This window comes from Dasypus novemcinctus, chromosome 21 (assembly GCF_030445035.2).
Source record: "Dasypus novemcinctus isolate mDasNov1 chromosome 21, mDasNov1.1.hap2, whole genome shotgun sequence".
In the NCBI taxonomy this organism is placed as follows: domain Eukaryota; kingdom Metazoa; phylum Chordata; class Mammalia; order Cingulata; family Dasypodidae; genus Dasypus; species Dasypus novemcinctus.
The window spans coordinates 26,300,076-26,421,971 of NC_080693.1; the positions used below are offsets into that span (position 1 = coordinate 26,300,076).

At 43.9% G+C, this 121,896-nt stretch overlaps 5 protein-coding genes, 3 long non-coding RNA genes and 3 pseudogenes across 37 annotated transcripts in view; 4 read left to right on the forward strand and 7 right to left on the reverse strand.

Annotated features, from left to right (window-relative positions):
• ZFP3 (ZFP3 zinc finger protein) overlaps positions 1-6,422 on the forward strand; it is a 13,218-nt gene extending 6,796 nt beyond the window's left edge. For both annotated transcript variants that reach the window (XM_023584669.3, XM_004478531.5), the window contains one exon: positions 1,606-6,422. In XM_023584669.3, the coding sequence (XP_023440437.1) occupies positions 1,614-3,086 (1,473 nt within the window). In that variant the 5' untranslated portion in view covers positions 1,606-1,613 and the 3' untranslated portion in view covers positions 3,087-6,422. The remainder of the gene's footprint in view (positions 1-1,605) is intronic.
• A 5,408-nt stretch (positions 6,423-11,830) lies between these two features.
• Positions 11,831-21,708, reverse strand: ZNF232 (zinc finger protein 232). Of its 6 annotated transcripts, XR_011646802.1 has the most exons (7): positions 21,546-21,648; positions 21,342-21,445; positions 19,802-20,279; positions 19,371-19,524; positions 17,430-18,116; positions 15,233-15,307; positions 11,831-14,631 (listed from the first exon to the last, which is right to left on the reverse strand). XR_011646802.1 is itself a non-coding variant. In XM_004478523.5 (5 exons), exons 1-5 carry the CDS (start codon positions 21,449-21,451, stop codon positions 14,603-14,605), a joined length of 1,458 nt encoding a protein of 485 aa, XP_004478580.4. In that variant the 5' UTR covers positions 21,452-21,648; the 3' UTR covers positions 11,831-14,602. The 6 variants fall into 6 exon arrangements, 4 of the variants coding, with proteins under 4 accessions (XP_004478580.4, XP_058139696.2, XP_058139697.1 ...); XR_001117696.4 differs by having other exon boundaries at positions 21,342-21,648; XM_004478523.5 differs by lacking the exon at positions 15,233-15,307 and having other exon boundaries at positions 21,342-21,648.
• Positions 21,709-21,924: 216 nt separating this feature from the next.
• Positions 21,925-27,321, forward strand: LOC131275001 (uncharacterized). Its single transcript, XR_009182354.2, has 2 exons — positions 21,925-22,062; positions 26,968-27,321. It is a non-coding gene; the product is annotated as an uncharacterized lncRNA (long non-coding RNA).
• On the reverse strand, positions 22,402-50,131 carry LOC101421399 (zinc finger protein 232-like). Of its 15 annotated transcripts, none has more exons than XM_071210368.1 (5): positions 47,573-50,131; positions 45,580-46,057; positions 45,153-45,306; positions 28,341-28,411; positions 22,402-23,578 (listed from the first exon to the last, which is right to left on the reverse strand). In XM_071210368.1, the coding sequence occupies exons 1-4, from the start codon at positions 47,590-47,592 to the stop codon at positions 28,386-28,388; spliced, it is 678 nt and encodes a 225-aa protein (XP_071066469.1). In that variant the 5' UTR covers positions 47,593-50,131; the 3' UTR covers positions 22,402-23,578; positions 28,341-28,385. The 15 variants fall into 15 exon arrangements, with proteins under 15 accessions (XP_071066469.1, XP_058139688.1, XP_058139685.1 ...); XM_058283702.2 differs by lacking the exons at positions 22,402-23,578; positions 28,341-28,411; positions 47,573-50,131 and adding exons at positions 34,085-36,483; positions 46,179-46,466; positions 47,349-47,511; XM_058283705.2 differs by lacking the exon at positions 28,341-28,411.
• On the forward strand, positions 47,597-57,998 carry LOC131275002 (uncharacterized). Its single transcript, XR_009182355.2, has 3 exons — positions 47,597-47,703; positions 56,876-56,956; positions 57,504-57,998. It is a non-coding gene; the product is annotated as an uncharacterized lncRNA (long non-coding RNA).
• Positions 57,999-63,957: 5,959 nt separating this feature from the next.
• Positions 63,958-78,212, reverse strand: LOC101420230 (zinc finger protein 232-like). 4 transcript variants are annotated; one of them, XM_058283710.2, is made up of 4 exons: positions 78,062-78,212; positions 76,337-76,814; positions 75,906-76,059; positions 63,958-65,835 (listed from the first exon to the last, which is right to left on the reverse strand). In XM_058283710.2, exons 1-4 carry the CDS (start codon positions 78,079-78,081, stop codon positions 64,949-64,951), a joined length of 1,539 nt encoding a protein of 512 aa, XP_058139693.1. In that variant the 5' UTR covers positions 78,082-78,212; the 3' UTR covers positions 63,958-64,948. The 4 variants fall into 4 exon arrangements, with proteins under 4 accessions (XP_058139693.1, XP_012375128.1, XP_012375129.1 ...); XM_012519674.4 differs by lacking the exon at positions 78,062-78,212 and adding an exon at positions 77,872-78,031; XM_012519675.4 differs by lacking the exon at positions 78,062-78,212 and adding an exon at positions 77,694-77,865.
• A 4,001-nt stretch (positions 78,213-82,213) lies between these two features.
• LOC101432920 (zinc finger protein 232-like) lies at positions 82,214-117,317 on the reverse strand. Of its 7 annotated transcripts, none has more exons than XM_058283709.2 (4): positions 113,594-117,317; positions 111,568-112,045; positions 111,138-111,291; positions 82,214-82,297 (listed from the first exon to the last, which is right to left on the reverse strand). In XM_058283709.2, the coding sequence occupies exons 1-4, from the start codon at positions 113,611-113,613 to the stop codon at positions 82,275-82,277; spliced, it is 675 nt and encodes a 224-aa protein (XP_058139692.1). In that variant the 5' UTR covers positions 113,614-117,317; the 3' UTR covers positions 82,214-82,274. The 7 variants fall into 7 exon arrangements, with proteins under 7 accessions (XP_058139692.1, XP_023441869.1, XP_071066472.1 ...); XM_023586101.2 differs by lacking the exon at positions 82,214-82,297 and adding an exon at positions 95,618-98,294; XM_071210371.1 differs by lacking the exons at positions 82,214-82,297; positions 113,594-117,317 and adding exons at positions 95,618-98,294; positions 113,448-113,563.
• Positions 95,618-96,571, reverse strand: LOC101432472 (small ribosomal subunit protein uS2B-like; annotated as a pseudogene).
• LOC139437198 (activity-dependent neuroprotector homeobox protein 2-like) lies at positions 106,008-107,659 on the reverse strand (annotated as a pseudogene).
• On the reverse strand, positions 107,658-110,349 carry LOC131275000 (activity-dependent neuroprotector homeobox protein 2 pseudogene; annotated as a pseudogene).
• Positions 112,979-115,307, forward strand: LOC131275003 (uncharacterized). Its single transcript, XR_009182356.2, has 2 exons — positions 112,979-113,163; positions 113,251-115,307. It is a non-coding gene; the product is annotated as an uncharacterized lncRNA (long non-coding RNA).
• Positions 117,318-121,896: the final 4,579 nt, after the last annotated feature.

Below are 121,896 nucleotides of genomic sequence, written 5' to 3' on the forward strand. Positions count from 1 at the left end.
TGGCTTCAGCAAGGTAATAGCTTATCTCTTTTAGATGTAAGAAGTCTGGAGACAGGCACTTCAGGGCTAGTATTGCCACTCTGGAGTCATCAGGAATCCAGGTTACTTCTAGCTCGGATCTGATCCCCAGCCCTAGGGTATGCAGATAGAACCCTAACTACCACCTCTTACCTGTTCAGGAGATTTCCCAGAAGTCCCACATACTTCCACTTGCATCTCACTGTCTTATTGGCCAGAATTTGTCACATGGCAAAATCTAGCTATGAAGAAAGCTGGAGAAAGTATTGCTATAGCCAGATTCATTGCCACACTAAACAAATTCATCATTTTGTTGCCAAGGAGGTGGGGAAGAACAGATTTTAAAGTAGGCAACTAGAAATGTTTGCCACAGCCTTTTAAAAGTTAAAAAATGTATAGGTTTTAAGAGCTATAAAAATAAGAAAATTCTAATTCTAAAAATAAAATTCTATCTCTATAAAGGAACTGATTGCAAAATTAGTACCACTAATATACTCCATGTGAAAAGAACAGCATCCCTATATATAAAATAATAACCAGTTAGAAAATATAATAAAAATTCACACTAAATGAAAAGAGTTGCAGAGGTCATGATAGGTATAAAAACATCAGGCTAATTTTGGAAATTTTACAAAATTACAGTAAAATTCATCTGGAAAAATATGAGAATAGATAGGAAATAAGGAGAAAACAAAAGGAAAAAAATTAAAGAAAAATTATAGGAAATATCTGAAAAGACTAATGGGAGATAACTTTCTAGCAAGTGTTAAAAATTTTAATAAACTTATTGCAGGTTGAGCAATTTGGTACTGGAGAAGGAATAGACAGATTAGTAGAATTGAGTGGAGTCTAGAAATTGACCCAATGTATATGGACATTTAGCCCACAGTTTAGGTGGCATTTCAAATCAGTATGGAAAAAGATTATTCAGTAAATGGTGTTGATACAATTCACTAACCGTCTGGGGAAAATAAAGCTAGAATCTTACTGGGAGCCAAGGGTAGGTAGTTCTGTGCTAATTATAGCTAAGTGATGGTAACCTTTTGAATTGGTAGCCCTTACATGTTCTATCCCATGATCTGTAGAGCTGGTGAAGACTAGTGAGACTAGTTGGTGAGGACTAGTAAAGATAGTTCCTCTTGCTATTCATTTTAAGGTTACTTCCTCTATAAACCCAAAAGTTATTCCCACTAACTTGCCAATTTTTGCTCCTTCTACCAACCTTTTCCATATCCCCATCTATTACAACAGTCACCATTTTCCCAAAATGTTTTCTTTACCAACCTCATGTTCCACACCCAACTTGCTGTTTTTATGGAACTTATCAGTGCTTGTTCCATATATTTCCTGTTTTTCTCCTTAAATCTCTTCCTCGGATTATTTCTACTAAACTTCTGCTCTTTGTTCAGCATGTCCCCCATAATCCTAAACTTATATCTTCCCCTCCACAACATCCTATTATCTCACCAGATACCTAAGCTATTTTCGAGTGCTGTCAGAACCATGTAAAAGCTCCTTCTTCCTCAGGTGTTGACTTCATTTAAATATGATATAGCCACATCACATACTTCCCCTTTCTCTTTGCAGATTGTGAAATGGGGACTGAGAACAAGGAGGTGATTCCCAAGGAAGAAATTTATGAAGAATCTGAACCAAATGGAACAGTATTAGAAAAACTACCAGAGATGGTTTACCATAGTCATGAGTTCGGAGCAGCACGTGAAGAAGACATGTTAGAGGAATATTCAAGAGAGTCTATGGAAGAGATTATGGAGCACATGTCTCCTCAGGAGAGAGACTTTGCGTCAGAGATGATTATCTTTAAGAAATCACCCTCAAGTGAGATAGACCAGGAGAATAATGAGAGTGAGAGAGAGATTACAGCTGAGGGAGTTAGTCCATTTGTATCCTCTGGCCAAAGCTTCATAGAAAATCCAGAACTTAACAAAACACAGAGAACTTCTGTGGGGGAAAAACCTCATACATGTAAAGAATGTGGGAAAGCCTTTAATCAGAACTCACATCTTATCCAACATATGAGAGTTCATAGTGGAGAGAAACCCTTTGAATGCAAAGAATGTGGAAAGACATTTGGAACTAACTCAAGCCTTCGTAGGCACCTGAGAATTCATGCTGGTGAAAAACCCTTTGCTTGTAATGAATGTGGAAAGGCCTTCATTCAGAGTTCACATCTTATCCATCATCATAGAATTCATACTGGAGAGAGACCCTATAAATGTGAAGAATGTGGTAAAGCCTTCAGTCAGAATTCAGCCCTTATTCTACATCAGAGAATACACACTGGAGAGAAACCATATGAATGTAATGAATGTGGAAAAACCTTTAGGGTTAGCTCACAACTTATTCAGCATCAGAGAATTCATACTGAAGAAAGATATCATGAATGCAATGAGTGCGGCAAAGCCTTCAAGCATAGCTCGGGCCTTATTAGACACCAGAAAATTCATACTGGAGAGAAACCATATCTGTGTAATGACTGTGGGAAAGGCTTTGGTCAGAGTTCTGAGCTTATCCGGCATCAAAGAATTCATACAGGGGACAAACCCTATGAATGTAATGAGTGCGGGAAAACTTTTGGTCAGAACTCAGAGATTATTAGGCATATCAGAATTCACACCGGTGAGAAGCCCTATGTGTGTAAGGAATGTGGGAAGGCCTTCAGGGGGAACTCAGAACTTCTTAGACATGAGAGAATTCATACTGGAGAGAAACCCTATGAATGCTTTGAGTGTGGGAAGGCTTTCCGGCGAACTTCTCACCTTATAGTCCATCAGAGAATTCATACTGGGGAGAAACCCCATCAGTGTAATGAATGTGCCCGAACCTTTTGGGATAACTCTGAGCTGCTACTTCATCAGAAAATTCATATTGGAGAAAAGCCTTATGAGTGTAATGAGTGTGAGAAAACATTTGGCCAGCATTCCCAACTTATCATACACCAGAGAATTCACACCGGAGAGAAGCCTTACGAATGCCAAGAATGTCAGAAGACCTTTAGTCGGAGCTCTCACCTCCTCAGACATCAAAGTGTTCACTGTATGGAATGATCTACAGGAAAGCTTTCTGTGGAAAAGCTTTAGTCAGACTTCTGAATTTGTTCAAAATCTTTGCCCCAAGTTCTGAGAACAAATGAATTGACAAAATCTCCTTTGTCCTTCCACTGATTTTGATTTAAACAGTTGGTCAAAAAGGATGAGGCACTTTTATGAAATAGTCTTTGAGAAGTGTCAATGTGCTGATTTAAATCATAAAAGCTGTTTGAGGCCGTAATTCTCTTATCTTTCCCTCTTTTTCTCCCTCTTCTCCTCCTCCCCCAGTGGATCACATAACAGTAGGGGCCTGTACCAACCATGCTAGCCTAAGTTGTTATTTCCCAGGTAAAATGGAGGCACATGATTCCACCACCTTCTTGGGGTGGCAGAGTTGGCTAATTGAGTATTATCCCCTGAAAGCCATGCATGGCCTAGAAGACACATCCCATTCTTCTGTCTACTTTTTAGCATTGGAATATTTTAGTAAGCTTTATTAGCCTCAAAAATCTTCAGCCATGCTATCAAGTTTCCTTAGAAGATGGCAGCATTAATACAGAAGCAGGAGGTATGGCCACTGCACACCTCCTGCTAGGTGCCCTCGTTCATCTGAAGAAGGTACCCTGACGACAGGCACTTTACAGGAGTGTAGGTGAAGGTCCTTAAAATACAGAGGGCCTGATTAGGCAAGGCCAGGGGATAAAACAGGTGAGGCCAGAGTACTTGGTATGGGCAGAAGCAGTTCTTTAGCAGCTGTTCTTCACTCGAGGGCTACTCAGACTACTCCCAAGAACTGCATTAACTTTTGGCCCCAGCTCCTGCTGCTGCTGACAGATCCCATGTCAGGAAATAGCAAAGAGGACTGCAGCTTCACCTTCGCTAGGCACCTGGCCACAGGGATGAGCCTTGTCCACCTGACTGACCAGAGCCTTGCTGTGCCAAAGCGCTTGAGCTCTCCTGACCTGGACTGCACTGCTGGGGGCCCTGGCTAATAGGCCAGGATGGGACAGCCTCTTCGTTGCTTTGAGCCTTGGCCTTGGAATTCTTGTTCTTCAACATGAAACTCATGAAAACATGAGTTTTCTTTGTTTTCCTATATGTTACTCCTTGAGGAAACACATCCTTGATTTTCTGTCTTAATGGGGATTCAGCAGGCCTGGGGGCTCGTCTGAGAGGTAGACCTTGAATAAGGCACTTCCCCTGTCTCATCTCTAATTTTCTCATCTGTTCACTGAGGGGAGTTGAGCTAAATGGTCTTGGAAGTGTCAACCAGCCCAGTAATTCCTTCTTTAAAAAAAAAAAAAAAAATCTAACTTTATAATCTTTACTATTCTGTTCTTTAACCTCTTTATTATGCTAGTACTGATTGCTAATATTTATTGTTTACTGTGTGCCACGCACAGTGCCAGTTTATCCATGTTCTATGTGTCTTTTATTTTCCCAGCATCTCTGATGTGGGTAATTTTTAAAACAGCTTTATTGAGGTATGATTTACATATTGTACAATTCAACCATCTTAAGTGTTCAGTGAGTTTTAGTAAATTTACAGAGTTCTGCAACCATCAGGGATGTGGATACTTTTGCTCTCATTTAAGAAATGATCTGCAGAAGGGGAGTCGTGAATAGCTTACCCATGTGACCACATAGCCAGTAAGTGCCCCAGCCAAGCCTCCAGCTCTGGTCCATGCTTTTAACCACTGTGCTGTGTTACAGATCAGCAGACTCAGTGGCTTATTTGAAATCATTTGTACATTTTAAAAATTAGTTATGACCAATTATTACATGAATTTGAATATACTGGATTTTAATCATGTCCTTAGACTTATTTTGCCAGGGCTGCTAATAACAAGACTGGTTAGTTTAAACCATGGGAATTAGTTGTCCCACAGCTTTGGAAGCTAGGAGTCCAAAATTAAGGTTTTCTCCAGTCTGTAGTGTTCTGGTGATGGCTAACTAAAACTCCATGGCCATCCATCTTCCGTTTCCTCTGGCTTCTACTGACTGGGTATGAATTTTTTCTGCTTATAAGGGTATTGGATTAAGACCCACCCTGGTTTGATTTGGCCTCATCTTAGTAGGGTCTTCAAAGATCCTATTTACAAATGAGTTTATACCTGCGGGACGGGGGATTAAGTCTTGGACATGTCTTGTGGAGGACATGATTCAATCCCCAACACCTGAAAACATAACTGAGCACCAAGTCCATAAAGTGAGCTTATGCTCTACCCTTATATAGGTGTTCCCCAAGGTTCATCCTCTTGGCTGGAGAAAAGGCTGTAAAATGAACAGTGATTGCAGGGTCCACGTCCTTCTAGGTACCCCTTCCTCTGGCAGACTCTTAGCAGGGGCAGTTCTTTGACTTACCTCTTCCTTTAGGGTGAATCCAAGCCCAGGATGCTCTTCCATTCCATTTTCTCATTGCTTAAGCTCAAATTGAATTATGCTCAGACCATACCTTTCTCATGTGAAACCTTGTCGTCACCTATCCTTTAACTTCTGGTTCTTATGTTGGCATATTTTATTTACATATTCATCCTTTGCCAGCCCTGATAGAGAACTCGGCACTTTCTCAAGCTCCCGCCCCCCCCTCCCCCCAGAGAATCCACTCATATAAACATGTCACTGAGAAATTTGGACTTTCCTAAAGATGCTGTGTAAGAGGTGGAGAAGGGGGTTACATTATCCATCCTATTAGACATCTTGTTTTCAGTCCCTTCTTGACTAAGTTGCCACTGAAGGTTTTTCTCTTTGTCCACCGCCTCTTAGGTTCAGCCACCCCAGCTCCTTTGCTCTTGCCAGATATCCACCCTCCCCCCCCCAGCTCAACTATACACCTAAACCTAACACCCTACAGTTAATCCTCTTATATGAACAATAGAAGGCAATTTAGTGGTCAACTTCTGTTGTACCTGAGTATGTTCTTGAGGTGGGGCTTTCACAAGAATTCTGGTGAATGAGATTATTGCCATCCTGTTATATATGCTGCACACACATCCTGCCACCTCATTCCCTGCCCCTTCCACTTCTCAGCCAGTTATCTCAAAGATTTTTTTTTCTCCTCCTGTGTGCCTCCCTTTCCATTTTATTTGGGGGTCAGAAATCTGAACATGGTTGTGCTGATAGGCATAATTTTGTGCAAGTAGAATTCCATCAAGGAAAATATATGAGTTTTAATTTTAGACCTTTTTTTTTTTTTTAAGTCCCACGATCTCAAAGTCCTACCATATATACCAGAAATACCCTTCATAATGTTTGGCATTATGCCCATATACATTTTCTTCCTTCCCTAATTAAACTTAATTTTAATGGTATACTAATACTTTGGGTAAATAAAGTATTTCTTTACAGTTTTACTGACTTGGTGCCAGTCTAATTTTCATTATTCCAAACTACAATATATTTCATTGTGGTCTTAATGATTTTGCATGCCTGTTTTCATCCCCACCCTGTCAGATTTACCCTTCCCCAGTACCCCAGCACACTTTGCTCTGTTAGCTGTGTTACTGATTTTGCATAAATTTTTCCCTCTGATGACATTGCTCTGCTTTACTTGGTGAGATCCTATATCCTTCATAGCAGGACAAGTGTTATCTACTTTGTTACACTTTCCCTGAATTCCTTAAACCAGGGTTTTTCTCAAATCAGGGTCTAGGGTTTTTCTGGGAAGTGTCTGTGACATATATATTATAGTACAAGCGATTTAATCTTTGTTTCTGTTCTGATTCTATTTATTCCAAGTGTTATGGTAAGTGACCTCTGGTCTAAGGCAGATTCATAATGCTGGTAGGTCAAGGATCTCCTTTGAGAATCAGGAAAGCTCTGCCCAGAAAATATGCGCATGCAATTTCAGGGAATTCATAGGCCATCTGAAGCCCATCTATGGACCTTGTATCACTTTGCATGTTTCTAAAAGCAAATTTTTATTACCAACTCCCCCCACCCCCCATTCTCTCAGCTTTAGAGATGAGGCTATGTTAAAACAACCTTCCTGGATCAACCCCTAGAAATCGATGGAGCTGGAGCTTCAGGAAAGGCCCCTTGGGAAGGGGCGGGGACGGTTCAGGTGGGAACCAGGGGAAGGGAGCTTCAGTAGTGCAGGCTGGGACACACTCGTCAGCCACCTGCAGAGCGTCTGTGACGGAGGACCTCTGCTAGGCTAGGCGCGGGGGGTAAGCGCCAAGAAATACTCTGTGAGACCACCGAGTAGCGGTCAGCGCTGCAGGGCAGGGCACGAGAAGGCCTCGATGCTCCAATCAGCAGAGGAGCCACGCAGCGCCCACCCTTTCCCGGGGCTCTGCGCGCTGGGGGGGCCGCGCAGGAGGCAGGAGGGCAGCGCGGGGCAGCGGCCGACACGGCAGGAGAGGCCGCCTGCAGCAGCACGAGCAGCACGGGCCGCGCGGCCGCAGGAGCGCCGCTGCTTTGACTCCCCGGTTGTCACGCGTGCGTGTCTCCCAGCCCCCGGCTTTGCCCAGGATACTGGCCGCGATTCCAGTCTCTCCGGCAGCACCCACTGACTGGACTACTCTTTTTTTTTTTTTACTTGTTTATGACAGCGTTGCAGACAGTGTTTTCACCTAGCGGACCCAATTTTCTCGGCACCCACCTGGTCGCCAAAGAGTAACCACCTGCGTCCGGCCGCCACCCTGCCGCCGGGAACAGGAGGTGGGAGCTCCTTGGAGAGACACCCCGGCCCCGACGCGCAAGAGCGAGCGTCGTCGGGGCCGGGCAGGAAGCGGGGAGGAGCCCTCGCTCGCACCTGAGCGCCGCGGGCCGGGGGCCGGGGCCCGAGCGCGGTGCGTGGCGCCTGCGGGCGGCCCCGCGTGCCTTTCCCTCCGGGACCCACAGGCTGGGGGCGCAGAGCCCACAGGGTGCGCCCCGGCGCGCGCGGGCATTCCCTGGAGCGCCAGGTGAGCCTCTCGCGGCCTGCCCCCGCCGACGGCCCAGGACTGGTGCCATCGCCTCTCAGCCCCAGGCAAGGAGCAGTCAGTGACGACCCCGTAGCGCAGGATGCGATTTGTTTAGCCATCCCAAAGATATTTATAGAAGAGACCATACTCTTTGTTAGGAGTACAAGTTCATTGTTTTTCTTGTACAGATAAGGTTTATAAAGTAAATTTATTTTTAGCACCATAAATTAAATCCAATCCTGCAAACATTAAATTTTTCAAATACAAAAGATATTTTTCGTTAACCATGACAGTACTGCTTACTGTCAATAAACGCAAAGGCTGTTCAGGAGCTGTATAGAAAGTCTATCATTTAGTAATCAATTACACAAAATTATCTTTTTCCGAGAGTAGACTATATATATATTTCAATCAAAAATAACTCTGGAGGGAAGCAGATGTGCCTCAAGGGATTCAGCTCCTGCCTGCCATATGCGAGGTCCCAGGTTCCCTTCCGGGTGCCTCCTAAAGAAACAGGAAGAACAGACACAGCAAGTGTGAAGGAGGGAATAGGGAGAAGTAAATAAATCTTAAAAAAAAAAAAAAAAAAGCTCCGGGGAGTGTATGAGGTCTAAGTTTGATCCCCAGTATCTCCTAAAAACAAAACAAATATCCAACTGGGAGGAGCCCATGTAGCTCAGTAGTTGAGCACCGGCTTCCCATATAAGAGGTCCCGGGTTCAATTTCTGATCCCCATCCCTCAAAAAAAAAAAAAAAAATCTCAGATTAAATAACTAGCCCCAATCAGAGAAGTCCTAAGATTTAAAAACAGAGGACCGTCTTCTTCCCTCTTTCACCCTGGCTCCTTAAAAGTTTTAAAAATGGGGCATAGTAAGTGCTAAATTGGCATTAAGAGATTGTAGCAGTTTGATATGTTTATGAATTCCAAAAATAGATATTGGATTATGTTTGTAATCTGGACTGTACCTGGGTGTGATTAAATTACGATTAGGACTTTGATTGGGCCACGTCATTAGGGCATTGAATCTCCACCCCTTGGTGGGTGGGGACTCACAGATAAAAGACATGACAAAGGACAGAGTTGAGGGTTTTGGTTTTTTTAAAAAGATTTTTAATTTATTTATCTCCCCTTCTCCCACCCGTTGTCTGCTCTCTATTTGCTGTGTGTTCTTTGTCCACTTGCATTCTTGTCAGCAGCACCAGGAATCTGTGTCTCTTTTTGTTGCGTCATCTTGCTGCGTCAGCTCTCCGTGTGTGCAGCACCACTCCTGGGCAGGCTGCGCTTTTTTCGGGCAGGACGGCTCTCCTTGAGGGGTGCACTTCTTGAGCATGGGGCTCCCCTATGCGGGGGACACCCCTGTGTGGCAAGGCACTCCTTGCGTGCATCAGCACTGCACATGGGCCAGCTCACTGTACAGGTCAGGAGGCCCTGGGTTTGAACCCTGGTCCTCCTATGTAGTAGGCAGATGCTCTATCAGTTGAGCCAAATCTGCTTCCCAAGTTAAAGGTTCTTAATGCTGGAGTCTGATACTGAAGCCTTAAGCTGGAGCCCTGGGAAGTAAACTCAAAGAGGAAAGTGAAGCAAGCCCCAGGAGGAGAGGAACCCTGAGCCCAGGAAGAAGCAAGCCCTGGGAAGAGAGGAACCCTGAACCCAGAGAGAAGCAAGACCCTGGAAGGGAGGAACCCAGGAAGCCTGAACCCTCACAGACGTCAGCAGCCATCTTGCTCCAACAAGTGAAAATAGACTTTAGTGAGGGAAGTTACTTATGCTTTATGGCCTGGTATCTGTACGCTCCTAACCCCAAATAAATACCCTTTATAAAAGCCAACAGGTATCTGGTATTTTGCACCTACAGAGAGAGATGCAAATACTTCAAATAAACACAAGGTTGAATTATCACTTTTTTTAAAAAAAGATTTATTTTTTATTTCTTTCTCTCCCCCCCCCAGTTGTCTGGTCTCTGTGTCCATTTGCTGTGTGTTCTTCTGTGATCACTTTTATCCTTATCAGTGGCACTGGGAATCTGTGTCTCTTTTTGTTGCGTCATCATCTTGTTGTGTCAGCTCTTCGTGTGTGCAGTGCCATTCTTGGGCAGGCTGCACTTTCTTTCGCACTGGGTGGTTTTACTTCTGGGGTGCACTCCTTATGCGTGGGGCTCCCCTATGCAGGGACAGCCCCGTATGGCAGGGCCAGACAGCCCTGTATGGCAGTGCGCGCATCAGCACTGCGCATGGGCCAGCTCCACATGGTCAAGGAGGTCCGGGGTTTGGACCGTGGATCTCCCATATGGTAGGCGGATGCCCTATCCATTGGGCCAAGTCCGCTTCAGTGAATTATCATTTTTCATTCAAGTTGCATCTTTTACATTTGTAACTGCTATTAAAAAAAAAAAAAGCCAGACGAGGACATTTTTCTCTTTTACATTAACATAAACTATGTGCTGGAGATTCAATCATGTCCCCCACAAAAGGCATGTTCAAGTCCCAACCTCTGGTCCTTGTGAGTGTGGATCCATTTATAAATAAGCTCTCCTTGTAAATAAGTTGGGTCCTTTATAAGCAAAGTGGAAATCTGGCTGAGAAAGAAGCCACGGGTACAGCCAGGAGCCAGAAGTCAGTGGAACCCAGAAATGAAAGAAGCACTGCCATGTGCATTACCATATGATGGGAAAACCAAGGGATTCCAAGAGTCACTGGCCAGCCAGAAGGTACCCACCCAGGGAGGAGGCATGCCTTCTAGCCTCTGAAATTGAGAGCAAATAAATTTCTGTTGTTAAGCCAACCCATCATATGGTATTTGGACTACCAGCTAGAAAACAAAAATATGCAAAGGAGTATTTCCACCGTATCTCAGATTATTAAAAGAAACTAACATTAAGCCCTCATGTGCCAAATACTATGTTCAAATTAATTTTCAAAACCTATAAATGTAGTCAATTTGCAAATTAGAAAACTGAGCCTCAGAAATCAAGCTGCCCCAAACTGCGAGTAACTGGTTTAACTGAACTTGAAGATTTTCCTCTACTATTCAAATACTGCTTCCTCAAGTACAGAACAGTAAATTGGTTCACAATTATGAAAACCTTTAAATCAAAAGTTTATAATGGAGAGCACTTTTAGCATTAAATATATTTTTCCCTACCCTAATAAATTTTGTCTACAAAGAGCTTACTAAAATGCTGACTTCATTTAATCCTTCATTTATAAGATGACAAATACTTTATTTCAAATAACTGTAAGTGAAGTGTAAGTCATTCAATTTGTTTTTATTTTTTTCTTTCTCTACCCTCCTTCCCCCATCCCCAGTTATCTGCTGTGTCCATTCACTGTGTGTTCTTCTGGGTCTGCTTCTATTCTTGTCAGTGGCCCAGGAATCTGTGTCTCTTTTTGTTGTGTCATCTTGCTGTGTTAGCTCTCCGTGTGTGTAGAGCTACTCCTGGGCAGACTGAACTTTCTTTCCTGCTGGGTAGCTCTCCTTACAGGGCACACTCCTTGCATGTGGGACTCCCCTATGCGGGGGACACCCCTGTGTGGCACAGCACTCCTTGCATGCATCAGCACTGCACATGGGCCAGCTCCACACGGGTCAAGGAGGTCCTGGGTTTGAACCGCGGACCTCCCATGTGGTAAGCAGATGCTCTGTCCGTTGAGCCAAGTCCACTTTCCTCATTCAGTTTTTACAAAATAAATGTTAACTTATGAAGCTGAAGCAAAACCTTTTTTTCTAAGAAGGTACCAGAGATTGAACCCAGGACCTTGTACACATGAAGCAGGCACTCAACCACTGAGCTACACCAGCTCCTCTTTTTTTTTGGGGGGGGGGGGGATTTTTTTTTTAAAGTAGAACATTCTTAATAATGGTAAATGCATTTATTTAAATGTTTAAGCTCTTGCACTACATTTTTACAAGGGGGTAAACACTGACAAATTATTTCTTCCACAGAACTATAACCACATATTCCCAGACTGTAAATATATGGTTGAACTAAGAATAGCAATCACCATTTTATCAGTTACATAAAACAAATTACCATGTATCCAAATGTTACACAGCTCAAAAGAAATATATTTAATGTCTGATGAATTCATCAGCAGAAACACCTCCCTCCCCCCCCTTTTTTTTTTTGCAAGAGGTTGGGAAGAGAAAAGAAAACCACACTTTTAACAAAAAATAATAGTAAAGCAAATTCACATTGAAACTAGAATACAGGTTATCAGGGTAGGGGTAGAGAATACTCAATTGGTACAGAATTTGCTTGGGGTAATGGAAAAGTTTTGGTAATGGATGGGAGTGATGGCAGCACAACACTGTCAATGTAATTACCACCACCAAATTTTATAACTGAATGTGGTTAAAAGGGGAAATTTTAGGTTGTATCTATGTTATTAGAAAATTAAAAACAAACCATGACACTAACAATGAACCCTAACGTAAAACATGAACTATATTTAAAAGTATAATTATAATAATATTTTTTCATCAATTAAAACAAAAGTACCACATTAAAGCAAAGTGTTAATACTGGGGGCAGGGGAATAATATGGGATCCCTGTATTTCTGCATGATTTTTTCTGTAAACCTACAACTTCCCTAATTTAAAAAAAACTATTAAAAATTTTTAAAAAATAGTTGAAGTACCAATAGCCGTAGAAAAAAATTACAAGAATTTTGGAAATTTTATGATTAAGAATTATTTTTAGCTATTACAACAAAGCATCTCTACCTCTTTAAAAAATATTTACTAAAGAGCATACTCTACATGTTCTGTACCAGACAATGGCAAGCTTACTAAAAATATTTTTTCTGTAATATTTACTTATTTTCCCGCCTTCCCCTCCTCCTGCCCTGCTGTTTTTGCTGTGTTGTCTCCTCATTTTTCCTCCTCTAGGATTCAATCCTGGAGACCTCCGATGGGGAGAGAGGTTCTCTGTCAATTACACCACCTGAGTTCCTGGTTTCTGCTATGCTTCACCTTGACTCTCCTCTTGTCTCTCTTTTTGATGTGTCATCATCTTGCTGCATGACTCACTTGCGCGGGGCACTGGCTCACCATGTGGGCACTTGTGTGAACATTGGCTTGCCGCGTGGGTATGCTTTCTCTTTTTTTTTATCAGAAGCCCCAGGGATTGAACCCAGGTCCTCCCATCTGGTAGGCGGAAGCTCTATCACTTGAGTCACATTTGCTTCCCACTAAAAATATTTAATAGCTCCCTCCCTTTCATCTGTCAGGCCCTCCTGGTTAAACTGCATGCACCCCAAAGTGCAAACATTAATTGTAAGGCTTTTTTTTTTTTTCCTGTCTGGAGACATTAAATAGACACATACTTCTGTACAGTGCAGAATTGAAAATGTAGATTTTCTGTACAGCACAAAGTGAGATTTTTTTAAAGACACCACATAAACAGTGAAAGACTTGGTAACAATCCAACAAAATTCAATGGTTGTGCAAATCTGATGTATACTGACAAATGTGGGAGATGTAAACATAAAGTGAATAGGCTAATAACCATGTAGGCCGTACTTTCAATGTTTGAGATGACTGAAGGTATAAACTACATAAGGTCTAGAGTGGCCATAGTTCCTGGGATATTGGTTATGTATACTAAAAGTATACAAATATTGTGTTGGCTATTTTGGTAAGCTCTTTAAATTGCTTATACACTGATATATTGGTAAGGTTCTGGCATGAAATAGATTTAAAGAAGACATAACTCAATACTGCATGATTTCAAGAAAGGTCAGTTACAAATTATAAAAACGCATTTTAAATGCTGACTAGCAAGAACCTTTTGGTATGTATCCGTCTTCTCATAACCCCAATACAAATTGCAATTCTATCAAGCTAATGGCCTGGTAAAACTTTTTTTCAGTATATGGCAGCTTCATTAGACATATCCACCAAACCAACATTTGGCTAATAAATTAGTTCTGCTCTCAAGTTCTACTTCCAAGGCACCCTGGTTTTACTGAATCCAACAGTTGCTTCTATGACCACTGGAGTGTTCAAAGCAAAGCTGCATTTTAGGATGATTACTTCACCAAATAGAAAAGTTGCTTGCTGTTAAATGCTCTGTGCTGCTTTTGTCTTAGGAACTGTACTGCAATTTCATATTTCATTTCACCTTCAATTAATGCTGGGGAAACACACTGGAGCTCTCCCAAGACCTGCAACACAATGAATGGCAATACAGCAACCAGGTTCTTCACGAAAGTTAATTTTTACAAAATTTAACCAGTCATCAACAGTCTGGTTGGATGGTGGTGCACCATCATCAAATACCCAACCGAGAATATGGATGTCTGCTTTTGCCACTAGAGCTGTGTCCTAAATTCCTTGTAAAATGCACTGTGGATTTCAATTCAACACTTCTGTATCCAGGTTAACTGTTCTTAAGGGGGTTTCTTGGTGGCGTAGTAATGACTTTCTGCATTTCACTTTTCTGCAGAGGTTGTGCTGTGCCTGGTACTAATCTCCACTGCCCTTCAGTAACTCCATAAGGGTGTGACTAAGACCACCACAGAACTGAGAAATATGTTTACTCATTGAAGACAGCTGGTCCTGAGGGGGCAGCTGCAGGGCAGGGGGCAGCAGTGGCGGTACCAGGTTCAGGTACAAGTTCTTTTGTTTATTCAGCTTCACAGCTGGGGGAATCGCCTGCAATCAAATTGAATTCCAAAACGCACATGTGAGCAAAGCACTCATATACATAAACATATGAAAAAAAAAAAGAGAAAAAAACCCACATATGGCACACTTAATTCCCAGGTCCCCCTCAAGGGCAAGAAACTAATTCCTGTAACATAATCAAACTGAACACACTGAACATCTGTAGTTAGTTACTTTTGCACTAACAAAATGGTAAGACATGGTTTCAAGTTAACATCTTGCCTACAATATATTTTTTCCGATTTCAGCTCTCAGAGCGCCCGACACAAGGCATTGCAGACAGAATGATGGCTACTTCTGGAGTGACCACCATGAAGGTCAGAGCCCAAATTGAGCCTCTTAACCTTTTGTCCCCTTCTTCTCTTTCCCAGCATCCTGCTGTTATCCTCCTGGGATAAGAACTTTCCTTCCCTGACCAATTAGCAGCATTGGGTTGCAGAAGTGGGGAGATGTTTCATGGGATGCAGGACTACTCACTGTCTCCCCAAATTTGTCTCCCTTTCTCCACAGCAATCAAATTTTAAATGGACAAAAGGCCAACTAGCTGGAAATGTTGAAGACAAATGTGGTCATATAACTGTGTTCTCACCAAAGCACTGGGGCACTTTCCATGACACTTGCTGAAAGGAAATTGCTTGTCCTTGTCTCTATTGCTTCTGTCTTCCTATGAGGAATATGGATGAGGTAATGATGAGGTAATGATACATCAACTATGTAGACAAACATAACATCCTGTCTAGGAAATGGAAAAGCAACAAGATGGAAAGTGTGTGGGTTCCAGAATTTGGTGAAAGTGCTGTCTCCTAGAACAGATCTCGGCAAATTTTTTATGTTAAAGGTCAGCTAGTAAATATTTTAGATTTCACAGGCCACATAGGTTTGGTTTTTTTTTTTTTTTTTTTTTACAACTCTTTATAAATGTAAAATCCATTCTTAGCTTGTGGAGCATACAAAAACAGGCCATGAGCTGGATTTGGATTTGGCCTGCAGATTGTACTTTGCCAATCACCTGCTTTACCTCTGGACAGTACCTTAATAATGTGAGTTTGCTGACTACCTGCTTATTTCATTTAGGTGAGAAAGACATAAACTTCTATCTTTGAATCAGGGAAGTCATCTCTGAGGGGGGTGACATTTAAGTAGAGATCTGGATGGAGGAGGAGGGTGAATGATGTAATTCCCCCGAGGCAATACATGGGGCAAGGGAGGTGGAGAACAAGGACCAAGTCCTGAGATGGATAAGAGCTTTAAGTATGGGCCATTATCAATTCATTGCCTCTTAGCTCCAAACCTACCCTTCTTTATCCTACTTTATGATACTGCAGCTGGACCTATAAAACATTTCCCTTTTGCTGGCTAACATGTTAAGTTTTGCCCAGTGGACAGTACTGAAGGGACAAAGCAAAGGGAAAGGGGCTTTTTTCAGTTCTGGTGGTTTTTCCCTTTTCCTCCTACAGTGTAGCTGTCAGCTTATAGGAACTATAGTGGTATCTATCATCCAATAAGCTTCACTGGCACCTCAACCAGTGGTTTCCTGCTTGTTGGCTGCTGCAGCAACTCAGCAAACTTCACCATCCAATGGCAAACATTTAATAACTAGTTAAAAAAAAAAAGGCCTGGTTTGTAATGTTCCCGTAACATAAATATGCCCATGATGTGAATACTCCCACCATTTCCAATTTCAATATAGACTTGCAAAAAGATCTGTAAAATGGGCTCTTATAAACCAATGAAACAGCCTTGGAGGGGGGCCCCTCTTCTAAGATTGCTTTTTCCCTTGATACCTTCCCTCAATTCTAGAAATAGTGAATGCTCTTCACATTCTGCTATTCCTATATTCTTTTTTTTTTAATATTTATTTTATTTATTTCTCTCCCCCAGCCCCCAGTTGTCTGCTCTCTGTGTCTATTTGCTGCGTGTTCTTTGTCTGCTTCTGTTGTCAGCAGTACGGGAATCTGTGTTTCTTTTTTGTTGTTGTTGCGTCATTTTGCTGTGTCATCTCTTCGTGTGTGTGGCGCCATTCTTGGGCAGGCTGCACTTTCTTTTATGATGGACGGCTCTCCTTACGGGGTGCACTCCTTGTGCGTGGGGCTCCCCTACACAGGGACACCCCTGCAAGGCATGGCACTCCTTGCGTGCATCAGCACTGTGCATGGGCCAGCTCCACAAGGGTCAAGGAGGCCCAGGGTTTGAACAGAGGACCTCCAATGTGGTAGATGGATGCCCTAACCATTGGGCCAAGTCCGCTTCCCTATTCCTATATTCTTAAGAGCTCTTTATCTCCTTTGGCAGATAATCCCCTTTTACTAGTTAAGATTTCTTTATATTAAACCTTCCCTATTCAAATTACAAGCATGATTTCTGTTTGCTGCCTAGACATTTGCAGATGTGACCTTGTCTGAGAAGGCAAAAAAAGAATGAGTCTGAGAAAAAGGACAGGACCAAATTTCCATACACAATCAATAAAAATACACTAGCTACTGCTGCCTAGCTCAGAACTCTAATGAAGTAGGCATTACCATCTCGATCTTATTTGCAGGGAAACTGAGCAGATCAGAATCTTGCTCAAGGTCATGACACAAAGGAGAAGCAGCCTAAGGCATCTTGACATATAGAGTTCATCTCAAGCAAAGGACAAGTGATGATCTGTAGGTGATACTAAGTAAGCAGCCTTTTCTAGAGCAAACAGGAGCAACACAGGAAAAATCTTCAAGTGCTTATAACTGTTAGGGGATCTAGTCCTAAAATAGATTAGACAAGGCACAGGTGTCTAGAGAGTTTCTCACCGTCATTACACTGGGAAGGTACTTCTCTGGTGTGAACTCTTTGATGTCTAAAAAGCTCTGAACTCCACCTGTAGGTGTTTCCACATTCTTGACATATAAAAGGTTTCTCTCCACTGTGAATTCTCAGATGCTGACTTAGGTATGAGCTTTGACTGAAGGCCTTGCCACACTTATTACACTCATAGGGCTTCTCTCCTGAATGAATTCTCTGATGTTGAACAAGATGAGCACTCCACCTGAAGGACTTCCCACATTCATTACACTCATAGGGTTTCTCTCCAGTATGAATTCTCTGATGCTGAATGAGGTTTGAACTCTGATGGAACGTTTTCCCACAGTCACTACATTTATAGGGTTTCTCTCCAGAATGAATTCTCTGATGTATTTTAAGGTGGGAGTTAAAATGAAAGACTTTCCCACATTCACTACATTCATGGTCTTTTTTCCCTATGGGAGCTTTCTTATGAGTGACAACCATCTGTCCAAAACTTTTCCCCTGGCCAGGCGACCTCCATAGTCTCTCGCCTTTGGGATTTCCCTGCTGCTGCTCTAAGGTACCCTCAACTTCAGAGGCAGCTTCAAATGTAGAGGTGGCAGCAGCATGTTTTTCTGACAACACCAGTGATTCCACTTTAGGAATGGGCGGTTCTGGCAATGATCCTTTGTCCATGAGCTCTGGGTCATCATCTGCAACAATTGATGGGAAATGTAAATACACCTGATCTGGATGTATGGAGAAATGACACTTGGATTAAGATTTACATTTCTGGCATGAAAATAAAAGCTTTAAACATAATTAATATTCATATGACAAAGTCCAAAAGGATATTTACTCAGATATGGACAATGACTATATCTCAGTGAATGACTATACAAGGAAAAGAGTTATTTTTCCATTTTCCTCTGCTTAAGGTTTTATTTTTTTCCTATTTTCCCAAATAAAATGCTACAAAAGTTATTTGAAAAAATAGTTTCAAAGATGGATATTATTCTTTTTTAGTGTTTGCTTTTAAAAATGAGGGAAAATGTTATATTTTCAAGGACTTGCCAAGCAGTCAACCATTTTGTGAAGGAAGGAGACCCAAGAGGTAAAAGCACACTTTTGGAATTAACTCCAAGATTAATCCCCATTTCTAATTTTTCCCATTTTGCTGATTATAAGAATTATATATTTCAAATGCTTTTGTGTGGTGGGGTGTAAAAACAAGTATCAAAGAGAATCTTCTTCATTAGCAACATAGTGATATAAGTATGTCTCACAATGTTACAGAGTTCAGCAAGAACAGTCATGGTCCCGAGGCTCTAAGTCTATTGTCTTTAAGTTTAGTGTTTGGCACTAGGAGAGACAGGATGTTTGTAGGGATTTATGCAGGCAAGGAAGTAAGGTTTTGCAGTAAATCTGAGTACAGAAGTACAGACATGAGAGAGTTGCAAAGAGGGCTTTTTAGATGTGGGATAGGTGATAGATAAAGGTGATAACTGGCAGTGTTGTGGATAGGACTGTTAATATTATGGCTTATATAGTGTGGTTTTAGAATGGGAAATTAAAAGGGAAAGGCTCTAAAGGTGTCCTCACTCTGCAGCTGAGGACAGAGATAATATGGACTAGAAGGAGTGAAGAGCAGTGGAGAGGAAAAGGCAGGGAGAGAATGAAGTATTTTCTGGTCCTGTTTTAGGGCTCTCTAAGGGTAGAAGATGCTAGTCAGGCTTTATGGTCAGATATGATAAATTTCACTTAACGTCAGGGATACCTTATGAGGTAAGTTGTTACTATTCCTAATTGTACAGGTGATGAAACAAGCTAAGTCAGTTACCTAAGATATAAGAATAGAAAAGCTAAGATGATGATATCCAACATTTCAGCACTTACTACGGGACAGGTACTATGACCTTTATATCCCTTCTACCTCCTCTCCCTCCCAGCACACTCCTGCTCCTCACCACTCTCTGGGAGAGGCTGCGTCTCCTCAGATTCGCGTTTGAGCTGGACCTCCGTGGACTGGAACCAGATGCTTGCTGCTTCCTGAGATGCTCCGGGCAGTGCCTTCTCTTCCCATGGCTCTTCCTGTGTAGATCCACGTGCAGGGCCTGGCACCTGGAGGTGATCAGGCACCACTCATTTTGTGTAGGACCAAAACTTCCAAGGAGACTTCAGGAAGCCTCCTCAGAATCAGCACAGGGGAAAAAAGAGGAGCAAGAGTTTCATTGAGGCCCTGAGGGCAGAGAAGACAGAAACAGAAACACACACGCTAACTGCTCTACCTGGACTGAGAAAGGTTTGAATCTGGCATCTCCCCCTACTGCTTCCCCTCTGTCCAGCCTGAAGGTCACTGCTCTGGCTCCCACAACAGATCACATGTTCCCCTTCCCACCTGCAGTCCTGGTTCATCAAGTCCTTTCTCTAAATTCTCCAGCACAGTCACGGCCTCCTCTCCACTCTTAGGGTGATGTCTCCGCACCCAGGACTGGAACTTCTCAGGCAGGATAGTCAGGAATTGTTCCAGCACCAGCAATTCCAATATCTGCTCCTTCGTGTGCCTCTCTGGCCTCAGCCACTCACGACAGAGCACTCGGAGTCGGCTAAGGGCCTCCCGGGGACCAGGAGTCTCCTGATAGCAGAGTTGCCTGAAGCGCTGCCGGAAGATATCTTGACTGGGAGAATGGTTCCCCTGTAATCTGGTCTCCTGCTCCCAAGCGTGTTCCTCTTCCTTTGGCTCCACCATCATAATCTTCTCTTCTTCCTGTGGGTCCTGAAGGGCCAGAGTTTTAGCTCCTGTTAGTGATACAGCCACCCTCGTCCGGACTAGCTCTGTAAAAGGGGCACACCAACTGGAGTCTTTCAACGGCAACCTGTAACATAAGTAAAAAAAATCCTTTTTTTTTTCATTTCATTCATTAAACACTGTATCCACCATCTACACAGAGGTAGACCCTGTACTAATCCTCTTACACTCCCTCTTCTTCTTCTTCACCCAAGAATTCTTCTCTACTAAGAGACACTACCTTTGAGAAATTTAGTCTGCAGATGGCACAATGTAAAATGCTTTTCTACCATACAAATGGATAAATGCTACAGCCCGGGGGTGGAGGGGGGGTGGGGGAAGCAAGAGAGTGCTGTGGGTGTCCAGGGGAAGAAACGACTATTGAGAAGAAACAAGCCTGAAGCAAAAACCAGGTTTCCAGATTTGAAGCCCTGAGGAAAGCTGCTTTCGGTACAAGTGCCCTCCTGGCTTCAACTGACTCTCACACATGATGGAGATGCAGCCTCCTCCCGGGGGCTCCCAACAAGTAATGGCTACAGGGCAGGAGAAATGGAAATGCCCTCTAAGGGGTTAGAACTGAAACGTCCAGGACTTGTAGCAGGGCTGTTACGAGGCTTGTTATGAGCAAGGTATCCTTCAGCGCTCAGGAAAAGCTACCAGGGAAGAGGGCGGGATGCGTCCAGAGGCCAACGAAGGAGAAAACAAACAGAGGTCTTTGGCCGAGGACAAAGGAGGCGCCGGAGACAAACGCAGGACCCGTGTCTTTCAGAATGATGCCCGGCACAGCCGGTTCCCGGAGGAACTGCGCACAGGCAGCTGCCCACCCGAGAGCCCCGGGGAGGGGCAGTCGTGCAGGCCGCTTGCAGCCCCTCAGCCCCACCCTTCACTTTTTCCTCAGGGATCTCGAGAAGTGAGAAGAGGGACAGCGGACTCCCCGGACCTCCACACACGTGACGTAACTCACGCAGCCACAGGACGCGGTACCGGAGGTACACAGACCCCTCTCCACAAAGACCCCTCTGGCCTCGGCCTCTCACAGCGCCCCTGAGTCGTCTGGTCACCGCAGAAACCGCCGCTGCCTTTCGTGACCAAAAAAAAAGCAGCGCAGTCCCCGGAATTGGACACGCTGGAGGCCACTGCTAGCACCCACCTCACAGGTCCTGGCGGTTCCATGTGGGCCCTTCCGGGCCCCGCGTACGCTGCCAACCCCGCCCCCACACGAAGGTCTACGCCTGCGCACCCCGCGGCCTCGGCCTTCATCTCCCAGAAGCCTCTGAACCGTTAGCTTTCAGCGCCCGGACTCCTGCCCCAGCGGGTCGGGGGCTCCTGCGCCTGCGCACCTCGCGGCCTCCGCCTTCATCTCCCAGAAGCCTCTGAACCGTTAGCTTTCAGCGCCCGGACTCCGGCCCCAGCGGGTCGGGGGCTCCTGCGCCTGCGCACCTCGCAGCCTCGGCCTTCATCTCCCGGCAGCTTCCGGGCGTCAGCCTTCAGCTCCACGACTTCTGCCCCGGCGCTTTGTCGAAGCTTGGAGGATGAGGGGTCCGAGCAGACGCTTCACACTGACGATGGACTAAGACGGCGAGTGCTATGCCTGAACATGTTGAATTCCGGCGGCCAAGTTGCCAAGGACGCCTCTGGGAATTGCAGTTCTTGGACTGGTGGAGGCGGCCGAATCGAGCAACTGTTTGGCGGGCTTCGCTTTTCTATCGAATTGCACCTTAAGGCGTCGCCGGACTGACCAGAAACCAAAGGGGAATTTTAACCTTGTGACATAGTCTGTTGCCACACTTCCTCCTTTGTGCTTTGTTTTCGAGTTCCCTCTTCCCAGATCTGATCGGCAGGCCACAGCCGAGGAAATCACACTCAGGAGGGTAAGGGAGAAAATATTCCCCAACCACCGGCCTTCCCTTGTCTTTAGTAAATAAAAAACAATTCCAGGGGTCTCATGGGGACTAGGGAGAGGGAAGGAGAAAAAAAGAGGTATATGATATCATTCAACCAGAAACCAGCCACAAAGTTTAATTTAAAATAATGGATACTTTTCTCAAACAAGATATGTAGTTTAACCTGAGTTTTTTTTCTGCAATGTATAGTTTATATATGAATACGTAGGCTTTTGTATGTTTAAGTATGTTTATAGCTTATGTATGTATATTTATGTAGTTTATGTATGGAAAGGAAAGAAAAGCAAGAAAAAATGACACATACTGTCCCCTTGGATGAATATATATTTTCATTAAAAAAACAAGATAATTATAAACCTGGACATTTATTCAAGCATATATTGAGCAAAAAATATACATGGAATTCTGAGACTGAGTTGGGGATGAGGAGATACAAAATCATAGTTCTCTGATTTCAAGAAGCTAAAAGTTGAGGTAGTTGGCAGTTTGATGAAAACAAGAGAGTATATATAAAGATTTACAATATACTGGTTTCTTCAAACTGTGGGATTTGGAAACAAAGGACTTTGACTTGTTCAGTCAAGTCATGTTTCAATGTTTGGATTTTCTTACAGTGAACAATGTAATAAAAAATACTGTGAAGTCATTTCCCTTTAAAGAACTGTGTGCCTGGCAGAACCTGTCAAACATGTTACCAATCTAAAAGAAAAAGTAACAGTTTAAATGGACACATGAAAGATCTTGTATTGAGAAAGAAGTAAAGATGGGGTTGGGTGTGTGGGTGTGCGGGATGAGGATGGAAGCAGAAAGTTGAAATGTCTCTACGTGAAGGTTTATAATTTCTCCATGAAGTAAAAGTTTAGGTGCTAGTATGAAGTGGTGGGTAGAAGGTTAGAAGTTTAAGGAGAGAGGGAACATTTAAAGTGGTTATTATAGAGAATGGGAGAGAATGCTCACTAAAGATGGCAGGGTAGTGCTGAATGCCCCAAAGCATAAGGCTATTTCAGGGTGTGATTTTCTTCATCCAGGTACAGGCTCAGAAAAGAACAATTGGATTTCCAAGGTGGGTTTTGTTTGGGCTCATACATGTGATTGAAGGACAATGAGGCAAAGAGGATAGTGATGTGGAGAGAGTTGCTACAACAGTGAGTCCTGGGAACAGTTTCAGGGCACAGCAAAAGCTTTCAGCAAATGATCTCCTAACTGCTTTCACAGCATAAAGAGTCCAGAAGGGCAAATAACCTCTTTATTACTTACACAACACAGAGTCCAAAAGAGCAGGGCAAGAAATCCCAGGGTGTCCAAAACTGCTCGGGTTGGGGTCGGTAAATAGCAGATCCACATATCCAGTTAGCATTGAAGAAGAGAAACTATCCTGTCAACTTGGGGGGAGAATTCCTGCTTTGATTAGCATCTGGGGCTGCTTGTTCCTGGTTTCCAAGTTTAAGGTCTGGTCAGGCTTTTCAATCGACATTTCCCAGGGCTGCAGAATGGCACAATAGAAAAGGAGGTGGGGGTAGCAGAAGGCTTAATGGTGGCTTAGTTTGTGTTTATAACTTCCCCAGAGAAGGAGGGGTGGGGGATTGGTGAGGTCTGAGTCATGGCCACTTAACAGATTTCTGTGACTTTCCTAATAATTGATAAAAGAGTGGTTGAAGTGTTAGGAGTAGCATCTAGCAGGGAAGGGTAAAAAGCAGAGAGGGACAAAAAAAGAGAGATCATCGGACAGTGGACTTGGCCCAGTGGTTAGGGCGTCCGTCTATCACATGGGAGGTCCACGGTTCAAACCCCGGGCCTCCTCGACCCGTGTGGAGCTGGCCCATGTGCAGTGCTGATGTGCGCAGGGAGTGCTGGGCCACGCAGGGGTGTCCCCCGTGTAGGGGAGCCCCACGCACAAGGAGTGCACCCCGTAAGGAGAGCCGCCCAGCAAGAAAGAAAGTGCAGCCTGCCCAAGAATGGCGCCGCACACACGGAGAGCTGACACAACAAGATGACACAGAAAAAGAAACAGATTCCCATGCCGCTGACAACAACAGAAGCGGACAAAGAAGACACAGCAAAATAGACACAGAGAACAGACAACCGGGGTGGGGGGTGGGGGGAGAGAAATAAATAAATAAATCTTAAAAAAAAAAAAAAGAGAGAGGTCATTGGATCTTGATGAGTTGTAAGAATGCAAAGCTTAAACCATACAACAGTACCTTGACTCCTGCAAAATAATTCAAATGTTTCAGGAACTTTCCCCAAATCACTAAAATTTGCCTTCTATTAGGAAAAAAAAATCATTCATTTGCCTTGATTATTCTTCTCAAAACCAGTTACAAGGAAGCGGATGTGGCTCAAGCATTTGGGTACCCACCTATTACATGGGAGGTCCTAGGTTAGGTTCACAGTGTGTCCTAGAGAAGACAAGCGAAACAGGAAGCTGACCCAATGGTTTGGCCTGGACAGTTGATGCAACAAGATGATGCAACAAGGAGACACAAAGAGGAAACACAATGACATAAACAAAGCAGGGAGCAAAGGTGGCTCAAGTGATTGAGTGCCTCGTTCCCACATCAGAGGTCCTGGGGTTGGTGCCCAGTGCATCCTAAAGAGAAGACAAGCAGACACAGAAAGCATACAACGAATGGACACACAGAGCAGACAGCTGAGACGATGAGGGGAGGAGAAATAAATCTTAAAAAAACAGTTATGCCACCTACAGCATTAATATTCTCTAACAAATTTGCAGGAAACTTACTGTTCCAATCTCTCAATACTTTTGAAAGACACCTTAATCCTTTTCCTCCAAGAAAAATCGTAATTCAGTTCTATAGCATTATAATAACAATTCTCTAACTACTAAATTTGTTTCACTCAAAAGATATTAGTATCTTCAGGAGCAGATGTGGCACAAGCAGTTGAGTGCCCTCCTCCCATATCAGAGGTCCTGGGTTTAGTTCCCAGTGACTCCTAAAGAAGACAAACAGATAATATGAGGGGAGCAGATGTGGCTCAAGTGCTTGGGTGTGGGTCTCCCACATGGGAGGTCCCAGGTTTAGTTCTAGGTGCCTCCTAAACAAAGACTGGAGGACACAACTAGCACACAATGACAGCAAACAGTGAGTGGAAAGAATGAGCAAAAGGATGAGGGAGCCATGGGGGGTGGGGAGATAACATCTTTGGCAATTAGTATAAATTATTTCTCCCACGATTCTTGCTATTTCCCAACTCCCTTCTGTCTTCAAAGATCAACAAATGCAGAGTGGTCCTATTAATTTTCCAGAAGGCTTTGGAGGTTAGGTGAAGTATGTTGTCTCCTTTCCTTCAAAGTGCTGTCCTGGATAATTACTGCCCTTGTCTCCTGTGAAATAATTCAAATAATTCAAACAACGAGGGGGAAAGGGAGAGAAAATATTAAATTTTTTAAAAGTACACATATTAAAAATGATAAAGCCTGTATTTCAATCTCTTACTCATATTTGAAACATAAATATCTTACTCCAAAGTGTGCTTTTCTTCATTTGCCAGGCTCCCTTTATTTTTTTATTTTTTAAAAGATTTTTTATTTTTTATTTATTTTTCTCCCATTCCTGCCGCACCCCCCTTCTCCCCCCCGCCGGTGTCTGCTGTGTCCATTCACTGTGTGTTCTTGTGTCCGTTTGTGTTCTTGTCAGCAGCACCCAGAATCTGTCTCATTTTGTTCTGTCGTCTTGCTGCGTCAGTGTGTGTGGCACCATTCCTGGGCAGCCTGCTCTTTCATGCACTGGGCGGCTCTCCTTACAGGATGCACTCCTTGCATGTGGGGCTCCCCTAGGTGGGGGACACCCTTGCATGGCAGGGCACTCCTTGTGTGCATCAGCACTGCACATAGGCCAGCTCACCACATGGGCCAAGAGACCCTGGTCTTGAACCTTGGACCTCTCATGTGGTAGGCGAACACCCTATCAGTTGGGTCAAATCTGCTTCTCTGCCAAGTTCCCTTTAAATGCCATAGTAAGTGACAATTTCCACCCTTACATGATAGAAGACAACAGCTTTAATGACTTACTATTTCCTTTTCCTAATTAAATTAGCACATCTGTACCTAATTTTGCAAGGAATGGAGGAACCAGATAATACTCCTTAATCTATCTATTGGCATTTATTCTAATGAGAAAAACCTCAGATCAATTTCCAGATTTTTGGAGAAGACTTTGTCCCAGGAACGACCATTCATCAGAGTTCAGCATATTGCACTATTCCCCTGGAACAGTTCATACTATGGATGAAAAGATGGGGAAACTATTAGGGTCCTGATGCTGCTGGATAGGACATGCAAGGACATGTGTCACACTGTGTTTCTAACTTATTCACACCATTTTGTGATGATGTAGGTGCTTATCTCCCAGTTCTGTTTTCAAGATTACCCTCTGGTGTGAAATCTCTGATGATAAAGTAAGGGGTGAAATGTAATTAAGGGCTAGGAAGTTTAAAATTTTACATGTAGTTATGCATAGGGGTGAGTATCCCAATATTATAATAATAATATACTTATTTATTTATTTTATTGAGGGCTCAGGGCTAGGGATTGAACCTGGGACCTCGAAGCTGGTGCTCAACCACTGAGCCATATCAGCCCCCCCCAATATTATAAATACACATGTGTGCACACTGACAGATTTTTTAATTATTACTGTATTCAGAGAGTTATGCTCCTTTGTGGTTTCTCTGATGCTGAGTAACATCAGAATTCTGACTGAAAGTTTTTCCACCATGATTACATTCATAAACTTTCTCTCCAATATGAATTTTCTGGTGCCTGAAAAGGTCAGGGCTTCATCTGAAGAACCTTCCCACCTTCATTAACCCTAACCCTAACCCTTAATTATGTGTAATTTTATAATGCAGATTACTAACTACAGATGTGGCTCAAGAAACTGAGTTCCAACCTACCACATGGGAGGTCCCTGGTTCAGTTCCCAGTACCTCCTATAGAAGACAGCGAGCTGGTATGACAGGCAAGCTGACTGAACAAGATGACACAACAAAAGACACAAGAAGAAAAAACAATGAAAGGCACAACAAAGCAGGGAGTGGATGTGGCTCCAGCAATTAGGCACTTCCCTCCCATATCGGAGGTCCCGGGTTAGGCGCCCAGTACCTCCTAAAAAGAAACAAGGAAGACGAACAGACACAGCAAGTACAAACAATGAGGGGGTGGGGAAAATAAAAAAAATATTTAAAAAAATTTTTTTTTCTTTATCTTTCATGCTTTGATCTCAGTTTTCTTTTCATTATCTGAAACATAAATTAAAGGTGTAAATGCTTACATCCTCATGTTGGGAGAAAAACAATTCTTAGGAAGGAAGATGATTTGAGTTAAGCTTCTAAATCCTCAAAAATGATCTTATAATTTAGGAAAGAGAAACACTTCTAAATTTTTTTAAAAAGATTTTTAAATTAATTTATTTCTCTCCCCCTCCCCCCCGATGTCTGCTTTCTATGTCCATTTGCTGTGTGTTCTTCTGTGTCCGCTTGCATTCTTGTTAGCGGCACTGGGAATCTGTGTCTCCTTTTGTTGCATCATCTTGCTGCGTCAGCTGTGTGTATGCGGAGGCACTCCTGGGCAGGCTGCACTTTTTTTGCACAAGGCAGCTCTCCTTATGGGGTGCACTCCTTGCACGTGGGGCTCCCCTATGCGGGGGACACCCCTGCGTGGCCCAGCACTCCTTGTGCGCGTCAGCACTGCACGTGGGCCAGCTCACCACACAGGTCAGGAGGCCCAGGGTTTGAACCCTGGACCTCCATTATGGTAGGCAGATGCTCTATCAGTTGAGCCAAAACCACCTCCCTACTTCTAAATTAAACTTTGATCTCTGTGGTCTGTAAGAGCAGTTCCCAAATATGGCTGATCATCAGAAACACATGGAGAGCTACTAAATCAGAATTGGAGTAGACTTGTGCTCTCTGTAGACACTTTCTCCATTATTAGCTCAGGTCCTGGACCTTGAAATGTCCTTTATTTAAAACACCAGTCCTGGCTGAACTAGAATTTTAAAATTTGACCTCCAAAATCTTTTAAAAAAAGAATCTTTTGTCCCAGTTTAGGTCAACTGTCAACCTCTAATCAATGTTGACAGGGGAGAAAGTGGGGCTGTTGGGGTGGGGGTGGGTCACACAGGATAAACATGGTTGCTGGAGTCCCACTCTGTGAGGAGACACTTACTTACAGTTTTATATTTGATCATTTAATGGATATAGTTTATAGGGGTTGATTTTACCTCAAGTATCAACCCAGATGTACTGAAAGTAGTTTCCTTGAAGCATCATGTTGAAGATTCTGAGGCTGCATCTGGGCTCAAAAAGAAGAGAGTACAGTGATGAATTACTTAAGTCTGCTATGGGTATGTGGTAAAGGATAGCAGGTAGTGGACGTAAAGTAGAGATGGCATGGGCTTGCTATGTAATTGCTATCCCTCCATAGCAAGTAGCAAAATAAAGATGCAATATCCTTCAATAATAAGCTAGTAAGTACAATACATTAGCGGTAAAATTATCCATATGTGGAAGTAAGTCAAAGGGATAAGAAGATCCTGAAACATGCAAGGCCAATCAAGGTTACCAGGATCTGACTTCAGAGGGGCATGACTGAAGTATGATTAAAACTAAGAAAAGAGAACACAACCAATTTTACTAAACCCTATCTGAAGAAGGACTAGGTTACAGTCTAGAAAAGATGAGTCAGAGAATATGCCTTTTGTCTCCCCACAAATTCAGTAGGAAGATGCTCACCCCAGCTGATGGGAGTATTCCATCCTCTAGAAAGATAGTCCACACTGCCCTTTGCAAGAGTAGGTGGAGCCACCAAGTGATCGGAGCTGAATGACACTGGCATTACTATCTCTCAGGTAACTCCTCTGCTTTGCCTGTGTGCCCATCAAGCAACCTGCAGGTGAGAATTTAGCTTTCTCCATTGATGTTCCTACAATGAATGTGTTGACCAGCCCACTCAATTTCTGCTACATTTGCAGTTGTATTTTACCCTGATATTACATACTTCTCTTGTGATTTCAATAGCATCAAGTCCATTCTCCTCAGCCTAGACGATTCTCAATAGGTACACTGACAAACTCAAATTTTTGGGCCTGGAAAGTAGAGAACCAGACCCTGAAGCCTGGCAATCAAGAGTTCAAAATCTACATCTCATCATTAAGTGAAATTGCATTTCCTTTTGAAAACCAGATTTCTAAACTAGTGATTCTGAAACTGACATGGTTTTCTAATATGTTTTTCTCTGACAATGCCCTGCCCCCAATCTTCTAGTCTTATGTCATTCTTGCATCATTACTCTCCTGTGAAATCCAATTAGTTATTCAGAAAGAAATGTCGCCTTTCCCTTCTTCTCATTCACTGACCTTATCCTGTGGCTTTTCTGGATTTCACCAGATTATCAAGAGTCAGTGGAGTGGTTAATAATGTGGATACAGACTCCTGATTCTGCCTCTGCCATTTACTTGCTGTGTGACCTTGGGCAAATTACTTTACCTTTCAGTGCCTGTTTCTTCATCTGTGAAATGTGGACAGTAATTGAACTCATTTAAGAGAGATATTGTGAAGATAAAATGAATACATGTAAAGTACTTAGAATAACATCTGGCACAGAGTTAGCACCAACAAATGATGAGTATTTTAAATGTTACTTGGTCAATAATCTTGAAACCATGACTGCTGCTCCAATTCAAACTGGACAATGCTTTTAATTATGTATCAGTTTCATCATGGTTTGAAAACCCTTAATTCTCCCAAAGTTAAAATGGGAAATAAGCAGAGTTATGAAGTAAAGGAAAATATTGTAGATTGTATTTTAAAGCATTGGGAGCAATTGGTAATAAGCCAATAACTAAAGAACAAAATTCTTGTGCAAAACTGCATGGTCACATGGCAGATTAATTAGAAATAGCCTTCAAAGAGATCTTTTTTTTTTTTTAAAGATTTATTTATTTCTCTCCCCTTCTCCCCACCCCCCACCCCCCCGGCCCTGGTTGTCTGTTCTCTGTGTCTTTTTGCTGCGTCATATTCTTTGTATGCTTCTGTTGTTGTCAGTGGCACGGGAATCTGTCTCTTTTTGTTGCATCATCTTGTTGTGTCAGCTCTCCATGTGTGCGGCGCCATTCCTGGGCAGGCTGCACTTTCTTTCATGCTGGGTGGCTCTCCTTATGGGGTGCACTCCTTGTGTGTGGGGCTCCCCTACACGGGGGACACCCCTGCATAGCAGGGCACTCCTTGTGCGCATCAGCACTGCGTATGGGCCAGCTCCACATGGGTCAAGGAGGCCCAGGATTTGAACCACAGACCTCCCATGTGGTAGACGAACGCCCTAACCACTGGGCCAAGTCCGCTTCCCTCTCCTTTATTTTCAATCATTCATTCTCTAAAATATCTTTTCTCTATTTTGTTCAACTCCCATATTATAAATGAGGAGTATGTCCTGTCTTTGGAATATTTTATGTCTCAAAACTGGTCTGTTTCCTTCCTGTCTTCCTCTATTTACCTGTCTCACTACCATGAAAGTGCTTTTTCTAAAGTAATACATATTGTGTCAGTTTCTGATTTAAAGTGAAAATATTCTGGATTTGGGAGCAGTCTATAACCTAGGCCTCCTAAACTATAGTTTACCACACAGCAGATAAGAGTCAGTACCATTAGTTAAGTGTAGGCATATATCCCTGTGTTGACTGTAGGACTTCTGATCAAAGCGGGTAGAGAAGATAATAAGGGGAAGATGAAGATTGCAAAGCATAAAAAAGAGAAAAGACAGAAGTAAAAGGAGAGAACAGAGCTGGTCCTAGAGGACTGACTGATAAAGTTAACTACATCCAGGCTCTTGCTACAGCTAATTGCCAGCCCTTAACTCTTATCCATCACTGACTGCTAAAATCCTGAGTGCACCAGGCCTGGAGAACCCAGATTCCACCTGAAGCATACTGTATGATCCAAGCCTGATTTCATATAGCACCTCAGTCTTACATGCAAGGGGAGGAGGGGGGGCGGAATCTGGGGGGCAGGATTCTAGATGGGCCTTAACCAAGAGATAAAGATAAAAGTTCTGGGAAAAACCAGCAAGGCATCAGCTAATCACTGGAATGCCCACTGGGATGGCTTTCCATCCCAGTGCTCTCAGCCCACAACCAACTGCCTGGCAATCCGGGGTAGTCCTACACTAACATGCCAAATCGCCTGTTGAATCCTCTTTTCCTAGACAAGCCCAGAGAGGTGGCCACACTCTGTCCAGGTGAACCGTCTATTCTGGAAAGGTTGAGCTTCTTCTATAGGTAATTACCAATCCTACAAAGGTGACAAAAACCCAGTCCCTGTTCAGGAAGAGCTCACAGTTAAGTGGGGGAGATAGGAAAAGTAAAATATAAGTATTTTACTTCGATGGTTGCGGCCTGTATGAACACAAGAGAAAGCATTCAACCGTATCAGGGAAGGTGCCCCAGACTGACTGATGCCTGAATATGAAGGAACTGGGAAACAACATACTGTATTTAAAGATTTATTTATTTTTATTTCTCTCCGCCTCTCCCCACCCCCAGCTGTCTGCTCTCTATTCCCTGTGTGTTCTTCTGGGTCTGCTTCTATTCTTGGCAGTGGCCCGGGAATCTGTGTCTTTTTGTTGTGTCATCTTGCTGTGTCAGCTCTGTGTGTGTGGCGCCACTCCTGGGCAGGCTGGACTTTCTTTCGCACTGGGGGGCTCTCCTACGCGGGGGACACCCTGCGTGGCACGGCATTCCTTGCGCACATCAGCACTGCGTGGGCCAGCTCCACACGGGTCAAGGAGGCCCGGGGTTTGAACCGCAGACCTCCCATGTGTTAGGCAGATGCTCTATCCATTGAGCCAAGTCCACTTCCCAACATACTATATTTAAGTAACTGGACTTTGGAGTTAGGCAGGCCGGGTTTTGAATTTCAGTTTACTAGTTGTGAGTCCATGGGCAAATGATTTGCCTTCCTAGACCTTGGTTTCCACTTTATAAATGGGGATAACAGCAGAACCTACCAATTAGGACTGAAGGAAAGAACCCAAGGAAAAATAGATGTCAAGTGCTTAGCACAGCACCCAACACCTAAGTGCTAAAAATAAAGGGACCTAGGTAAGGAGGAAGGGGGCATTGTTGGCAAAAGAAACAGTTTGTGGAAAGGCCATAGGTTAAAAGTGCCATGCCTAGGCCTTTTGGGAACTGCAAATAGTTCAGGAGTAAATGTTGGATTTAGAAAGGAAAGCACTTTTCAGAATGCCCTCCCCAACTAAGCCAAAGTCCCCACTGTAGTATCACACACCTCTCCTTTGTGGCATTTGTCATGGTTGTAATTTTACATTTATTTGTGATTCTGATTAGTCTCTCCTCTACTATTCTGAAATATCAGAACAGAGTTTTGTCCATTTTTTTGCTCACCCTTCTTGATAGCTGCCAGTGCCTGACATACATCAAAAAATATTTACTGAATGAGTGGTTGAATGGGGTCAGATTGACTTCACATGTCACGTTTAAGAACTTTGGACTTCACGCTAAGGTTAGTGGGAAGTCATTACAGAAATTTAGAGGGGGTATGGCACTATCAGATTTGTTCTAAAGAAAGAGAATTCAGCCTGCAGAGTAGAGAAAGGGTTGGAAGCAGGGAGGCGGGTGAGGAGGTAAGAACATGAGCATAAGATAATGGTTGTGTCCTCACTCTAAATAAAGGGATCAAGAAAACTGGACTAAATTGGCAGGTCAGTAGGTAATATACCACTCCTCAACATTATAATTAAGTCTCTCTGCCAAGGTTGGTAGGAATAGTCTTGTTTCTTATGAAATATTTATATGAATATGAATATTGGGCTTCTCCAAACCCACATTCCAGTCACCTTTTTTCCTCTGAGAAACTATCAGGCTCTGATTCTGTTTTACCTTTGGTTCTCCTGTAGTTTATTTCTTTGGCTCTGAAGGTCTCATGAAGGGGGAACAGATGTGGCTCAAGAGATTGGGCTCCTGTCTACCATAGGGAGGTCCAGGGTCTGATTCTTGGGCCTCCTCGCACAGGAATGCTGGCCTGCAGGAAAAGCTGGTGCAGCAGGATAAGGCAACAAAAATACAGAGGTAAGAAATGCAGCAGACAAGGGAGCTGAGGTGACACAAGCAATTGAGCACCTCTCTCCCTCTCTAGAAGGTCCCAAGATTGTTTCCTGGTGCTGCCTAAGAAGACAAGCAGACACAGAACACTTAGCAAATGGACACAGAGAGCAGCCAGCATGCATAAACGAGGGGGTGGGGAGAAATTAAAAAAAAAAAAAAAAGGTCACATGCAGGCAAACTTTTATGCTTTAGGCTCTTTTTTCAAGTTCCAATATCGGCATTTCCCTAACAGATAGACCTTACTCTGTGGAATCCAGGCTTACAAATTTTACACTGCCATATTCACTTCTGCTATATTTAAGAGCTTTGAATGGCACTTCGTTTCATGAATTACCTACTTAATTAAATATTAAATATTTTGTCTCAGCTCCCACTGAACAGTAACCCCCTCGAAGAACAGTGTCTTTTTCTAGCACCATTTAATTGTGGTCCCTGGAACATATTAAGACACTCAGGGAAACGGACTTTGGCCCAGTGGTTAGGGCATCCGTCTACCACATGGGAGGCCTGCGGTTCAAGCCCCGGGCCTCCTTGACCCGTGTGGAGCTGGCCCATGCGCAGTGCTGATGCGCGCAAGGAGTGCCGCACCACGCAGGGTGTCCCCCGCGTAGGGGAGCCCCACGCGCAAGGAGTGCACCCATAAGGAGAGCCGCCCAGCGCGAAGGAGGGAGCAGCCTGCCCAGGAATGGCGCCGCCCACACTTCCCGTGCCGCTGACGACAACAGAAGCGGGCAAAGAAACAAGAAACAAGACGCAGCAAAAAGACACAGAAAACAGACAACCGGGGGAGGGGAGGGGAATTAAATAAATAAAAATAAATCTTTAAAAAAAAAAAAACACTCAATAAGTATTTGTTGAGTAACCTTTATTTCAACATTCATAGTCGAAACATTTCCAAACTGTAACAATTCATTGTTTCCCTGCTTTCAAAGGTGTGATATATTAAGTATTACACTTGTATGTTTTCCAACCAGTAAAATCTCTCAAACCTTCAAATGGTTTTTGAACAGTAAAATCCTCTGTAATACAATAAGGTGTAGTCTCCATCCAGCTTTTCCTACTTTTACTACATTCACTAGGGTTTGTCACGTGTAAGAGAAAGTCCTGTTTGGAGCCTCTCTTCTCTCTCACATTCCCCAAATTCCTTTTCAATGTGAAGTTGTTGTTTTTTTTTTAAAAGATTTACCTATTTCTCTCCCCTTCCCCCCAGTTGTCTGCTCTCTATGTCCATTCGCTGTGTGTTCTTCTGCGGCCACTTCTATCCTTATCAGTGGCACTGGGAATCTGTGTTTTTGTTTGTTGAATCATCTTGCTGTGTCAGCTCTCTGTGTGTGTGGCACCATTCCTGCTACACTGCAGGCTGCACTTTCTTTCGCGCTGGGCGGCTCTCCTTACGGGGCACATTCCTTGTGCGTGGGGCTCCCCTATACGGGAGACACCCCTACGTGGCAGGGCACTCCTTGCGTGCGTCAGCACTGCACATGGGCCAGCTCCACATGGGTCAAGGAGACCCAGGGGTTTGAACTGTGGACCTCCCATGTGGTAGGTGGATGCCCTATCCATTGGGCCAACTCCGCTTCTCCAATATGAAGTTTTTGATGTTTAAGAAAAGACGCATGAAGAAATTTTTTTAAAAAGTGTGCCCACTGAAGGCCTTCCCACAGTTGCTACATTCAAAGGGTTTCTCTCCAGTGTAATTTCTGACTGGAGGCCTTCTCACATTCAGGGCATTCAGAGGGTTTCTCCTAGTATGAACACAATTGTGTTTAATGAGATCTGAGTTAACCCTAAAAGATTTCCCACATTTCTTGCATACATAAGGTTTTTCTCCAGTGTGAATTCATTGATGTCTCATAAAGTCAGAGTTTGGATTAGAAGTTTACATTCATTTGGTCTCTCCTGTATAAATACCTGATGTCTGGTGAAGCCTGAGCTGTCTTGGGAAGTTCTGCCATACTGGTTACACTGATAAGCTTTTTCTTCCTTGTGAATTTTCTGCTCTTCCTAAACTCGTTCTTGTTCTAGTTTTTCCCATTTTCTTCAAGTTTCTCTCCTGCATGCAGTTTTTTTTTTTTTAAGATTTATCTATTTATTTCTCCCCACATCAGATTGCTCCTTCGTCTTGATCATTGTTTGCACTCTTTGTCTGCTGTGTCTGTGCATTGTGTGCTCACTGTGTCTGCTCATCTTCTTTAGGAGGTACCAGGAATTGAACCCACAGCCTCCCATGTGGGAGGCCGGAGCCAACTGCTTGAGCCACATGCGTTACCCCGTTTCTGATGCTTATTAAAAGCTGTACGCCAAGCAAAAGTTTTTCCACATTCCTTACATTCATAGGGTTTCTCACCACTATGGATTCTCCGATGCTGCGTAAGGAGTGTATGCTGCCGGAAGGCTTTCCCACATTCGTTGCACTGATAGGGTTTCTCCCCAGTATGAATTTTTTGATGTGTAACCAGGTGTGATCTCTGGCTAAAGGCTTTCCCACATTCACTACATTCATAGGGTTTCTCTCCAGTATGAATTATCCAATGTTGAATTAGATGTGTACTATCCCGGAATGTTTTTCCACATTCTTTACATTCATAAGGTTTTTCTTCTCTATGAATTCTCTGTTGTTCAATAAGGTCCAAGTCAGTAGTGTAGGCTTTTTCACATTCATCTTTCTTTCCAACATGTAATCTCTGATGTTTATGAAAAGCTGACCGCCCACTGAAGGACTTCCCACATAGATAACATTCATAGGGTTTCTCTCCAGTATGGAGTCTCTGGTGTTCTATAAGGCATGAACGCTGCCTGAAGGCTTTTCCACATTCATTACACTTAAAGGGTTTCTCTCCTGTGTGAATTTTATGATGATGAATGAGGTTTGATCTGTCATGGAAAGTTTTTCCACAGTCACTACATTCATAGGGTTTCTCTCCAGAATGAATTCTCTGGTGTATTTTGAGGCGGGAGTTATAACGAAAGACTTTCCCACATTCGCTACATTCATGGTCTTTCTTTCCTATGGGAGTTTTCTTATGAGTGACAATCATCTGCCTGAAACTTTCCTCCTGGCCAGGGGACTGCCACAGTCTCTCACCTTTGGGATTTCCCTGCTGCTGCTCTAAGGTGCCCTCAACTTCAGAGGCTGCTTCAAATATAGAGGTGGCAGCAGCATGTTTTTCTGACAACACTAGTGATTCCACTTTAAGAATGGGTGGTTCTGGCAATGATCCTTTCTCCTTGGACTTTGGGTCATCACCTGCAACAATTGATGGTAAATGTAAATACACAAGTTCTGGATGTCTGAAGAAATGACACTTGGATTAAGATTTACATTTCTAGCATGAAAATAAAAACTTCAAACATATTCAATATACTTATGACAAAGTCTGGAAGAATATTTACTCAGATATTAACAATGGCTATATCTCAGTGAATGACTGTACAGGGGAGAGGGTTCTTCTTCCTTTTTTTCCTTTTCATTTTCCTCTGCTTTTCTTTTTCTATTTCACCAAATGCAACATGACAAAAGTTATTTGAAAAATCAAATAAGTTTCAAAGTAGGATATTATTCTTTTTAGTATTTCCTTTTAAAAAAATAAGGGAAAATATTACATTTTTAAGGATATGACAGTGGTTAAGCAATTTTGTGAGAAAAGGGAAAAAAACAAGGAAGGAGACCCAAGAGGTAAAACCACACTTTTGGAATCAACTCCAAGTTTAATCTCCATTTCTAATTTTTCCCATTTTGTTGATTATAAGAATTCTATTTTTCAAATGCTTTTGTTTGGTAGGGTGTAGAAATATCAAAGAGAATCTTCTTCTTCTGCAACATAGTGATATGTTTCACAACAGTTACAGAGTTCAGCAAGAACAGTTCCCTGTCCTGAGGCTCTAAGTCTATTGTCTTTAAGTTTGGTGTTTGGCACTAGGAGAGACAGGATGTTCGCAGGGATGTATATAGGCAGGGAAATAAGGTTTTGCAGTAAAGTTGAAGTGCAGAAATACAGACATGAGAGAGTTGCAAATAGGTCTATTAAGATGTGGGATAGATGTGGTGATAGACAAAGGTGGTAACAGACAGTGTTGTGTACAGGACTGCTAATATGATAGCTTATATAGTGTGGTTTTGGAATGGGAAGTTAAAAGAGAAAGGCTCTCACTAGGCTGGCCTCTGCAGTTGAGGGCAGAGATAATATGGACTAGGAGTAAAGAGGAGCGGAGAGGATGAGGCAGGGAGAGAATGGAGTATTTTTTGGTCCCGTTTTAGGGATCTCCAAAGGTAGAAGATGCTGGCAAGGCTTTAAGGTCAGATATAATATTAATTTTTTTTTCTGCACTACAGAAATTCTTTATTTGTAAAATAACTTTTTCAATATATAAGCTACAGGGAAGCAGATGTGGCTCAACTGATAGGGCTTCCGCCTACCATATGGGAGGACCTGGGTTCGATCCCTGGGACCTCCTGGTGAAAAAGAAGACAAAGTGTGCTTGTGTGGTGAGCCAGTGCCCACACGGCAAGCCAAGTGCCCACTTGAGTGTCTGTGAGGCGAGCTAAGTGCCCACCTGAGTGCCTGTGTAGCAAGCTGAGTGCCATGAGAGTGCCTGCTTGGCAAACTGAGTGCCTGCACAAGTGAGTCATGCAGCAAGATGATGACACAAAAAAAGAGATCAAGGGGAGAGTCAAGGTGAAGCGCAGCAGAAACCAGGAACTGAGGTGGCACAGCTGACAGGGAACCTCTCTCCACATCAGAGGTTCCCAGGATCGAATCCCAGTGAATCCTAGAGGAGAAAAAATGAGAAGAGAAGACAAAAAGAGAAATAGAAACAGAAGGGAAACGGACTTGGCCCAGTGGTTAGGGCGTCCGCCTACCACATGGGAGGTCCACAGTCCAAACCCCGGGCCTCCTTGACCTGTGTAGAGCTGGCCCATGCACAGTGTTGATGCGCGCAAGGAGTGCCCTGCCACACGGGTGTCCCCCGCATAGGGAAGCCCCACGCGCAAGGAGTGCGCCCCATAAGGAGAGCCGCCTAGCGCGAAAGAAAGTGCAGCCTGCCCAGGAATGGCGCCGCCCACACTTCCCGTGCCGCTGACGACAACAGAAGCGGACAAAGAAACAAGACGCAGCAAATAGACACAGAGAACAGACAACCGGGGGAGAGGGTGGGGAATTAAATAATAAATAAATAAATCTAAAAAAAAAAAAAGAAACAGATCACACAGCGAACCGGCAGATAGCAAAAAACAAGAGTGTGAGGGGGAAGGGAAGGGGAAGGGGAAAAGATATATATATAAGCTACATACCAAAGTTCATGCTCAGGATATTAACAAATGGAAATTTTTGCTTTTTTGTGAGTTATAATAAAAAAGAACTGTTACAACAAATCTGAAAAAGATAAAATCAAAACTATAATCTATTGCAAATATCTTACTAAGAAGAAATCTGTGTAAAATAATGCAGTACAGCCTAAAAGAAATCTATACATCCCAAGCCTCTGTACCCACATCTCTAAACATTGTATCATTTGCTGCTACATGTGAAGCTAACTGAAGGACAACAATGCCTTAATTTGCAGTTAATCAAGTTAATATATTCTGAAATAAGTTAATATTCCCTTATATGAAAAAACAAACAGCATTTCTGGATTTCAGTTTTTATCACACATTACTGACAATACTGAGAAAACAAGATGAGAATGAAGTATCAAAAAATGTAATTTATATGACTGAAGAAAAACACTAAAAGTAATCATTACAAATGCAAACTTTAGGAAGCAATAAATTTCAAAGAAGTTTGCTTCCTTATATAGCAGTCTTTCTGAGCACCTGAAATTAATCTAAAAAGCAATTATCTGAAATCCATTATTTCAACACAAGAGTGAAGGACATATTTTGAACCTTAATTGAAAAAACCATTAATTACCTAGTACTTCAGATTTCTTAATTTTCTTTACAAGTTTAGTGGTTCTTACTCTAAGTTCAGTTTGTGTTTAACATTTTTTTTAAAAAGATTTATTTATTATTTCTCTCCCCTTCCCCCACCACCCCGGTTGTCTGTTCTCTGTGTCTATGTGCTGCGTCTTCTTTGTCCACTTCTGTTGTTGTCAGGGGCACGGGTATCTGTGTTTCTTTTTGTTGTGTCATCTCATTGTGTCAGGCCTCCATGTGTGAGGCACCATTCCTGGGCAGGCTGCACTTCCTTTCGTGCTAGGCGGCTCTTCTTATGCACTCCTTGAGCGTGGGGCTCCCCTATGCGGGGGACACTCCTGTGTGGCACGGCACTCTTTGCGCACATCAGCACTGCGTATGGCCAGCTCCACACGGGACAACGAAGCCCGGGATTTGAACCGCGGACCTCCCATGTGGTAAACGGATGCCCTAACCACTGGGCCAAGTCTGCCGCCTGTGTTTAACATTTTTAAGCTTAGACATATCAAAGCCTACAAGTACGTAAGGCTTGTGATTTTTAAATTACTGTCATGCAAATATATCTCCTTTTCCAAAAAATGAAGGTATATCAATTTCCACACCCACAAGAGTGAGGATAACAGTTCTATACCTTTATACTAGGATATGGTCTCTTTTAGAAATAATCTCTAAGAAGCTGCTTTTTTCTTCATAAGAAGTCTTCCTATTTTTTAGGGTTTAATCATTAATCAGCACATTCTCTATCCAACTGTCATTCCTGTGCCTCTTCAAAGGCACAGCAGTCACCACTTTATCTGGCACAGGAGCTATACTGGCATTTATGATCAAAGGCTGCTCCCTGCCTGCCCTGTGGTCTTCTGCCCAAGAAGGGCTATCAGCCAGCTTTCTCTTCACAGAAAAGGTCATCATGGATCACCTCACCACTGACTGTTTTCAATAAAACCAGGTCGCATGTGAAGGTGGTAGCTGCTATCTTTATGCACGCTTCTGCAGTGCACCAAGTGTACAGCAATTGTGGCCAGTGTCATGTTTCCGATGTAAATACCACAGGAGTGGATGCACTTGAAAGCAGACATCAAAACTGTATGTAATGTTGGCATGATGTGATGCTCTCCTTCAAGTGGATCTCATACGCCTCTATGGTCACAAAGGTACCAAAGCAAAAGGGACAGATGAGCGCTTGTGTGCTAGGGCTGCTGGGTATATGTTCAGCCTGAGGCCTCACTTTAATGTACACAGTTACAAATGACTTGGAGCATATGCCAGCAGGTACTGCCAAAAAGACTTTCCTTTCTCCAACCTCTTCCTTTGGCACTATGGTAATGAAATCAATATGGGGACTCAGCAGGCTGCCATTAGCATCAATGTCTAACTGAAAGCCTTTGTTACTGTAATCCACAGGCAACTTCTTCCCTAGGTCCCTGGTCCGGCTATATTCCAGAAGACCTCTGATGTCATAGAAAGTGCATGGGTGGAACAACCACTCCAGGCTGTACATTAGCAAGTACAGATAAACTCTTTCTCTGAAACCAGGCATTTACATGACAGACACCAAACTGTCTTTTCTTTCATCCACTTCAGAAATGGTGCACAAGCCACAAGTTTCTCAGGTTCTAGTCTTTCCCCAGTTTCGGACTCTCTGTCTTTATGAGCCACTTCCACATGGACCTGGTAGACATTGGAAGGAAAGAGTTTGTTGCAAACAGGACAGGTTTTCTATTGCTTAGCCTGTTTGAGAGCTTGATTTGCCTGACACAAAGAAGCCTGCACAAACATATTCTGAGTGGCATTTATCACCTGTGGGGGAACTATCTGCGCAGGTGCCCCTGGCTGCAGAAGCTGAATGGACACCTATGTGTGTGCAGGGGGATGAGAGCGGCAATGCTTCCAGGTAGAACAGGCAAAGTGAAGGACGCTGGTGCAAGTATGTATGCAGGAATTCCACTGACCTGTCTGCCTGTTGGTATTATCTGTTTGAGAACAGAGCCAGAGGTTAACAGTGGTATTCTGTGAAGCACTGGGTCTAACTGGCTGACTCACCAGCAGAAGGTTGGTAGTAATAGACTGATCAAGCTGCAGGACCCAAGCCCTCACAGACTGGTCCATCAGAACTCCTGACGCTACAGGCTGACTGAGCTGAATACTGGGGCTGACATTCTGGTTCACAGGTAGAACCCTCCCTCAAGATTGGATGGTATGGAGCAAGAAGCTCTGTTGGGACCACCTGGTCTGTCAGAAGAACCTGAGGTGGGCTTCTGACCTGTAGGGAGGACCCTCAATGGCACTGTCTGGCCAGAAGGGAGAGCCCTTGGTGGCACTGAGAGTCAGGTGAGGAAAATGCCTGATGGGGCTGTCTGGCCAATGGGGAGCATCCCTGAATGGATCACCTGTCCATTAGGGAGAATCCCAGAAGCTGTCCTGAATGGATATTACCAGCAGGAGTCACTGGCCTGCAGGAGGTACACTGCCCAACCCTGTCCAACTTGCAGAAATCACCCCTGGTTAGACTGCCTGGAGGACCCCAGGGGCAACAAAGTGATTCCCAGGGAGGATGCCAGAGAGGATGCCAGACCCCATGGACCTGGTGATGCAAAGAACTGTAGGCCCAACAGGCAGATGAAGGAATAAAATCCCTGAACAGAGGGTCTGACTGATGGGGAGAACACCAGTTCCAACAGACCTATTTATAGGTCCAACAGGTTTACCCAAGGGAAAAAAAAAGATGTCACTAAGTGGAACGTCATGAGAAACGAAGACATGCTGAGGAATGGACAGCTGCAGAGTGATGTTGTTCTGACCCATTGGCAGAGCACCAGGGACGAGAGTGACATGGGGCTGGGTCATGGCAGGGGAGAGTGGGTGAGGTTCACAGAAGGCCCAGGGTCCACGGTCACTGGCTGAACTATGCCCTGAATGGGTTGCCAATGGCTTGGTTTTGATTACTCTGTGATAAGGCAAAATGAAATCAAGAAGATGCTGCCAGAACACCTGGAGCACTGTTGCTGGGTAGTATGGTCTCCCCTGCAGTTGGTTTTGGAGCAAACTGCATTTGCTTCAAAAGTCCAATTTTCTTAATATGTTCTGAAATCACAGATCTAAGTTTATTCTCCAAACCCCTGTATATATCTGATGTCAAATATGATACATTAACATTCTGGCTCCTTGCCCTGGCAGTGCACTTTTTACAGTAATACTTGTCCGATGGTAGGATCTTCTCAGCATAAAGAGTATCACTAGTTTTTGTTTGTTATCCCTTTTCCTCATTCCACAGGCCAGAGTAGGAGTTCATTAAGTAGTGAAAATGGGCTACCATCTCATGTTCCTTCAGGCTGTAGTAACTAGAATTTGAAAAATTACATTTTAAATATGCAAAACTTATAACATCATTTCTGGATGATTTATCAATAATATATTCACTGTGTAGTTCTGGACCTTCCAAACAGGTGCATGAAAAATTCTGAAGTGCTTCCCACAACTTTGGATTGAGATGCAAACATACAGTTTGGGCAAGGTGCCACGAGCTCTTGGTAATCTCATTTTAGTGGTAGCCATACAAATGATTTCTGAATGAAGCAAGCACCTTTGTCGAGTATTTACAGAAGCTACAACAGAATAGCTTTGTTTGGCATCTCACTTTCTTCCCAGGTTTCCAGAGAGAAACATCTCCCCATGATATGTTAAAAAAGTACTTTTTTCCTGAATCAAAGCGTTTAAGGCCCTTCAGTAACTACTTACAGCTGTTGAGCCCAATATCCACAAGAATGCCTTTCACCTTTTTTTACACCTTCCTGATGTAGTCAAGATGTTCCACAGGAATTTAAAACATTTTTGACATTATCCATCTCTCAACTAGACAACTCCAACGACAGTCTCATGTCTCCTCCCCACTCTTGTCCATTCTCCAGAGGAGTACCACCTACCTTTCTAAATGCAGTTGTCTCCTCCATGCTTAAAGACCAATGCTCAGTGCTGTCTTCAGAATAAAGCACCAACTCTAACAGTTAACACTGTATCTTATGTCCTTTCCAGCTAGCTTCTCACCTCCTTCGGCAAACAGTCTGCAAATTCCTCAAGGTCTCAAGGGTCAGTGGCTACCCATTTTTTTCAATGCCAACAAGTTTTTTTTTTGAAGGTTTATTTATTCCGGCCCCCCCATTATCTGCTCTCTGTGTTCATTTGCCGTGTGTTCTTCAGTGTCTGCTTGTATTCTCATCAGGCGGCACTGGGGATCTATGTCTCTTTGTTGCATCACCTAGTTGCGTGAGCTCTCCAGCACCACTCCTGGGCGGGCTGCAGTTTTGAGCGGGGCAGCTCTCCTTGTGCAGGGACCACTCCTTGCACAGGGGGCACCCTTAGGCAGGGGCATCCCTGCGTGGGCGGGCGCTCCTGGCATGCAGGAGCACTGCGCGGGGGCCAGCTCACCACACGAGCCAGGAGGCCCCGGGTATCGAATCCTTGGACCTCCTATATGGTAGGTAGACACTCTACCTGTTGAGCCACATCCGCTTCCCTACTGACAAGTTTTAACAGTACCTAGACAAGTCTCCTCAAAGGGGCAGAGCTAGGAGTATGCCTTCAGCCGTGCTTCACAGGCAACTTTCCTTCTCGGGGTGGATGACAGGCGGGCCTGGCATGGACCTGGTTCCCTGGCAGCAGAATCCTGTGGAGTTCCCAAAGGCTACCTGCAGAAACCAGGGCACTGCTCCCTGGCATGGTCAGGGAGGACTGTCCTGCAGGATGCTGCCTGTGACCCTTGCCTGGGAACCCTGAGGACGCCAAAAGACAACATAGCTATCCTGGCCAGGGTGGGGTGGCCACAGTCACAGGACCATGGAAGGATCCAGGGGCAGCTCGGGCTAAGGCCCGAGAATGTCTGAGGCCCGAGAATGTCTCCAGGCTTCCCACCTTGGGTGGAGCAAGCCAGGAAAGGCAGGCAAGGGCAGGTACCAGTGGTACCCACCCAGATGTGTTGCAGCCAGTACCACAGGGCACCCGAGAGGGCACAGGGGCTATCTGCATGCCCACTGCCACCTCTCAACATATGTCCTGCCTCCACAGGCAGCCCCAGCTTGGCCCAGCCCTTGCACATGGCCCCTACCTTATCATGAGCCCATCCCCACGGACCCGAACCCTCCTCCCAGCATGGCCAGAAAGAGAAACAATTTTGTGAGGAAAGGGAAAAACAAGGAAGGAGACCCAAGAGGTAAAAACATACTTTTGGAATAGACTTCAAGATTGATCTCCATTTCTAATTTTTCCCATTTTGCTGATCAAAAGAATTCTATTTTTCAAATGATATTGTGTGGTGAGTGTAAGAAAAAGTATCAAAGAAAATCTTCTTCATTAGTAACATACTGATAGAAATGTCTCACAATATTATAGAGCTCAGCAAGAACAATTCATGGTCCTGAGGCTCTAAGTCTAGCATCTTTAAGTTTAGTGTTTGGCACTAGGAGAGACAGGATGTTCATGGGGATGCATACAGGAAGAGAAGTAAGTTTTTGCAGTAAATCTGGAGTGCTGAAGTACAGAGAGTTGTAAACAGGGCTGTTTAGATGTGGGATAGTGATTGAAAAAGGTGGAGACTATCAGTGTTGTGCATAGGACTGCTAATATACTTTATATAGTGAGATTTTGGAAAGGGAAGTTAAAAAGGAGAGGCTCTCAAGAGGCTGGCTTCTGAAGTATAGGACAAAGATAATATGGACTAAAAGGAGTGAAGATCAGTGGAGAGGATAAGCCAGGGAGAGAATGAAGTACTTTCTGGTCCTTTTGAGGGCTCTCTAAAGGTAAAAGATGCTGGCCAGGCTTCATTTATCCTCAGGGCTACCTGAGATACTCTTACAGGTGATATAACTGACTAATCTGTTACCGAAAAGATAAGAATAGTAAAGCCAAGTTAACGATGGTCAACATTTCAACACTTATTACATACCAGGTTCAATGGCCTTTATATCCCTTCTACCTCCTCTCCCTCCCAGCACACTCCTGCTCCTCACCACTCTCTGGGAGAGGCTGGGTCTCCTCAGATTCACATTTGAGCTGCATCTCCTTCGGCTGGAACCAGATGCTCGCTGCTTCCTGAGCTGCTCCGGGAGGTGTCTTGTCTTCCCATGGCTCTTCCTGTGTAGATCCACGTGCAGGGCCTGGCACCTGGAGGTGATCAGGCACCACTCATTTTGTGTAGGACCAAAACTTCCAAGGAGACTTCAGGAAGCCTCCTCAGAGTCAGCACAGGGGAAAGAGGAGAAGCTAGAGTTTCACTGAGGCCCTGAGGGCAGAGAAGACAGAGACAAACACACACTAACTGCTCTACCTGGACTGAGAAAGGTTTGAACCTGGTAACTCCCCCTACTGCTTCCCCTCTGTCCAGCCTGAAGGTCACTGCTCTGGCTCCCACAACAGATCACATGTTCCCCTTCCCACCTGCAGTCCTGGTTCATCAAATCCTTTCTCTAAATTCTCCAGCACAGTCACGGCCTCCTCTCCACTCTTAGGGTGATGTCTCTGCACCCAGGACTGGAACTTCTCAGGCAGGATAGTCAGGAATTGTTCCAGCACCAGCAATTCCAATATCTGCTCCTTCGTGTGCCTCTCTGGCCTCAGCCACTCACGGCAGAGCACTCGGAGTCGGCTAAGGGCCTCCCGGGGACCAGGAGTCTCCTGATAGCAGAGCTGCCTGAAGCGCTGCCGGAAGATATCTTGACTGGGAGGATGGTTCCCCTGTAGTCTGGTCTCCTGCTCCCAAGTCTGTTCCTCTTCCTTTGGCTCCACCATCATAATCTTCTCTTGTTCCTGGGAGTCCTGAAGGGCCAGAGTTTTAGCTTCTATTAGTGATACAGCCATCCTTGTCTGGACTAGCTCTGTAGAAGGCCCACACCAACTGAAGTCTTTCAAAAGCTCCCTGTAACAAAAAGAAAATTATTTTTTTCCCATTCATTACATCATATTTACCATCTACACAGAGTTAGACCATGTAATAAGCCCTTTAAAAAAAAAAAAGAGTTATTTCATTTACTGCTCACCCCTCACATCGTTGTTTGTGCTGGCTCTCTGCTTTGTGTTCGTTTTGTGCTCATCTTATTTTTTTTAGGCAGCACCAGAAACCGAACTCGGGACCTCCCATTTGTGAAATAGGTGCTGAGTCGCTCCCTGGTTATTGTGACTCTCATCATGTTTCCTCTCTATGTCTCTTCATTGCATCATCTCATTGCATAATCTTGTTGCATCAGCTCACCTTGCCAGCCTGGGGTATCAACTAGCTGTCTTGCTCTTCTTCTTTAGAAGGCACCAGAAACTGAACCCGGGTACGCCTAAGTGTTAGGCAGAAGTCCAACTGGATGAGCCACATTCCCTTCCTTGTACTATTCCCCTTATAAGCCTTATTCTTTTTCTTCCTCACCCAAGAATCCTCTTCTACCAAGAGACACTACCTTTGAAAAATTTACAGTCTGGTGGTGACACATGCGTAAAGTGCTTTTCTACAATACAACAAGATAAATGCTAAGCAGGGGAGGGAAATGGCAAGAGAGTGCTGTGGGTGTCCAGGGGAAGACACGACTATTGAGAAGAAACAAGCCTGAAGCGAAAACCAGGTTTCCAGATTTGAAGCCCTGAGGAAAGCAGCTTTCAGTACAAGTGCCCTCCTGGCTTCAACTGACTCTCACAGATGATGGAGATGCAGCCTCCTCCCGGGGGCTCCCAACAAGTAATGGCTACAGGGCAGGAGAAATGGAAATGCCCTCTAAGGGGTTAGAACTGAAACGTCCAGGACTTGTAGCAGGGCTGTTACGAGGCTTGTTATGAGCAAGGTATCCTTCAGCGCTCAGGAAAAGCTACCAGGGAAGAGGGCGGGATGCGTCCAGAGGCCAACGAAGGAGAAAACAAACAGAGGTCTTTGGCCGAGGACAAAGGAGGCGCCGGAGACAAACGCAGGACCCGTGTCTTTCAGAATGATGCCCGGCACAGCCGGTTCCCGGAGGAACTGCGCACAGGCAGCTGCCCACCCGAGAGCCCCGGGGAGGGGCAGTCGTGCAGGCCGCTTGCAGCCCCTCAGCCCCACCCTTCACTTTTTCCTCAGGGATCTCGAGAAGTGAGAAGAGACACCGAACTCCCCCGCAGCCACAGCACGTGACGTAACTCACGCACCCCAGAAGCGCGGTACCCAGGGGACCCAAACCCCTCTCCACACAAACCCCTCTGGCCTCGGCCTCTCACAGCGCTCCTGAGTCGTCTGGTTACTGCAGAAACCGCCGCTGCCGTCCGGGACCGACAAAAGCTGCGCGGGCCGGGGAGCTGCACGGCCTGGAAGTCACTGCTAACACCCACCGCACAGGTCCCGGCGGTTCCATCTGCGCCCTTCCGCATACGGCGTACGCTGCCAGTCCCCGCCCCCACACGTAGGCTTACGCATGCGCACCCCGCGGCCTCCGCCTTCATCTCCCGGAAGCCTCTGGGCCGACAACTTTCAGCTCCACGAGTGCAACCGCGACGCGTCCGCGCTGCTTGGAGGAAGAAGGACCAGAGCCCGACGGTTCACACACGTATGAAGTAAGATGGCCAGGGCTATGCCTAGACATGGTGACTTCCGGCGACCAGGTTTCCTGAACTCTGGGAATTGCAGTTCTCGAGCCGGTGGAGGCGGGGCCGTTTGGCGCGCGTTGTTTGACCTACTGTTTGGCGGGCTTCACTTCTCTACTGAATCCGACCTTAGGCGGCGCCGGGCTGACCGGAAACCAAAGGAGAATTTTGGCCTTGTGACATACTCTGTTGCTACACTTCCTCCTGTATGTTCTGTTTTCGAGTTCCGTCTTCCCAGATCTGATCGGTAGGGCACCATCGAGGATGTGACTCTCAGGAAGGGTAAAGGACAAAATATTCCCCAACCACTGCCTTACCCTTGTCCATTGAAAATAAAAGCAATTCCAGAGGTCTCATGGGGATTACGGAGAGAGAGGGAGAAACCAGAAGTAAATCATCTCAGAAACCAGCAACAACGTTTAATTTTAAATGGTGAATACTTTTCTGAAACAAGATATATAGTTTACCTTGAGTTCTTTTTTGTAATGTATAGTTTTTATATGTATATGTATGCTTTTGTATGTTTTATATGCTTATGTATGTATGTTTATCGTTTATGTATGCATATTTATGTAAGTTTATGTCTGGAGGGGTAAGAAAAGCAAGAAAAAAATGACACATTGTCCCCTTGGCTGAATACAGTTTTCATTTAAAAAACGAGATAATTATAAACTTGGACAGTCATTCAAGCATACATTGAGAAAAATATACATGAAATTCTGAGATCTAGTTGGGGATGAGGAGATAAAAAATCATAATTCTCTGATTTCGAGAATCTAAAAGTTGAGGTAGTTGGCAGTGTGATGAAAACAAGACAGCATGCATAAAGATTTATAATATAATAGTGGTTTCCTAAAGGGAAATAAAGGGACTTTGACTTGTTCAGTCAAACAAATCATGTTTCAATGTTTGGATTTTCTTATAGTGAACAACATAATAAAAAAATTTTTGGAAGGCATTTCTCTTTAAAGAACTGTGTGCCTGACAGAAACTGTCAAACATGGTACCTGATTTAAAGAAAAAGGTAACAGTTTAAATGGACGCGAGAAAAGACAGTTTTTGTATTGAGAAGGCAGTATGATGGGGTTGGGTGCGTGGGTGTGAGGGATGGGGATGGAAACAAAAAGTTGAAATGTTTCTAGGTGAAGATTTCTAATTTCTCCAAGAAATACAAGGTTGGGTAGAGAGATGGGATGGTGGGTAGATAGAAGTTTAAGGAGGGAGGAACATTTAAAGTGGTTATTGTAGACAATGGGAGAGAATGTGGACTAAAGATGTTGAATGCCCCAAAGCATAAGGATATCTCCAGTGTGTGATTTTCTTCATCCAAGTACAGGCTCAGAGAAGGAGAACAATTAGGATTTCCATAGTGGGTTTTGTTTGGGCTAGTACAGGTGACTGAAGGACAATGAGGGCAAAAAGTTAAAAGAGCCAAAGGAGAGAATGATGTGGACCGAGTTGCTACAATGTCTTGAGAACTGTTTTGCCAACAGTTTCAGGGCACAGCAGAAACTTTCAGTGAATGATCTCTTTATTGCTTGCACAGCATAAAGAGTCCAGGAGGGCAAATAACTTCTTTGTTACTTACACAGCACAGAATCCAAAGGAACAGGGGAAGAAATCCCATCGTGGCCAGTCTCCCAGGATGGCCAAAACTGCTCGTGTCAGGGTTGGTAGATGTGAGTTCCACATGCCCCACTTCACATCGAAGAAGAGAGACAAATCTACACTGTCACCTTGGGATGAGAATTCCTGCCTTGATTAGCATCTGGGACTGATTATTTTTGGTTTCCAAGTTTAAGGTCTGGCCTGGCTTTTCAATAGACAACATTTCCCCCGGCTGCAAAATGGCATAATAGAAAAGGAGGTGGGAGTAGTGGAAGGCTTAATCGTGGCTTAGTTTGTGTTTGTGACATCCCCAGAGAAGGAGAGGGGTTGGTGAGGTTTGGGTCATGGTCTCTTAACAGATTTTTGTTGACTCCCTAATAACTGGTAAGAGTGGCTGAAGTATTGGACAGTAGTATCTAACAGGGAAGGGTGAAAGAGAGGGGGAAGAGGATGTGGCTGAAACAATTGTGATCCTGCCTACCACATGGGAGGTCCCAGGTTCAGTTGCTGGTGCCTCCTAAAGAAGATGAGCAAGACAGTACTGATGCGACCAGCTGGCACAGTGAGCTGATTGAACAAGATGACAGAAAAGAGACACAAGGAGGAAAACATTGAGAGACACAAAAAATCAGGGAGTGCAGGTGTTTCAAATGATTAGGCACCTCCCTCCCACATGGGAGAACCCTGGTTCAGATCCTGTGCCTCCAAAAAGAAGACAATGACATAATGAACAGACACAGCAAGTGCAAATGAGGAGGATGGAATAAATAAAAATTAAATTTAAAAAAAACAAAACAACCCAGAGAGGAATGATAGATAGGACAAAGAAGAGCGGTCACTGGATCTTGATGAATTATAAGAATGCAAAGATTAAACCATGTAACAGTACTTTAGCTCCTTTGAAATAATTCAAAATGGTTCAAAGAAACTTTCCCAAATCAGTAAAATTTGTCTTTTATTAGGAAAAACTTCCTTCATTCTGCTTGGTTATTATTTTTAAGAAAAATCATAGTTCAGTTCTGTAGTATTTTAGTATCAATTCTAAATTACTAGATCTATTTATCTCAAAAGATATCTTTGGGAGCAGGTGTGGCTCAAGCAGTTGGGTGCCTGCCTCCCACATGAAAGGTCCTGTGTTCAGTTCCCAGTGCCTCCTCAAGAAGACAAGCAAACACAATGAGCAGATAATGTGTAGACCCAGCAAACAGGGAACAGATCTATAGCTCAAGCAGATGGGTACCTGCCAACCACATAGGAGGTCCTGGGTTCAGTTTCAGGTACCTCCTAAAGAAAGACTAGAGGACACAATGAGCAGGGAATAATCTCAAACAGAGTGGAAAAAATGAGCAGACAGATGAGGGAGCTGTCTTGGGGGGAGGGGAGATATCATCTTTGACAATTAGTGTAAATTGCTTCTCCCACAATCCTGGCTATTTACCGATCACCCTTCACACTTTGTGTCAGGAAATGAAGGGTGGTCCTATTAATCTTCCAGAAGCCTTTGGAGGTGGGGTGGGATATGTTGTCCCCTTTCCTTCAAAGTACTGTCTTGGATAATTACTGCCCACAGGAGCCACAGATAAAAACATTTATAATTGGTTGAGTGTCTATTATGTGCGTAGAACTGTGCTAGATGCTTAACAAAATTGTCTGATTTAATATTCACAATTGCGCCACAAGGGAAATATCATTATCTTGGTTTTACACATGAGAAATCCCAGAATCCCAGGCTCAGAAATGTTAAAAAAAAAAAAAATGTTTAACAGTACACAGATTAAAAATGATAGAGCCTAGGGAAGCAGACTTGGCCCAGTGGTTAGGGCGTCCATCTACCACATGGGAGGTCCACGGTTCAAACCCCGGGCCTCCTTGACCCATGTAGAGCTGGCCCATGCGCAGTGCTGATGCGCGCAAGGAGTGCCCTGCCATGCAGGGTGTCGCCTGCATAGGGGAGCCCCACACGCAAGGAGTGTGCCCCTTAAGGAGAGCCGCCCAGCGCGAAAGAAAGTGCAGCCTGCCCAGGAATGGTGCCACACACACGGAGAGCTGACACAACAAGATGATGCAACAAAAAGAAACACAGATTCCCGGTGCCGCTGACAACAACAGAAGTGAACAAAGAAGACACAGTGAATAGACACAGAGAACAGACAACCGGGGTGGGGGTGGGGGGAAGGGGAGAGATAAGTAAATAAATATTTTTTAAAAATAGCTTATATTTCAGTGTCTTACTCATATTTGAAACATAAATGTCTTACTCCAAAGTGTGCTCTTCTTCCTTTGCCAAGCTCCCTTTAAATGCTACAGAATTAATGACAATTTCCACCCTTACACAATAGAAGACAACAGCTTTAATGACTTACTATTTCCTTTTCCTAATTAAATTAGCACATCTGTACCTAATTTTGCAAGGAATGGAGGAACCAGGTAATACTCCTTAATCTATATATTGGCATTTATTCTAATGAGAAAAACCTCAGATCCATTTCCAGACTTTTGGAGAAGACTTTGTCCCAGGAACGACCATCCATTAGAGTTCAGCATTTTGCACTATTCCCCTGGAACAGTACATATTATGAATGAAAAGATGGGGAAACTATTTGGGTCCTGGTGCTGCTGGGTAGGACATGCAAGGACATATGTCACACTGTGTTTCTAACTTATTCACACCATTTTGTGATGATGTAGGTGATTTATCTGCCAGTTCTTCTATTTTCAAGATTACCCTCTGGTGTGGAATCTCTGATGATAAAGTAAGGGGTGAAATGTAATTAAGGGCTAGGAAGTTTAAAATTTTACATGTAGTTATGCATAGGGGTGAGTATCCCAATATTATAAATACACGTGTGCCCACTGACAGATTTTTTTAAAAGATTTATTTATTTATTTCTCTCCCTATTCCCTCCCCCTCAGTTGTCTGCTCTGTGTCCATTCACTGTGCATTCTTCTGTGACCTCTTCTATCCTTAGCAGCACCAGGAATCTGTGTCTTTTTTTGTTGCATCATCTTGTCAGCTCTCCGTGTGTGTGTCAGCTCTCCGTGTGCACCATTCCTGGGCAGGCTGCACTTTTTTCACACTGGGCAGCTCTCCTTACGGGGCACAATCCTTGTGCGTGGGGCTCCCCTACACGGGGGACACCCCTGCATGGCAGGGCACTCCTTGCGCGCATCAGCACTGCGCATGGGCCAGCTCCACACGGGTCAAGGAGGTCCAGGGTTTGAACCGCGGACCTCCCATTTGGTAAGCGGACACCCTATCCACTGGGCCAAGTCTGCTTCCCACAGATTTCTTTATCATTACTGTATTCAGAGAATTATCCTCCTTTGTGGCTTCTCTGATGCTGAGTAACATCAGAATTCTGACTGAAAATTTTTCCACGATGATTATATTCATAAACTTTTTCTCCAATATGAATTTTCTGGTGCCTGACAAGGTCAGGGCTTCATCTTTCCACCTTCATTAACCCTAACCCTAACCCTTAATTATGTGTAATTTTACAATGCAGATTACTAATTACAAATATAGACAACAATTAAAAGGAGAAGTTAGCCCCTTCCTGCCATGAGTAGAAGGTTAGGATGTCAAAAGTAAATGCTAAAGCATGGTATAGACATCAGGATATATAAAATGAGAATTTCCTTCAATCTGGACATCTTGTGAAGTGATACACATATCCCAATAATGCAAACAATGCTCAAAATTCTACTAACTGAAATCACCTTCAGAGCCACAATAGAAAAGCAATCTAATTCCATTACATCCAGAACCCAACTTGGTACCCATAATGTTTCACTGGACATGGTCCCAAATGACTGAATTATTTCAAAACTGCCAAACATCTTCAGAAGATGAAGGCTTTTCTCCACTGTGAATTCCATGGTGTTGATTGAGGTCTGAACTCTGATTATAGGTCTTTGAACATTCATTGCATTCATAGGGTTTCTTTTCTTTTTAAGATTTATTTATTTATTTCTCCCTCTCCCTCCATTGTGGGCTCTCTATGTCCATTCACTGTGTGTTCTTCTTTGTCTGCTTGTATTCTCATTAAGTGGGTCCAGGAACCGATTGTGGGACCTTCCAGAGTGGGAGAGAGGCGATCACTTTCTTGTGCCACCTCAGCTCCCTGTTCTGCTGTGTCTCTTGTCTCTCCTCTGTTCTCTTGTTGCATCATCTTGCTGAGCCAGCTCTCCACATTGGCTAGCACTCCTGTGCAGGGCAGCACTCCTGCGACAGCCAGCTTGCCTTCACCAGGAGGCCCTGGGCATTGAATTCTGGACCTCCTATATGATAAGTGGGAGCCCAAATGCATGAGCCATATTCATTTCCTGAGTTTTTTTCATTATGAATTTTTGATGTTGGATGAGCTCTACCTAAAGGCTTTCCCACTTTCACTGTATTTATAAGAACTTTTGCCAGTATAGATTCTCTGATGTTCTATATAAGGACTGAGGTTCAACTGAAGGGCTTTTCACATTGGTAAGGTTTTTCTCCAGTGTGAATTTTTTTTTTAATATTTAAAAAAATATTTATTTTATTTATTCCCTTCCTTCCCCCTCGTTGCACTTGCTGTCTGCTCTCTGTGTCTCTTTGCCTTCTCTTTAGGAGGCACTGGGAACCAAACCTGGGACCTCCCATGTGGGAGAGGCACTCAATTGCTTGAGCCACCTCAGCTCCCTGCTCTGTTGTGTCTCCCATTGTCTTTGCTCTTTGTGTCCTCTGGTTGTGTCATCTTGTTGCATCAGCTTGTCGCGACTGCCCATTGTGCCAGCTTTCCATCTTTTTTAAAAATTATCTTTATTTTTATTTTATTTTTCATTTTTTTCCAGCTCTCCATCTTGCTCGTCTTCTCCATTAGGCATCAGAATCCAAACCTGGGACCTCCCATGTGGTAGGCCGGAGTGCAACCACTTGAGCCACATCCTTTTACCAATTCAATGTCTAATAAGTTCTGAGCTGCCTTGGAAGGGTTTTCCACATTCATTACATTCATAAAATATCTTCTCCTTATAAATTATTTGCTGTATATTAATTTCTAGTTTGAACTGAAGAATTTCTTATATTCTAGTTTCCGTCAGTATGAAGTGCATGGTGTTGAAGGAAAACCATGCACCTACTGAAGGCTTTTCTACATTCAGTGTATTCATTGGATTTTTCTCCACTATGGATTATTCTATGCTGAATAAGGAGGGAACTCTGTCTGAAGGATTTCCACAGTTCCTGCATTCATAGGGTTTCTCCTCAGCATGAATTTTCTGGTGAGTAAAAAGACGTGAGGGTAACTAGATGTGGCTCAAGTGATTGAGCTCCCGCCTGCCACATGGGAGATCCAGGTTCAGTTCCAGGTGACTCGTATAGAAGACACCGAGCTGACACAACAGGCAGGTGCAGGAGGCTGATGCAACAAAGAGACACAAGAAGAAAACATAATGAGAGACATAATAAAGCAGGGAATGGAGGTGGCTCAAGAGAATAGGTGCCTCCCTCCCATAATGGAGGTCTTAGGTTCAGGTCCCGGTGCCTCCTAAAGAAACAAGGAAGACAGACTCACAGCAAGTGCAAACAATGAGGGGATGGGAAGAAATAAAATAAGTCTTTAAAAATAAAGCAACATTCTAAAAAAAGATATGAGCACTAACTAAATGTTTTCTGCCAGTCATTACATTCATAGGGTTTCTATCCAGTGTGAATTCTGTGATTTACAATAAGATTTGAGCTTTGATTGAAGGCCTTCCTTCATGTATTACATACACGTGGCTTTTGGCGATTGTGAATTCTCTGGTACAGCATAAGGTCTGAGCTTCCCCTGAGAGCTTTTCCACACTGATTACATTCATAGGGAGTTTCCCCACTATGACCCCATGATGTCAGATGAGGTTGGAACTCTAAATGAAGTCTTTAACCACAGTTACTACAACTTAAAGTTTCCTTCCTGAGAGAATTTGGTGATAAATAGCTAGGTTTGGGCTTCTACTGAAAACCTTTCCACAGTCATTATGCGTATAGGTTCCATTCATTATATGGGTTGTCTGATGTGGACTAAGTCCTGACTTCTGTTTGAAGCTCTGGCGACAAGCCTTGCACCTATAGGTTCTTTACTCAGCAGAAACTCTCTGGTGTGTGGTAAGTGAGCTTAGATCACAAATTCTCACTTTCCAATAACATTTGAATTTCCCCTCTCCTATAATTTTTTAAGGGTAATGCTCACTTGGCTGAACACTTTACTCTCAAAAGGGTAAAGTGCCATCCAGTCTCTGATGAGTTTACTGCTGCTTCTCCTTGCTGTTCTCATATTCTGTGGCTCCTAAAAATTTAGGTCCCTGGGGCCTTTGTTTTGGCTGGCCTGAATCTATTTCTTCAGAAATCTTCCTCTTTAGTTTTCATTCTTTCATTTCAGTTTTCTTTCCATTATTTGAAACATAAATTAAAACTATAAATATTTACTTTCTCAAGGTGGTAGAAAAACAATTCTTAAGAAGGCAGATGATCAAAAAATTTTGGGTTGAGCTTCTAAACTCTCAAAAATGATCTTATAATTTCAAAAGACAAATGCTTCTAAACTAAATTTTGGTCTCTGTGAGCTATAGGTGCAGTTCCCAAATTTGGCTGATCATCAGAAACACAAGGAGAGCTACTAAATCAGAATTGGAGTCTATTGTGCTCTCCATAGATTATCTTTCTCCATTATTACCTCAGTTCCTGAATCTTAAAATGTCTAGAATTTTTTAGTTTCAGTTACAAAATCTTAAAAAAGAGAATCTTTTTTCCAAGTTTAGGTCAAGTATCAACCTCTAATCAAAGGTGACAGGAGAAAGTGGGGCTATTGGGGTCGGGGTGGATCACACAGGATAAACATGGTTGCTGGGGCCCCACTCTGTGAGGAGACCCTTACTTACAGTTTTATATATTTTTGGTCCTTTAATGGATATAATCAATATATAGGGGAAGAATGCCAAGTAGATTTTACCTCAAGTATCAACCCTGAAGTACTGAAAGCAGTTTCCTTGAAGCATCATGTTGAAGCTTCTGAGGCTGTATCTGGGCTCAAAAAGAACAGAGTACAGTGATGAATTACTCAAGTCTGCTGTGGGTATGTGGTAGAGGATAGCAGGTAGTGGAGGTAAAGGAGAGATGGCATGGGCTTGCTATGTAATTGCTATCCTTCCATAGTAGCAAAATAAAGATGCCAATAGAACTTGGAAAATACAATACCCTTAATAATAAGCTAGTAAGTGTCAATACATTAGAGCTGAAATTATCCATATGTGGAAGTAACTGAAAGAGATAAAGAGATCCTGAAACATCTAAGGCCAATCAAGGTTACCAGGACCTGGCTTGGCTTCAGAAGGGCATGACTGAAGTATGATTATAAAACTAAGAAAAGGGAACTCAATCAATTTTACTGAATCCCATCTGAAGAAAGGCTAGGTTACAGTCTAGAAAGGATGAGTCAGAGAATGTGCCTGTTGTCTCCAGGACTAGTTCAGGAGGAAGACGCTCACTCCAGCTGATGGGAGTATTCTATCCTCTTGACAGGTAACCTACCCCACCCTTTCCAAGAGCAGGCGGATCCACCAAGTGATCAAGCTGAATGATACTTGCCTTACTATCTCTCAGGTAACTCCTCTGCTCTGCTTGCATGCCCATCAAGCAACCTTCAGCTGAGAATTTGGCTTTCTCCATAGATGTTCCTACAGTGAATGTGTTGACCAGCCCACTTAATTTCTGCTTCATTTTGCAGTTGTATTTTACCCTGATATTTACATACTTCTCTTGTGATTTCAATAGCATCAAGTCCATTTTCCTGGGCCTAGACAATTCTTAAAAGGTACACTGGCAAAATCAAATTTCTGGGCATGGAAAGTAGAGAACTAGATAGTGAAACCTGGCAATCTGAGTTATAAGGCCCAGCTGAAGAGCCAGCTGGCCTTCCTGGGCAAACTCTACCTCTCATTATTAAATGAAATTGTGGGTATTCCCTTTTGGAAACCAGATTATTTCTTAATTAATAATTCCAAAATTGCCATGGTTTTTCTAACATTTTTTTCTTTGAATATGCCCTGCCCAATCTTCTAAACTTGTTATTCTTACATCATTCCTTCCTCTAAAGTCCAATTAATTTTTCAGAAAAAAATGTCAGCCTTTCCCTTCTCATTTCCCACAGACCCTGTCCTGGGGCATTCTGGATTTCACCAGATTATCATAAGAGTCAGTGGAGTGGAGTGGTTAAGAATGTGGATACATGGGAAACGGACTTTGGCCCAGTAGTTAGGGCGTCCGTCTACCATATGGGAGGTCCGCGGTTCAAACCCCGGGCCTCCTTGACCCGTGTGGAGCTGGCCAGGCGCAGCGCTGATGCGCGCAAGGAGTGCCGTGCCACGCAAGGGTGTCCCCCTCGTGGCCCCCACGCGCGAGGAGTGCGCCCGTGAGGAGAGCCGCCCAGCGTGAAAAAGAAAGAGCAGCCTGCCCAGAAATGGCGCCACCCACACTTCCCATGCCGCTGACAACAACAGAAGCGGACAAAGAAACAAGACGCAGCAAATAGACACCAAGAACAGACAACCAGGGGAGGGGGGAAATTAAATAAATAAATCTTAAAAAAAAAAAAAAAAAAAAGAATGTGGATACAGACTGCCTGGATCTGCCTCTGCCATTTACATGCTGTGTGACCTTAGAAGTTACTTTACCTTTCATTGCCACAGTTTCCTCATTTGCGAAATGTGAATAGTAACAGTACTTAACTGAGAGACATATTGTGAGGATTAAATGACTTAATATATATAAAATGCTTAGAATAACATCTAGCAAGGCACAGAGTTAGCACCGATAAATGAGTATTTTAAATATTATTACTTGGTCAATAATCTTTTTTTCTATTTTAAAGATTTACTTATTATTATTATTTTTAAATTTATTTATCTCCCCTTCCCTGCCCACCCCCCACCCCCAGGTTGTCTGTTCTCTGTGTCCACACGCCGCGTGTTCCTCTGTGTCTGCCTGTGTCAGTGGCACCCGGAATCTGCGTCTTGTTTTTTTTGTTGGTGTGTCATCCCGCCGTGCCAGCCCTCTGCGTGTGTGGTGCCACTCCTGGGTAGGCTGCACCCTTTTTGCCCTGGGCAGCTCTCTTTACGGGGCACACGCCCTGCACGTGGGACTCCCCTACGTGGGGGACACCCCTGCATGGCAGGGCACTCCCTGCATGCATCAGCACTGTGCATGGGCCAGCCCACCACAGGGGCCAGGAGACCCTGGGTTCGAACACTGGACCTCCCACGTATTAGGCGGATGCCCCATCCGTTGGGCCAAATCTGCTTCCCTGGTCAATAATCTTGAAACTATGACTTTCCTGCTCCAATTCAAACTGGATAATGCTGTGAATTATGTATCACTTTCATCATGTTAATTCCTGTTTTAAAACCTTTAATTCTCCCTATTTGGTACTGTGTAAAATATTCCTATGACTCTGAAAACTTTCTGTAACCCGGATTTAACCTAATCATTTAATCTCATTTTCCTTTACTCCAAAAGACTGGGGTGCTGGTGTTTTCATTCATTGTTTTATCCCAGTGCCTAGAAGAGTATTTGGAATATTGTATTCAGGCAGTGATTTAGTGAATGGATGAATAAAGACCAATGCAGGGAAGCAAACTTGGCCCAATGGATAGGGCGTCCGCCTACCACATAGGAGGTCCATGGTTCAAACCCCAGGCCTCCTTGACCCATGTGGAGCTGGCTTTTGCGCAGTGCTGATGCGTGCAAGGAGCAACCTGCCACGCAGGGGTGTCCCCCGCGTAGGGGAGTCCCACGCGCCAGGAATGCAACCCATAAGGAGAGCCCCCCAGCGCGAAAGGAAGTGCAGCCTGCCCAAGAATGGTGCCGCACACACAGAGCTGACACAACAAGATGATGCAACAAAAAGAAACACAGATTCGCGGTGCCACTGATAAGGATGGAAGCAGTCACAGAAGAACACACAGTGAATGGACACAGAGAGGAGACAACTGAGGGGGTACAGCGGGGAGAGAAATAAATAAAATAAATAAATAAATCCTAAAAAAAAAAAGATCAATGCAAAACCGCTCTTCTACATACCCCCTGTTCTCCTTCCTAGCCAAGTCCAACTCAACCTTCCAAGTCCAATTCATGGTCTACCTACTTTGGAAAGCCTTCCTGAGAAGCAGTTATAGTGAAGTGGTTAGGAGCATACTCTGGAACCAGACTACCTTCGTTCATATTCTGACTCTGCCACTCTCTAATGGTGAGATCCTGGACAGGTATATTACCTTCTCTGTGCTTCGCACATTTCATGGGGGTCTGCTGCTTTGTAGGGTTTCCACTACAGTTGTATGAGTAAATTAATATAAAGGAGAGAATAAATAAAAAAGAAAAATAAACAAAAACAAAAAAATAAAGAAAAATAAAACAAAACAATTAATTAATATAAAGCACTTAGAATGCTGCCTGCCAAAGTGTAAGTTCTAAGTGTTAGGGAAAATACAAAATTAATTTATGTACTGTCAAAGTTTTTCCCAAGCTCAAGATCATTTAACTCTCCTTCTTTCTTTATTTTCAATTATTAGTTCTCTAAAATATCTTTTATCCATTTTGTTCCTTTCAACTCCCACATTATAAATCAGGAATGTGTCCTATTCTCTTTGGACTATTTTAAGTATTTTAAGGTCTGTTTCGTTCCTGACTTCCTCTAATTACCTGTCTCACTACCATGAAAGTACTTTTTCTAAGGTTAATACATATTGTGTCAGTTTTTTTTTTAATTAGGTTTTTTAAAAAAAAAGATTTTTTATTTATTTCTCTCCCCTCCCCCCCAGTTGTCCACTCTTTGTGTCCATTTACTGTGTGTTCTTCTGTGTCAGCTTCTACTGTTGTCAGTGGCCCCGGTAATCTGTGTCTTTTATGTTGTGTCATCTTGCTGCATCAGCTCTCCGTGTGTGCAGTGCCACTCCTGGGCAGGCTGCACTTTCTTTCATGGTGGGCGGCTCTCCTTACGGGGCACACTCCTTGCACGTGGGGCTCCCCTACGCAGGGGCCATCCCTGTGTGGCAGGGCACTCCTTGTGCGCATCAGCAGTGCACATGGGCCAGCTCCACACAGGTCAAGGAGGCTTGGGATTTGAACCGTGGACCTCTCATGTGGTAGGCGGACGCCCTATCCATTAGGCTAAGTCCCCTTCCCTCAGTTTCTGATTTAAAGTGAAAATATTCAGTATTTGGGAGTAGTTTATAATCTAGGCCTCCCCAACGATAGTTTATCACACAGCAGATTTTAGATTTGTAGTATAGTCAGCACCGTATTAGTTAAGTATAGAAAAATATCCTTGTATTGACTGTAGGATTTCTAACCAAAGAGGGTAGAGGAGATAATAAGGGGAAGATGTAGATTGCAAAGCATGGAAAAGAGAAAAGGCAGAGGGAAACGGACTTGGCCCAGTGGTTAGGGCGTCCGTCTACCACATGGGAGGTCCGCGGTTCAAACCCCGGGCCTCCTTGACCCGTGTGGAGCTGGCCCATGCGCAGTGCTGATGCGCGCAAGGAGTACCCTGCCATGCAGGGGTGGCCCCCGCATAGGGGAGCCCCATGCGCAAGGAGTGCGCCCCATAAGGAGAGCCGCCCAGCGCGAAAGAAAGTGCAGCCTGCCCAGGAATGGCGCTGCCCACACTTCCCGTGCCGCTGACGACAACAGAAGCGGACAAAGTTTGAACCGCGGACCTCCCATATGGTAGACGGACGCCCTAACCACTGGGCCAAAGTCCGTTTCCCATCTCTGGATTTTGAAACAACAGTTCCCCAGGCCCTGAGGTAGCAAGAGTCATCCTGCTGGTCCCAGGCTAAGAGCCTCCTAGGAGCCTGTGGCGCTGGATGGGGCAGTTCCCGAGGCCAGGGGTGGGTTGTGCATGGTAAGGGTCCCTACACTGCAGGGCCAAGATGATGGGGATGCAAACGGGAACACAAGTGGTGGGGGCCAGGCCCAACAAGGGATCCTTGGGGTTTGGCCAGATGGGTAGAACCGGAAAACAGGAGCCTAGGCACCCAGCTCTGCAAGCACCACCACTGCGGGATCTCATCTCCAGGCCACCCTCAGTCTGCCCCTCACTGAGCATAGCCTCCGCGGCCACAGCACCTAGCCCCAGCTAACCATTTGGATGCGCACTGGGATGGCTTCCCGGCCCAGCGCTCTCAGCCCACATCTACCAATCACCTGGAAACCCCGGGTATTCCTAGGCTAACCAGGGCTCCCCGAGTTGAATCCTCTTTACCTAGACAAGCCTGGAGAGGAGGCCACACTTCTGTCCAGGTGAACCGATGTGTATTCTGGGAGGGTTGGGCTTCTATTGGTATTTACTGACCCTACAAAGGTGAAAAACCCATCCCTGTTCAGGAAGACCTCATAGTTCAGTGGGGTGAATGGGACAGGTAAATTATGACTATGCTTTGATGGCTGTGGCCTGTAGGAGCTGTAGCAGCACAAAGAAAGCCTTTAATCATGTCAGGGAAGGTGCCCCAGAGTGACTGATGCCTGAATGGGAAGGAACTGGGAAAGAGCATACTGTAGTTAAGAAAATGGACTTTAGAATTAGCCAGGCCAGGATGTGAATTCCAGCTTACTAGTTGTGAGCCCATATGCAAATTATTTTGCCTTCCTAGGCTTGGTTTCATATTTATAAAATGGGGATAATGGTAGTACCTACCAATTAGGACTGAAGGAAAGAACCCAAGAAAATATAGATGTCAAGTGCTTAGCACAGTACCCAGCATATAAGTGCTAAAAATAATAGGAACTAGGTAAGAAAGAGAGGGGCATTCTTGGCGGAGGAAACAGCTTGTGGAAAGGCCAAAGAGTAAAAAGGCTGTGTCTAGGCCTTTTGGTGAACTGCAAATAATAGTTCAGGGATAAATGTTGGATTTAGAAAGCACTTTTCAGAATGCTCTCCCCAACTAAGCCAAACTCCTCACTGTAGTATCACACACCTCTCCTTTGTGGCACTTACCATGGTTGTAATTTTACATTTATTTGTGATTGATTAATCTCTCCTCTACTATTCTAAACTATCAGAACAGAGAGTTTTGTCCATTTTTTGCTCACTCTTCTTGGTAGCCCCCATTGCCTTACACATCTTAAAAAATATTTACTGACGTGCACAAGGAGTGCCGTGCCATGCAGGGTTGTCCCTGCATAGGCGAGCCTCACGCGCAAGGAGTGCACCCCATAAGGATAGCCACCCAGCGCTAAAGAAAGTGCAGCCTGCCCAGGAATGGCACCACACACACGAAGAGCTGACACAACAAGATGACGCAACAAAAAGAAACACCGATTCCCTTACCGCTAACAACAACAGAAGCGGACAAAGAAGACGCAGCAAACAGACACAAAGAACATACAACCGGGGCGGGGAGGGGAGAGAAATAAATAAATAAATCTTTTAAAAAATTTACTGAATGAGTGGACAAATGGGGTCAGATCAACTTCACATGTCATGTTTAAGAACTTTGGACTTCGTGCTGAGGTTAGTTGGAAGTCACTACAGAAAATTAGAGTTGGCATGATCAGATTTGTTCTGGAGAATTCAGGCTGCAGAGTAGAGAAAGTGTTGGAAGCAGGGAGGTGGGATAGGAGGTTATGGTAACAACATGAGCACAAGATGATAGAGGTGGCCTCACTCTAAATAAGGGAATCAAAAATCAAGAAAATTGGACTAAATTGGCAGGTTAGTAGGTAATATTCCATTCTCCAACTGTTATAATCAAGTCTCTCTGCCAAGGTTAGTAGGAACAGTCTTATTATGAAATATTGATATGGAGAAACTCTTCCTAACCCACATTCCAATCACCTCTGCTCCTCAACGAATTCATTAGGTTCTGATTTTCTCTTAGCTTTAGTCCCCTTTAATTTATTTCTTTGGCTGTATAAGTTATCACAAAGGCAAACTTTTATCCTTTAGGCTCTTTTTTTAAAAGTTCCAGTGCAGACATCTCCCTAACAGATGTTATTTTGTGGAATTCAGGCTTACAAACTGTACACTTCTGTAGCAGTTTGATATAGTTATGAATTCCAAAAATAGATATTGGATTATGTTTGTCATCTGGTCTATTACTGGGCATGACTGAGTTATGATCAGGGCTTTGATTGGGCATCATTAGAGCAGTGAGGCCCCACACAGATAAAAGGCATGGTAAAGGACAGAGTAGAAGCTTTTGATGCGAGGATTTTTGATGTTGGAGTTTGATGCTGAAGCCTTAAGCTGGAGTGCTGGGAAGTAAGCTCACAGAGGAAAGGGAAGCAAGCCCCAGGAAGAGAGAAACACTAAACCAGGAAGAAGCAAGCCCTGGGAAGGGAGGAACCCAGGAAGCCTGAATTCTCGCAGCCATTGGCAGCCATCTTGCTCCAACATGTGAAAATAGACTTTGGTGAGGGAAGTAACTTCTGCTTTATGGCTGGGTATCTGTAAGCTCCAATCCGAAATACACACCCTTCATAAAAACTAACCATTTTCTGGTATTTTGCATCCGTACTCCTTTGGCTGACTAATACAACTGCCATATTCACTTTTGCTATCTATAAGAGCTTTGAATGAAGTTTCATTTCATGAAATACCTACTTAATTCAGGATTAAATCTTTTATTTTCCCTCAGCCCCCACTGGACAGTAAGCTTAAGGAACACTGTCTTTCTCTAGCACCATTTAACTGTGGTCCCTGGCACATATAATACTCAGTATTTATTGAGTAACTTTTATTTAAACATTCATGGTTGAAACATTTCCAATCTCTAACAACTGTTTTCCCTGCTTCCAAAAGTATACATTCAATATTACACTAGTATGTTTCCCATTCAGTAAAAACTTTCTAATGTTACCTTCAAATGCTTTTTCAACAATAAAATCCTCTGTAATACAATAAGGTGTGGTCTCCAAACAGCTTTTCCTACTTTTCCTATGTTCATTAGGTTTTGTTACTTTTAAGAGGAACTCCTGTTTGAAGACCCTCTCAAATTCCCCAAATTCCTTTCAAATTTTTCCTGTTTAAGAAAAGCTATGTGCCCACGGAAGGCCTTCCTACAGTTGCTACATTCAAAGCGTTTCTCTCCAGTGTAAATTCGCTGAGTACTCATTAGGTGTGACTCGTGACTGAAGGCCTCCCACATTCAGGGCATTCATAGGGTTTCTCCCTAGTATGAACACAATGGTGTTTGAGATCTGAGCTACCCCTAAATGATTTCTCACATTTGCTGTATACATAAAGTTTTTCTCCAGTGTGAATTCACTGATGTCTCCTAAGGTCAGAGTTATGATTCAAAGTTTACATTCATATGGTTTCTCTCCTGTATAAATTACCTGATGTCTGGTGAAGTCTGAGCTGTCTTGAGAAGTTCAGTCATACTGCTTACCCTGATAAGCTTTCTCTTCTTTTTGCTCTTCCCTAAACTTCTAATGCTTGTTCAAGTTTTCCCCATTTTCTTCAAGTTTCTCTCCAGCATGCGGTTTTTTAAAGATTTATTTATCCCCCACCCCCACCCTAGATAGCTCCCTCATCTGTGCTCCTTGTTTGAGCTTGCCATCTGCTCATTTTGTGCCCGCTGTGTCTGCTTTTGTTCTTTAGGAGGCACCGGGAATTGAACCCAGGGTCTCCCATGTGGGAGGTGGGAGCCAACTGCTTGAGCCACATCCATTTCCCCGTTTCTGATGCTTATTAAAAGCTGTGCGCCAAGCAAAAGTTTTTCCACATTCCTTACATTCATAGGGTTTCTCACCACTATGGATTCTCCGATGCTGTGTAAGGAGGGTATGCTGCCGGAAGGCTTTCCCACATTCATTACACTGATAGGGTTTCTCTCCAGTATGAATTTTTTGATGTGTTACAAGGTGTGCCCTCTGACTAAAGGCTTTCCCACATTCACTACATTCATAGGGTTTTTCTCCAGTATGAATTACCCAATGTCGAATTAGGTCTGAACTTCCCCGGAAAGTTTTTCCACACTCTGTACATTCATAAGGTTTTTCTTCCCTATGAATTCTCTGTTGTTCAATAAGGTCCAAGTCAGTAGTGTAGGCTTTTTCACATTCATCTTTCTTTCCAATATGTAATCTCTGATGTTTTAGAAAAGCTGTGCGTCTAGTGAAGGACTTCCCACATTCATAACATTCATAGGGTTTCTCTCCAGAATGAATTCTCTGGTGTATTTTAAGGCGGCAGTTAAAATCAAAGACTTTCCCACATTCACTACATTCATGGTCTTTCTTCCCTATGGAAGTTTTCTTATGAGTGACAACCATTTCCCGGAAACTCTTTCCCTGGCCAGGGGATCTCCATAGTTTCTCCCCTTTGGGGTGTCTCTCCTGCTGCTCAAAATTGCCGTCAACGTCAGGGGTAGCTTCAAATGTAGAGGTGGCAACAGCATGTTTTTCTGAGAACATCAGTGATTCCACTGTAGCGATGGGCGGTTCTCGCAATGATCCTTTGTCCTTGGGCTCTGGGTCATCACCTGCAATAATTGATGGGAAATGTAAATACACCTTTTCTGGATATATGGAGAAATGACACTTGGATTAAGATTTACATTTTTGGCAAGGAAATACAAGTCTTAAACTTATTGAATATACATATGACGAAGTCTGGAAGGATTCTCACTCAGATATTAACAATGGTTTTGTCTTGATGAATGACTGTAGAGGGGTGTGATTGTTAGGCTAATGTGTCAACTTGGCCAGGTAATTGTGCCCAGTTCTTTGGTCAAGGAAGCACTGGGCTAACTGTAATACAAGGACATTTATGGACTTTAGTCATCAGTGAGTTTACTGCATAGATGTCTGATTACAGCTACAATCAACCAGGGAGTTGTTGTTAGCAATGAGTGATGTTTTATACAGTCATTGAATGCCTTAAAAGGGGAAGTGATTTCAGCATTGAGAGAGAATTTTCCAGCTTGTCTTTGGACAGCCGTCCCCTTAGAATTTATCAAGGACTTTCATTGGAATCCCTGGTTTGCAGTCTACTTGTGGAACCTGGAATTGTGCATCCCCATGGTCACATGAGAGAATTTTATAAAATCTCATATTATTTATAGGTATCTTCTGTTGATTTTGTTTCCCTAGAGGAACTTGACCAATACAGCTTGGTACCAAGAGTAGTTCTTGAGGAACAGAACCTTAAACATGGGATTTCTGAAGTGGTTATGGGAATTTTGCAATTGGCTCTCTACACTAATTGGACTAAAGGGTAATAATGACTCCCTTTCCAGTAATGAAGAGGTCACTAACAGTCTCTGGTGTGAGCTGGCAGTGGAGATACACAAAATATCATCACTGGATTCCCCTATTTCCATGCTAATAAGAGGCAAGGATCTGGGTGAGACTTTTCAACATCTAAACAGAGTTTTATGGGGTCAAAAGGTACAATAATGCTGGCTGTCTCCTCCTAGATATCCTGGATGCAGATACAAAAGAAAGAGATGAGCTAAAGACTTCAAATTTGCAACTTAAAATGCTGCATGAATGATGTGAAAATTTCTAAGTGTGCTCTGAAAGAAAATCTTGTTTCATGTAGCTACAGGCTTGAGATCTCTGAAAACCAGACTCAGACTCTCATTGTGTAAGTACCAGAGTTAAAATCTCAAACTTGCAGGGTGTCTGCTATTAAAGTGAAGGCATGGAGTGGAACCCTGAGGACTGGGATGGAGACATATGGGATGATGATATCGGTAGACACTGGAACCCTAAATTCTGCTGAGACTTTGACAGATAAACCTGTGATGGCCTGCCCTGCTGGGGAACACACAATGTCAACCTTGTATCACCCAGCCTCCAGCCTGTTGCAGAGAGTCAGGACCTCCTTCCAACCCTGAGGTGGGTACCGGTTAAACTAAAGCCTGCACTTCCCAGCCTCTGGCCTGCCCCAGGGAGTGTGGACCTCCTCCCAGCCCTGAGGCAGGTACCAGCGAAACTCCAGCAAGCAATGGCCAACCTCCATCCTGGCCTGAAGAATCTACCTTCCCATGCCTGCCTGAAGAGATTAATCCTGTCTTACTGATGAAAATGCAAAGAAATGCCCTGAGGTCAGTAGCTTGTAAGGCATTTCTAATCCTTTTCCTTACCCACCCCCCCCACCCATTTTCTTCAAGACCTATTACTACACTAAAATCACAACAAGCCCCCAAATGTGAAATACAAAGTGTGACCCATGAGGAAGTACACTACACTCTAAAAGAACTCCATGAGTTTTCCAACTTATATAGACAGAAATCTAGGGAATATGTCTGATAATGGATATAAGGGTATGGGATAATGGTGAAGGAATATACAGTTGGATGAGGCTGAATTTATTGATATGGGCCCACTAAGCAGATTCTGGATTCAAAGCTATAGCTCAAGGGGTTAGAAAAGGATCTAACAATTTGTTTGGGTGGCTGACTGAAACATGGACCAAAAGATAACCTAGCATGTCTAAGATTGAGATGCCCAATTTAGTATATAGTAAAAGAAGGAATTCAAAGGCTTAGAGAGATTGGAATGGTTTTAATAGAATGGTTTTACCATTTAAGACCTACCTATCCACGCCAGCAATGTCCAAAGGACATACCTTCAACCAGGACTCTGAAGAATAAATTTGTAAGGCTAACTCCATTTTCCCTGAAGAGTGCTGTGGTTGCTCTTCTCTGTAGTCCAGATATTGCTGTAGGAACTGCTGTAATGGAACTACAATCCTTAAATATTATGGGAATGATCAAATATCGAGCTGGTAAAAGTCAAGTACTGGCAGTTAATCACCCAAGACAAGGTAGGCGTAGCTAACACAATGAAAGGCAGACTCAAAGCAGCAACCAAAATAGTCTTGAGTAGGAAGCAGATGTGGCTCAGGCGACGGGGCTCCTGCCTACCAAGAGAGGTTGCCGGTTCAGATCCCAGTGCCTCCTAAAGAAGAGAGCAAGCTGATGTAATGGGCAGGTGCAGCAAGCTGACATAAGAAGAAAACACATAATGAGGGAAGCAGATTTGGCTCAACTGATAGAGTGTCTGTCTACCATATAGGAGGCCCAGGGTTTGAACCCAGGGCCTCCTAACCTGTGTGGTGGGCTGGTCCACGTGCATTGCTGATGTGTGCAAGGAGTGCCCTGCCATGCAGGGGTGTACCCTGCGTAGGGGAACCCCATGTGCAAGGAATGCATCACACAAGGAGAGCCACACTACGTGAAAAAAAGTGCTGCCTGCCCAGGAATGGTGCTGCACATGGAGAGCTGATGCAGCAAGATGATGGAACAAAAAGAGAGAGATTCCCGGTGCCACTGACAAGAATGCAAGTGGACACAGAAGAACACAGTGAATGGACAGAGCAGACAAGGATGGGAGGTGGGGAAAGGGGAGAGAAATAAATATATCTTTAAAAGAAAAGCAAACAAAAAAATGTAATGAGAGACACAACAAAGCAGGGAGCAGAGGTTTCCAGTGCCTCCTAAAGAAGACAGCAAGCTGATGTGACAGGCAGGCACAGCGGGCTGATGCAACGAGACACAGCAAAGCAGGGAGTGGAGGTGGCTCAAATGATTAGGCATCTCCCTCCCAAATCAGAGGTCCCGGGTTTGGCTCCTGATGCCTCCTAAAGAAACAAGGAAGATGAACAGACACAGCAAGTGAAAAACAACAGGGTGGGAAGAAATAAATAAATAAAATAAATCTTAAAAAAAAAAGTCTGAGTGGCACAGAGTCATAGTATTGGCTAATAGATCATGGGGTACCTAGAAGTGAACTAGATGGGCAGTCTACTAAATTCCTTCTTGATCTGTATATGCAGAAGAGTTCTAGGTCAAGTGAACAAAACTCTAACTCGAATTACAGAGAATCACAGCCCCTTAATTCCCAAACTTGAGACAGTTTACAAACCTAGAGCCCCTTGAATGAGAAGGCCAGGTCCACCTGGGGAAGGATAATGTTACACTGCCAAAAATTTATACTGTTTGTCTTCCTCCCAGCTTTCCCTAAGGAGACCTACGGCCTTTTACCAGAGTAACTGTGCACTGGGGGAAAGGAAATGATAAAGACACTTTGGGGATTATTAGACACTGACTCAGAGGTGAAATTAATTCCTTAAACCCAAAATGTCACTGTGACCAACCAGTCAGAGTAGGGGCTTATGGAGGTCAGGTGACTGATATGAGTTTTATCTCAGGTCCATCTCATAGTGGGACCAGTGGGTTCCCAGTTGCAGAATGCATAACTGGAATAGACATACTCAGTAACTGGCAGAATCCCCACAATGGATCCCTGACATGTGGAAGAAGGGTTATTATGGTAGGAAAGGCCAGGTGGAAGCCACTAGAACAGGGCCTGACTAGCAAAATAGTAAATCAAAAGCAATACCAGATTCCTGGAGGGATTGCAGATTAGGGCACTATCAAGCATCTGAAGGATGCGGGGGTGGCGATTTCTACAATATCTCCATCCAACTCTCTTATTTGGCCTGTGCAGAAAACAGATGGATCTTAGAGGATGACAGATTATTGTAAACTTAACCAGATGGAGACTCCAGGCACACCTGCTGTCCCAGATGTGGTATCATTGCTTGAGCAAATCAACACATTCTCTGGTACCTGGTATGCAAGTATTGATCTGGCAAATACTTTTTTTCTCAATTGCCATTAGTAAGGACCACCAGAAACAGTTTGCTTTCAGCTGGCAAGGCCAGCAATATACTTTCACTGTCCTGTCTCAGGGATATATCAACTCTCCAGCCCTATGTCATAATATTGTTCAAAGGGACCTTGATCGTCTCTCCCTCCCATAAGACATCACACTGGCTCATTATATTGATGATACCATGTTGATAGGACCTAGAAGGCAAGAAGTAGCAAAGACTCTAGACTTACTGATAAGGCATTCATGTGAGAAAGGATGGGAGACAAATCCAACAAAAATACAGGGGCCATCCACCTTGGTGGAATTTCTAGGTGTCCAGGGGTGTGAAGCATGTCAAGATATCCCTTCTAAAGTGAAGGATAAGCTGTTGCATCTGGCCCCTCCTACAACCAAAAAACAGGCACAATGCTTGGTTGGTCTCTTTAGACTTTGGAGACAACACATTCCACATTTGGGTGTGCTAGTCCACCCCATTTACCCAATGACAAGAAAAGCTGCTAGTTTTGATTGCGGACCAGAACAAGAGGAGGCTCTGCGATAGGTCCAGGCTGATGTGCAAGGTGCACTACCACTTGGGTCATATGGTCCTGCAGATCCAAAGGTGCTGGAAGTTTCAGTGGCAAATAGAGATGCTGTCTGGAGCCTTTGGCAGGCCTCTAGAGGAAAATCACAGCACAGACCCTTAGAATTTTGGAGCAAAGCTCTGCCAAACTCTGCGGATAACTACTCTCCTTTTAAGAAACAGCTTTTGGCCTGCTACTGGGCCTTAGTAAAGACTGACACTTAATCATGAGTCATCAAGTTACTATGAGACCCGAATTTCCATCATGAGCTGGGTATTGTCTGACCCACCAAACCAAAAAGTTGGGCATGCACAGCAGCACTCCACAATAAAGGGGAATTGGTATATATGAGAAAGGGTTCGAACAGGTCCTGAAGGCACAAGTAAGTTACATGGGAAGTAGCCCAAATGCCCAAGGTCATCCCCCCTTCCATGTTACCTTCTCTTTCCCAACCACAGCTTTGGCCTCTTGGTGAGTCCCTTATAATCAGCTAAGGAAGAGAAAACTTGGCCCCGATTTACAGATGGTTCTCCACAATATGGAGGTACTACCTGAAAGTGGACAGCTACAGCATTGCAGCCCCTTCCTGGGACATCCCTGAAGGACAGTGGTCAGGGCAAATCCTCCCAGTGGGCAGAACTTCAAGCAGTGCACCTGGCTTTTCATTTTGCTTGGAAGAAGACATGGCCGGAGGTGCATTTGTACAATGATTCGTGGACTGCTGCTAATGGTTTGGCTGGGTGGTCAGGGACTTGGAAAGAACATGATTGAGAAATTGGTGACAAAGAGGTCTGGGGAAGAAGTATGCAGACAGACCTTTCTGAGTGCGCAAAGAACATGAAAATATTTGTGTCCCATGTGAATGCTCACTGGAGGGTGATTTCAGCAAAGGAAGATTTTAATAATTGAGTGGATAAAATGACTAGCTCTGTGGTTAAAGCTCAGTCTCTTTCCCCAGCCACTCCTGTCATTGCCCAATGGGCTCATGAACAAAGTGGCCAAGGGTTATGCCATGGGCACAGCAACATGGACTTCCCCTCACCAGAGCTGACTTGGTTATAGCCACTACTGAGTGCCCCATCTGCCAGCAGTAGAGACCCACACTCAGTTCCCGATATGGCACCATTCCCCACAGTAATCAGCCTGCTACTGGGTGGCAGGCTAATTACACTGGACCACTTCTGTCATAGATGGGGCAGTGATTTGTTTTAACTGGAATAGACAAATATCCTGGATATGGGTTTGCATTCCCTACACGCAATGCTTCTTCCAAAACTACCATGTGCAGACTTACCAAATGTCTTATCCACTGCCATGGCATTCCATACAGCATTGCTTCTGACCAAGGAATGATTTTCACAGCAAATGATGTGCAGTAATGGGCACATGCCCATGGAGTTCACTAGTCTTACTGTGTTCCCCATTATCCTAAAGCAGCTGGATTGACAGAACGGTGGAATGGCCTTTTGAAGACTCAATTACGGCGCCAACTAGGTAGCAATACCTTGCAGGGCTGGGGAAATGTTCTCTAGGAGGCTGTGTATGATTTAAATTGGTGTCTACTCTATGGTGCTGTTTCTCCCACAGCCAGGATTCATGGGTCCAGGAATCAAGGGATGGAAATGGGAGTGGCACAACTCACTATTATCCCTAGAGATCCACTAGTAAAATTTTTGCTTCCTGTTCCTGCAACCTTAAGCTCTGCTGATCTACAGTTGTTAGTTCCAAAATAAGGAGTGCTTCCACTAGAGACACAACAATGATTCCACTGAAATGAAAGTTAAGACTGCCACCTGGTCACTTTGGGCTCCTCTTACATCTGAAACAACAGGTGAAGAAAGGAAATTTCTGTACTGGCTGCTGTGATTGATCCTGACTATCAAGGGGAAATAAGACTGCATCTACATAACGGGGGTAGAGTTTACCTGGAATGCAAGAGATCCTTTAGGGCATCTCTTAGTACTGCCATGCCCTATGATTAAAGTCAACGGAAAACTGCAACAACAGAATCCAAGCAGGACTAACAATGGCCCAGAATCTTCTTGAATGAAAGTCTCGGTCACCCTACCAGGAAAAGAAGATCTGCCAGCTGAAGGGCTTGCTCAGAGTAACAGGAACATGGAATGGGTAGTAGAAGAAGGCAGTGATAAATATGAACTTCAACCAAATGACCAGTTACAGAAACAAGGACTATAATTGTCATGAATTTTTCTTTCTTGTTTTGAGTATAACTGTGTATATACACAAAACAAAGTTCTTTGTCTTCTTCCCCAACCTTTTCCTTTATCATGACAAGGTGTATTAGTTTCATGTCATAATAGTTTAGAATGCCAAGTTTAAGAATGAATATTACCAAGGACTTGCACCGTATTCTGTAGGGAGTTAACATGCTCTGGTTGTACGCAGCATAGTTAAACATTGTTAGGTGGAAATATATATATATATGCATGTCTGTTATTGCTTTGATTTAGAGAGTAAGTATGGTTTAAGGTGTATGGTTATAAAGTTGACAATGCATTGTTACTGATTTAGAAAATAAGTATGGTTTAAGGTGATGTGTATGGTTACCAAGTTTACAAAGGGTGGATTGTGATGGTTAGGCTAATGTGTCAACTCAGCCAGGTAACGGTACCCAGTTGTTTGGTCAAGCAAACACCTATTTATGGACTTTAGTCATCCATGAGTTTACTGCATTGATGGCTGACTACATCTACAATCAACCGGGGAGATTGCTGTCAGCAATGAGTGATGTTTTATCTAATCATCAGCAGGAGTCTCCTGGGAACTAATCAGGAACCTTCACTGGATCTTCATCGGAGCCCTTTGTTTGCAGCTTGCCTGCAGAATATGAACTTGTGCATCCCCACAGTCATGTGAGAGAATTTTATAAATCTGATACTATTTACAGATAAATCCTGGTGATTCTGTTTCCCTGGAGAACCCTGATAACACAAAGGGAGAGGGTTCTTTCTACTTCCTTTTTTTCCCCCTCTGCTTATGTTTTTTTTTTTTTTCTCTTTTCTATTTTCCCAAATGGACACTACAAAAGTTATTAAAAAAAAAAAAAGTTTCAAAGTAGAGTATTGTTACTTTATAGGATTTGCTATTAAAAAATAAGGGAAAATGTTACATTTCTAAGGACTTGGCAAGTGGTCAACCAATTTTGTTAAGAAAGGGAAAAACAAGAAAGGAAACCCAAGAGATAAAAGTATACTTTTGAAATAGACTCCAAGATTAATCCCTATTTCTAATTTTTCCCATTTTCTTGATTATAAGAATTCTAGTTATCAAATGCTTTTGTTTGGAGGGGAGTAAAAGCAAGTATCAAAGAGAATCTTAGGAACACAGTGATAGAAGTACGTCTCCCAAAATTATGTTTTATGTTTTGTTTTTATTTATCTTTTTTTTTTCTTTTTTTCCCACAAAGTTATAGAGCTCAGCAAGTACAGTTCACGGTCCTAAGCTCTAAGTCTATTGTCCTTAAGTTTAGTGTTTGGCACTAGGAGAGACAGAATGTTCCCGGAGATGTATGCAGGCAGGAAAGTAAGCTTCTGCAGTATCTGAAATGAAGTTCAGACATGAAAGAATTGCAAATAGAGCTGTTTAGATGTGGTATACGTGATACTGGTAGATAAACGTGGTGACTGGCAATGTTGTGTATAGGACTGCTAATATTATGGCTTATAGAGTATGGTTTTGGAATGGGAAATAAAAGGGAAAGGCTCACAAGGCTGGCCTCTGCAGCTGAGGACAGAGACAATATGGACAGAGATAGTGAAGAGCAGTGGAGTGGATGAGTCAAGGAGAGAATGAAGTATTTTCTGGTCCTGTTTTAGGGCTCTCTAAAGGTAGAAGATGCAGTATATAGATGCATTGCCTTCCCCCCAGCGTGGGACATGACTCCCGGGGATAAGCCTCCCTGGCACCAAGGGATTACTACCAAGCACCAGCTGATGATATAACTACAAAAATCCATGAACAAAGAGGTCACCTCAGACTGGCAGAATATCTCAGCCTACATGTAATATCAGGTGTTAAAAATTGCTTTTTGACTTTGGATAAAAAGGGGAAATGGAAAGGACAAGTGAGTTTATATGGCTAAGAGTCTCCAAAAAAGAGTCAGGAGGTCATCAGGGGGTGATGCTTATGCATGCCTCAGCAGAGTACCAGAGACAGCCAAGGTAGATGGAAACCCAGGTGCTGGTTCTCCTGAGGGCTGCAGCGACCCACAGGTTCTATGGTCAAGGCAGATGGCTCTGGAGTTCAGGGCCATGTCAGTTGGCCCTACTCTGGAGTTTGTGTTCCTAAGTGTGATGGAGTTGGACTCAGATATAACCTTTCTACCCATGCCTCTTCTGTCACTTTTATTGGACCTGTGGTTGCCATTTGGGCTGGTGTATACTCAGGAGACCTGAATCTCTGAACTGTCCATGTGACGGCCAGGCCCTGGGCCTCAGCAGACTTGCAGCTCCTACCCTCTGGTTTCTTGGACTTACCCTGGCCAGCTGACAGGGAGGTAAAGGTCAACCACCACACCAGGGGGCCAAGAGCGCCTACAGCTGCAAGCAGAATTGCATCCATCATCCATGTGGAATCTCAACCCCCTCTTGATGTAGAGGGGGACTGGACATAGCCATCCCAGGTCCACAAGATGGAGGAAGAGTATGGATTAGAGTGGACTTACTGGTGTTCTGCTGGGGAACTGTTGTCATTAGTAACGGAAGAAATTGTAGTAGTGATGTGGAGAGGGTGGCCATGGTGGCTGCTGATGGTCGGGAGAGGGTAGAAGAGATATGGTTTGGAGGCATTTTCAGGATTTGGAGTTGTCCTAAGTGGTGCTGCAGGGATAAATGCTGGACGTTGTGTGTCCTGTCGTGGCCCACTGGGTGGACTGGGGGAGAGTGTGGACTACAATGTGAACCACTGTCCATGTGCTACAGCGGTTCTCCAGAATGTATTTGCCGGGTGCAGTGAATGTGCCACAATGATGGAAGAGTTTGTTGATGTGGGAGGGGTGGCGTGGGTGGGGTGGGAGATATATGGGGACCTCACATTTTTTGAACGTAACATTTAAAAGAAAATAAAGAAGAAAAAGATATATTTTTAAAAATAAAAAATAAAGGTAGAAGATGCTAGACGGGCTTTATGGTCAGATATGATATAAACTTAATTTAACCTCAGGGCTACCTTATGAGGTAAGTTGTGATTATTCCTAATTTTACAGGTGATGGAACAGGTTAAGATATAAGAAGAATAAAGTCAAGTTGATATGGCCAACATTTCAACACTTACTACACGCCAGGTTCTATAGCCTTTATGTCCCTTCTAACTCCTCTCCCTCCCAGCATATTCTTGCTCCTCACCACTCTCTGGGAGAGGCCGGTTCTCCTCAGATTCACATTTGAGCTGCATCTCCTTGGGCTGGAACCAGATGTTCGCTGCTTCCTGAGATGCTCCGGGCAGTGCCTTCTCTTCCCACAGCTCTTCCTGTGTAGGTCCACGTGCAGGGCCTGGCACCTGGAGGTGATCAGGCACCACTCATTTTGTGTGGGACCAAAACTTCCAAGGAGACTTCAGGGAGCCTCCTCAGAATCAGCACAGGGAAAAGAAGAGGAGCCAGAGTTTCACTGAGGCCCTGAGGGCAGAGAAGACAGAGACAGAAACACACACACTAACTGCTCTACCTGGCCTGAAAAAGGTTTGAACCTGGTAACTCCCCCTACTGCTTCCCCTCTGTCCAGCCTGAAGGTCACTGCTCTGGCTCCCACAACAGATCACATGTTCCCCTTCCCACCTGCAGTCCTGGTTCATCAAGTCCTTTCTCTAAATTCTCCAGCACAGTCACGGCCTCCTCTCCACTCTTAGGGTGATGTCTCCGCACCCAGGACTGGAACTTCTCAGGCAGGATAGTCAGGAATTGTTCCAGCACCAGCAATTCCAATATCTGCTCCTTCGTGTGCCTCTCTGGCCTCAGCCACTCACGGCAGAGCACTCGGAGTCGGCTAAGGGCCTCCCGGGGACCAGGAGTCTCCTGATAGCAGAGCTGCCTGAAGCGCTGCCGGAAGATATCTTGACCGGGAGAATGGTTCCCCTGTAGCCTGGTCTCCTGCTCCCAAGTCTGTTCCTCTTCCTTTGGCTCCATCATTATAATCTTCTCTTGTTCCTGGGAGTCCTGAAGGGCCAGAGTTTTAGCTACTGTTAGTGATACAGCCATCCTTGACGGGACTAGCTCTGTAGAAGGCCCACACCAACTGGCGTTGTTCAGAGGCACCCTGTAAAACGTAAGAAAATTATTTTTTTAAAAAATTCATTAAACACCACATTCACCATTTACTAAGACCCTGTACTAAGCCGTTTCTTTACACTCCCTCTTTTTCCTCCTTACCCAAGAATCCTCTTCCTCTAAGAGACACTATCTTTGAGGAACTTACAATCTGGTGATGACACATAGGTAAAAGTGTTTTTCTACAACAGAACTTTATAAACGCTATAGCAGGAAAAAATGATGGCAAGAAAGAGAGTGCTACAGGTGCCCAGGGGAAGAAGTGACTATTGAGAAGAAACAAATCAGAAGCAAAAACCAGGTATCCAGATTTGAAGCCCTGAGGAAAGCAGCTTTCAATACAAGTGTGCGGCTTCAATCGACTCTCTCAAACATGATGGAGATGCAGCCCCCTCCCAGTGGCTCCCAATAAATTTCTGAAGTAATGGCTTACAGGGCAAGAGAAATGTAAATACCCTCAAAGGGGTTAAATCTCATTCAAACGTCCAGGATTTGTAGCAGGGCTGTTACGAGGCTTGTTATGAGCAAGGTATCCTTCAGCGCTCAGGAAAAGCTACCAAGGAAGAGGGCGGGATGCATTCAGAGGCCAACGAAGGAGAAAACAAACAAGAGGTATCTTCGGCCGAGGACAAAGGAGGCGCCGGAGACAAACGCAGGACCCGTGTCTTTCAGAATGATGCCCGGCACAGCCGGTTCCCGGAGGAATTGCGCACAGGCAGCTGCCCACCCGAGAGCCCCGGGGAGGGGCAGTCGTGCAGGCCACTTGCAGCCCCTCAGCCCCACCCTTCACTTTTTCCTCAGGGATCTCGAGAAGTGAGAAGAGGGACAGCGGACTCCCCGGACCTCCAAAACACGTGACGTAACTCACGCAGCCCGAAGATCGCTGTACCGAGGGAACCCAAAACTCTCTCCACACAAACACTCTCTGGCCTCGGCATCTCACAGCGCTCCTGTGAGAGCACTGTAGAAACCGTGCTCCTTCCGTGACCTCCAAAAGCTGCGCGGCCCGGTAGCTGGACACCCTGGAGGACACTGCTAACACCCACCTCACAGGACCTGGAGGTTCCATCTGGGCCCTTCCGCATACGGCGTACGCTGCCAACCCCGCCCCCACACGTAGGTTTACGCCTGCGCACCGCAAGGCCTCGGCCTTCATCTCCCAGAAGCCTCTGGGCGGTTAGGTTTCAGCTCGTAGACTCCTGCTTTAGCGGGTTAGGGACTGTCGCGCCTGCGTACCTCGCAGCCTCGGCCTTCATCTCCCGGAAGCTTTCGGGCTGAAACCTTTGAGTTTCACGACTTCCTCTCTTACGCGTCCAGGACGCTTGGAGGATGAGGGGCTCAAGCCCGAAGGTTCACAGTGACGAATGAAGTTAAGATGGCGAATGTTATGCCTGTATACGTTGAATTCCGGGGGCAAAGTTTCCTGGAGGGCTTTGGGAATTGCAGTTCTTGGGCCAGTGGAGGCGGGGCCGATTCTAGCGCGTTATTTGACCAACTGTTTGGCCGACTTAGCTTCTGTACTGAGTAGGACGTTAAGGGGTCCGCCTGGCTGACAAGCAACCAAAGGGCAGTTTTAGCCTTGTGACATAGTCTGTTGCCATACTTCCTCCTGTATGCTCTGTTTTCGAGTTTTCTCTTCCCAGAGCTGATCGGCCGGCACAGCTGAGGAAGTGACAGGAAGCGTAAAGGAGAAAATATCCCTTAATCACTGGCCTCCCTCGTCCATTTGTAGATAAAAAACAATTCCGGATGTCTCATGGAGATTAGAGAGAAAGGAGAAGAAAAAAATAAGAGCTCATTCAGGGCTTACAGGAAGATGGCAGACTGGAAAGACACTGGACTCTAATCCAGAAAATAGCTAGAGGACAGGCTGAAACAGCCTAGAAAAAGACCTCATTCAACCAGACACCAGCCACAGAATTTAATTTTAATTAGTTTAATATAGTTTAACCTGAGTTCTTTTCTGTAATGTACCCTTTATATATGTATATGTATGGTTTTGTGTGTTTTGGATATTGTATGTTTATAGTTTATGTATGTTTATAGTTTATGTATGTATACTTTATGTTTATGTCGAGAGGTAAGAAAAAAAAAATGACATACTGTCCCTTTGGATGAACATAGGTTTCATTTAAAAAAACGAGATAGGGAAGTGGATGTGGCTCAACCAATTGAGCTTCCGCTTACCACGTGGGAGGTCCCAGGTTTGGTTTCCGGTGCCTCTCCAATAAGTTTAGCTTGTGTGTCTGGCAGGTGCAGCGAGCTGACACAACAAGATGATGCAACAGAAAAGATACAAAGAGGAAAGAAAATGAGAGACGCAATAAACCAGGGAGCTCAGGTGGCTCAGGGATTGAGCCCCTCTCTTCCATATGGGAAGTTCCAGGTTCAGTTCCTGGTATCTCCTAAAGAGAATACTAGCAAACACTAAGAGCACAGAGCAGATGGACGCAGAGAACGGACAGCAACCACAAACAAGGGTGGGTGGGGGGGAGGGATAAATACATAAAATAAATATTTTTTTAAAGATAACTATAAATTTGGATATTAATTTAAGCATATATTGAACAAATGTGAAATTCTGAGTCTGAGTTGTGGATGAGGTGATACAAAATTATAGTTCCCTGATTTCAAGAAGCTAAAAGTTGAGGTAGTGGGCAGTTTGATGAAAACAAGAAAGCATGAATAAAGATTTAAAATGATAATATTGATTTCCTTAAATGTGGAACTTGGGAAACAAAGGACTGACTTGTTCAGGCAGGTCATGTTTCAATGTTTGGATTTTCTTACAATGAACAGTGTAATGAAAATTGTGAAGACCCTTCCCTTTACAGAACTGTGTGCCTGACAAACCTGACAAACATGTTACCTGATTTATAGAAAATGGTAAGTTTAAATGGACAAGAAAAAAGACAGTTCTTAAGAAAGGACTAGGGAAGCAGACTTGGCCCAATGGATAGGCTGTCTGCCTACCACATGGGAGGTCTGCGGTTCAAACCCCAGGCCTCCTTGACCTGTGTGCAGCTGGCCCACGCACAGTGCTGATGCGCACAAGGAGTGCCCTGCCACGCAGGGGTGTCCCCTGCGTAGGGGAGCCCCACGCACAAGGAGTGCGCCCCGTAAGGAGAGCCGCCCAGCACGAAAGAAAGTTCAGCCTGCCCAAGAATGGCGCTGCACACACAGAGAACTGACACAACAAGATGACACAATGAAAAGAAACACAGATTCCTGGTGCTGCTGATAAGGATAGAAGCGGTCACAGAAGAACACACAGAGAACAGACAACTGGAGGGGGAGGGTTAAATAAATAAATCTTTTTTAAAAAAGTAAAAATAAAAATAAAGGGACTAATGATGGGTTTGGATGCATGGGTGTGAGGGATGAGGATGGGAGCAAAAAGTTGATATTCTTCTAGGTGAAGGTTTCCAATTTCTCCATGAAGTAAAAGTTACGGTGCTAAGATGGGGTGGGGTAGATGGTTAGAAGTTGAAGGAGAGGGAACATTTAAAGTGGGTATTTTTTTTTAAAGACTTATTTTTTATTTATTTCTCCTCTTTCCCCCTATCCCCCCCACCCCATTGTCTGCTCTGTGTCCTTTTGATGTGTATTTTGTGTCTGCTTATTTTCTTGTCAGCAGCACCCAGAATCTGTCTCTTTCTGTTGTGTCATCTGGCTGCGTCAGCTCTCCCTGTGTGCAGTACCACTCCTGGGCAGGCTGTGCTTTTTTTCATGTGGGCAGCTCTCCTTATGGGGTGCACTCCTTGCACGTGGGGTTCCCCTTCGCCGGGGACACCCCTGCATGACAGGATACTCCTTGCACACATCAGCATTGCACATGGGCCAGCTCACCACATGGGTCAGGGGCCCTGGGTTTGAACCCTGGACCTCCAGTGTGGTAGGTGGATGCACTATCAGTTGAGCCAATCCGATTCCCTAAAGTGGGTATTGATTCCCTCTCTCCCCGAAGCCTCCCGGTCCTCCTCTGGTCCCTCCCTCCCTCCACCTCCCCCCACCCCCCCCCCCCCCCCCCCCCCCCCCGCCTGTCCCACTTCCTCCCTTCTCAGCCCCTCTTGTCTCCTGTCCCTCCGGTCCCTCCTGTCTCCTCTGCACCTCCCTTTCCTTCCCCGGCCCCGCCTCCTGCCCCAGCCCCACTCCTGTTCCTGTCCCTGTGCCTCAGCCACCCGTGGCGGAGTGTGCAGTCATGCACCTGCTAGAGGCCATAGGCAAAGAATGGCGCCGGGCATGCTGTGCTTGGTGCTGCCGAGAACTTCACAGCTGACTCTTTTGTCTTCATGGTGTCGCAGTATGATAAGTGGGAAGACTATAGATAAACTAACTGTGACCAGAATAAATTACCAGGATGTCCGAGGGACTACACCCCCATGTGTGGAAGTGACATGGCCACTTAACCCAAAGAGTGTACCCTGTGTATGAAAATCTGGGAAGAAGGTCAAGATATTAAAAATTACCCAAAATCAACCATGCTAATGGAACAGTTCACGGAAAAGATGGACAAACCACCTTAAAATGAGCATATTAGATGAATCCCAGCTTTCCCATTTTCCCTTTGCCTATGTTTCTTTTCATGAGATTTATTAACCATTTTCTGGCAGAAGGTGTGGAAGAGAGCCATGTATAACTGTCAAAATAAAAACTTTACCAAATGCAATGGATGTGTCATGATGATGGGAGAGAGTGTTGCTGTGGAGGGAGTGGTGGGGTTGAATAGGACCTCATATTTTTTTAATGTAATATTTTTTAAAAATGAATAAAAAAATTAAAAAAGAAAGTTAAAAAAAAACTTACTTCTTGGCTTTTGCCTCTTGCCTTAAGCTAATTTCCCAGACAGAAAAAAAAAAGTGGGTATTGTAGACAGTGGGAGAGAATGCTGACTAAAGATTGCAAGGTAGTGTTGTTGAATGCCCCAAAGCATAATACTATCTCAGTGTATGATTTTCTTCCTCCAACCAGGTACAGGCTCAGAGGAGAACAATTAGGATTTCCATGGTGGGTTTTGTTTGGGCTAGTACATGTGACTGAAAGACAATGAGCCGAAAAAGATAAATGAGGCAAAGGGGATATTGATCTGGAGCTAAGTTTGTACAATGGTGAGTCTTGCGAGCACAATTTCAAGGCACAGCAGAAACTTTCAGCAAATGATCTTTTCATTGCTTGCACAGCATAAAGAACCCAGAAGGCCAAATAACCTATTTGTTACTTACACAACACAGAGTCCAAAGGAGCAGGGAAGAAGTCCTATCATGGCCAGTCTCCCAGGATGGCCAAAGCTGCTCAGGTTGGGGTTGGTAGTTGTCAGCTCCAATGCCCCCCTTCGCATTGAAGAAGAGAGAGAAATCGATTCTGTCACCTTGGGATGAGAATTCCTGCCTTGAATAGCATCTGGGACTGCTTGTTCTTGGTTTTCAAGTTTAAGGTCTGGTCTGGTTTCTCAATAGACAGTATTTCCCCTGGCTGCAAAATGGCACAATAGAAAAGGAGGTGGGTTAGACAGTTCCCCAAATAGTGGGGCTCCTGAGGGCTCTGGAAACACCCAGGTACTATGGTTGAGGCAGATAGTTCAGGAGTTTGGTGCCTTGCCAGTGGGCCCTGGTTTGGAGTTTGTGCTCCACAGTGTGACAGAATTGGACTCAGTTGTGGTTTTGATGCAGGCTATGGGGGTGGGGGGGTGGGGTGCTGTTCGTCTCTTTGTAGATAACCTGAGCTGTATGTGTCCTGAGCTGTGCCTGTGGGACAGGGAAAACTGCAGCCCTGCCCTTGGTAACCATGACAACTCCAGTCCTGGGAAAAAGCTCTATAAACTTTAAATATTCAGGGAAAATGCAAACCAAATGTGCTAAAAGCTTACCTAGAATGTATGAAGCCCATGCTAAAAACTTACCTAGAATGTATGAAGTCCATGTTAAAAGCTTTCCTAGGATGTGGGAGATATATGTTAATTCAAACTTATTGAGCACTGAAACAAAAAGATCATTTAACTCTTCGTCTGGATAAAAAGAACTAAAAAATCTTGTTCAGGGCTCGGGTTTTTAAGAGAAAGCTCCCAAGTCTGGCCAGCCATAAATAAATTCCTTTTTCCTTCCCAAAATTATTATGAGTCCTGGCCTTGTCATACACAAATAATTGAACCTCTCTCGACATCTACAGCAGTTTCCCTACACATGGCTCTTTGGTCCCTTCTATTTGAACCTATAATTGATATTGGAGTTGGTAGGTGTATGTCCAAGAGACGAATCTTCGGGCAGTCCATGTGCCAGCTGGGTCCTGAGCCTCAACAGAGTTGCAACACCTACTCTCCAGTTCATTGGACTCACCCAGGACAACTAACAAGGAGGTGATGATGGACAACCACCATACCAAGGAACTGAGAGAGTCTACAGCTGCAAGCAAGAGAGTCCCATTCATTGGAACTGAAGCCCTCTCTCAATTAGAGGTGGAGTGAGCATCACCATCTCAGAATCCTGAGGATGGGTAATGAACTATGGACTAGAGTGAACTTATGGGTATTCTACTATAGACTTATTATGATTCTAGCAGTGGAAGGAATTATAACATTGATGTGGAGGCAGTGACCACTGGAAGTTGAGGTCAGAGAGAGGGAAAATGGGTGTACTGTGAGGGCAATTTTGAGACTTGCGCATTGTCCTGAATGACACTGCAATGACAGAAACAGGCCATTATATATCTTGCCATAACCCACAGAATTGTGTGGGAGAGAATGTAATCTACAAAGTAAACTATAATCCATGTTTACTGGCAATGCTCCAAATGTATTCATCAACTGCAATGAACGTACCACAGTAATGAAGGATGTTGTTAATGTGGGTAAATGTGGGCAGTCTGGGAGCCGGGCATATGGGAATCCCTCATATTTTTTATGTAACATTTATGTAATCTAAATATCTTTTAAAAAAGATATACAGTGAAGTGGATTTGGCTCAACTGATAGAGCATCCGTCTACCATATGGGAGGTCCAGGGTTCAAACCCAGGGCATCCTGACCCGTGTGATGAGCTGGCGCATGCACAGTGCTGATGTGTGCAAGGAGTGCCATGCCACGCAGGGGTGTCCCCCACATAGGGGTGCCCCACGTGCAAGGAGTGTGCCCCACAAGAAGAGCCGCCCCACATGAAAAAAGTGCAGCCTGCTCAGGAGTGGTGCTGCACACACAAGAGAGCTAAAACAGCAAGATGACGCAACAAAAAGAGACACAGATTCCCAGTGCCGCTGACAAAAATGCAAGAGGACAAAGATGAACATACAAATAATGGACACAGAGAGCAGACAATTGGGGGGGGGGGGGAAGGGGAGAGAAGTAAATGAAAAAAAAATCGAAAAAAAGATATACAATATTAAAAAAAGAAAAGAAAAGGAGGTGGGGGTAGCAGAAGGCATAATGGTGGCTTAGTCTGTGTTTATGAATTCCCCAGAGAAGGAGGAGGGGTAGGTGAGGTCTGGGTCATGGCCACTTAACAGATTTCTGTGACTTCCCTAATAATTGGTAGAAGTGTGGTTGAAGTGTTAGATGTGGCCACTAACAGGGGAGGGTAAAAAGCAGAGAAGGATGATGGACAGGACAATGGAGAGATGTCATTGGATCTTGATGAGTTGTAAGAATGCAAAGATTAAACCATGCAACAATACCTTCGCTCCTTTGAAATAATTAAAATGGTTCAAAGAACCTTTCCTAAATCACTAAAAATTGCCTTCTATTAGGAAAAAGTTTCTTCATTCTCTTTAATTATTACCTTCTCAAAATCAGTTAGGCCTCCTACAGCAATTAATATTCTCCCTAACAAATTTGAAGAAAAATTATTGTTCCAATCTCTCAATACCTTTAAAAGAATGATTAATCCTACCACCCCAAGAAAAATCATAATTCGGTTTTATAGTATTACAGTAACAATTTTCAAATATCCTACTAATTTTCTCACAAATGATATCATGTTTGGGAGTGGACGTGGCCCAAGCAGTTGGGTTTCTGCCTCCCACATGGGAGATTCTGGGTTCGGTTCCAGGTGCCTCCTAAAAAAGAAGAGTGGACACAACGAGCAGAAAATGAGTGCAAACAGGAAGCACAGACATGAGAAGACAGACTAGGGAGCTATTGGGAGATAATATCTTTGGCTATTACTATAAATTACTTCTCCCATAATCCTTGGTTACCAACACCCTTCTTTCTTCAAGGACCACCAAATGCAGAGTGGTCCTGTTAATCTTCCAGAAGGCTTTGGAGGTAGTGTGGGCTATGTTATCTCCTTTCCTTCAAAGTGCTGCTTCATTAATTACTGCCCACAGGAGCCACAGATAAAAACATCTATAATTTCTCAAGTGTCTACTATGTGCCTAGAATTGTGCTGGGTGCTTAACAAAATTGTCTCACTTATCTTCACAATAGCACCACACAGGAAATATCGTTATCTTGGTTTTACAGATGAGAAAACCCAGGCTCAGAAAAGTTTAAAAAGGGAAGTGGACTTGGCCCAATGGATAGGGCATCCGCCTACCACATGGGAGGTCCGCGGTTCAAACCCCGGGCCTCCTTGACCCATGTGAAATTGGCCCATGTGCAGTGCTGATGTGCACAAGGAGTGCCCTGCCACGCAGGGGTGTCCCCCGTGTAGGGGAGTCCCACGCACCGGGAGTGCGCCCTGAAAGGAGAGCCGCCCAGTGTGAAAAAATGCAGCCTGCTCAAGAATGGCACAGCACACGCAGAGAGCTGACACAACAAGATGACACCACAAAAAGAAACACAGATTCCTGGTGCCACTGATAAGGATAGAAGCGGTCACAGAAGTACACACAGCGAATGGACACAGAGAACAGACAACTGTGGGCGGGGGAAGGGGAGAGAAATAAATAAAAAATAAATGTTAAAAAAAGTTTTAAAAAAGCTAAAACTACACATTAAAAATGATAGAAAAAAATGATAGAGCCTGTATTTCAATGTCTTACTCATATTTCAAACATAAATATATCTTACTCTAAAGTGTGCTCTTCATTTGCCAAGGTCCTTTTAAATGCTATAGAAAAGAGTTAGTGACAGTTTCCACCCTTACATGATAGAAGACAACAGGCCTAATGACTTACTATCGATTTTCTTTTCCTAATTAAATTAGCTGGAGGAACATGGTCATACTTCTTAATCTATATACTGGCATTTTTTCTAATGAGAAAAACCTCAGATCCATTTCCAGACTTTTGGAGAAGACTTTGTCCCAGGAATGACCATCCATTAGTTCAGCATATTGCACTATTCCCCTGGAACAGTTCATATTATGGATAAAAGACAGAGAAATTATTAGGGTCCTGGTGCTGCTAGATAGGACATGCAAGGACATGTGCCACACGATGTTTCCACCTAATTACTACCATTCTGTGGTGATATAGGTGCTTTATCTACCTGTTCTTCCATTTACAAGATTACCCTGTGGTGTGGAATCTCTGATAATAAAGTAAGGGGTGAAATGTAATTAAGTGTAGGAAGTAATTACAATGCATAGGGGTGGATATCCCAATATTATAAATACACACACACACATACACACACTGATAGATTTTTAAGATCATTATTCAGAGATTTATGCTCTTTTGTGGTTTCTCTGATATTGAGTAAGATCTGAATTCTCACTGAAAGTTTTTCCATACTGATTACATTCATAAAATTTCTCTACAATATAAATATTCTGATCCCTGACAAGGTCAGTGCTTCATCTGAAGAAACTTTCCAATTTCATTACATTCATAGGGCTCTTCTCCTATGAATTCTAAGATGTCAAATATGGTCTGAGCTCTGATTAAAGGTCTTTGAACATTCATTGCATTCATAGGGTTTCTTTCCATTATGGATTATTTCAGGCTGAATGAGCTCCTCTTAAGGGCTTTCCCGCTTTCACTGCATTCTGAAGGCCTTTTGCCAGTGTGGATTCTCTGATGTTCTGTGTAAAGACTGAGTTCTAACTGAAGGCCTTTTCACATTGGTAAGGTTTTTCTCCAGTGTGAATTTTTTTTAACTTTTATTATTTATTTATTTGATTTTTCTCTCCCCTTCCCACCCCCGAGTTGTCTGTTCTCTGTGTCTATTTGCTGTGTGTTCTTTGTTCGCTTCTGTTGTTGTCAGCGGCACGGGAATCTGTGTTTCTTTTTGTTGCGTCATCTTGCTGTGTCAGCTCTCCATGTGTGCAGCGCCATTCCTGGGCAGGCTGCACTTTCTTTCGCACTGGGTGGCTCTCTTTACAGGGCACGCTCCTTGCACGTGGGGCTCCCCTATGCGGGGGACACCCCTGTGTGGCACGGCACTCCCTGTGCACATCAGCACTGCGCGTGGGACAGCTCCACGTGGGTCAAGGAGGCCCAGGGTTTGAATCGCGGACCTCCCATGTGGTAGGCAGATGCCCTAACCCCTGGGCCAAGTCTGCTTCTGGGTGTGAATTATTTGATGTCTAATAAGGTCAGAGCTGCCTTGGAAGGTTTTTCCACAGTTGTTACATTCATAAAGTTTCATTATGAACTCTTTGCTATACGTTAAATTGTAATCTAAACTGAAGGCTTCCTTATATTCTAGTTTCTCTCCAGTAGGAAGTCTTTGGTGTTTAAAAAAAAACATGCTCCCACTGAACAGTTTTCCACATTCAGTGCATTCATTGGGTTTTTCTCCACTATGGATTCTTTGATGCTGAATAAGGAGGGAACTGTCTGAAGGTTTTCTATAATTCCTGCATTCATAGGTTTTCTCCCCAGTATTATTTTTCTGGTGAGTAAGAAGGTGTGAGCTCTTACTGAATGCTTTCTCCCAGTCATTGCATTCTTAGGGTTTCTCTTCAGTGTGAACTGTGATGTATAATAAGATCTGAGCTTTGATTGAAGGCCTTCCTTGATTCATTACATACATATGGCTTCCCTCCAGTGTGAATTCTCTGGTGCAGATAAGGTTTGAGCTTCCCCTGAAAGCTTTTCTACATTTGATTAGATTCATGGGGATTATCCCCATGATGAATCCACTGATGTCAAATGAGATTGGAACTGATTGAAGTCTTTACCACAGTTACTATAACATAAGGTTTCTTTCCCATGTGAATTCACTGATATATAACCAAGTTTGAGCTTCTACTGAAAACCTTTCCACAGTCATTACACTTATAGGTTCTATTTATTGTATGGCTTTTCTGATGTGGAGTAAGTCCTGACTTCTGTTTGAAGCTCTGGCCATAAGCCTTGTACCTACCTGTTAGTTCTTTACTCTGCAGAACCTCTCTGGTGACAAGTGGGCTCCGATCATAAATTCTCACTTTCTTATTACATTTGTGTTTTTCCTCTCTTATAGGTTGCTTTTGTGTGTGTGTGTGTGTGTGTGTGTGTGTGTTTTAAGGGTAATACTCAAGGCTGAACCCTTTATCCTCAAAAGGGGATTGTTGCAGTCCAGCCTTTGATGAGTTTACTGCTGCCTCTCCTTGCTGTTCTCATATTCACTGTCTCCTAAGAATTTAGATCTCTGGGCTATCTGTTTTGGCTGTCCTGATTCTATTTCCTTAAAATTTTTCTTCTTTAACTTGCATTCTTTCATCTCAGTTTTCTTTGCATTATCTGAAACATAAATTAAAAGTGTAAATGTTTACTTCATCATGCTGGGAAAAAAACATTTCTTAGTAAAGCAGATGATCAAATAAGTTTCTATATTTTGGTTGAACTTATGAATTCTCAGAAATGATCTTATAATTTAGGAAAGAGAAATGCTTCTATTCTAAACGTTGGTCTTTGTGGTTTATTTGTTTTTTTTTAAAGATTTATTTATTTATTTCTCTCCCCTTCCCCTCCCACCCCGGTTGTCTGTTCTCTGTGTCTATTTGTTGCGTCTTCTTTTTCTGCTTCTGTTGTTGTCAGCGGCACGGGAATCTGTCTGTTCTAGTTGCGTCATCTTGCTGCGTCAGTTCTCCATGTGGGTAGCACCACTCCTGGGCAGGCTACACTTTCTTTCGCGCTGGGCAGCTCCCCTTACGGGGTACACTCCTTGCGCGTGGGGCTCCCTTACACGGGGGACACCCCTGTGTGGCAGGGCACTCCTTGCGTGCATCAGCACTGCACATGGGCCAACTTCACACGGGTCAAGGAGGCCTGGGGTTTGAACCGCGGACCTCCCATGTGGTAGACGGACGCCCTAACCACTGGGCCAAGTCCGCCGCCTCTGTGGTCTTTAATAGCAGTTCCCAAATTTGGCTGATCATCAGAAACACATGGGAGAGCTACTAAATCAGAATTGGAATCTATTGTGCTCTCTGTAGACTTTCTTTTTCCATTATTACCTCAGCATCTGGATCTTGAAATGTCCTTTATTCGAAACACGAGTCCTGGCTGAACTAGAATTTTTTCATTTCAGTTCCAAAACCTTAAAAAAGAGAATCTTTTTTCCTAGTTTAGGTTAAGTGTCAACCTCTACTCTAATCAATGGTGACATAGGAAGAAGTGGGGCTGTTGGGTACGGGTGGGTCACACAGGATAAATAGGGTTGCTGGTGGCCCACTCTGTGAGAAGGAGACCCTTACTTACAGTTTTATATTTTTGGTCATTTAATGGATATAATCAATATGGGGGGGTAGATTTTATCTCAAGTATCAACGCTGAAGTACTGAAAGTAGTTTCCTTGAAGCATCATGTTGAAGATTCTGAGGCTGTATCTGGGCTCAAAAAGAACAGAGTACAGTGATGAATTACTCAAGTCTGCTATGGGTATGTGGTAGAGGATAGCAGGTAGTGGAGGTAAAGGAGGGATGGCATGGGCTTGCTATGTAATTGCTCTCCCTCCATTGTAGCAAAATAAAGATGCCAATAGAACTTGGAAAATACAATACCCTTTAATAATAAGCTAGTTAAGTATCAATACATTAGAGGTCGGGAAACGGACTTGGCCCAGTGGTTAGGGCGTCCGTCTACCACATGGGAGGTCCGCGGTTCAAACCCCGGGCCTCCTTGACCCATGTGGAGCTGGCCCATGCGCAGTGTTGATGCACGCAAGGAGTGCCCTGCCACGCAGGGGTGTCCCCTGCGTAGGGGAGCCCCACGCGCAAGGAGTGCACCCCGTAAGGAGAGCCGCCCAGCGCGAAAGAAAATACAGCCTGCCCAGGAATGACGCTGCCCACACTTCCTGTGCCACTGACGACAACAGAAGCGGACAAAGAAATAAGACGCAGCAAATAGACACAGAGAACAGACAACCGGGGGAGGAGGGGGAATTAAATAAATAAATCTTTAAAAACAAAAATACATTAGAGGTGAAATTATCCATATGTGGAAGTAACTCAAAGAGATAAGGAGATCCTGAAACATCTAAGTCCAATCAAGGTTACCAGGACCTGGCTTCAGAGAGGTATGACTGAAGTATAATTAGAACCAAGAAAAGGAAATTCAATTTTACTAAACGCCATCTGAAGAAAGACTAGGTTACAGTCTAGAAAAGATGAGTCAGAGAATGTGCCTGTTGACTCCAGCACTGATAGAGGAGGAAGATGCTTACCCAAGCTGAAAAGAGTATTCTATCCTCTTGACAGATACCCCACCCCACCCTTTCCAAGAGCAGGTGGATTCACCGAGTGATCATAACTGAATGATACTTGCATTATCACTCAGGTAACTCCTGATGAGAATATAATTTCTCCATAGATGTTTCTACAGAGGATGTGTTGACCAACCTTCTCAATTTCTGCTTCTTTTTGCAGTTGTATTTTACCCTTATATTTACATAATTCTCTTGTGATTTTGATAGCATTGAGTCCATTCTCCTGGACCTATATGATTCTCTATAGATACACAGACAAAATCAAATTTCTGGGCCTAGAAAGTAGAGAACCAGACACTAAATCCTGGCACTCTCACAGGACAAAATCCACATCTCATCATTAAGTGAAATTCTATTTCCTTTTGGAAACCAGATTATTTCTAAATTAATAATTCTGAAACTGACATGGTTTTCTAATATTTTTTTTCTGACAATGCCCTGCCCTCAATCTCCTAGTCTTATGTTATTCTTGCAGCATTACCCTCCTCTGAGGTCCAATTAAATTATAGAAAAAAATGTTACCCTTTCACTTCTTCTCATTTCCCCCTGACCCTATTCTGGGGCTTTCTGGATTTCACCAGATTATCCTAAGAGTCAGTGGAGTGGAGTGGTTAAGAATGTGGATACAGACACTACCTGGATCTGCCTCTGCCATTTACTTGCTGTGTGACCTTAGGCAAGTTACTTTACCTTTCAGTGCTTCAGTTTCCTCATCTGTGAAATGTGGACATTAATGGTATTTATTAAGAGAGATATTGGGGGAAGCCGATATGGCTGAACCAGTTGGGCATCTGCATACCACATGGGAGATCCTGGGTTCTGTCCGTGTTCCTCCTAAAGAAGACAAGGAGACACCCACAACCTCTGAAATGATTAGCTAGACATGGCACCTCCCAAAAGGAGCAGATACCTAAGTGAGCAGGGGCCAGAGGCCAGAAGACAGCCCACGGGGAACAAGGGTGGCCAGGCCATCGGGCATTCCCCTCGCATATGGAAGGTTCCAGATTCAGTTCCCAGTGCCTCCTCAGAAGGCCAGCAAACAAGGAGCAGACAAAGAGAACTTTGGGGGTGGGGGATATAAATTTTAAAAAATAAAGTGAAAAAAAAAAAGGAGAGAGATTCAGAGGATAAATGACTTTTATATGTAAAGTGCTTAGAATAACATCGGACACAGAGTTAGCATCAATAAATGATGAGTATTTTAAATGTTACTTAGTCAATAATCTTGAAACCACAACTTTCCTGCTCCAGTTCAAACTGGACAATGCTTTTAATTATATATCATTTTCATGTTAATTCCTGTTTTAAAACCTTTAATTCTCCCTATTTGTTACTGTATAAAATATTCCTATGACTCTGAAAACTTTCTGTAACCTGGATTTAACCTAATCATTTAACCACATTTTTCTTTATTCCAAAAGACTGGGTAGCCAGTGTTTTCGTTCACTGTTTTATCCCAGTGCCTAGAAGAGTATTTGGAATATTGTATTCAGGCAGTGATTTAGTGAATGAATGAATGAATGCAAAACTGCTCTTCTACATACCCCCTGTTTTCCTTCCTAGCCAAGTCCAACTCAGCCTTCCAAGTTCAATTCATGGTCTATCTACTTTGGAAAGTCTTTCTAAGAAGCAGTTATAGTGAAGTGGTTAAGAGCATACTCTGGAACCAGACTACCATCGTTCATATTCTGGCTCCGCCACTTTCTAACAGTGAGATCCTGGACAGGTTTATTACCTTCTCTGTGTTTTGCATACTTCATGGGGGTCTGCTGCTTTGTAGGGTTTCCATTATAGTCGGTAATGATTAAATGAATTAATATAAAAGAGTGAATAAAAAACAAAAAAACAAAACAAAACAATTAATATAAAGCACTTAGAATGCTGCCTGCCAAAGAGTAAGTGCTAAGTGTTAGGGAAAACACAAAATTAAGTTATGCACTGTGAAAGTTTTTCCCAAGCTCAAGATCATTTGACTCTTTATTTCAATCATTCATTCTTTAAAATATCTTTTTATCTATTTTGTTCCTTTCAACCCCCCACATTATACATCAGGAACGTGTCCTATTCTCTTTGGACTAATTTTAAGTTTTAAGGTCTGTTTCTTTCCTATCTTCCTCTATTTACCTGTTTCACTACCATGGAAGTACTTTTTCTAAGGTTAACACATATTGGTCAGTTTCTGATTTAAAGTGAAAATATTCTGGATTTGGGAGTATTTTATAATTTAGGCCTCCCCAACGATAGTAGGAATATATCCTTGTATTGATTGTTAGACTTCTGATCAAAGAGGATAGGGGTGATAATAAGGGGAAAATGTAAATTGCAAAGCATGGAGGAGAGAAAGGGTGGGAGGAAAAGGAGAGGACAGAGTTTGTCCTAGAGGATTGACTAATAAAGTTAACTACATCGAGGCTCTTGCTACAGTTAATTGTTAGCCCTTAACTCTTATCCACCACTGCTAAACCTGAGTGCGCCAGGCCTGGAGAACTCAAGATTCCACCTGAGGCATACTGTATGAACCAAGCCTGATTTCAGACAGCACCTGTCCTACATGCAAAGGGGGGGGGGGGAATTTGGAGGATAGGTTCTAGATGGGTCTTAGCTATTAGATAAAATTTCTGGGAAAAGCCAGCAAGGCATCAGGATGTCTCATTTTATTTGCAAGAGGCTTGTAACGTGTGTGTGAATGGAAATTTGACTAGTGAGCCTTTACTTTTTGAGTTACTTTCATCAAAGTTTGTGATCCCTGCCACCTAGACATAGCAACCAACCCTGAAGAATTTCATTTTGTGAAGGTTAATGGGTTTCCACAGATAACCATCGAGTCACTGAAGATGCCCCTCTCCTGCATTCCTTCTGGGGACAGCGCCGGACTGCATCTTTGGGTATTGAAATAACAGTTCTCCAGGCACTGAGTTTGCAAAAGCCATCCTGCTGGTCCCAGGCTAGGAGCCTCCTAGAAGCCTCTGGTGCTTGGTGGGGCTGCGCCTGAGTCCAGGGGTGAGTTGTGCACAGTAAGGGTCCTATGCTGCAGGGCTAAGATGATGGGGGTGCAAACAGGAATCCAAGTGGTGTGGGCCAGGCCTGATGAGGGATTGAAGGGGTTTGGCCATGTGGGTAGAACCTGAAAACAGGCGCCTGGGCGCCCAGCTCTGCATGCACCACCGCTGCAGGATCTCATCTCCAGGTGTTACGTCTCCCCCTCACTGAGCATAGCCTCCGAGGCCATAGCGCCCAGCCCCAGCTAACCACTGGGATGCGCGCTGGGATGGCTTCCCGCCCCAGCGCTCTCAGCCCACAGCTGCCATTCGCCTGGAAACCCCGGGTATACCTAGGGTAACCCACCGAATTGCCAAGTTAAATACTCTTTTAGACAAGCCCGGAGAGGAGACCACACTTCTGTCCAGGTGAACCAATGTGTATTCTGGGAGGTTGGGCTTTTTCTATTGGTTAATTACTGACCCTACAAAGGTGTAAAAACCCAGTCCCTGTTCAGCAAGATTTCATAATTCAGTACAGAGAATGGGACACATAAACTATAATTACTCAACTTCGATGGCTGTGGCCTGCAGAAGCAGAAAGCTTTTATCCCTGTCAGGAAAGGTGCCTCAGAATGACTGATGCCTGAATGGGAAGGAACTGGGAAATATCATACTACAGTTAAAAAGAACTTTGGAATTAGGCAGGTCAGGATTTGAATTCCACCTTACTAGCTGTGAACCATTGGGCAAATTATTTTAACTTCCTAGAACTTAATTTCCTGTTTATAAAATGGGGATAACAGTAGTACCTGCCAATTAGGGCTGAAGGAAAGAACCCAAGAAAAAATACATGTCAAGTGCTTAGCACAGCACCCAGCACATAAAGTGCTAAAAATAATAGCAGCTAGGTAAGGAGGAAGGGGGCATTCTTGGTATAGGGAACAGCTTGTGGAAAGGCCATAAGGCAAAAGGGCTGTGCCTAGGTCTTTTGGGGAACTGCCAACAGTTCAGGGGTAATTGCTGGATTTAGAAAAGAAAAACTTTTCAGAATGCCCTCCCCAACTAGGCTAAACTCCTCATTGTAGTATCATATGCCTCTCCTTTGTGGTACTTACCATGGTTGTAATTTTACATTTATTTTTTATTCTGATTAATCTCTCCTCTACTATTCTGAAAACTATCAGAATAGAGACATTTTTCAATTTTTTGCTCATCCTTCTTGGTAGCCCCCATCTCAAAAAATATTTACTGAATGAATGGATAAATGTGGTCAGATCACACTTCATGCTGAGGTTAGTGGGAAGTCACTACAGAAATTGAGAGAGGGTGTGGCACTAGCTGATTTGTTCTAAACAGAGAATTCAGGATGCAGAGTAGGGAAAAGTTTGGAAGAAGGAAGGTGGGTTAGGAGGTTATGGTAACAACATGAGCACAAGATGATGGTGGTGCCTTCACTAAATAAGGCAATCAAAAATTGAGAAAATTGGACTAAACTGGCTGGTTAGTAGGTAATACTCCATTCCTGAACTGTTATAACAAAGTCTCTCTGCTAAGGTTGGTAGGAACAGTCTTTTTTATTACAAAATATTTCTATGGAGGAACTTCCTCTAACCCACATTCCTACCACCTCTGTTCCTCAAAGCGTGCATCAGATTCTGGTTTTCGCTTCGCTTTAGTCCTCCTGGCATAAATTTCTTTGGCTATTTAAGTTCTTGCAAAGGCAAACTTTTATCCTTTAGGCTCTTTTTTCAAAGTTCCAATGTCAGCGTCTCCCTAATAGGTATATCTTATTTATTCTGTGGAATTCAGGCTTACAAATTGTACACTGCCATATTCACTTCTGCTACCTGTAAGAGCTTTGAATGGCCCTTCGTTTCATGATTTGCTTAAAGATTAAATCTTTTGTTTTCCCTCAGCCTCCACTGGACAGTAAGTTCCTCAAAGAACACTGTCTTTCTCTAGGACCATTTAATTGTGCTCCTTGGCACATATCAGACACTCAATAACTTTTTGTTGTGTAACTTTTATTTAAACATTCAGGGTTGGAAAATTTCCAAACTGTAACAATTCAATGATTTCCCTGCTTTCAAAGTGTGATACATTCAATATTACACTTGTATGTCTTCCGTCTGGTAAAACCTCTCTAATGTTACCTAAAAACGGTTTTTCAACAATAAAATACTCTATAATACAATAAGGTGTTCTATCTGGATTTTCGTACTTTTACTACATTCATTCATTAGGTTGTTTGTTTTTTAAATTATAGAAACTGGTGTTCATTTTTCGACACCCTCATTTCTACTTTGTGCAGAACAGCTCAGGACCACTAGGTGGTGGTTCCCACCCACTCGGTGGCCTGAGCAGTGGGAGCTGCAGACCAGTCTTCAGCTGCAGGCTGAGCACGCCAGTCTTCTGTAGGGAACTGCTGAATAGGCACGGAGGGCACCTGGACGCCTTCAGACCAGTCTGCAACCTTGGACTGAGCAGCAGTGAATTCAGGAGCAGGGGTGGTCCATTCACCCTGAAACTCCACCTTGGTCACAGCCTTCTCAGCAGTGGCCTGCTCTTTCTTTTCAATCTCTTCAGGATTCCTGTAGAAGTAGAGGTCAGGCATGACCTCCAGGGGTTCTTATGGGAGATGGTGGCACACATGCACAGAATTCCTGGGCCAGCATCCACCACATAAGACCCACTGAGTGAGCTCCCCTGTTGTTGCATGGGATGGCAATGTCCACATAGCACAGAGAAGAGTCTGTGTTACACAGGGCAATGGTGGGCAAGATGATAGAGGATGCCTCTTTGAGAGGCTGGTGGTCAGCCCTGGGTTCGGTCAACACCAGAAGAAGTGGCTTCCAGAAGGCTGCCTGGATCTGGTTGGTGAAAGTACAGGAGTGAAGCACCCAGCAATAGGGGTAGCACCAGTGGCGGCAGCAAACTTCAGCACAGCCCACCAGCCAGTATTCCTGGAGGATATGACCAACATCAGCAGGGTTTTCAATGGTAACAATGGCATGAGCCACCAACAGAAGCTTCTCCCAGGTCCTCTTCAGGTTTATGACATAGATGCCATCACTTTTCATTTTGAAGATGTACTCCTCCATTTGAAAGCCGATGCTGGTGCCACCTAAGTGGGTTCCTGCTGCAAGGAATTAGGACATCCTCCTCCTTCATCTGCAGGACATCAAGGATTCCGGACATTGTTTTAGGTTTCCCTTTAAGTTAAGATGGGAACCCAAGACAACACCATATGGCCTCCTCTGTTGGATGTTTAAGAAAAGCTATGTGCCCACTGAAGGTGTTCCCACAGTTGCTTTCGAATCATTTCTCTCCAGTGTGAATTCTCTGATGAGTAATTAGGTGTGACTCCCAACTTGAAGGTCTTCCCACATTCAGGGCATTCAGAGGGTTTCTCCTAGTATGAACGCAATTGTGCTTAATGAGATCTGAGTTAACCCTAAAAGATTTCCCACATTTCTTGCAAACATAAGGTTTTTCTCCAGTGTGAATTCACTGATGGCTCATAAGGTCAGAGTTTTGATTGAAAGTTTACATTCATTTGGTCTCTCTCCTGTATAAATTACCTGATGTTTGGTGAAGTCTGAGATGTCTTGGAAAGTTATGCTATACCGCTTACACGGATAAATTTTCTCTTCTCTGTCAATTCTCTGCTCTTCCCTAAATTTCTCATTCTTGGTCAAGTTTTCACCATTTTCTTCAAGTTTCTCTCCAGCATCCTTATTTTTTTTTTTTTAAGATTTACCCCCAACCCCCACCCCAGTTGGCTCCCTTGTCTGTGTGCTCCTTGTTTGAGCTTGCTGTCTGCTCTGTGTGTCTGCTCACTGTGTGCTCGCTCTGTCTGCTCATCTTTAGGAAGCACCGGGAACCGAACCCAGGGCCTCCCAAGTGGGAGGTGGGAGCCATCTCCTTGAGCTGCATCCTTTCCCACGTTTCTGATGCCTATTAAAAGCCGTACGCCAAGCGAAAGTTTTTCCACATTCCTTACATTCATAGGGCTTCTCACCACTATGGATTCTCTGATGGTGTATAAGGAGTGTATGCTGCCTGAAGGCTTTCCCACATTCATTGCACTGATAGGGTTTCTCTCCAGTATGAATTGTTTGATGTGTAACAAGGTGTGATCTCTGAGTAAAGGCTTTCCCACATTCACTACATTCATAGGGTTTCTCTCCAGTATGAATTATCCAATGTTGAATTAGATGTGTAGTATCTGGGAAAGTTTTCCCACATTCTTTACATTTGTAAGGTTTTTCTTCCCTATGAATTTTCTGTTGTTCAGTAAGGTCCAAGTCTGTAGTGCAGGGTTTTTCACATTCATCTTTTTCTCTAATATGTAATCTCTGATGTTTATAAAAAGCTGACCGTCTACTAAAGGACTTCCCACATACATAACATTCATAGGGTTTCTCTCCAGTATGGAGTGTCTGGTGTTCCATAAGGCATGCACGCTGTCTGAAGGTTTTTCCACATTCATTACACTTGAAGGGTCTCTCATCAGTATGAACCTTCAGATGAGGAATGAGGTTTGACTTGGCATGGAAAGCTTTTCCACAGACACTACATTTATAGGGTTTCTCTCCAGAATGAATTCTCTGGTGTATTTTAAGGCGGAAGTTATAACGAAAGACTTTCCCACATTCGCTACATTCATGGTCTTTCTTTCCTATGGGAGTTTTCTTATGAGTGACAACCATCTGCCTGAAACTTTCCTCCTGGTCAGGGGACCTCCACAGTCTCTCCTCTTTGGAATTTCCCTCCTGCTGCTCAAAGGTGCCCTCAACTTCAGAGGCAGCTTCAAATGTAGAGGTGGCAGAAGCACGTTTTTCTGACAACACCAGTGATTTCACTTTAGGAAAGGGTGGTTCTGGCAATGATCCTTTCTCCTTGGACTTTGGGTCATCACCTGCAACAATTAATGGGAAATGTAAATACACCTGTTCTGCATGTATGGAGAAATGACACCTGGATTAAGATTACATTTTTGGCATGAAAATGAAAACTTGAAATATACTAAATATGCATATGACAAAGTCTGGAAGGATATTTACTCAGATATTAACAATGGTTATTACTCAATGAATGTCTGTACAGGGGAATATTCCTCTCTCCTTTCATTTTTTCTTCTTCCTTTTCTTGCACTTACATTTGTTTTTTTTTTCTATTTTCATAAATGGACAACTACAAAAGTTATTTTAATAAAATAAGTTTAAAAGTAGGTATTATTTTTGGTTAGAATTTGCTTTTAAAAAATAAGGGATATTTTACATTTTTGAGGACTTGGCAAATGGTCAACCAATTTTGTGAGGAAAGGAAAAAATAAGAAAGAATGGGAAGCAGTTGTGGCTCAGGCATCTAGGCTCCCACCTACCAGTGGGAGGTTGCTGATGCAATGGGCAGGCGCAAGGAGCTGAGGCAACAAGATGATGCAACAAGAGACATGGAGAGGAAAAACAGAATGAGAGAGACAACACATCAGGGAGCAGAAATGGCTGAAGTGATTAGGCACCTCCCTTCCACATCAGAAGTTCAGGGTTTGGCTCCCAATTCCTCCTAAAGAAACAAAGAAGACAAGTAGACACAGCACGTGCAAACAACCAGGGGGTAGGGAGAAATAAATAAATAAATCTTTAAAAAAACAAAAAGATACCCTGAAGGTAAAAACATACTTTCTGAATAGACTCAAGATTAATCTCAATTTCTAATTTTTTCCATTTTGTTGATTGTAAGAATTCTATTTTTCAAATGCTTTAGTTTGGTGGGGTGTAAAAGCAAGCATCAAAGAGAATCTTCTTCATTAGCAACATAGTGATGTAAGTATGTTGCACAATGTTACAGAGTTCAGCAAGAACAGTCATGGTCCTGAGGCTCTAAGTCTATTGTCTTTAAGTTTAGTCTTTGCCACTAGGGAAGACAGGATGTTCGAGGGGATGTATACAGGCAGGGAAGTAAGCTTTTGTAGTAAACCTGTGCATAAGTCCACATAGGAAAGGGTTGCAAATAGGGCTGTTTAGATGTGGGACAGGTGATAGATAAAGGTCGTGACTAGCAGTGTTGTGTATAGGAATGCTAAAATTATGGCTTATTTAGAGTGGTTTTGGAACAAGATGTTAAAAGGGAAAGGTTCTCTTGGGAAGCAGACTTGGCCCAATGGATAGGGCGTCTGCCTACCACATGTAAGGTCCCTGGTTAAACCCCGGGCCTCCTTGACCCTTGTGGAATTGGCCTACGCGTAGTGCTGATGCGCGCAAGGAGTGTCCTGCCACGCAGGGGTGTCCCCCGTGTAGGGGAGCCCCATATGCAAGCAGTGTGCCCTGTAAGGAGAGCCGCCCAGCATGAAAGAAAGTGCAGCCTGCCCAAGAAAGGCACTGCACACACGGAGAGCTGACACAAGATGATGCAACAAAAAGAAACACAGATTCCCTGGGTCGCTGATAAGGATAGAAGCAGTCACAGAAGAACACAGAGCGAATGGACACAGAGAGCAGACAACTGGGGGGCGGGGGGGGGGGGGAGGGAAGGGGAGAGAAATAAATAAAATAAATCTTTAAAAAAAAAAAGTACTGTACCATTTGTGAAGCTAACTGTAGGACAGAAATGCCTTAATTTGGCGTTAATTATGTAATATATTCTGAAATTGGCTAAAAATTCCTTAAATGAAAAAACATAGCTTTTCTGGATATCAGTTTTTTTCATAGAATACTAATACTACTGAGAAAACAAGACATGTACAAAGTATCAAAAGACATAATTTAGGGAAATGGATGTGGCTCAAGTGATTGAACTCCTGCCTACCACATGGGAGGTCCCTAGTTTGATTCCTGGTGCCTCCTAAAGAAGACAGCGAGGTGATGGAACAAGAAACACAAGAAGACAGACATAATGAGGGACACAAAAAAGCATAGAGTAGAGGTTCCCGGTGCTTCCTAAAGAGAATGAGCAGGACAGTGAGCTGAGGTGACCGGCAGGTGTAAGGTAACAAGACAGGCAAACTGAAGTAACAAGATGATGCAATAAGAGATACAAGAATAAAAAACACAATGACAAACAAAACAAAGCAGGGAAGGGAGGTGGCTCAAGTGATTAGGTGCCTCCCTCGCATATTGGAGGTCCTGGTTCGGTTCCCTGTGCCTCATAAAGAAACAAGGAATGGGTAGTGGATATGCCTCAAGCGACTGGGCTTCTGTCTACCACGAGGGAAGTCCTGGATCTAGTTCCTGAAGCCTCCTAGAGATGAGCTGGCATGGAGGGCAAGCGTGGCAAGCTGACACAATAAGATGAAGCAAAAAAAGAGACACAAGGAGAAAGCCAATGAGAAACACAACAAACCAGGGAGCTGAGGTGGCTCAGGTGACTGAGTGCCTCCCTTCATCAGGGGCGGTCCCAGATTTGGTTCCTGGTACTTCCTAAAGAGAAGACAAGCAGACACAGAGAGCATACAGCAAATGGACACAGACAGCAGACAATGACTGCAAACAATGGGGGGGGGGGCAGAATTAAATAAATCTTGAAAAATAAAACAAAAAAAGAAACAAGGAAGATGAACAGACACAGCAAGTTCAAACAACGAGGTAGGCAGGCAGAAAAAAAAGTAAAATAATCTTAAAAAATATATATATATAGTTTATATAACAGAAAAGAAAACACTGAAAGTAATAGTTAACAAAAGCAAACTTTAGGAAACAATAAATTCGAAAGAACTGTTTGCTTCCTTATGTTGTAGTCTTTCTAAGCACCTGAAATAAATTTAAAAAGCAGCATCTGAAATCCATTTGTTCAACATGTGAGTAAAAAAACAATATATTTTAAACCTCAATTGAAAAAACAGCTAATTACCTAGTACCTAAGATTAAAATTTTTTAACAAGTTTAGTGGTTCATACTCAAATGTCAGTTTGTGTTTAACATTTTAAGTTCATGTCACTGACAAAGGTACAATTACAAGGCTCTTAGCCTCCAGGCAGGAAGCTGTCACACTGATCCTATCTGTGTCGCAACAAATACACTCCCCCCAGGCACTGAACTGAGAGCTACCAAACAGTGCCATTTGCTTCCAGAACAAGGAAGCTCGTGTGAGAAAATTAAATATAAGTAAAAGTGGCTTTTCCTGGCCTTTACAGCTTCCCTTTCCAAGGCCCCAGGAAGCCAGTCTGCAACCAATTACTGGGTACAAAGCCCTGATTCGAGCAACTAGCAGGGACAATCCTAACAATCTAGGATAAGCCAAGAATCAAAAAGCAGTGATAACACATAGTCTCATGCCACTATCCTACCAAAGAGAAAGAAATTGAGCATCTGAGTAAATTACATCCTAATTAGATATCCAGATGTCAGCAAAAAATTACAAGCCATATTAAGAAAAGGGAAGTACACGGCCCAAGGAAAGGAATATATCAAAACCCCAGAAGAGACAGGATTTGAAAGAACTAATTAGGGAAATGAGCACAAATTTCCAAAACCTAATGAGTTGAAACACAATGACTAAAGAGATAAATGACATCAAGATGACACTGAGGGAAGCAGATATAGCTCAAGTGAATGAGCTCCCTTCTACCATATGGGTGGCCCCTTGTTTGATTCCCAAGTCCTCCTGGTGAAGGCAAGCTGGCCCACATCACAGATGTGGTGCAGCGAGAAGACACAATAAAGGAAGACGCAAAAGAGACAGTGAGAAATACAGCAGACTGGGGGAGCTGAGGTGACTTAAGCGACCGAGTGCCTCTCTCCCACTTCGAAGGTCCCAGGATCAGTTCCTGGTGTCTCATAAATAGAAGATTAAAAGAGAAGACACACAGACACAGAAGAACGCACAGCAAATGGACACAAAGAGCAGACAACAAAGCAAGTGCAGGTGGGGACCAGGGCAGGAATAGCTAAAATAAAATAAATCTTAAAAAAAAAAAAAAAAAAAAAAAGACATTGAGCGAGTGCAAAGAATAATTGAAATCCTGAAAAGTAACAGAGCTCATGGGAATGAAAGACACAATAGGTGTGATCAAAAACACATTAGAGGGAAATGGACTTTGGCCCAGTGGTTAGGGCGACCGTCTACTATATGGGAGGTCCGCGGTTCAAACCCCGGGCCTCCTTGACCCGTGTGGAGCTGGCCATGCGCAGTGCTCATGCGCGCAAGGAGTGCCGTGCCACGCAAGGGTGTCCCCCGCGTGAGAGCCCCACGCGCAAGGAGTGCGCCCGTGAGGAAAGCCGCCCAGCGTGAAAAGAAAGAGCAGCCTGCCCAGGAATGGCGCCGCCCACACTTCCCGTGCCTCTGACGACAACAGAAAGCGGACAAAGAAACAAGACGCAGCAAATAGACACCAAGAACAGACAACCAGGGGAGGGGGGGAAATTAAATAAATAAATAAATCTTTTAAAAAAAAACCACATTAGAGGCATACAACATCTGACTCGAAATGACAGATGAAAGGATAAGTGATACTGAAGACAGAACAACAACTGAAGAGAAAAAAAAATGGAAAAAATTGAGCAGGGGTTCAGGGACATGAACATATGTGTCATGGGAGTTCCAGAAGGAGAAGAGAAGGAAAAAGGAGAAGAGTATCTGAGGAAAAAATAGCTGAAAATTTCCCAACTCTCATGAAAGAAATGAACTTACCTGTCCAAGAAGGTGCACCGTACCCCAATCAGAATAAATCCGAACAGACTTACTCTAAGACACATACTCCTCAGAATTTAACATGTCAAAGATAAAGAGAAAATTCTCAGAGCAACAAGGGAGAAGCAAACCATCATATACAAGGTATGTCCAATAAGAATTAGCACAGATTTCTCTCCAGAAACAATGGAGGCGAGAAGACAGTGGTATGATACAATTAGGACACTGAAAGAGAAAAACTGCCAGCCGAGAATTCTTTATCAAGCAAAAGTGTCCTTCAAATATGACAGTGAGTATAAAATATTCACAAACAGAAACTAAGAGAGTTTGCAAAAAAGAATTTACCTTTGCAGGAAACATTAAAGGAAGCCTTAGAACCCAAATTAAAAAGACAGGAGAGAGAGGCCTAGAGGAGAGTATAGAAGAAAGAATTGAGAAAGAATAACCAAAAGAGTAAGACAGACAAAAATATGATACGACACAAGAAAACCAAAGAATAAAATGGTGGAAGTAAATGATGCTTTACAGTAGTATCATTGAATGTGAATGGATTAAACTCCCCAATCAAAGAAATAGGCAGACAGAATGGATAAAAAACATAAGCCATCCAAATGCTAGTTACAAGAAACTCACCTTAGACCCAGGGATAAAAACTGGCTGAAAGTGAAAGGCTGGAAAAAGATACTCCAAGCAAATCATAACCAAAAAAGAGCAGGGGTGGCTATACTAATATTAGATAAAATAGACTAAATCCAAAAAAGTTGTAAGAGATACAAAAGGTCATTATATATTAATAAAAGGGACAATCCACCAGGAAGACAGAACAGTCATAAATATCTATGTACCTATCTAGGGTGCCCCAAAATACATGAGACAAATTCTGGCAAAACTAAAGGGATAAACAGACATCTTTACAATACTTGTTGGAAATTTCAACACCCCATTAACATCATTAGATACAACAACCAAACAGAAGATCAACAAGGAAACAGAGAACTTGAACATTATGATAAACAAGTTAGACCTAACAGACATATACAACATACTTCATCCAAACTCACAGGATTATACATTCTTCTCTAACAATGCTAAAAGAAATTTTAAAAGATGTAAACAAATAGACATTCTGTATTTATGGATTGAAAGAATAAATATCATGCAGATGTCAATCTTATCCAAACTGATTTACAGATTCAATGCAATACCAATCAAAATTCTAATGGCCTGGGAAGAGGCTGTGGCTCAATCCATTGGGCTCCTGTCTACCACATGGGAGGCCCTGGGTTTGCAGCCCAGGGCCTCCTTGTGAAGGCAAGCTGGCCTGCGCCTGCGGAGAGGTGATGGCTGGCACGCCCGTGGACAGGTGACGGCCCGTGCACCTGTGGAGAGCTGGTGCATCAAGATGATCCAACAACAAAAAAGGGAGACACAGAATAACATGCAGCGAATAGACACAGAGAACAGACAGCAAACAAGCCCCAAGGGGTGGGTGGAGTAAATAAATAAATAAATCTTGAAAAAAAAATTCTAATGGCCTACTTTACAAAATTAGAAAAGGTAAATACATTTGGAAGGGAAAGTGCACCTGACAGCAAAAGCACTCTCAAAAAAAAAAAGCAACATGGGAGGAATTTCACTGTCTGACCTTGAAACATACTACAAAGTTACAATGGTCAAAACAGTAGGGTACTGGCATAAAGACAAACACATCAACCAATGGATTAGAACTGAGAGTCCAGAAATAAATCATCTATACGATCTACTGGCTTTTGACAAACCTACCAAGCCCATGTTAATGGGACAGAAAAATCTCTTCAACAAATGGTGCCGGGAAAACTGGATTTCTATAACCAAAACAATGAAAGAGGACCCCTCTCTGACTCCCTTTCCAAGAATCAACTCAAAATGGATCAAAGATTGAAATACAAAAGCCAAGACCATAAAACTACTAGAACAAAATGTAGGGAAACATCTTAAAGACCCTGTGGCAGGTGATGGTTCCTTGGACCTTACATCCAAAGCATATGCAACAAAAGAAAAAAGCAGATGAATGGGACCTCCTCAAAATTAAACACTTTTCCACCTACCAGGACTTTGTCAAAAGGATGAGAAGGCAGGCGATTCAATGGGAGAAAATATTGGGAAATCACATGTTCAATAAGGGTTTAATATCCAGGATATATAAAGAGATGCTAGAACTCAACAATAAAAAGACAAACACAGAAAGATTCCAATGTCTCAGAAATGCCCCATGCCATAACTCTTCTTCCCTCTCCCTCCGCTCAGAACTTTGGGTGATCACTATCTCCGTATCAATATTACAAGTTCTTCTATTACTAGAGAAAAAAAAAAAAGGCAAACAACCTGATTACAAAATGGGCAAAAGACCTAAATAGATACTTGTCCAAAGAAGTAGAGGATGTGGAGAGATAGGAACACTTATTCACTGTTGGCGGAAATGCAGAACGGTAGCTACTATGGAGGACTATCTAGCAGTTCCTAAAGAAGCTTAATATAGACCTGCCACATGACCCTGAAATATCACTACTGAATATATACCCAGAACTGACAGCAGTGACATGAAAAGACATCTACACACCAATGTTCACAGCAGCATTGGTTATGACTGCCAAAAGCTGTAAACAATCCAGGTGTTCATCAACCAATGAATGGATAAACAAACTGGTATTCACATGATGAAATATTATGCAGGTGAAAGAAGAAATGTAGTTGTAAAGCTTATGATAACATGGATGAACCTGGAGGACATCACATTGAGTGAAGAAAAAGGAAAAATACCGTATGATTGTTTCTATAAACCAAACATATTGTGTTATTAGAAAAAATTTATATGTATACAGTGCATTTGAGAAATGTTAACAAAAAAATTATACATTTTAAAATTCAGACATATCAAAGCCTGAAAGTACAGAAGTCATAGGATTTCTTATTGCTTTCATGCAAATATATCTTCTTTTCCCAAATAATGAAGGCATATCAATTTTCCACACCCATAAGAGTGCGGATAACAGTTCTATTTCCTTTATACTAGGATGTGGTCTCTTGTGAAAATAATCTTCAAGAAACTGCTATTTTTCTTCATAACAGTCTATTTTTTAGGGTTTAATGCTAAAATCTGAAGAGCATCGCCATTAATCAGCATGCCCTCTGTCTGCTATCGTTCTTGTGCCTCTTAAAAGGCATAGCAGTCACCACTTTGGCACAGGAGCTACATTGGCATTTATGATCAAAGGCTGCTCCCTGCCCTCCCTCTGGCCTTCTGCCCCAGAAGCGCCATTGGTTAGTTTTCTCTTCAGAGAAAAGGTAGTCATGGATCACCTCACCACTGACTGTTTTCAATGAAACCAGGCTGGATGTGAAGGCGGGAGCTGCCATCTTTAAGCACACTTCTGCAATGCACCAAGTGTACAGCAATTGTGGCCAGTGTCATGTTTCCTGTGTAAGTCCCATGGCAGTGGAGGCACTTGAAAGCAGGAGACTTCAAAATTTTATGTACTGCTGGCATGATGTGATGCTCTCCTTCAAATAGATCTCATACGCCTCTATGTTCACAAAGGTACCAAAGCAAAAGGGACAGGTCAGCACTTGTGTGCTAGGGCTGTTGGGTATACTTTTGGCTTGAGGCCTCACTTTAAGGTACACAGTTACAAGTGACTTGGAGTGTATGCTAGTGAGTACTGTCAAATAGATTTCCCTCTCTCGAAGCTTTTCATTTGGCAATATGGTAATGAAATCAAATGGGGAAACAACAGGTTGCCATTAGGGATGATCTGGTCAGAAGGGAGAGCCTGTGATGCCACTGTGAGTCCAGTGGGGAGAATCCCAGAAGCAGCTGTCTGTCCCAAAGGGATCACCCCCACAGGAGTCACTGGCCTGCAGGATGTACATCTGCTGACCCTGTCCAACGTGCAGAAATCAAGCCTGGTTAGACTGCCAGGGGGACTCCAGGGGCAAAAGAGTGATTCACAAGGAGGATGCCAGATCCCACAAACCTGCTAATGGAAAGAACTCCAGGCCCAACATGCAGACAAATGGGTAATAAAATCCCTGGGCAGAGGTTCTGACTGATGGGAGAATGCCAGTTCCAAAAGACTTTATTTATAAGTCCAACAGATTGACTCAAGGGTAAAATAGTAGTATGCTCACTGATTAAGTGGAATGCCATGAGAAATGAAGATGGCTGCAGAGCAACGTTTTTCTGACCCACTGGCAGAGCACCAGGGACGAGAGCAACGTGGAGATGGGCCATGGCTGGGGGAGAGTGGGTGAGCCTCCCAGATGGACTGAGGGCCACAGTCACTTGCTGACCTGTGCCCTCAATGGGTTGCATGATGGCTTGATTCTGATTACTCTGTGACAAGACAAGATGAAAGCAAGAAAATGGGGCCAAAATGCCTGGAGCACTGTTGCTGGGTGGTATGGTCACACCTGTAGTTGGTTTTAGAGCAAAATTCCTTTGTTTCAAAAGTCCAGTTCTGTTAAGATGTTCTGAAATCACAGATCTAAGCTTATTCTCCAAATCCCTGTATACATCTGATGTCAAAATATGACACATTTTAAAACATCCTGGCTGCTCACACTAGCACTGCACTTTTTACAATACTTGTCCAATGGTGGGATCTTCTCAGCAGAAATAGAGTATCACTAGTTTTTTAAAGATTTTTTTTCCTCTCCCCCCCTCATCAGCTCTGTGTCCATTTGCTGTGTCTTTCTGTGTCCACTTGCATTCTTGTCAGTAGAACCAGAATTTTTTTTTTAATCCTCCCCCCCACAGCTTTTTGCATGCTGTCTGCTGTGTCTATTCGCTGTGTGTTCTTCTGTGTCTGTATTTATTATTATTTTATTTCCCCTCTCCCCCTGGTGGCTTGTTTGCTATTTGTTCTGTGTCTGTTGCTGTGCTCTTCTGCTTTTTGGTGTTTTTTTTGCTTGTCTCTTTTTTTTGTTGTGTCACCTTGCTAAGTCGGCTCTCTGTGGTGCTTGTGGGTGGGGCAGTACTCTGCAGCTTGTGGGCTAGCCTGCCTTCACAAGGAGGCCCTGGGACAGGAACCGAGGGCCTCCCATATGGTAGACAGGAGCCCAACTGATTGAGCCACAGCCACTTCCCTGTGTCTCTTTTTGTTGCGTCATCTTACTGCCATCAGCTGTGTGTGCTGTGCCACTCCTGGGCAGGTTATGCTTTTTCCACACGGGACAGCTCTCCTTGCATGCGGGGCTCCCCTATGCGGGGGGACACCTCTGCGTGGCATAGCATTCCTTGCACGCAGCAGCACTGCATGTGGGCCAGCACACCACACTGGTCAGGAAGCCCTCGATTTGAACCCTGGACCTCCCATATGGTAGGCGGACGCTCTATCAGTTGACCCAAATCCACTTCCCACTAGTTTTTCCTTGTTTACCCATTTCCTCATTCTACAGGCCAAAGTAGGAGTTCATTAGGTAGTGAGAATGGGCTACCAGCTCATGTTTCTTCATGTGGTAGTACAAAGTATTTGAGAAGATACATTTTAAACATGCGAAACTTAGAACATCATTTCTGGATGATTTAGTTTGACCTATCAATAAAATATTCACTGTGTACTTCTGGACTTTCCAAACAGGTGCATGAAATATTCTGAAGTGCTTTCCCACAACTTTGGGTTGAGATGCAAACACAGAGTTTGGGTAAGGTACCACCAGCTCTTGGTCAATTTCATCTTCTTATAACAACACAAATGTTTTTTTGAATGAAGTAAGCACCTTTGTCAAATATTTACAGAGGCTGCAACAGCAAGGCTTTGTTCATTATCTCACTTTTTTTTCATAAGGTTCCCAGAAAGAAACTTCTCATGATGTGTTAAAAAAAAAAAAAGTATTTCTATCCTGGCTCAAAGCCTTTAAAGCCCTTCAGTAATTCTTCACAGTTGTTGAGCCCAATATTGAAAAGAAGGCCTTTCACCTTTTTTCATACCTTCCTGATGTAGGCAAGATGTTTCACAGGAATTTGAAACATTTTTAAAATTATCCATCTCTCAACTAGACAACTGCAATGAAAGTCTTGTCTCCTCCCCACTCCTGTCCATTTTCCAGAGGAGTACTAGCTACCTTTCTAAATGCAGTTATCACCTCCATGCTTAAAGACCATTGCTCAATGCTGTCTTCAGAATAAAGTACAGGGCAGCGGACTTGGCCCAGTGGTTAGAGTATCCGTCTACCACATGGGAGGTCTGCGGTTCAAACCCTGGGCCTCCTTGACCCGTGTGGAGCTGGCCCATGCACAGTGCCGATGCGCGCAAGGAGTGCCATGCCATGCAAGGGTGTCCCCTGTGTAGGGGAGCCCCACATGCAAGGAGTGCACCCCGTAAGGAGAGCCGCCCAGCGCGAAAGGAAGTGCAGCCTGCCCAGGAATGGCACTGCCCACATGGAGAGCTGATACACAAGATGACACAACCAAAAGAAACACAGATTCCCGTGCCACTGACAACAACAGAAGTGGACAAAGAAGATGCAACAAACAGACACAGAGAACAGACACCGGGGTGGGGAGGAAGGGGAGAGAAATTAAAAAACAACAACAACAACAAAAAACAGAATAAAGTACCAAGTCCAATAGTTTGCACCGTATCTTATCTCTGTTCCAACTAGCTTCTTCCCTCCTCCTTCTGCAGTCTGTCAATTCCTCAAGGTCTCAAGGGTCAGTGGCTACCCATTCTCTTCAATGCCCATGAGATTTAACCTCATCCAGATTAGTCTTTTCAAAGGGGAAGAGCTAGGAGTGTGCCTTCAGCCGAGCTTCAAAGGCAACTTTCCTTCAGGGTGTGGAGTACGGACTGGCTCCAGCGTGGCACTGGCTCCCTAGCAGGGTTCTGCTGTGGAGCTACTAAACGATCCCTGCAGAAACCATGGCACTGCTCTACCCTGGAGCAGCCAAGGTGGTGTGTCCTGCAGAAGATAACCTGTGCCTGGTGCCTGGGGAAACACTGGGGCTGCACAGTCGTGGCCACGTGACAGGGGTGGGGTCCAAAGGTGGCTCGGGCTGTGAACCCCAAGACTGAAGAATGTCTTGAGAATTCCCACCTCTGCTGAGTGAAAAAGACAATAGGAAGCGAGGGTGGTGCCTGGATAAACTTTCTGGGAGAGGCTGGTGGCACAGGGCCCACGGAGATGCCCCACAGCTACATACCCACCACTGGGCACCCGAGGAGCTGCTGATGTCTCTCAGCATGTGCCCAGCCCTGTGGTGATTAATTGTTCTTCTGGCATGACCAGAAAGAGAACCAATTTTGTGAGGAAGGGAAAAATAAGTAAGGAGACCCAAGAGGTAAAAACACACATTTGGAATAGCCTCCAAGATTAATCTCCATTTCTAATTTTTCCCATTTTGTTGATTATAAGAATTTTATTTTTCAAATGCTTTTGTGTATTGGGTGTAAAAGTATCAAAGAAAATCTTCATTAGCAACACAGTGACAGATGTATCTTTCACAATGTTATAGAGCTCAGCAAGTAGAGTTCATGGTTCTGAGGCTCTAAGTCTACTATCTTTAAGTTTAGTGTTTGGCACTAGGAGAGACAGGATGTTTGTGGAGATATGTGCAGGCAGGGAAGTAAGTTTCTGCAATAAATCTGAAATGCAGAAATACAGACATGAGAGTTGCAAATAGGGCTGTTTAGATGTGGGATAGGTGATAGATAAAAGTGGTGACTAACAGTGTTGTGTACAGACCTGGTAATATGGCTTCTGTGGTGTGGTTTTGGAATGGGAAGTTAAAAGGAAAGGTTCACAAGGCTGGCCTTTGCAGCTGAGAGCAGAGATAATATGAACTAGAGGGAGTGGAGAAAATGAGGCAAGGAGAAAATGAAGTATTTTCTGGTCCTGTTTTAGGGCTCTCTAAAGGTAGAGGATGCTGGACAGGCTTTATGCTCAGATAGTATATAAATCTAATTCAACCTCAGGGCTACCTTATGAGGTAAGCTGTAATTATTCCTAATTTTTCAGGTGATGAAACACGTTAAGATATAAGAAGAATAAAGCCAAGTTGATGATGGCCAACATTTCAACACTTACTACATGTCAGGTTCTATGGCCTTTATATCCCTTCTAAATCCTCCCCTCCCAGCGTATTCTTGCTCCTCACCACTCTCTGGGAGAGGCCGGGTCTCCTCAGATTCACATTTGAGCTGCATCTCCTTCGGCTGGAACCAGATGCTCGCTGCTTCCTGAGCTGCTCCGGGAGTTGCCTTCTCTTCCCACGGCTCTTCCTGTGTAGATCCACGTGCAGGGCCTGGCACCTGGAGGTGATCAGGCACCACTCATTTTGTGTGAGACCAAAACATCCAAGGAGACTTCGGGAAGCCTCCTCAGAGTCAGCACAGGGGAAAGAGGAGAAGCTAGAGTTTCACTGAGGCCCTGAGGGCAGAGAAATCAGAGACAGAAACACATGGCTAACTGCTCTACCTGGCCTGAGAAAGGTTTGAACCTGGTAACTCCCCCTATTGCTTCCCCTCTGTCCAGCCTGAAGGTCACTGCTCTGGCTCCCACAACAGATCACATGTTCCCCTTCCCACCTGCAGTCCTGGTTCATCAAGTCCTTTCTCTAAATTCTCCAGCATAGTCACAGCCTCCTCTCCACTCTTAGGGTGATGTCTCCGCACCCAGGACTGGAACTTCTCAGGCAGGATAGTCAGGAATTGTTCCAGCACCAGCAATTCCAATATCTGCTCCTTCGTGTGCCTCTCTGGCCTCAGCCACTCACGGCAGAGCACTCGGAGCCGGCTAAGGGCCTCCCGGGGACCAGGAGTCTCCTGATAGCAGAGCTGCCTGAAGCGCTGCCGGAAGATATCTTGACCGGGAGAATGGTTCCCCTGTAGCCTGGTCTCCTGCTCCCAAGTCTGTTCCTCTTCCTTTGGCTCCATCATCATAATCTTTTCTTCTTCTTGTGAGTCCTGGATGGCCAGAGTTTTAGCTACTGTGAGTGATACAGCCATCCTTGTTGGGACTAGCTCTATAGAAGGCACACACCAACTGGAGTCTTTCAAAGGCACCCTGTAACATAAAAAGAAAATTCTTTTTTTTTTTCATTCATTAAACATCATATTCACCATCTACACAGAGGAAGACACTGTACTAAGCCCCCGCATTAAAAAAAAATATTTTATTTTATTCCTCCTCTCCCCCGGCATTGTTTGCCCTCACTTTCTGCATCTGTTCATTGTATGCTAGTCCTCTCTTTGTTATTAGACACCAAGAATAGACCCTGTGGGAGGTAGGTGCCCAGTTGCTTGAGCCACCTCTGCTCCCTGCCTTTTGTGTTTCTCATTGTGTTTCTTTCTTGTTTTCCTTCATTGCATCATCTTGTTGCATCATCTCATTGCAACAGCTCACCATCCAAGCCTGTGTCATTAGCTCGGTGTCTTGCTAGGGCATGTCAGCTGGCTGTGTTGTTTAGGAGGCACTAGAAACCAAGCCTAGGACCTCCCATGTGGTAGTAGGGCACCCAACTGGTTAAGCCACATTCCCTTCCCTTTACTAAGCCCTTTACACTCCCTATTTTTCTTCCTCCTCACACCAGGGGCACTACCTTTGAGAAACTTACAGTCTGGTGGTAACACATATGTATATTGTTTTTCTATAACACAACCAGATAAATGCTATAGCAGAAGAGAAAAAAAAGGCAAAAGCATGCTCTGGGTGCTCAGGGGAAGACATGACTATTGAGAAAAAACAAGCCTGAAGCAAAAACCAGGTTTCCAGATTTGAATCACGGAGGAAAGCAGCTTTCAGTACAAGTGTCCTGTGGGTTTCAACCGACTCTCTCATAGATGATGGAGATGCAGCCTCCTCCCGAGGGTTCCCAACAAATTTCTGAAGTAATGGCTACAGGGCAAGAGAAACGTAAATACCCTCAAAGAGTTTAGATCTCATTCAAACATCCAGGATTTGTAGCAGGGCTCTGTTACGAGGCTGTTATGAGCAAGGTTATCACCCTGCGCGTCAAGAAAAGCTAACAGGGAAGAAGGCGGTATTCACCCAGAGGGCAAGGAAGGAGAAAACAGAGATCTTTGGCTGAGCACAAAGGAGGCGCCGGGCGCGGGAGAAAAACCCAGGACCCGTCTGTCAGAATACTGCCCGGCACAGCCGGTCCCCAGCTGAACTACGCACAGGTAGGTACCCACTCGCGAGTCCTGGGAAAGGGCAGTTGTTTAGGCCACTTACAACCCCTTACCCCCATCCTTCACTTTTTTCCTCAGGGATCTCGAGAAGTGAGAAGAAGAGACATCGAACTCTCCAGACGCCATAGCACGTGACGTAACTCACGCAGCCCCAGGAGCGCGGTACCCAGGGGACCCGAACCCCTCTCCACACAAACCCCTCTGGCCTCGGCCTCTCACAGCGTTCCTGAGTCGTCTGGTTATTGCAGAAATCGCCGCTGCCGTCCGTGACTTACAAAAGCAGGGCGAGTCGGCGAGCTGGACACCCTGGAGAGCACTGCTAACCCCCACCTCACAGGAACTGCAGGTTTCATCTGGGCCCTTCCGCAAACGGCGTACGTTTCTAGTCCCCGCCCCCACACGTAAGTTTACGCATGCGCACCCCGAGGCCTCGGCCTTCATCTCCCAGAAGCCTGCTGGTCGTTAGCTTTCATCTCCCGGGTTTCTGCCTTAGCGGGTGGCGGAATTTTGCGCCTGCGCACTTCGCAGCCTCGGCCTTCATCTCCCAGAAGCTTCCCAACTGTCAGTTTTCAGCTCCTGGATCTACCCCGACGCGTCCTTTATGCTTAGAGGGTGAGGGGCTCGAGCCCGACGCTTCACACTACTCTTTGGAGTAAGATGGCGAGTGCTATGCCTAGATAAGGTGACTTCCGGCGGCCCGGTTTCCTGGCTTCCTCTGGGAATTGCAGTTCTTGGGCCGGTGGAGGCGGGGCCGATTCCAGCGCGTTGTTTGACTGTTTGGCGGGCTTCGCTTTCTATTGAATCCGACTTTGAGGCGTCGCTGGGCTGACAAGAAATCAAAGGGGAATTTTAACCTTGTAACATAGTCTGTTGCTACACTTCCTCCCGGACGTTCTGTTTTTGAGTTCCGTCTTCCCAGAACCGATCCGTAGGTTACAGCCGAGGAAGTCACTCTCAAGAAGAGTAAAGGAGAAAATATTCTCCAACCACCGGCCTACCCTTGTCCATTGGTAAATAAAAACAAATCCAGAGGTCTCATGGGGACTAGGGAGAGGGGAAGAGAAAAAAGTAGAGGATTTCATTCAACCAGAAACCACCCACAGAGTTTTAAGTATTGTATGCTTTTCCCTAATAAGATATATAGTTTAACCTGAGTTTTTTTGCTATGTATAGTTTATATATGTACATGTATGCTTTTTATGTTTTAGTATGTTTTAGTATGTTGATGTTATGTATGTAAATTTGTCGTTTATGTATATATATTTATGTCTGGAGAGCTAAGAAAAGCAAGAAGAAATGTCACATATGATCCTCCTGGGTGAATGTAGTCATTAAAAAAAATAATTATAAACTTGGACATTCATTCAAATATATTGAGCAAAAAATATACATGAGGAAAGTTATGTGGCTGAGTCTGAGTCTACTGTGCTCCCACCTAGCACATGGGAGACCCGGGTGGGTGGTGGTGGGGGGTTGGGTTGGGTTCCTGGTGCCCTCTAGAGAAGACAGGCAAGACAGGGAGCTGACTAGATGAGCTGGTGCAACAAGATGATGAAGGGAGATGATGCAACCAAGAGACACAGTGAAGAAACACAAGAGACAACAATTCAATAGAGAAACAACAAAGAATTTAACGGAGGTGCCTTTAGGTGACTAGGTGGCTCCCTCTCACATGGGATGTCCTGGGTTTGGTTCCCAGTGCCTGCTAAAAAGAGAAGACCAGCACACAACAAACACACAGCAAAAGCAAACAACAAGGGGGTGGGGAGAAATTAATAAAGTAAAATATTAAAATATACATACATATATATACACACACACGTGAAATTCTGAGTCTTGAATTGGGGATGAGGAAATACAAAATCATAGTTCCCTGATTTCAAGAAGCTAAAAGTTGAGGTAGATGAAAGCAAGAAAGCATGCATAAAGATTTACAATATAATATTAGTTTCCTTAAACTGCGGGATTTGGGAAACGAAGGACTTTGACTTGTTCAGTCAAACAAGTAATGTTTCAATGTTTGGATTTTCTTATATTGAGCAATGTAATGAAAAAGAAGTTGTGAAGGCATTTCTCTTTAAAGAACTGTGTGCCTGACAGAACCTGTCAAATATATTACCTGATTAAAATAAAAAGATAACAGTTTAAATGAACCCGAGAAAAGACAGTTCTTTTATTGAGAAAGAAGTAATGATGGGGATGGGTGCATGGGTGTGAGGGATAAGGATGGGAGCAGAAAGTTGAAATGTTTCTAGGTGAAGGTTTCTAATTTCTCCATGAAGTAAAAGTTGTGGTGCTAAGATGGTGTGGTGGGTAGATGTTTAAGGAGAGAGGGAACATTTAAAGTAGTTATTTAGACAACGGGAAAGAATGCTCACTAAAGATGGCTGGGTAGCATTGAATGCTCCAAAGCATAAGGTTATCTCAGTGTGTGATTTCCTTCCTCCATCCAGGCACAGGCTCAGAGAAGAACAATTAGGATTTCCATGGTGGGTTTTGTTTGGACTAGTACATGTGACTGAAGGACAATAAGGCCAAAAAGGAAATTAGGTGAGGGAGATATCGATGTAAAGCGAGTTGCTATAATGGTGAGTCCTGGGAACACAGGTTCAGGGCACAGCATAAAGAATCCAGAAGGGCAAGTAACCTCTTTGTTATTTACACGACACTGTCCTAAGGAGCTGGGAAAGAAATCCCACTGTGATCGATCTCCCAGGATGGACCAAACTACTTGCGCTGGGGTCAGCAGATGGCAGCTCCACATGTCCCTTTTTGCATTGAAGAAGAGAGATAAAGCTATACTGTCATTTTGGGGTGAGAATTCTTGCCTTGATTAGCATCTGGGACTGACTGTTCTTGGTTTCCAAGTTTAAGGTCTGGTCTGGCTTTTCAATAGACAACTCTTCCCCTGTGGCTGTGGAATGGCACAATATAAAAGAGGTGGGGTTAGCAGAAGGCTTAATGGAGGCTTAGTTTGTGTTTGTGACTTCTCCGGAGAAATTGGGGGTGGGGGTTGCTGAAGTATGGGGCATGGCCATTTAACAGATTTCTGTGATTTCTTTAATAATTGGTAAAAGAGTAATTGATGTATTGGACAGTGGCACCTAACAGGGAAGGTTAAACCAAAGAGGGATGATGAACAGGACAAAGTAGAAAGGTCATTGGATCTTGATGAGTTGTAAGAATGCAAAGATTAAACCATGAAACAGTACCTTTGCTTCTTTGAAATATTTCAAATGGTTCAAGGAACCTTTCCCAAGTCACTAAAATTTGCCTTCTATTAGGAAAAGTTTCCTTCATTCTCCTGGATTATTACCTTCTCAAAACGAGTTATGGGGATGTGGATGTGGCTCAAGTGATTGAGCTCCCACCTACCACACGGGGGAGGGGTCACTGATTTGGTTCCTGGTGCCTCCTAAAGAAGACAGAGAGCTGGCACAATGGGCAGGTGCAGCAAGCTGATGCAAGAAGATGACTCAACAAGAAATACAAGAAGAAAAACACAATGAGAGACACAAAAAAGCAGGGAGTGGAGGTGCCTTAAGCAATTAGGTACCTCCCTCCCAAATCAGAGGTCCTGGGTTCGGTTCCCAGTGCCTCCTAAAAAGAAGACCAGCACACAACAAACAGACACAATGAATGCAAGCAACAAGTGGGTGGGGAGAAGTAAATAAAATAAATCTTAAAAAAAAAAGTTACTACTCATACAGCAATTAATATTCAAACAAATTTGCAGGAACATTATTGTTCCAATCTCAATGCTTTTAAGACAGCTTAGGGAAACGGACTTTGGCCCAGTGGTTAGGGCGTCCGTCTACCATATGGGAGGTCCGCGGTTCAAACCCCGGGCCTCCTTGACCCGTGTGGAGCTGGCCATGCGCAGTGCTGATGCGCGCAAGGAGTGCCGTGCCACGCAAGGGTGACCCTCGCGTAGGGGAGCCCCACGCGCAAGGAGTGCACCCGTGAGGAAAGCCGCCCAGCATGAAAAGAAAGAGCAGCCTGCCCAGAAATGGCGCCGCCCACACTTCCCGTGCCGCTGACGACAACAGAAGCGGACAAAGAAACAAGACGCAGCAAAAAGACACCAAGAACAGACAACCAGGGGAGGGGGGGAAATTAAATAAATAAATAAATCTTAAAAAAAAAAAAAAGACAGCTTAATCCTGGTCAAGGAAAAATCATAATTCAGTTTGTTTTTTTTTAAAGAGAAAGAGAGTTATCTAATCAGTTGAGCCACCTCTGCTCCCTGCTTTGTTGTGTCTCATTATGTTTTCCTTGAGCCTCTTCTTGTATCACCCTGTTGCAACAGCTCACTGCACATGACTGTCAGGTCAGCACAGTCTTTCTCTTCTTCTTCAGGAGGCTCTGGGAACCAAAACTGGGACCTCCCATGTGACAGACGGGAGCTGAATTGCACGAACCACATCCATTTTACATAATTCAGTTTTATAGTATTATAGTAACAATTCTTAAATTAAGTACTAAATTTCTCTCAATTGATACCATGTTTGGGAGCAGATGTAGTTCAAGCAGATGGGCTTCCATCTCAAACATTACATCCTGGGTTCAGATCCACATGTCTCCTAAAGAAAGACGAGTGGACAAAATGAGCAGACAATGAGCACAAACAGCAAGTGGAAACAATGAGCAGACAGACGAGGGAGCCATTGAGGTGGGGGAAAATATCCTTGGCAATTACTATAAATTACTTCTCCCACAATCCTTGCTATTTACCAACCCTCATCTGACTTTAAGAATCAGGAAATGCAGAGTGGTCCTATTAATCTTCCAGAACGCTTTGGCAGTAGGGTGGGATATGTTGTCTCTTTTCCTTCAAAGTGCTATCTTTTTTTTTTTTAAGTGCTGTCGTGTATAATCACTGCCCACAGGAGCCACAGATTAAAACATCTATAATTTGTTGAGTGTCTACCAAGTGGCTAGAGATGTGCTGGGTGCTTAACGAAATTGTCTTGCTTAATCTTCACAATAATGCCACACAAGAAATATCATTATCTTGGTTTTACAGATGAGAAAACCCAGGTTCAGAAAAGTTAAAAAAAAAAAAAAAAAGCTTAACACTACAAAGATTAAAAATGATAGGGGGAAGTGGATTTGGCTCAACTGATAGAGCGTCTGCCTACCACATAGGAGGTTCAGGGTTCAAACCCAGGACCTCCTGGCCTGTGTGGTGAGCTGGCAAACACACAATGCTGATGCATGCAAGGAGTGCCCTGCCATGCAGGGGTGTCCCCCACATAGGGTAGCCCCATGTGCAAGGAGTGCACCCCTTAAGGAGAGCTGCCTCGTGCGAAAAAAAAGCACAGCCTGCCCAGGAGTGGCACCACACACACGAAGAGCTGATGCAGCAAGATAACGCAACAAAAAGAGACATATTCCTGGTGCCATTGACAAGAATGCAGGTGGACACAAAAGTACACGCAGTGAACGGACACAGGAGCAAGACAATGCAGGGGGAAGGGGAGAGAAATAAATCTTAAAAAAAATGATAGGGGGAAGCGGGCTTGGCCCAATGGATAGGGCGTCTGCCTACCACATGGGAGGTCCACGGTTCAAACCCCGGGCCTCCTTGACCCGTGTGGAGCTGGCCCATGCACAGTGCTGATGCATACAAGGAGTGCCATGCCATGCAGGGGTGTCCCCTGCTTAGGGGAGCCCCATGCGCAAGGAGTGTGCCCCGAAAGGAGAGCTGCCTAGTGCGAAAGAAAGTGCAGCCTGCCCAAGAATGGCACTGCACACACGGAGAGCTGACACAGCAAGATGACGCAACAAAAAGAAACACAGAGGGAAACGGACTTTGGCCCAGTGGTTAGGGCGTCCGTCTACCATATGGGAGGTCCGCGGTTCAAACCCCGGGCCTCCTTGACCCGTGTGGAGCTGGCCATGCGCAGCACTGATGCGCTCAAGGAGTGCCGTGCCATGCAAGGGTGTCCCCCGCATGGGGGAGCCCCACGCGCAAGGAGTGCGCCCGTGAGGAAAGCCGCCCAGCGTGAAAAGAAAGAGCAGCCTGCCCAGGAATGGCGCCGCCCACACTTCCCCTGCCGCTGAGGACAACAGAAGCGGACAAAGAAACAAGACGCAGCAAATAGACACCGAGAGCAGACAACCAGGGGAGGGGGGTGGAATTAAAAAATAAATAAATAAATCTTTAAAAAAAAAAAAAAAAAAAAGAAACACAGATTCCTGGTGCTGCTGATAAGGATAGAAGCGGTCACAGAAAAACACACAGCGAATGGACACAGAGAGCAGACAACTGGGGCGAGGGGTGGGGAGGGGCGGGGGAGAAGGGGAGAGAAATAAATAAAAATAAATCTTTTAAAAAAATGATAGGAAGAAATAGAAGAAAAAAATCAAAATAAGACAAAAAACAAAAGCCAAAAAAAAAAAAAAGGTTTGAAGAAAAATGATACAGCCTGTATTTCAATGTCTTACTCCAAAATCTGCTCTTCATTGCCAAGCTCCTTTTAAATGCTACAGAAAAGAGTTAGTGACAGTTTCTACCCCTACATGATAAAAGACAAAGGTTGATTGACTTATTATCTGTTGCAGTTTGATACTGTTTATGAATTCCAAAATGTTATTGGATTATGTTTGTGAACTGGTCTGTTCCTCTGGGTATATTAGATTGCATTGGATTCGGAGGTTTCACTTTTACATGATTAAATTATGATTAAGGCTTTGGTTGGGCCACATCAGTAGGACTTTGAGTTCCACCCCCTTGGTGGGCAGGGACTCACAGAGAAAACGACAGGGCAGAGAAGACAGTTTTTTGTTATTTTTTTAAAAAAGATAAATAGATCACATAAAAAGCTGGAGTTTTTTAATGCTGGAACCCGGAGGAGTAAATACACAGAGAAGCAGATACGTGAAGGAGAGAAGGCTCCATTAGACACACAGCAGAGGCCCTGGGAAGAGAGATGAGCTGTTCGCCTGATAGTTTACAGCTGGCCTTTGGAGACAGCAGAGCAGCTGAGCCTGGACAGAAATGAGCCCTGGGAGAGAGATGAGACTCATCCCAGACTTCAATTGATATTGGAAGAAGTTGGGACCATGGAGCCTGAAGAGGAAGGTGGAAGCCTAAACCCTTGCAGGCATCAGCAGTCATCTTGCTCCAACATGTGGTAACAGACTTCGGTGAGGGAAGGAAATTATGCTTTATGGTTTTGTGGCTGTAAGCTTCTACCCCGAATAAATACCTTTTACAAGTGCCAACAGATTTCTGGTATTTTGCATCAGCACCCCTTTGGCTGACTATTACACTCTCCATTTCCTTTTCCTAATTAAATTAGCCTGTCTGGACCTTATTTTGCTAGGAATGGAAGAACATGGTCATACCCCTTAATCAATGGATTGGCATTTATTCTAACGAGAAAAACCTTATATCCATTTCCAGATATTTAGAGTAGACTTTGCCTCAGGAACAACCATCCATTAGAGTTCAGCATATTGCACTATTCACCTGGCAAAGCTCATATTATGGATGAAAAGATGGAGAAATTATTAGGGTCCTGGTACTGCTGGGTAGGACATGCAAGGACATGTGTCACACTGTGTTTCTGCCTAATTCCTACCATTTTGTGGTGACATAGGTGTTTTATCTACCAGTTCTTCCATTTACAAGATTAACCTGTGGTGTGCAATCTCTGATGACAAAGTAAGGGGTGAAATGTAATTAAGGCTAGAAAGTGGGTATGATGCATAGGGGTTGATATCCCAATATTATTCACACACATACACACACACTGGTAGATTTCTTTATTATTACTCTTCGGAGTTAGGCTTCGTTGTGGTTTCTCTGATACTGAGTAAGATCTGAATTCTGACTGAAAGTTTTTCCATATTAATTACATTCATAAACTTTCTCTCCAATATGAATGTTCTGATGCTTGACAAGGTCAGTGCTTCATCTGAAGAAACTTTCCACTTTCATTACATTCATAGGGCTTTTCTCCACTACGAATTTTATGATGTTGAATAAGACTTGAGCTCTGATTAAAGGTCTTTGAACATTTATTGCATTCAAAGGTTTTCTTTCTGTTACGAATGCTTTGAAGCTGAATAAGCTCCCCCTAAAGGCTTTCCCACTGTCAATACATTCTTAAAGCATTTCACCAGTGAGGATTCTCTGATGTTCTATGTAAGGATTGAGTTCTGAATGAAGGCCTTTTCACATTGGTAAGGTTTTCTCCAGTGTGAATTATTTGATGTCTAATAAGATCTGAGCTGACTTGAAGGTTTTTCCACAGTTATTACATTCATAAAGTTTCCTTATGAATTCTTTGCTGTACATTAATTTCTAATCTGAACTGAAGGCTTCCTTATATTCTAGTTTCTCTCCAGTAGGAAGTCTTTGGTGTTTAAAAAAAACATGCTCCCACTGAACGGTTTTCCACATTCAGTGCATTCATTGGGTTTTTCTCCACTATGGATTCTTTGATGCTGAATAAGGAGGAACTCTGTCTGTAGGTTTTCCACAATCCCTGCATTCATAGGGTATCTCCCTAGTATGAGTTTTCTGGTAACAAGGTGGGAGCTCTGACTGAATGCTTTCTCCCAGACATTCTTAGGGTTTCTCTCCAGAGTGAATAATGTGATGTATAAGATCTGAGTTTGATTGAAGGCCTTCCCTTTTCATTACATACACATGGCTTCCCTCCATTGTGAATTATCTGGTGCAGGATGAGGTTTGAGCCTCCCTGAAAGCTT

Coding starts and splice junctions, on each gene's coding strand:
- LOC101421399 (XM_004478524.4), bottom strand. CDS start 47,592: ATGAAGGCGGAGGCCGCGGG. Junction 45,307..45,579: donor TTGATGAACCAGGACTGCAG/GTGGGAAGGGGA, acceptor GATCACCTCCAG/GTGCCAGGCCCTGCACGTGG. Junction 36,484..45,152: donor CCAGCCTCTCCCAGAGAGTG/GTGAGGAGCAGG, acceptor CAATTGTTGCAG/GTGATGACCCAAAGTCCAAG.
- LOC101432920 (XM_023586101.2), bottom strand. CDS start 113,613: ATGAAGGCCGAGGCCTCGGG. Junction 111,292..111,567: donor TTGATGAACCAGGACTGCAG/GTGGGAAGGGGA, acceptor GATCACCTCCAG/GTGCCAGGCCCTGCACGTGG. Junction 98,295..111,137: donor CCGGCCTCTCCCAGAGAGTG/GTGAGGAGCAAG, acceptor TAATTGTTGCAG/GTGATGACCCAAAGTCCAAG.
- ZNF232 (XM_004478523.5), bottom strand. CDS start 21,451: ATGAAGGCCGAGGCCGCGGGGTGCGCAGGCGTAGACCTTCGTGTGGGG. Junction 20,280..21,341: donor GAACCGCCAGGACCTGTGAG/GTGGGTGCTAGC, acceptor CTTATGTTACAG/GTTGCCGTTGAAAGACTCCA. Junction 19,525..19,801: donor TTGATGAACCAGGACTGCAG/GTGGGAAGGGGA, acceptor GATCACCTCCAG/GTGCCAGGCCCTGCACGTGG.
- LOC101420230 (XM_012519674.4), bottom strand. CDS start 77,981: ATGAAGGCCGAGGCCTTGCGGTGCGCAGGCGTAAACCTACGTGTGGGG. Junction 76,815..77,871: donor GAACCTCCAGGTCCTGTGAG/GTGGGTGTTAGC, acceptor TACGTTTTACAG/GGTGCCTCTGAACAACGCCA. Junction 65,836..75,905: donor CCGGCCTCTCCCAGAGAGTG/GTGAGGAGCAAG, acceptor CAATTATTGCAG/GTGATGACCCAGAGCCCAAG.